General features: G+C 42.0%; 1 protein-coding gene and 2 pseudogenes across 1 annotated transcript; all 3 read right to left on the reverse strand.

Moving 5' to 3' along the window:
• Window positions 1–12,932, reverse strand: part of LOC145409027 (uncharacterized) — a 17,635-nt pseudogene extending 4,703 nt beyond the window's left edge.
• Window positions 12,933–17,255: 4,323 nt separating this feature from the next.
• On the reverse strand, window positions 17,256–74,336 carry LOC145409029 (beta-glucuronidase-like). Its single transcript, XM_080279595.1, has 15 exons — window positions 74,304–74,336; window positions 73,147–73,248; window positions 46,522–46,743; window positions 45,937–46,025; window positions 44,444–44,537; window positions 43,679–43,854; window positions 39,264–39,406; window positions 36,794–37,002; window positions 34,420–34,563; window positions 31,766–31,938; window positions 31,215–31,358; window positions 27,295–27,379; window positions 20,520–20,696; window positions 18,766–18,913; window positions 17,256–17,419 (listed from the first exon to the last, which is right to left on the reverse strand). Exons 1-15 carry the CDS (start codon window positions 74,334–74,336, stop codon window positions 17,256–17,258), a joined length of 2,103 nt encoding a protein of 700 aa, XP_080135721.1.
• On the reverse strand, window positions 37,889–38,007 carry LOC145409145 (5S ribosomal RNA; annotated as a pseudogene).
• Window positions 74,337–144,179: the final 69,843 nt, after the last annotated feature.

Raw genomic sequence — 144,179 nt, forward strand, 5'->3', positions numbered from 1 at the left:
AAGATTAAGCTGAATATTATTAAACATTAATGGGCTCTTCTGTAGAAGATTTTGTCAGGTTGATAGGTGTAAGAGCTGAGTCTTTGATGCATTAAAAACAACAAGATTATTTTTACCCCAGTCAGAGATACGAGCCAAGTCAGATATTAGGTGTTCCATAGCCTCATCCTTTGTTTGTTGAAGCAACGGCTGAGATGGTCGTTGTGGGAACCGAATGGAAAGGTGAAGGGTGGAGTCATCAGCGTACAAGTGCATAGGGTTAGATGTACAGCATAGGTCATTGATGAATAAAAGGAAGAGAGTTGATAATAGAATAGAGCCCTGAGGAACACCACTGTTGATAGATCTAGGAGAAGAACGATGGCCGTCTACAACAGCGGCTATAGAAAGACCAAAAAGGAAGCTGTAGATGAAAGAACAGAAACCGTAACAGGGTAGTTTGGAAATTAAAGATTTATGCCAGACTCGATCGGAAGCCATAGAGACGTCAAGTGCAATGGCAAAGCTTTCACCAAAGTCCCGAAAGGAGGATGATCAGGAGTCTGAAAGGTAGGTGAGATAGGTGAGAAGATCACCAGTGGAGCGTTCCTGACGGAACCCATACTGACGATCAGAAAGAAGGTTATGATGGGAAAGATGCTTTAAAATTTTTCTATTAAGAATAAACACGAAAACTTTTGAGATGCAGGATGTTAAAGCAATTGGATGATAGTTAGAGGGTTGGGAATGGTCACCCTTCTTTGGGACCGGCTGAATGAGAGCAAACTTCCAGCAAGAAGGAAAGATACAAGTTGATAGAGAAAGGGGAAAGAGTTTACCAAGGCAGGGCGTAAACACAGAAGCACAGTTCTTGAAGACAACAGGGGGGACTCCATAAGGCCCGTATGCCTTGTTAGTACTGAGGCCTGTGGTGGCAGAAAATACATCAGCTGAAAAAATTTTAATATCAGCCATGAGGAATTCAGAGGGGGGAAGTGATGGAGGAACAGCACTGGAATCGTCTAAGGTGGAGTTGGAGGAGAAAGTCTGAGCAAAGAGATCTGCATTATCAGTAGAAGAAATAGCTACAGAACCATCAGTGTAGAAAAGAGGAGGGAAGGGCGATGAGATAAAGTTGTCAGAAAAGTTTTTGGCAAAGTGTCAGAAGGAGCATGAAGAATTCAAGTTGGAGAGTTGAGAGCATTTATTACGGATGAAATCATTTTAGCAGAGCGAAGAACAGACTTAGCACGATTCTGGGCAGAAAAGTAAAAAAGATTTGATTCAGGCATGGGTTGGCTCCAGTATCTTTTATAGGCCCTCTCCTTGTTGTGGACTGCTTTACAACAAGCGTGATTAACCTCTAAAATACTAATCTCATCGATCGGGCTTTTTGCGCAATTTTTTAAAAGGATGAGCAACACCGATCGTGCAACATCCACAAAAAACTGGCAGCAGCTGGCCCCACCCCAACTGTGACGCAAATGGCTTCTAACCAATCAGAACCAGGTGTTGGACACACAGGAGGGGGGGCCCAGGCCCGTACCCAGGCAGTGGGGGGTGTAACCCTACCTCCCTCTCGCCACGTCCCTCTACCCCACTACCTTGTTGCTACCCTACCTCCCACCATTCTTACCACCACCACCACCACCACTTCTACACCCTCCTCATGCATCACCCCCCCCTCCCATGTGGATCCCCGCATGACTGGGGGAGGGTATTTCCCCCCTACTGTCCCTCCATGGCCCTGTGCTCCACTGGGGCCCCTCTTGTGCGTCTTGTGGTGGTATCCTGTGTAATCCTGTGTAATCCCCTCCCATCCCTCAATCCCCATACTCCCTCTCCTGGCCTGACCACCTCCCATCACCACCCCTAACCCCCTACCCTCACCCCCACCCCCTAGCACGCAGTATCTATACCTCCCCAGCCTCGAATATTGCGTATTTTTTACGCTTTATGGCGCGTGTTCTTGAATCATTACCTGTAATTTATTCGTGTCTGCATACAGATATGCACACGACAATTATTTTGCTGTCTTTATTCGAAACCCACTCGAAAAACAAATTTTATTTTATGCCGACGAATGCAAACATGTTGGAGCCTTCAAAAACGAAAAGAAACGAAACAAAAACTTGCTTGATTTGACAGCTCTGAGGGGAGGGGAGGAGGGAGGGATAATGGGGGAAGGGAGATTAGGCGAGGGGAGGGAAGGGAAGGGAGGAAAGAGGAGGGGAGGGAAGGGAAGGGGAGGGAGGGGATTGGAGGTATGGGGAGGGGAGAGGAGGGGAGGATAATTTTTACTATTTATCGTATTTTTATTAGGGGGTTCATGAACATTTTCCCTAGCTTGATTTGACAGCTCGGCGGGGAGGGGAGGGGGGAGGGGAGAAAAGATGGAGGGGAGGGAAGGGAAGGGGAGGAAGGAGATTGGAAGTATGGGGAGGGGAGGATAATTTTTACTATTTATCATATTTATTGGGGGAGGGGTTTGTCACCATTTTATTTTTTTCTAAGCTCATTACAATGGTTTATAACATCAATACACACCAAAAAATAATTGACTTTGGTGATTTTTGTACGTATTTTTGTGAAGGAAACAGGTGCAAGCGGCGTATTTTCTTTCTCACCGGGGCCGTGACAGGTAACTATTATCAAATTGGACGGGTCATAGCTCGGTAACTATTGGGTGTAGGAGGGTGGGGTTTGCGTTTTCAGGTAAGTTGAAGCTCTAAATCGGGCATAAAACTTTTAACCTTTGAGAAAGTCGAAAAATAAGCCTGTTTTTGCGTCCTGGGGGGCAGTCGAGGCTGGAGAAATGCGTACCCGAGGGGTTAAACCAAGGCTTTCTTGCATTAGTTAAAGGATATGAGAAAGGAATGTATGCTTCCATAACCTCCGTAATGCGCAAGGCACACACAGATGGCTCCCGGCCATGGAAGCAATAATCATTCCAAGGAAAATCAAAGTATTGCCTGAGGGCCTCCCAATCCATAGCTTCAAAGTGCCACAGACGACGTTTCTTTGGAGGGTCCACAGGCTGTACCGGAACAATAGGACAGGTTAAAGTAATATGGCTGTGATCAGAGGAGCCCAGCAGAGAGGAAAGATTAAGAAATGGGTTGGCCCCTCCCTGGAAAACAACTAAAAATACAAACAAGAAGCCTCAGACCAGGACTGACCAACAGGTGATGACGAAAGACCGAATAAAGGACATGGTATGGATTGCAACATAGAATGTATGGAGTGCGGAGGATGAGGTGAAGGAAAGGGAGATTGTTTGAGGGAACAAAAGTGGAAATACATGGGTTGACTGAGACTAAATAGTGAACTGAGAGAGTAAGAGAGTGGAAGTATGGATGGGGTATGTGCACGGGAGTAGGTAAAAATGAAAGGGCAAAAGAGGGAGTATGTATCGTTGTGTGAATGAGACTGAAGGAGAATATAAGAGATTATGGATCAGTTGGTTCAAATATTGTGTGGGTAGGATTGAAAGTAGAATTACAAAAGTGGGCAACTGTGTGTGAAAGAAGAGTTCTGGGTAAATATGGAAGCATGCATGGAAAGAATTGAAAGGACTGAGAGTGTTTTTGACTGGAGATATGACTGGGAAAGTAGGGAATGTGAAGGTGGATGCAGTAGCTTGTGAGTGAGGTGTGCCTACATGAATGAGAATGGCAGTGTTCTAGTGAACATTTGTGCGGGGAATGGGTAGGTGATAGCCAATACCCTCTTTAGGCACAAAACAATACACTGGTATGTGTGGCGAGTGATAAGAAGGGTGGATGGTGAACTGAATGGGTGGTAGACAATGATTGATTATGTGTGTGTGGATGACAAATTGAGAAGATATGAAATAGATGCAAGAGCATACAGAGGCTGGGAAAGTGGACTTTCTGACCACCACTTGGTGGTGGTGAGGTTCAAGTGCAATGGGGGAATAGAAGAAGAGAAGAACAGCAGGAAGTTGTATATACATGGAGGGTAGAAACGTTCCAAGAGTATGGAAAAAAGGCAGAATATAAAAGAGAAGAGGAGGAGCAATTGGGTACTTATGATCTGGAATAGATGGGAGAGGTGCAAGGTGTGTTCAAGATATTCATAGAAGATATGTGTGAAGCATGTGGGGTGGTCTGTGAAGTGAAGACGAAAGGGGGTGCAAGAAACAGCATGGCGGAATGAGGAGGCGAGACAAGTTGTGGAGCAAAAGTAGAAAGTATTGAGTGGATGGGAATCAGAGATATGGAGGAAGTTGAAAGAAGAAATGTAGAGAGGAAGAAGAGAGAGGGGTGAAAAGATTAGTAAGAGAGAGTAAGAAGACAATGGATGGGGAATTTGGAAGGGATTTGAATGTAAAATGGAGGAAATGTAAGTAAATGTCTGGAAAGAGATAAAGAGAGATAGACAGGGTAGTTATGAAAATAGTAAGGGAGCGAAAGATGAAAATGGTTGAATGTCAGTTGAAAAGGGAGCAAAAGTGAACAGACTGAGAGAACACTATAAGGAACTGTTAAGCATAGAGAATGAAAGTAATGCAAGTATATGTGTCTGGGGAATGGCTTGGAGAAGAAGGGAGATGAAAAGTGAGGTAGAGATCAGTCGGATAGAAGTAGAGGAAGGAAGGAAGAAAGTTAAAATGGGGAAAGTTCAAGGAATTAACGGAGTGTGTGGTGAAATGCTGAAGCATGGGGGAAAGACAGCAGTAAAATGGATATGGAAGATGTGCAGATTGGCCTGAGAGGAAGGTAGAGTCCCGGGATATTGGAAATCAGGTAAAATTATTCCACTGTACAAAAAAAATGGGGTCAAAGAAGTGTGTGGCAATCATAGGGGCATTTGTCTTCTGAATGTCATAGTAAAAGTATATGGTAGGATACTTGCTGACAGAGATAGGAAAATAACAGGGGAATTGGTTGGGGAACAGGGGGGTTTTAGGAAGGGAAGAGGTTGTGTAGATCAGAAAATTATTCATTCTTAGATCTTTAATGGAAAAGTATCTAGAGAAGGAAAAGTTGTATGTGGACTTCATGGATTTGGAGAAGGCATATGCCAGAGTGGATAGACAAGAAATGTGGAAAGTATTAAGAATGTATGGAGTAAATGGGAAGCTGTTGAATGTCGTGAAGAGTAAGTATAGGGGTGCTAAGGCTGCAGTGCGTGTGGATAGTGAACTGAGCAAATTTTTCTATCAGAATGTTGGATTGAAACAGGGATGTGTTTTGTGTCCATGGTTGTTCAATCTGTATATGGATGGGGTTATAAAAGAGATATAAGATAGGGCAATGACTGTTTGAGTAGCCCTAAAGAGAGAGGGCAGCGTTTGGAAACTTCATGTACTCTTGTTTGCAGATGTTACTCTATTGTTAAGCGAGGACAAAGAGGAATTGCAAGGCCTAGTGAATGAGTTTGGGAGAGTGTGTAAGAAAAAATCTAAAGGTGAATGTAGCGAAGAGTAAAGTTATGGTCATCGAGAGAAGTGAAGTCAGTGAATGTACAGTGAGGTTGGATGAGGAGGAAATGGAAAATGTGAGTGTGTTTAAGAACTTGGGTAGTGTAATGATTAAGGATGGAAGTTTCGAGGACGAAGTGCTTGAAAGGGTACAACATGGAAGAAAGGTTACTGGTTTTTTTAAATCAGTGATAAAAAAATAGGGAAATGAGCTTGGGAAGTAAAAAGTCCCTGCATGATATGATTGTAACACCAACTCTAACGTATGGGAGTAAAGCTTGGTCCTTGTTGGAAGGACACAAGTTAAGAGTGGGAGCAGTGAAAGTGAGTTATCTGAGAGGAGAATGTGGAGTTACATGGAGAGATCGACTGACAAAGGAGGAAGTGAAGGAGCGTTGTTGTGTGGATGTGGATGTGATAGAAAGCATAAGGAGAAATACACTGAGGTGGTTTGCCACGTGGAGAGGATGGAGAGCTAAAGACTAATGGGGAGAGTGTATGTGAGTAGGGTGGAGGGGGGTGAGGGAAGGGGAGGCCGAGGATGAGGTGAAGGGATGGAATAGAGAGGTATATGAGAGATCGAGGTGTGAGCTGGGAGGAGGGCAGTGAGTGGGGGACTGGGCGACATGGAGGTGATTTGTTTGTGGCCATCTCTTACGGGAGTAAGGCGTCTGGCAATAGATGCATATAATAATAATGCACCATTTACAACAAGCACTCTTAATACTGTGTATATTTCAAAGACTGTACACCATATTTGATGTACATGTGTGGAATTTTTTTTTGTCATTCTAATCTGAAATGTGGCATTATCGTCGCAGTGTAGAGTTCATTGAGTATTGCTTCGGCAGTTTCAGAATTCTCGTTATTATTATTATCATTATTATTATTAGTATTATTTTATTATTATTATTATTATTATTACCATCATCATCATCATCATCATTATTATTATTAATACTATTATTATTATTATTTTATGTATCAGACTCTGGGCACAGGCTTAAAAGCTCTTTCCCTGAAACCCACTCCGCCTATGTGCCACACCCCTTCACATGTCACCAAATCGGAACTAGTATGTACCGTCTATACTCTCCTTTCTCTGATCCACCTGGTGAACAAGCCTACACCTCTTCTATCTTTAATGACCTAGAGCAGCTTGTACAGCACTCTACCCGTATCCCTGGCCGCCTTGGAGAGAGCTCCAACATACTTGACCTCTTTCTTACAACTAATCCCTCTGCTTATGCTGTTAATCATTTCTCTCCTTTGGGCTCCTCCGGTCACAACCTTATTACCTTAACCTGTCCGATGGCTCCGGTACAGCCTGTGGACCCTCCAAAGAAACGGAGACTGTGGCACTCTGGAGCTGCAGATTGGGAGGCCCTCAGGCAGTACTTTGATTTTCCCTGGAATTATTATTGCTTTCATGGCCGGGAGCCATCTGAGTGTGCCTTGCACATTACAGAGGTTATTCTCTCGGGTATGGAAGCATACATTACTTTCTCATATCCTTTGACTAATGCAAGAAAGCCTTGGTTTAATCACGCTTGTTCTAATGCTGTCCTCAACAAGGAGAGGCCCTATAAAAGGTACCAGTGCCAACCCACCCCTGAATCACATTTTTTATGTTTCTGCCCGGAATCGTGCTAAGTCTATTCTTCGCTCTGCTAAAAATAATTTAATCCGCACTAAATGCTCTCAACTCTCCAACTCGAATTCTTCCCGCTCTTTCTGGCACCTTGCCAAAAACCTTTCTAACAACTTTACCTCATCATCCTTCCCTCCTCTTTTCTACTCTGATGGCTCTATATCTATTTCTTCTTCTGATAAAGCAGATCTCTTTGCTCAGACTTTTTCCTCCAATTCCACCTTAGACGATTCCGGTGCTGTTCCTCCATCACTTCCCCCCTCTGACTTCCTCATGGCTGACATTAAAATTTCTTCAGCTGATGTATTTTCTGCCATCACCGGCCTCAATACTAACAAGGCATATGGGCCTGATGGAGTCCCTCCTGTTGTCCTCAAGAACTGTGCTTCTGTACTTACACCCTGCCAGGTAAACTCTTTCTTCTTTGTCTTTCAACTTGTACCTTTCCTTCTTGGTGGAAGTTTGTTCTCATTAAGCCAGTCCCAAAGAAGGGTGACCATTCCCAACCCTCTAACTATCGTCCAATTGTTTTAACATCCTGTATCTCAAAAGTTTTTGAGTCTATTCTTAACATAAAAATTTTAAAGCATCTTTCCTATCACAATCTTCTTTCTGAGCATCAGTATGGGTTCCGTCAGGGACGCTCCACTGGCGGTCTTCTCACCTCCCTTTCAGACTCCTGATCATCCTCCTTTCGGGACTTTGGCGAAAACTTTACCATGGCACTTGACATCTCAAAGGCTTTCGATCGAGTCTGACGCAAATCTTTAATTTCCAAACTGCCCTCCTATGGTTTCTATCCTTCTATCTGTTCCTTCATATATAGCTTCCTTTCTGGTCGTTCTATAACCGCTGTTGTAGACGGCCATCGTTCTTCTCCTAGATCTATCAACAGCGGTGTTCCTCAGGACTCTGCCCTATCACCAACTCTCCTCCTTTTATTCATCAATGATCTTCTAAGTTGTGCATCTAACCCTATCCACTCGTATGCTGATGATTCCATCCTTCACCTTTCCATTCGGTTCCCTCAACGTCCATCCCAGCAGTTACTTCAACAGTCATGGGATGAGGCTATGGCACTCCTAATGTCTGATCTGGCTCGTATCTCTGACTGGGGTAAAAATATTCTTGTTGTTTTTAATGCATCTAAGACTCAGTTTTTACACTTATCAACCCGACAGAATCTTCCACAGGAGTACCCACTATTATTTAATGTTATCCAGCTCAATCCAGCATCATCATTGAACATGCTTGGGGTTTCATTCACCCAGGATTTATCTTTGAAACATCATATTACATCTCTTGTAAAATCTGCTTCCAAGAGATTAGGTTTGCTAAGCCGACTCCATATCTTCTTTACCCCTGCACAGTTGTTGACTTTATACACGGGATTTATTCGCCCCTGAAGGGAGTACAACTCTCATGTGTGGGGTGGCTCCCCGCATACAGCTCTTCTTAATAGGGTGGAGTCAAAGGCATTTCATCTCATTAACTCTGCTCCTCTTACTGGCTCCCTTCAACCTTTGTCTCTTCACCACGCTGTTGCCTCTTATCTCTTTTCTATTGCTATTTCCATGGTCATTTCTCCTCTGAACTGTCTGCTTGCATCCCTCCACCTCTGCAACGGGTGCGTAGGACCCTTCTAGCAATAAACTCTCATCCCTTTTCTGTCCAACTCTCTAATGCAAGAGTTAACCGTTACTCCCAATCCTTCATTTATGCAACAGATCAATTCTGGAACTGTCTCCATCTGTATGTACTTCCTACTTCCTATGATCTCCAGTCTTTCAAACGCAGTGTGTCCAGGCATCTCGAAATGAACAGATCTTGAATTTGGCTCTCCTTTGTCTTGTTTTTGTGTGTTTTTTTCTTAGACGGAACTGTTTTGCGGGCTCGTGGCCTTTGGTTCCATCTTCCTCGCATAATATATATATATATATATATATATATATATATATATATATATATATATATATATATATATATATATATATATATATATATATATATATATATATATAGCGGGGTTGTTTCACTCATGGCTGGTGTATTGGTATTAACGGAAGTGTTTTCATGCCATGCAGGTGGGTCGTGTGGAAGATAAAACCTGCTCTATCGAAACTCAGTTCATCACAGTGTTCCCTGTCCCAGCCTGGGATCAAATTCGCGTCATTTAAAAAGCAGACGACTACTCCAGCCACTCGACCACCGCCTCCTGCATCATTCTCAGCTCCCCACTACCCATTTCATATCAGTGACTGCAATGTTGATCATTTATTTCTTGAAGAAGCAATATTTTATGCATTACCCACACCAGCAGACAGCCGTCCCCGCAACACACAAGAGAGAGAAGGGAACAATACATGGCCCACCCTGCACTGAACTCGATTGTCTTGTGTGTTGCGGGGAGGCTCAATTTACTGGCATGAAGGGTGCAGATATTTGGCTGTCTCTTGAAAATACTGCCCAACCATGGAATTAAAAGGACATAAACAGCCGTTTTCTCAGTCGCCTAAGCACCCGAATCGGACATCCGCTCCCGAGCCTCGGACGCCAGCACCCGTTAACTGAGATTGGTTTTCTCAGTCAATGAATTTCTCGGGTGCGAGCGCCCGAGCCTCGGAACCTAGCGCCTGAGTGACCAGCACTGAGTTGGCAATACTGACCAGGCCCGCCTGTGGTAGTTAGCATTACATTACTACCAAATACTGACCAATTACATTTAATTTTGCATAAATATAGGTACAGTCACTCATAAAAGAAACGACCCCCCCGGCCAAGACACCTTTCAACCAATATGATATCTGTCCTGGTAACGCTGTAAATGACGTCAGGTGTGGGGGTGTGAAGCTGCGTTCGGGGGAAGTTCATTCAAAGTTCATTCTAAGTGTGTCGAGCCCATTCATTTAACCCTTGAGGCCGGGGGTTTCATTTGCATCATGTGTGGCATTAATGCATAAATGTTCGGGTATGGGATTGTGTCATCACCTGAAAGTTCTTTGTTCTTGTAGCATAAAGTTAATTTTGTGTGAAGGACAACATAACAAGTCAGATATAAAGTATGTTTGACTCGAAATGTGGATTGAAGCAGTGTTTCGTGCAGATTAACTCCGCCCTCCTCTCAAACACCCCTCCTCATCCCCCCATATGGCTGACGTCAAATACACTGTTACCAACACTGAATACCCCGAGTTATATTGCCTCTAAGGCAGGGGGGGTCTTTTCTTTTATGAGTGACTGTACATTATATTTTGGGTAGTTTTTTGCGTGGCCAACATCATTTTAAAAATGCGTTTTGAATGATCGGTCAGCAAGAGGAGCCAAGGTCACTTACTTACGGAACATTTACCCACATTACCAATGGATTAAGGTATCTTAATTAAGGCAGGAAACATGATTTGGTATTGTTTTAAGCATATATCTGAATGTACAATAGGTACATATTTTCCAACCGCCTGCAGTGGTGACTTTTAGCCAAGGCAGACGATGGAACTGGTTTGTTGACGATAGCTAGTATTATTGTGGCTGCACCATACTCTTGTAAAACATTTGAGAGTGTACAAATTTTTAACAACTCTGCACCAAAACATCGAAATAATATGTACTGACGTTACCCAGTACATACCACACGTATTTTCATATATTATTTTTAAAAATAAACATAAATTTTACAGTAGCCTGCCCAGCTCGGACGGTGTACCCCGCCCGATTAACAGTCGGGTGCTTCCACCCGATTGTTCCAATAATGGCCGTGTCACAGGCCTCGGAAACGCCACTGAGAAAACCAAATCGTTCTCGGGAGCTATACCTCATACCAATTAATCTGGCCAGGCATGTATGGCAACAGTGTTCCTGCCGAGGTTCTGATTGGCTGGAGGTGTTTGTTCGATTTCGTTGTTGCTTAAACCGATACACTCTTTATTATCAGATATGATACTGAGTTTGTCGACAATGCAATCGTCAAAAGCAATACAAAATCCGTTATATACTTAACAACAATGAAATTTGCGTAGGAAGATAGAAATATGAGTCAACAAAGTATTATAACAGTCCAAGTCAAGGTCAGCATTCGAACAATTCTTTTAAATCTCCGACACTCGATAAAATTACAGAAAATTAAGGAAACCTGCTTAATCTAAGCGCTGGTGTAACACATTTAAATTTTAAGTTCAGTCCGTACTATCACTTGGCCTAAAATGGACATCTTTCCATCATATGCTGAGCTGTGAGACGCCATTAATATCAAACATGACGGTAGTCAAAAAGACGTGCTTGGAAAAGATGCATAGCCACAGATTTTTTTTTTTTTTCTGAAATTAAGCTATGAGAAAGCTACAAAAAGGTAAAATCTCAAGGCGAGAGTATTATAGGGATTTGGCCCAAATAGTGTGTTAGGGGAGGGGGAGTGCTTAATAAAAGGGTTGTTGAAGGGCACAGTTCAGCACCCAGTTTCATACTGTATCTCCAGAGCTGATTAAAAAGTGTATATGGTAGTATATGTATAGGTGTGGGAAGATGCCACAAAATACTTAGCCACAATGCTCATATTTGTAACCAAGGCCTCTGTATTATCCAGATTACCACATTTAACTCCCCTAGGTACTCATTTCACCCACAGACACACATAGGATGTGTAGAGTAACTAGAGAGGAAACAAAAAATCTTATATATCTCTCTGCTACAGCCAATATAATAATAACTGAAATTAAACTAAACATGACTGCCAAATTTCACCATGCTGCCTCCATTGTAACACTGAAGGGGAAAAAATGTCCACCGACTAACAAATTTTCGATACTCTTGTTGTGTGATACAGTATGACCCACGAACCAAGGATTTTGAACTACCAACAGTACCAAATGAATGCATTTTCACTTTAACAAATCCTTTCAAAGCTCATCGCACCCAGGAAAAATGCATACATATATATATATATTTTTTAGTTGTATGGCCTTGTTAAACAGACTCCATCCAATTGGGTTATAGTTTACTGGGTCTAGGGTAGCCAATTGTTCACACAGGACACACCCTGGTACTGGTAACTGCCGATATCACACACTGTATCTTGCCACACGATCACTTCCATAGGCCAGATGGTATTGATTCGAACTCAGATCCACTGAAAATCCTGGCATTCCCCGACCTTGAACTATCTTGCAAAATGCCCCCACCTAGAAATCTGGTATTGCAACTCCCTAACTGGAAATCTAGCCATGCACTCCCCAACCTGTAACCCTAATATGAGGGGAAACTCAAGTAACCTCGTATCGGAGCGCCCAACCACTGCTCAAGCACACTGACCTCTGACCAATGCTCCTGACAGGAAACCTGAGCTGTCCGGGCCGTACCATGCAGCTTAGCACACAGTCTCGCATAATGTTGGAAAAGTTAACCGTTACTCCCAGTCCTTAATGTATGCAACAGGTCAACTCTGTAACTGTCTTCCTCTGTCTGTATTTCCTACTGCCTATGATCTCCAGACTTTTAAACGCAGTGTGTCCAGGCATCTCGAAATTAATAAATCTTGAATTAGGCTCTGTGATTTTGTCTTTAGTTTTTCTTGGAAGGAACAATCTGGCAGCCTTCTGGCCATTGGTTCCTTCTTTGCATAAAAAAATAATAATAATAATTTGTAGGAATTTACATATCGAAGTTCACCGATCGGTTTCCACTGACAACACAGTCATGTACAGATCATGTACAGACCTCCACACTGATCTCTAGTAGCCTCTCTGTTCAGTCCCTCATCCATGACGTCATACCATCCGACCGCGTCCCGTCTTTTTTGGACTATCTCTTGTAACTACCACTAACTTTCACGCCTTTCGCCCTCCGCACCCAGTTGTCATCCTCCATCCTCTCCACACGTCTAAATCATCTCAGTATACTCCTTCTCATAACGTTAATAATGAATTCAACCTGGCCAAATTTTTGTGCAATACCAGCTTATTTTACACAGTTTAGTGGCAGAAAGAGATAAGGTTATGGTTCTACATCTCCCATAACACTTTTTCATGACCTACATCATATTTCAGTGTTAATCTACTGTTACAGCTCCGCAATTACAAAGGACATGGAAAATATGAGAAGTTAAAATAGAGAGGGTAGGAATGCTAACCATCTTTGTGAGCGATAACATGGGAAAAGGGTAAGACATTATTAGGTGATCAAAGGCAGACCAACATGAATCCCTGATAGCATTACATGATTAATAAAAACATCCTGTCACCTATGGGAGACACAGGTAAATGAAAACAGACTGTGTAAAAAAAAATAATAAAATAATGGAGTGCTGTGTGATGGGCTTGAATTCCTTTGCATCTCCTCCTAAACAGATTACTTCAGCAAATGGCACGTTATCACTTGCTTGTGCTACTTATACAGCAACAACTTATGCTTAATACTTCCATATAAAACAAAATAAACACGTCCAAAGGATGCACACCCAAGTGGATTACATTTACAGAACAATTCTCTAGCATCCTTGGAAATATCAAGGGGAGGGGGTGGCTGTGTGCATACGTAGTGCAGAAGTCCTGTTGCACTCATGCTGTTTTGACATGCCAGGTGGTCTAGAGAGTTAAGATACTCTAACCGGATGTGGCCCAATGGGTTTTCTTCTGAGGAGTGGTTGTGGGATTATTATTCATGTACCTATGTTGTGGGGTGAGCAACTGGTCTTTATCACCTCAATTTTTTAACTTATGGCATCTCTGTCTTGTGTCAAAGCATTTATAAAAAAAAGATACACAGTTCCCTCAGGTGAAAACAACCTGGCTACAGCATTTTTTTCCCCATGTTTATTTTTTTCCTTCCTCTATTTATCTTCAGAAAAAAAAAAAAAAAATAGTGCTAAGTCTTCCTTTGCGGCAGCCTTCATTCCTGCATCATCCCTGACAGTCTTTTTTTCACTGACCATTTGTTGATAATCCCTGGTATGCTTTGTCATTCTTAAAATCTCTTTTCTTCCTCCCACATCATTTTACTTTGTCATTTTTATTCACACCATCCCCCCACATCTTTTTACTGTCATTTTTATTATCTCTTTTCTTCCTCCCATATCATTTCACGTGTAAGCTATTTCCTTCTGCCCTAGTTTTTCCCTTTCATTCAAAGCCCTACATTTGCTCACCAGAAACAGCTCGCTATCTATTGGTAAAGGTAAAGGGGAAAGTAACGGATCGATAAATGGTTAGACAGACGAATAGGTAGACTGACAAAAAAAAAAATACATAGCTTCATAGACAGATAGACAGACAGCTTCTTGTCTCCCATTTAGCAAAAAAATGATTAGAAGCCAAGATGCAGCTGCAATGAGGTGTTAAGCTGCAGTGCTCGTCTTTTTAACTTGGACCTTTGAGCCTATGACAAACTTTTCATAAGCCATCTTGGTATATCGGGTTAACCACACTAAACTCCTCTAGGTACTCATTTTGACTTTTTTATTGTCATCTCTCTCTCTCTCTCTCTCTCTCTCTGGTGCTAACAGGCTGGCAGCTTCCTACCAGCATTGCTAACCACTCTTCATCCCATACAAGAAAGAAGTGTTGAAGGGGTTAAGGGTGAACCAACATGAGACTCTGATAGCATTACGAACACTTAGAGGAAAAGCAAGATAAACAAGGGCCCCAGAGATATAAATAAATGATTATAGGGCAAGTGGAGGAGGGAATAATGACTGATAACGTATAAAGAACTGTGTTGTGATAGACTTTTGTGGATGTTGGAGAGGATGCCTTCTTGGGGTGGCACTCTATAACCTGTCGACTCCACTGCCAGGTTATACAAGCGTCCATAAACTCCCTATGTATTTCCTCGACTAGGTGCACATTTCAGATGAACCCGGGTCTACTACTACTACTACTACTGTAACTACTGAGATAGTGTGCGTGGGTGTCTGACCATATCTTTTTCCTTACCTTTTTATTGTATTATTTCTTTTCATGCTGTTTCCTAGTTTTCCCTTTATTCCCTTTCATCGTTTTCACTTACTCCCCTCACGTTCTTCCTTCCTTTTTATTTTGTTATGATTTTCCTGCCAGCACACATTAACATACTTTCTTGCTCAGTCATCTCCATTTTAATTCATTTTATTATTTTTACTCTTACCTTGTGACATCTTTTTTTGTTATTCTGCCTGCCTGCTATTGTCTTCAAGATAGAGATGTAAAACTTAAGTTAAAATGAACAGCGTATAGCCCTTGATGCGTGCCTGTTTTAAACTTCCTTGCGTGTGAAGCTTCTTTTTCTTCCTCTTCACTGCGTGTCTACTTATCTCCATATTTACATGCCTGACCTTCTTGTAGCCTTAGATGGAGAGACAGAAATATTAGGCTAAGCTAAACTGGACATGCAGAGCTACCTCGATATGTGCCTATTTCTAGTTGCGCGCGTGCGCGTGCGTACGTGTTTGTTTGTTTGTTTGTGTGTGTGTGTGTGTGTGTGTGTGTGTGTGTGTGTGTGTGTGTGTGTGTGTTTCTCCTGTGCATATCATCCTACATCCATAATTATGTGCCTGACTTCCTCGTGGTCTTACTAACCTTCCAACCTACCTACCACCTTTGGATTTTTTCCTTACTACCTGCTTCTCTCCTTTCCATCCTTGCCTACCTGTATGTTTTCCTTCCCTCTTTCTCTGTATGCCTGCCTCTGTATCAAAATGCCTGACCACCACCTTCAATGCCTGACTTCCGACTACCTTGTAACTTGTCTGCTACCCTAGCCATCGTACCAAGTCCTTGTTTGTCCTCTTTACTTTCCTGCTTGCCTACCTACCTGCCTGCCTTTCTTATATATATATATATATATATATATATATATATATATATATATATATATATATATATATATATATATATATACGGTATATATTAGTTTTTGTCTCCTTGTTTCTCTCTGCTTTCCTTTCTTCCATCTTCATTTTTTGTCTTGCCTGCCTTCGTGCTTACTCTCATTTCTCCTTCCGCCCTTTCCTTCACATATTTCTTTTCCTTCCTCTTTCATCTCATTTTTCACTTCACGTCCTCCCTTTCTTCATATTTTTTTTTTTTTTTCGGTAAACTATGCGTGTGTGTGTGTGTGTGTGTGTGTGTGTGTGTGTGTGTGTGTGTGTGTGTGTGTGTGTGTGTGTGTGTGTGTGTGTGTGTGTGTGTGTGAGACCCATTGCTCCGGAGGTGAATGAATGTAGATTCCAAAATTGTGCACATTGCGGATATGTGTGTCATGGGTGAAGGAAAAGTTAATTAAAATTTGGTGTTTGTATACAACGTATATAAAAATATTATTAATGGATTTCCATGAAATTTGTGGATATATCGGTCATGGGCCAGGGCAGAGTTAATTAAATTTTGGTGGAGATGTGTGTTGTATGGTATAGGCGTTGACGGAGGTATGCGCCCTCAGAGTGCTGTCTAGTTACTTTATTGCATACCGTACTCTTCATACAAGATAACTTATATATTATACTAGACGTAATTCATAGTACCCCACCATTGTTCTTAGTTGCCTGATATGCAAACAAAGCATCAATTTTGTAAAAGAAAAACAAAGCCATCCTCTTCGTAATCCACAGTCAGTACAGTACTTAGATTTAATTATTGCTTTCGTGATGCTGAGAGGATCATTCCTTTGGGTTGTATAAAAGTCAGCATTATACTGACCAACCTGGCTGATTCCTTAACTGTACCAATAAATTTTCCAAAGACAGTATATTAAACATATAAGACAGTAGGATCCAAAAACCTTTTTAATATCAGAATTCTTTGACATAGAAATCAGCAACACTACGTCAAAAATAATTTTTCTAAGTTATCCACATTATTCAAGTGATATGAATATAAAATTTTTAAAAATGTTTATTATTGTAACTACAATTATAACCCGGTTCATATTATGTTACTGTATTACAGTCTATCCACCTATCATCTAATCCTCTACCGACTCATCAGGAGCATAGGGTCCCAGGGCTAGGTTGCTTAGTACATATTTCTCAAGCGAGGGTGACCTGTTGCATACCTCTGAGCGGTATCATGTGAGCAGTGCTGTACATGAGTAATGATGAAACTATACAGTATAATTCCGGAATAGTAAATGTGGTATCATACTTTCAATGAAAAATTAACTATAAAATTTACATTATTACAGCACTGCACGCATAATACGGTATAGCACTGAGAGGTATTAGTTCAACATAACATCACTGAGAACAGATCCATAGCAGAAAGCATTCTGATTATCAGCCAGAGTAACATTGGCAAGCTGGTGGTAACGGCAACGCAGAACGTGAGCAGCCATTTTGGGTTGTCGATTGCGGGTGAATACTCCCTTCCTGTTTCTCCCCGCACGTGGAAGGCCTGCAGAATAGTAGATAATCTTTTAGAGAAATTCCATAGACTTTAACTTTTCCATTACAACATGCTCTACCGAAGGTTATTATTATAACTAACTATAAAGTGCCCAAAGAGCATATACCTCCGCCAACGCCAATAAAATTCAAGATTTACCGCTGTAGTTCGTCTTCCTTGCCAGACGAATAATTTTACGGTCTCACATAGTCAGTCAGTTAATTCTACGGTCTTAGTCTGCTTTGTTACAGAAATTCGGAGAACGCATATGCTACCTCCGCCGACGACAAGAAATTCATTATTTATTTCCGCATTCGGATCCGGATCCATCAAAATATCAATTCAACTCTTAATCGACCCACTGCGCACCTATACACCAGAATTAACTGAAATCCGGTAACAACTTTTTGATATACATACAGTAGTTCACAAACACACAGATAGGCCGACAGACACGAGCGAATACAGGCCGTAACTTCGTTGGCGGAGGTGGTGGTGGTAGAAGCAATAGTAGTAGTGGTGGTAGTAGTAGTAGAAATGAAAACAAGAATTGTAGTAGTAGTAGTAGTAATATAATAATAATGGTAATATTTGTAGTAGTAGTAGTAGTAGTAGTAATGGTAGTAGTAGTAGTAGTAGTAGTAGTAGTAGCGATAGTATTCATCAACATCATTATCATCATAGCCAAATCCTGAACTCTTTTTCCCACCTGCAAGTGGGGTGAGGTAGGACCCATAAAACATGGTAAGAGAAGACACGCTGGAGGGAGAAGGATCAACAGGAAATGGGTCAGATACCCATTCACTTGCTATTCAAGACTCCAGAATCCTGCCTTCACCTCACAGGCCTATCCATCTGCACATTATGTTGGGGGATATTTTTCGTTATAGATGTTTTTTTTATGACCTACTATATAAAACCAATATTTCACCTATCCGGTTAAAAAAACGGGGGGGTGGGAGGGTACCAAATTCTCATCATGTGGGCATCTGAACGTAATTCATCCAACCAGCATGATCCCCCTGTCAGTTACCTAGTTATACCTCACTTTCTTACACACTCATTCACTATATCCATGTTGGTAATAGAACTACCTGAAAACATAGAGCCTACCCATTCCTCATCTGCCGCGTTCGATTTTGAAAGTCATTGTTTCTTTCTTTCTTCAAGGGGAGAGAGAGAGAGAGAGAGAGAGAGAGAGAAACTATTTCTTTCAGCACAATACAAGTATTCTCTGATGCCCTAGAAATAAGGTCGTGTTAAAAATATCCTTGTCATTTCTAACTGTAAAACAACTCAGCGTATTGACTTACTTAGAAGGGTATTGCCACCACCTTTCGGGGTATGAAAATTTCCTTGAGGGGTAGAGAAATCAGCAAAATTCCAAATCATCTCTCCCACAAAGTAGCCCTTGGCACGCAAGATGTCAAATGCCTCGAAATTTTGAACCATGAGCGCTGCTTGATACTCCTCAGTCCATGCCCATGTTGGGTCCTGAAATGCAACTCTTATGAATCGAATATTATATTAGAGTCATATTATCGTTATCATCTCCAGTATTATCTCTGATGCCTTGCTTCTTTCTGAGATCCTACATAAATGGAATGGTTAGGGCAAAATAATCCCCAAGCTCTTTTCTCCCACTGACTTTTGTCCTACTGTCTTAGTTACATATCTATTTCTTCTTTTATTCTAACTGATGCATTGTTCCCACTCTTGATTTACGTACCACAAATGATGCTTCCCATCCAGCATTATCCTAAATCTTGTTTTAAGATCCCAGAACTTAACCACATCTTTTTTAATATGTTAACATCATCTCAAACTACTGTCTTTCCCTTCATCCATTTCACTACATCTCATTGTGTTTTATTCCTATGAGGCTTCCTTCCATACGTAAAGATTTATACAGAGTTTTAATACATAAGTCATCCGTCCTGTTGATACAGTCTGTTAACTCTATCATTTTTTCTAAGTTAAGCCATTACTCGATCTCTCATTCCACGGCAAGCACACTTTGACCTTCTTCACGTTCATAGTTATCCGTTTCATGATATCGTCCAACGAATTGCTTGTAGAAAAATGGATGTTTCATCCACTCCACATCTTACCATGATATGCATCCTTACTATTCGGTCATCTGCTCCCAAACACTTCTTCACATGACATACTAGTGCATCTTTTTCTTTCTCTCTTCTCATCCAATCGTTTTCACCTCTGACACAATTTTTTAAATTATGAAATGATTAATCTGACTTTTACCACCACACTATTCCTTATTAATACATCACAAAAATTCGAGCAGGTTGTCACCATCCACAGTCCCAGTGTGGCTTGCTGCCCACCATGTATCGCCGAGTACAATTAGCTTGTCCTGCCATACCATCAGTTCAGATCACCACCCGGCATCCAACCTCACGATCTCTCTTATTTTGTTCTGACACCACAAGTAACAGTTCATCCCAGTCATATCCTGCACTTCTTCACATAGCCCAGTCTGGGAGGCATATGCTTAAATATTTTCAATACCCATATAATAACCAAAATATGCCAATGAACAAAGCAGAATCAGTGGGAAAGATCACAACTGGAAAACACTATACAAAAGAGAATGAGAAGACACCAAACAATATAGTGTCTTGCTGCACAGGTGGCCAGATCATGAAAGGTGTTGTTGAGGGAGATTGGCTCCTGTGATATAGCTGGAAAAGTTTCTTATAGTCGTCAGAAATTTCAGGCAAGTTCCCTTCTCCTTTTTTCTGAATATAGTAAAGTTATAGCACCTTTCCCGTTAATTATGGCTTTGCTGAAATGACTCTTTCACCAGTAACTATGTCACTGTGATAGACAGGTGCTACCGAGAAGACATTTCTTTCCCTGCTGTAACACTCTCAAGTACTGTCACACAGTAGTTAGCTCTGTAAAAATTATTCAGTGGGTCACATTTTAAACCCAACGCACAAGCCAACATCTATTAATTTTACTTTGCTAAAACTATCTTTCATTCTGTGATTAGATTAATGGCAGAACAAAAGTACCGTGTGCATCAAGTTATTTGAAGTATAACTCCCAAAGAACATAATCTTAGTTGCGCACTCACCATATGAAATCCAGCCAGTGAGTCAGCCCCATACTCTGAGATCATGACAGGCTTGTTATGTAGGAGGTGCCACTCTGAGACGTCCTTTACAGTCTGTTGTTTGATGAGCTCAAGGTGGCCGATGTTTATGTACCAGGAGAAAAACCGATTCACCATGATCACATCAAAGTTCACAACCTAGGAGATGCAATATATATATATATATATATATATATATATATATATATATATATATATACACGGTCAGATTATCTTTGAGACATGTAATATAATTTATAGGTATTTTAGAAATTTATTTCATTATCTCAACAGACTCAGGAACATCAACATGCTGTACAGTAAACTACTAAAGCTATAGCTTATTACATTGTCAAATCCATAATGTGGACCTCACCCTGGTATCAGCTGCAGCACTGTCTGCCCAGGTGTTCAAACGCCCGGTGATTGACGATGGTCAGCTGTTTTTTCTTCATTGTTCTGAGTTTGCCATCGGGATCTACCTCAGGGAAGCAGCTCTGTGTTTTGGCCCTGATTACGCCATGCTAGGATACGTTCGCGAACACGTCGTGAGTTCCTCTTTTGGCCTGGTCTATGAATTCTGGGTGATCTTTTTATGTGCTTTTCCTTCATTGTCTACAGCCACTGGGTTGCTCTGTTTTCTCTTCTTTCTCTCTTTGTCTTTCCCTTATTCCTCCACATCCTGTAAACTCTTGTTCCTTTTATTTTAGTTTTGATTCCGTATGTTTACGTTCCTCCTTTTTGTTTTCTGAGTGCAGACTCGGCCTTTTGATTTCGTGTATGTGCACTCGGATGGTCAGCATGGATTCAATTGGATGCATCTCACCTCCTTCCTTTTTTTAAATGCAAGGAAGAGGGAACCAAAGACTAGAAACCTGCAAGATTGTTCCCTCCAAGCAAAAAAAAAAAAAAAAAAAGCCAAATTCAAAATCCATTCATTTCGGGATGCAGCGTCTCCCGTTTGTTGGCTGTCCCTGCGATACTTGCAACTTTTGTCCGTGGAGTATGTCTCCTGTGTGCGATGTTTGTTCCTGAGTACTGCCTTGCCGCTTGTCACTGTCCCGTTTTTATGGCCCAGTCGGTGTGCCGTTTCTGTGGCCTTATGGAGCTTCGTTTTTTTTTTGTATAGACTCTTCATCATGTGTTCCTTCTAAGTGGGACTCCCTTACTTCAGTGAGACATCTCCACTGACCACTGATCAGCCTGGGATCGGCCTGTCGTTAGTGCCACAGCAACAGCCCCTTCCATGTGTCTTGCTATTGCATCCCGCCTCTGCAGTCTGTCTTTGTTGTAGTCCCTGCCCTTGGTGGCATTCCTAGGCCTGTCAGCAGTGAGTTCCAGGCTTCTTCTGGTATTATGCCCTATACAACATACTCTTTTCTGACCCATTTTCCTTCCAAGGCATCCCTTTTTTAAAGTATTCCCCTATTGCGTTTCCCCTTAAGACCTTTCCTCCCGTTTAAACACATTTTAAAACAAAAGCATCCCTTATTAAGACGTCCTTCTTTCATATGTCCATTCTAAGATTTCCCTCATTAAGGCTCATTCTCTTACGCCATTACGCCTCAGACGTTCCACCCATAGACGTTACCCCAAAGTTGTACATCTCGAGCATTTTCCTACCACAATAATCCATGCTTCATTATGTCTCTTAAATACTGGTGGTGTTATTGCCAACATTCAGGCCATCAGTTCACTGTGACATATATTGTGGTGGACATGAATTTCTCAAGAAGTGAATCCAAGCTCCTCTTCCAAGTTCTTAAGGTTTATTATTGCCTTATATATTACTTAATCATTACGAGCGGACCAGACCAGCAGTGCAGCTAGTGCACTGCCTGATGGAAAGGTGCATAGCTTCATTTTGAAACACTGAACATCAGAACTGAATGCCGTGCTCCTTCTGCCATGTCTGGAGCCATTTTAATCTTGAGGTGCAATGGGTGTAAGTGGCTCCTACCAACAGCTGTGGCTGTTATGCCCCTAACTAAGACATGGGCCTCTGTCCATTATCTGCTGCTCAGACATAAGTGATGACCCTTATGTTTTTTTTTTTGTCCACTTAACGTAATAATGTGAAAGACAAAAAATGGACCTCTCTATCTTGACATCGATAAAAACATCCTTACCTTTGCTCAGTCTGTATACATTATCTTCACCCGGAATCAGTTGGCCTAACTGCTTCCTCTGTTTATAGGAAGAGACAAAATTCTGAAAAGTATGCCTAAAACTAGGAGCAAACACTGGCTTGGACTAACCCCTTCACTCCTCGTCTGCGGACTGGCCACATAGTACCTGGACATCAAGGTAACAGTAATCACAAACGTCCCATCCAACACAGTAGCATCATCTACCTACCTCAGAGGCTGAATACAGTTCAAGTACTTCGCATGTTAAAGTTCTAGATCTAAGGTGTTGCGTCTTTCTAAACGACAGGCAGCTTGTACCTTAGTAAACGTATGCCATGATGCTAGTGTCCAAAAGGAAAAGAAAGCAGACTTTTTCATTAACTGTCTTCATTCATCCTTATTCATTTTCTCGGCCAGCGACAGTTACAGTCTTCACCACTCACCTTCACCTTCATAGGCTTCTGTCCCCACCTTACCTCTACTGTCTAACCACTTCCATGTGGAGGCGGCTTAGTCCCAGTCCCGGGATCCCTCTCTTCCCGATCTCTCTCATCACTTTCAGAAGGCCTTGACTGATGTCTCGGACTTGAACTTGTTGGACCGTATACCCGGTCTTTACTCCTTTCTGGATCCCATCTTGACCCCAGGTTCCTATTCTAGGCCCTACCCTTTCCCGGCTCCGCCTCCCCAAACAAGATCTCCTTACTTTCGTTCTAAGCATCCATCGCCTCTCCCTCCTGATTCCTCTTCCTAGTTGTTCGATTCGGATCTGGAGAGAGAAGCAGACTTTCCATTCTTCTCCCAAGAGCCATTTTTTCAACTCTGGTGGGGCTTCTTTATCATCGTCCCTCTTCATCCCCTTCACCTCAATTGTCTCTGCAGAAAATCATGGATCTTTCATTTACCCCATCTCCTCCATCTCTTCTTATCTTTGACTTTTGTACATGGTCCTATTTCTGGTGGCTTTCGCCTCAGAAGCCCGAATGTCAGAACTCCATGCCATGCCTTGTGAGTACACTAACAAAACTTCTCCCCATACTTATCGTCGGTCACAGACTTTTCTATTCCAGATTTCACTTACAGATAACGAACAGGTAGTTTTTAGTCGAAACCTATCAAAATTCTGACCCTCGAATCAGATCCAACTCATCATTACTTCTATCAAGTTCAAAAATTTCATTGTATTTTCAGACGGCTCAACCAATGAATCCTAATGGATTTTGGATTTGACCATAATCACATACACTTTGCCCTACCTCTCAGTCTCAAAGCTATTGTGTTCATTTATAAAGCTGGCCAGCTTTGCGGCTACTCCATGTGCACATGATGTCAGAAAATTCATGTCATCTATTTTCATTTTGGATCACTTTTCAACACATAACCTATTCGATCAGAGAATATGGGCATCACCCAATTCTTTCTTTAGATTTTACGTGCATCCCAGAGTTTTCCTATATTCCCTCAGACTTAAATGCTTGTCGTCTGCCTGTTCATGAGTGTATATGTCATGAGATCATTTTATTCAGCGTTCCTAGTAGATATAACAGTTTTTCTCCTTTATACCGAAATCCTAATCATGACAACAGTACTTATGATTGTCTTTGACTGCTACAGTCAACATCCAGCCATCTGACCCGAAAGCAGCAGTCATTTTTGTAGGTGAGCTAAATGCTCATGATTCAACGACTTGACTCACTTTCGCCTACAGATCAGTGCGGTCCAGCTACCCTGGATTTTGCTGATTTGTCTGGATGTGAACAAGTTGTATGTGGTCTAAATCATGTTTCGGACAACTGCCTAAACTTTGTTCTCAGAGACGTGCCTGGACTTATTGATGCTGATGTGGACTCTCCTTCAGGCCCCTCTGATCACTCTGCTTTATTCATTAACTTCCAAACCGACTTCATTCTTCCTAATCTTTTCATCTCCTGTAAAGTATTGAACATTTCACAGATCAACTGGGCTAGTATCAGTACTGGCTCTGAAGACATTAGCTGGTGCCCCAGTTACAATGCCCTCTGCTCTATTGAAGTTCTTAACAGTGCCCTATTAGATATTACAGGAGATTCCCAAATAAGATACGCCATCTACACAGACTCCACGTCTACTACGTTTTTAGTTCCTTTCACTGTTTCCTAGTTACCCACCACCCCCTATCCCTCTGTCAACATGCATCTCTGACACTCGTGAGAAGTGGGGTGAGGCCAAGAAGAGGAGCAAAGGAGAAAAGATGGGAAGGGAAATAGAAAATGAGAAGACAGGAAAGAAGTACCGACTCTTAACGAGGATACAACAACCTTGTTGGATGCATAGCAATCAGTGCAAACCCCGTAGAGAACACTCTGGTGCCAGGGCAAGTGCTAGAGTACCACTCCCCTCAGTGATCCTCACGGGCACTGTGTTGTTCATGCATCTTTCTCTTCAACAACTTCTGGCTGTATTAAAATGAATCCAAACACCAATTTGTGCACAGAGGTGGATATAGGGGTTTTGACCCCTTCCTAAATATGTTGGCAATAACTTACCTGGAGTGGTAAAAAATACCAGACTGTAAAAAGCAATAAGCTATCAAAGATCATGCCTTACGTGTGAAGCTAAAGACTCAGGGTAAACAAATACATAGCAGATACTAACAAACAAAATTAATCATTATAAGCACTGCAATTGTTCACTTCCTGTACAAATTCCTTGTTTAATATAAAAATAAAAGTTATCACTGGCATGCATAACCTTGCACAAGTGAAAGAAAATAAAGATTTTGATTTCCATTAAGCAAGAACTCAAATTACCAGTACTTAACCCATTCTGCAGTAACTAAAAAAACATAGACTGTATTTAATTCATTCAGTGCCTGCGAGCAAGAGAGAGACATACGGGCATAGTATGATGCTGTATGGTTATGAAACGGGTAATATAAGAGGAAGATGTTCACAAATTAAGCATAATGAAATGGGAATGGCATGCTGGAAGTGTATTGCCACACTGAGGGAAAGGCATCTTGAACTGGAGGGGTTGGATGTACACTATACTGACCCTTTCATTGCATGAAACGTCATTTGAACTCTGTGTGTGTGTATATATATATATATATATATATATATATATATATATATATATATATATATATATATATATATATATATATATATATCATCTAATCCTGTACTAACTGTTACAAAAAAAAATGTCAGTGGGCTGAAGCTGTTGATGTTGTTGTTCTTGCTGTTTTTGCCCCAGGCTCATCTAGACGTGATCTACTCGTATATGAACTGTAGACTGAATTCTCATGAAGTTCACTATCCTCCTTTTCGGGGACAGGGAGGGGGTTGAGGGGCGTCTGTATAGCCGAACAGTGAACTGCCCGGTTTTATCAATGTCACCACGTGAAGACGTCCCTCTCCAGCACCGGATTGAAGGAGCTATGAGGACTCCTAAGTACTGAGTGATAAGTTGTTCACATGGGTTGGTTAAGATGGAATGGACATGGGGAGAGAGTGTGAGAGAGTAACTGGATAAAGCATGGTCAGGCATGGACATGGGACTGGGAGAAACCCTGTTGGACAGACCATGGAAGAAACGGAATGAAATCATACGAGTACAAAGGAAAGCAAACTGTAACATAATTATTGGTCCTTTCGAGGCTGTTTGCTATAGAATAGTTTATAACTAATATAACTATTCTTCGGGTTTAAGACAAGAATAAAGGAGTAGGAAAGGTCTTGAGAAGGGACCTCAGACTAGGGAACTTAACTGGAATGCTGCAGGAGACCGTGCAGTTTGGAAAGCATCTATCAAGTAGTGAAAAATGACTCATACAAATTGTGTGTGTGTGTGTGTGTGTGTGTGTGTGTGTGTGTGTGTGTGTGTGTCTTGTTTTGCTAAAATTCTTACGCAGCCACCATCTATTATTGCATTGAGGGCTGTTTATCAATTATGCATCATTCAAAAAACATTCTGTTCTACAGAATCATGAATTCAGAAGTCCACAACACTCAAGTCAGATTCAACCCCCCCTCAGAGATACTCGTAATTTGAGCCTGGGAGCATCAACCCAGTCTCTGATAAGCTAAAGCCTTATTTTGGCATATCGATTTTTAGCAGGGGTGTCTCAAACCGATTTAAGAACGAATCAAGCCCCCAGTCCAGCTCGAGCCTCGTTTTAGTACTGGGGTTATAGATCCACCCAACTCCTGTATTTGGTACAGAACCACTGATTACTCTCCACTAATATGCCCCTGTTCACCCCCATTAACTATAAACTCTGTCCTCTTCATCTTCACTGTCAAATCTCTCTACTGCGTATCCTGTAAAATGGAGAGAACTGCAGGATGTTGAAAAGTACCTTACAAGATGTAAAACTGTGCAGTAATTTCTTTTAATTATTATCATACCAAAATTATTTCATATTTACCCTGCTCAGTCACTGCGCTTGCTATTTTTCCTTATACAGCATGACCGCATCTTACTCTCACTTTTTTTCTGCAAATGTTTCGACATACTAGAGTGTAGTCAACTTTCATTAAGTACTCCAGAATGGGTTAACAAAATGTTAAATTCTACTGTATAAACTCTGTAACCATAATATGTACAAAAAGCCACAACCAATATTTAAATAAATGAGGACATACAGCGTGCTCTTTCCGACTGAAGTGTTTAATGGTACCCGTAACTGGACGAGAAGAATCAGCAGACTTAGTAGCAGAAACAATTGCTCTGGGGGTCAAAGAGAGAACTATCAAGAATGGTTACAGTTACTGTCTCACAGCAAAAATAATAATTATTATTAGGAGAAACTACCATGATTTTTTTTAAAGTCAATCATTTCATTGCCATATGAGAGACTTGGGAAGACTACAAAAGAATATACAAATACAGTATCTATATTGGAGGGGTTTAGAATAAAACTAGCTGCTGTATTTGAGAGCCCTAGGTATGTAGTGCTTTGGTAACTACCATTCTTCTCCAAGCCATCTCCTTTCCTACTATTTGGTAAAAAAGAAAAATGTAAATGAAATTCATCAAATTTACACTCAAGGCACCTACACCGTGTGCACCTCTTCCCTTAGTGGCTGTGGCATAGCTAGTCAGGGCATTTAGATATACTGACCCTGGCGCTTTGCTATGCTAATACACTGGTTGTCATTTGTTATACCCAAGACAAAGTAGTAGATCAGAGTAGAGAGCGAGGTGACATGAAGGAGGGTGGGAAGGACTCCTTGTCTGGGAGGGCATCACAGGGGCATTACCTTCTTACAATTCACAGCGAATAAAATAAATGGTGAAAATTAAACTCGGTACCCCTCAGTATTGCTTATGGTCAGCTAGAGTAGTTGACAAATTGTATGAGTGTGTGCCACAGTTATGAAACTGGATCATTAGAGAATTATTAATATGAAAATCATTCAGTATTTTGGGGTTCATAAGATATAATAAATTTATAAGATGTGAGTATGTACCGTGACAAATATCGGTAAGGTTAACCAAAGTCAATTAAGAGTAAGTTTGGTTGGCCTCCTGACCTATCCTCATTGAACTCATTGTATAGCTGTCCCTTAGTGATTTTATTTAATTATTTATTTATTTTTTTACTATCAACTTCTGAGCAGTGTAAGCTGATCATGAAGTGGGTCTTTCCTGTATTGCTAACCATTAAGACTGGGCTTAGTATGGAAAGGTCTCTTGGCTGAATACCATTCTACTTCTGTAAAGGACCCTGGTATCTCCTCAAGAAGAAACTGGGAGGGACGAGGATTGGGTCAGTGTGACTCATCAATGAGGCTGGCAACTTTTGGTGCTAATAGCGCAGCTCAAGCCGTATGTCGAATGTAATGTGCTTGAGGTTGACAACCCAGCTACTGACTCTTAAGGAATGGATGGGACTTGTTTAGGTAGTAGTTTTGGTGATGCATTGGCGACTTATTATACTGTAATTCTTTGGATAGAAGTACTCCCCCCTCCCACTTCTGTACTTCTGGGTAGAAGTCCCCCCCCCCCACTTCTGTACGTAAGTATCTTAATGTACAGAAGTGGGAGGGGGAGGGGGACTGTTATCACTGACCAGTGATGCTAATCAGTCACTGAACTTTAATCAAGCCCCTCCTAAGACTGACGACAACATCAAAAGGACATTAATAGTAGACAGCTGTGAGTATGTGAACCATAGGCAGCGAGTGGCTAGTGGTTAGCTGCATCAGAAACTACTGAGGCAGGTCAACCAGTTGTATACTGACTTGTGTCGGGCATATTAAATGGTTTTACCCTGAGGCAAGCACCTAACTGGAGATTTATATAAACCCAGAGAATGTGGTCTACTGATAGGCTACATAAAGGTAAGATGAAGAGACGGATAGCAATTAGAGGCGCTTATGGTGTAGACACACTAGAAACAAGATGAACGCATTCAGAGAGAGCATACCTCCTACAACGCCAATACCAAAGAACTCAGATAATTTCCATCAACTCTTTTTTGGCACATGATCCACATATCCACAAAATTTAACTAAAATCCATCAATAACTTTTTGAAATATCTATTGGGTACACACGCGCGCACACACACACACACACACACACACACACACACACACACACACACACACACACACACAAACACACACACACACACACACCAAGTCCTGAACCGGGAATCTAACTCAGAGCAACACCAAAATTAAATAAACTCTTTCACGGCTCATGACCCATATATCCCCCCTCAAAAAAAAAAAAAAAAAAAAAAAAAAAAACCTACATGAGTATCACAGTGGAGGAGAGGTGCAAGAAATATGGGTGGGGTGAGCATAATGGAGGAGTCTCAACCAGCACAGTAAATGCCCATGTCTATTCTATGTTCAAAACGAACAGTAATATTCAGTCGGGAAAGCATGAACATCCTAACTGCACTATCCGCAGAAGTGAACCATTTCTTCCCCACTGCCATCCTACTGGCAAGGTGGTATAATGATGTTCTGCTATGACACCCATGGCAACATTAGCGGTCTGAAATGGCCAAGCTGTGAAATTAGACAAGGAGCACTCTAAAATGTAACAACTGCCTTGTGACCTTGATGTATGACCGACTGCTCTCAAAAGTGAATTCCATACTTCATTCTTGCCTCAAACTTAACACATGCACCAAGTTTGATCCAAATCAGATACGAACTGACTGAGTTGACCTTGCCTGTGACCTTGGCCTGTAGCCCTTATCTGCAAAGTTTACTTCAACCCCTGAACCCTTCTACAAAATATGGTGCAATTCGTATAAAAGCTGTTTAAGTTGGCCTTGATATGTGACCTTGACGTTTGACATTGTTCGAAAAAAAATAAAAAATAGGCAACCCCCCTTGGCTGTCCCATCTACCCCTCCACTGGATTTTGAGCTCGGATAAATGTTGTTTGAATTATTTTATTCACACACACACACACACACACACACACACACACACACACACACACACACACACACGTCCATCAAAACATATCCCCTCTCGTTTCGCGAGTGCAAAAACTACCTAGCGTTATCTGGTTATATGGTGACCATCCATTGTACTAAATGGATTGCTGGGTTACAGGAAATCATTTGGCGTGTCATTCAGCCTAGTCACCCGAAGGCAGCACTACATAGGGTGAGTTAATTGTGGGCGCTTCCACCCCTGAAATAATGCTACAAATGCAGCTAATTATTACGTACTGCCAGGTCCTCATTTTTGTCAACTGCGAGAACACCAGTAATATGGTGCTGCATCAAACCTCAGGGTGGCATTAACTACATTACTGCATATACATTCTTTTAAACCTGAAACCCAACAGGTACAGGAAATATGAAGTAAGCTGAGGATTATACCTTACTGTATACAAAATCTGGTACACAACTGAAAAAAAAAAAAAAACATAATTTGAAAGCCATTACTCATGCCAGTTGTATTTTATCTGTAGTGTGCTGTATACACAAATAAGTACTCAATAATTTCTGAATGGGGATATTTACAGTTGACTATAAACATCTCTAGACAGTGGCATCAAAGCTAACAATTTTTAAAACTGCATAATCACTTAATTAGTGGAGGTAACTAACAATTGAAGTTGGGGAACAATCAATGATAAGTGAAAGTGCTGGTATAACAGCTACATTTACGTTTGTCATCCTTCTACATATTATAAGAAATAATATCCTTGTTTATCACAGGTGGGCAGATCGAATTACAAATACTATAGATACCTGTCAAAGAGATTTTTCCAAATCACACAACTCATGGTAAATACGTTGATTCTGTCACATGATAAATACAACTTCTTTGCAATCATCCATATAATCACCCACCTTTATTCCGTAACCAAATCACCACCCCAGCAAAGAATTATGCTGTACTTCAGTATTTAATTACAATAATTTACTAGTTGATATAAAAAAAAAAAAATGTCATCCCATAATATACTGCACTGTAATAATACATAAATGGCATTTCTCAGTAATTCCTAACCACTGGAATACATAACAAACCGGCACATGGCCTGACTGTCTTCCACTGCAACAAGGAAAAATATCACCCTACCTGAAGTAATCCTTGGAGGCAAGCTGTTTTGACTCGGGTTCGTTGGCAACACTCCACATGATCACGCTAGGCCGGTTTTTGTCACGCCTTATTAGTTCCTTCATTACTGAGATGTGCTTCTTCATCAGCACCTCCCCAAATCCACTGAAAAAATAAAAATAAAAAATCGAGACACCCTTCCTCATCTTCTAACTTATCTCATCACTCTACTGTTCCGTCCTAAGCTCTTGCAGAATCATACATCATACTTTACATGTATACTGTTATTTAATTACCTCTTCCAATTCATATGATACCGATATACTTCATAAGCCCGCAGACGGGTGACTACCATCGACCCTGGGAGGTACTACCATGAGTGAAATATGACTACAGGCTTGGTAACTAGCCCCACAGCCATCACTAGCACAAATATAGTCAAAATACAAACTAAGACTAATATTGTTGCAGATGTTATTAAGGAAGAGAAGGCAAGAGAAGAGAAGAGAGAGAGAGAGAGAGAGAGAGAGAGAGAGAATAATATCGTATCAGTACCTCAGATGAAGTCTTACCTGAGGCCAACAGCAGGACTCTCATCAATGACCATGATGCCCTCTTTATCAGCCATGTCCATAATCTCTTCAGCATAGGGGTAGTGTGAGGTGCGAAAGCTGTTAGCGCCTAGCCACTTCAACAGGCTGAAGTCCTTCACAATTAATGGGTAGATAACACCTCTCCCTAGAATCTAAGAGGAAGAAAGATACATCTGTCTTACTGGGACCTGGTAAAATTATGGATGGTACCACGGAAAGTTTCAGTAGCATTCAAATTATGTGTCCGTTGAAAATACAAAAAAAAAGTAAGCGTTCTTCAGTGTAAAAAAAAAAAAATCCCTTTTCATTTGGACATAAATGAGTTGAATCTATCCATCAGAATGAAATAAGTCTTTCCCACATACATCTCATCATTCTGGTTGAATGAAGCTTGGGAATTTTTCTCTGACCTAAAAAGGATGAGGCAAAGGGTGGTACTGACTGCAGGAAACCAGAAACATATGAAGAAACTTTGTTTTCACAGATTATTATCTTCAGTGGTGCATGTTGCTCCATCTGCAATTGCCTCCACATAAAAGTACTACGACGTGGGGGTGGGGGATATTAGAGGTCTCATGTGGCACTGGTGTATTTGTTTATGTCTCACGTCTGCTGTTCGAACAGTCCCATAACAGTGGTCAGACCACAGTACACACGAGAAGCAAATACGTAAATGATACCACATAAGTCCCCAACACACCAACCTCTGTAGTACTCATAAGCGAAGGTAGCTGTACCTGTCACTGATCTACAGTTTACAAGGGGTACTGTTTTCCCCTTCTCTAAAGGACATAGAAGAAAAACTGGCCATCTGAAGCATGAGGAGCAAAAACGAAAAGGAACTTTAATTAATGGATATTGGATGGCTGCAACTCTTACCATAGTAGAATTAAAATCTTCATGACAGAATTTTTAAAAATGCAGCTCTTTTCTTTCCAAGATCTACCGGTCCATCATTGGATCCTACCAAACGAAAAGATAGCAGAGATGGAGGCAAGTTTGCCGCGTGAACTTCAGTAATATGAGGACCTAGATGAGTCGTGGACAGTGCACATCATAGCCAATGTAAGAAAGAAATCAGAAACAGAATATACAAAGATCAGACTTGATGTCACAGATGGATCCAAATGCACCAAAGAGGCAAGACACATAACTCCTCATCCTTCCCGCTCCTTTTATTTCAGCCTGATGTGCTGAAGGAAAGAGAGGAGAGGGTAACAGCTGTGGTGGAAAACAAGTGTCCCTATCCACTCATCACTTAGTGCGTAAGCTCACTCAACGCATTCAGTTTAATCAATGTACCAATGGGGTGGGGGGGAATAATGAAGGGAGAGACATTATCAAGGAACGCTCTCTCAATAAGGAATTTGCAGTACTTTGACCCATGAAGAAAAAAAAAAAACTTGCACAAGGCCTTATTTTAGCGGAGTGGTGGTTTCATTCTTTAACGCCTACGTAGCCTCGAAGAAGGAAAACAGAGAACTTGAAGTAAGAAGGGAAACTGAACAGGTAAGAGAGTCATTAAGGTCACTAAGTTCTTCTAGTCAGCAAATGAAGGATGTTATTGTAAAATCCACCATTGCACTGGTCTCTCCGTGCTGAGTGCCTAGTTAACTAAGAGTTTCACCAGAAAGGGAGGTTCGCACCTAAGTAGTACGTTCACTAAACCGGGAAGAGGTTATCTCAACAATACCGTAAAACGAAACACAGAGCCCCAATCTCAAGTAACCAAGATTAAGATAATTCCTAGATAAAAGCATGTTTTTTCTTGCCCTTCTGTGGCTTCCTGGAGCCAATGACCACCAGTATCTCAGCCTTTCTTCATCTGAAATATATTCCCCAGCATCCACTAGGCAAGATTTTTTTTTTCTTTAGATAATGAATGGAGGAAGGAAAAACAAAGGAAAAAAAATAAGTCCATATGCCTAAAGGCATCCTCCATTCATAAAATATTTATAACAACTGCATTTTAATTGAAGTGGATTAAATGTTTGTGGGAAGCAACTCCCAGGAAGTGAATTCCAGAGAGTAGTAGTTCTGGGGATAGATGAATTTTGATAAGCAGAGGTTCTGCATTGCGGGGGAGAGAGTGTGAATTCATGGGCGCTCCCAGCTGCCCGAGTATTTCTGGAGAAAATGTGAAAGGGAGGCACAATTGAAGCCAGCTTGTCAGAGCACTTACGGTAAAAATATCGATAAAATAATGCTAAAGAAGCAACATCTCTACGTACCGATAATGGAGGAAGGTCCTGCATAATGGCAGGATTATTGATTAATCTAATGGCTTTATTTTGAATTTTGTCCAACTGCCTCATGCAACCGCTCCACATCCACTCCACAGTGGTGAACAGTATTCGATCTGAGAACGAACATGACTTTTGTATATTGTGGCCATCCGCTCGTCAGTGAAGAACTCACGAACTCTGTACATAAGTCCCAATTTTTTAGAAGCATTTTTAGCAAGGAAACAAGCGAGCCAGTTAGAAACTCGCTCGCTTGTTTCCATCGGGTGATTCCGGTAGTTAATGACAAATAGAAAATAACTGTTCTCAAAGTAGTGCAAATCATACAAATAAATACTGAGAGCTTCATACACCAAATATTTCATCATGAATCAGGTTTAGGAAACTCACATCAGCATCTTCATGTTTTCCACAGCCTCGCAAATACACTGGCTTATTGTTGATTGTCAGAGTTGTCGAATTCCAGCCAAGAGTACGAATTCCAACCTTCTGTGGGTACACGTCTAAGTTGCCCTCAGCGTCAGACACCATTACCTGTACCAGTATAAAGTCATATGAATGTCAGCAATAGAATGGCACACGAGAACTTATGAAGGCAATGTGTGATAGGATGGACTGTGAAGAGGGCTGGAAGACTGTGAAAATGAAGAATGAGAAGTAGATAAATAAACAGAGAGAGGAGGGAAGGGGAAGGTGGAGGGAAGGGAAGTGGGGGGAGGAAGCGGGGGAGTGGAAAGGAGAAGGGGAGGGAAGGAATTTCCTCTTTCGTTAGCCCGTTCGTTTATGAAGGGTCCAACATGCTTGCATGTGTCAGCCATGGCCACCTAATGGGGGCTCTCCACGTTGCTCGATCTGCAACAGCCTCCCTGTTCAGTCCCTTATCAATGAGGTCAAAGTCTATGACCTCGTCCTAAGTCTTTAAACTTAGTAAACTCATTTGATGACAGCTAAATGCAGTGATATGCCATCATCATACTGTATGGGGCAAGTAGAGAGTGCTTATATCCCCTTAGGACTGAGGGATCTCTCCTGAACAGAGTAAAACCATGTGGCAGCATTCAGAACAATGTAAAATAAAAGCTGTCATTGTACCAAGTAATTAAAAAAGTTCCGTAAAAAGGTAGAAAAAGCAAGAAAACAGTGGATAATATGGCAATATGGGATAGTTTATGCTTACAAACGGAACACAGGTTACAGGAAGAGCAAAGAGTTTTAATAAAAACAGCTTCGAAAGGAACAACAGGTCTGCTACTGTATGTTTTTTCTTGTGATTTCAAAAACTGCAATTTGGGCATTGAAAATATAGATGTATAAGAATTTAGGAAGTGTTAAAGGAAAAAAAAAGAGGGCGTAAGGTGTATATTGTCCATTTCCTCCAGCCTTCTGCTTATCAGTGTAACTGGGTGTGGAGGAATGAGATATGAACACGACAGAGGACACTTTTGATAGTCGGAACCATTCCTGCAGTATTGTAGGGGGAAAGTAATAATTACTTACGTGGGAGGCGAAGGAACGATCCCCAAAGGTCCCACTATTTATGAAATCTGGTCCTGGATAAGGTGTAAAATTTCGTGTGCCTACGTCAGCAATTTTGGCTTTGTCCTCCCTGGAGGCAGTTCACTCGTGGAGGGTGGCCACTGGGGAACAGTCCCTATCTAAAGTTTGGCTGGGCTGAACATCTACCAGTATGCTAAATTTCGTGTCCCTAGCTTAAAAATCATGGCCGTGCATGAAGCCTTTGGACAAGACCCTCAGGGGTCACCGCCAGTGTTGGTGGCATTTGGGGGGGTCTCATTCTGCCTAAAACGTGGCCCTTGTTATGGTATACCATTGTGCAAAATTTCATGGTCTTATGTAAAACAAAAACTATGGCACCGTCCTCACTGGGAGTTGCCCCTCCTCACTAGTCCATCGGGGGTAGTTATCTGGGGTCCCACCCTGCCAAAACGTGGGTGAGGGTAAGTGCCTACCATTATGAAAAGAAATTAGTGGTCCTATGTTAAAAACTATGGCCATGCATCATGACTTTGCCAGGACCACCGGAGGCTGCCCCTACCCTTGTGAGGGACGATCCTCTACGATTCCACTCATCCCAAAACGTGGCCGGGGCGAACATTTATCATATAAAAGACTGGCCTTGCATAACGAATTTGGCTGAGACCAACGAGATCGTCCCCACCCCTCCTGCAGGGGACGACCTTCGAGGTCCCCACCATGCATATAATATGGAGGAAGAGAGCTTCATCATTGGGCAAAAATTCATAATCTTAAATAGAAAACTGGCTGTACCTAACAGCTTTGTGTGGGACACACGAGGGCTACCACACCCTTGTGGAGCAGCCCATGGGCGTTCCATTATGCCTGAAGCCTGCCCTAGGGGGAGGTTTACCAAAATGCAAAATTTACTTTTCCTAACACTCCTCCCATAAGGCTGGATCCCATTCAAGAAAGTACAATAACTCATTGAGTGAGTGAGGGAGGGAGAGAAGAGTGACACAGTTATTGACAAGTACTATATTGACCGTCCCTGTGGGTGAAACAGAAAGTGACAAAGGATGAAAATCAATGTAATGCAAGATTCTTTTTTGGAAATGGTTGAATCCATTATATCATTCACCCTAATGCAATGAAATACTTATCTTCTAAAGGAGGGATGTTGGTTTTAAAAGTCATTAAGTATTCATCACTCGAAGAAATGCAGAAAAACAAAAATTTCATGCAAATAAAAGATACGTATAGTAAGAACAGGTACTAAAGTACTTACCAGTAAAGTGTACAAGTAGCCTGGATCTTGTGACATAAGGTACGGCCACCACAGCTGGGCATTTGTTACCACAATGGTGCCCTGGCAACCGACACCACTGGCAACATGAACTCCCGTCTTATTCAGTAACTTGATAGAACATAAAACACCTTTCGCTTGCCGGCGTCCAGTCAAGGTCGAGACATGTTGAATGGAGTACTTAATAATTCCTGCCAGTGTACATACAGCTTTGGTAAATATCAGTATATACAAGATATGGGTAAATCATGAATACTTGTGGTATGGAATATAAAGTGTTGGAAAAATGAAAAGTGGAATCCTCAACCCATTCATCAAGTTTCATCATCATCATCATCATTATCATCATCCGGACCTCCATTCCCACCCTAGGTCAGGGTAAGACTGTTGTAGTTATTTTCTTAACATGCCGACTAACAAGTTGAATTTCACCTTATTCTGTAACCTTGATCTTTGATTGATCGTTCTAAAGATGAAGTTCCTTCGTTTCTGACTGACCTTTAGCACTTTCACCAAATTTGGTTAAAACACATCAAAAGTATTTGAGGTAACCTTACCCTGTTACCTTAGCTTTTGACCTTTTCCTGTGACCTTGATCTTTGATTGTTCTCAAAACGAATCCCTTTATCCTTCCCTCACTTTGAACCATTCCATCAAGTTTGGTCTATATGGGAGAAATACTAGTTGACCCAGCCATGTGGCCTTGACTTTTGAAGTATTGATACAAAACACACACACACACACACACACACACACACACACACACACACACACACACACACACACACACACACACACACACACAATGGTCACTCCCTTGAGTGGCCCCTCAACATATCCACAACGTTTGATTCAACTCAAAAAATTTCTGGGTACACAGAATCAGCACTGGCGAGATTAAAGTGAAATGAAAACGGAAGGATGATGATAATAATAATAATAATAATTTTTCATCATTCATTCATTGCCAGACGCCATGTATCCCAAACAGGGTGGCCAAGGGCTCAGAGTTAATTGTTTTACAGGGAGGGGCACTAATCCTCCACCAACCCCACTTGACACGTAGGGAGAACGTTATGCCAACAGCATCTGGTGTTCCCAGGCGGTCACCCATCCAAGTACTAACCAGACCCAACGTTGCTTAACTTCGCTGATCGGACGGGAAGCGGTGTACTCAACGTGGTATAAATAATAATAATAATAAAATAAAGAAAATTAACAGCCAAAGAACCGAGGAATATTACACAAAGAACAAAAGAAAATGGAATAACTTAAATACATATTCCATATGCAGGGGTATATAACACTTCTATCAGAACAGTATATCACAAGCTGTCACTCCGACATCCATAATTGAGATGACTGAGTTCACCTCGCCATGCTTAGACAAGACATTACCCAGATCTTCTCAGTTACCAGCTCATTTTCGGGCTGGATGAAACCACAGTTGACATAATTATGCCCCGCACATAGAATAAACTCACATATTATAAAATACATACTGGAGCCCTGCACAGCACATGCCATAGTAAGATGCACACAAAACATAAACGGTGCAGGAAACCTATGGTATAACCCCATTGGACTGGAAGTTACTTACCTGCAGTCGACCGGTCTACTTGGCCAGACAGACTAAGGTTCAGCAACAACAACAACAACAACAACAACAACAATTCCTCACGATACTATCACCCTACACCACCGTCCCACACCTTCATTCCATTCTATCATCCCGCATCATGACCCTACACCACCAGCCAGACCACACCATCCCCTACACCATTATTTCATGCTGTCACTCACAAGTTCATCCCACACCATCGCCCAGACCACACCATCACCCGAATCATCACCCTACACCATTATCCTACACCATCATCCCACACCATCACCCCACACGAATGTGCCTCTGAGCAGTTCGTGGTCCATACTGTGAGGGAAAAAAAAAAAAAAAAAACGTGCAGTAGGTGCAGTGGGAGGAATTGCCATATCTGGGCATGTGTGGACCTGTGTCCCGTGTTATAATGGATCTAACAGCGTTGTGATAACTTTTAGAAACTAATATACAGTAATGTCAACTGTGTTATAGGCGATTCGCACTTTGGGAGAGGGTATTATAATATGCAAGCTGACTGTACAGTACTTTACCAGCATCACTGACTTCCCAAATTATTATTATTGTTATTATTATTATTATTATTATTATTATTACTGTTATTATTATTATCATTATTATTATTATTACTGATGCCTTATTTTTTTCATTCTCACAAAAGAAGCAAGTCAGTAGTTTTCATTTCTCACTGTGATCTTGCTAGCCACATTAGTTTAATCTCACTGAATTGGATCTCCGTATCTGAAAACATACAGAACAAAAACGATATAATATAATAGCTGTCATTCATCAAAAGCAGTCTTATTAGTCTTTCCATTCATCCTTCCAGTAACGTACCGTTTGTTCCATCAATGTCAGTAGATATTAAGATGTCATCAACGTATGTCTGAGGAGTGGTGTAGATGTAAACTGGTCGGTGTAGCCCAGCGTAGTTAGTGAAGTCAAAGTTGTAGGTCTGAATGAAATAGCCTGGAGGGTACCTGAGAATATGATAAAGCTGATATAAGCACCTTGGTGAACACTATGCTCTGTTCACTTTTAATTGCCATCTTCCCATCTTGAATGTTGAGAGTTAACAAGAGATTAATATTAGAACCTGATGCTAATTAAAAAGAGCTATAGTGAGGATGAAGAACCATAGTGTTGTCATAATCAACCACTGAGCTACGGGAAATAACTGGAAACGGACGATAATCTTCTGGTTAAATGGAATGAACTATACAGCAACTGAAAATTTCCCACCACACAGCACATATGACCACTTCACCGACAACGCACACGTTTTAATTTGGAGGATGTATGTGTGAGGAAGAGAGGGCCTAAAGTTGAGAAGACAGAGGAATTTATTTAGGATTAAGATGGCTGAGATGCACATGACATGGACTGCAATTCTTTTCAGTTTTGTTATTAACGTAATGGTCTCAGTTCTACGGGCAAGCTGAAGAACATTTTTGTTTGAACTATTTGACGAGGGAAGTTGAATATGAATATTCAAAGATAGTATTAATGTGAATCTCGTTTTATTTTGGCACTCTTTCAAAGGCGCTCTAACTTCTGTGCTTTCCTGTTTATGTTTCTGGATCCTTCACACCCCATATAATAGTCGGGAAGTCAGAATAGTGATGATTTAAAAAAGAACCACAAAAAAAAAAAAAAAAAAAAAAAAGAGAGAATCTGTCTGATAATGAAAAGAACAAAAAGGATTCCAAAAGGTAAAAATGCAATAAAAGATTAAAATAAAAGAAAAAACTTTGAGTAAAGGAAAAAAAGGCAGTTTCACTTAAGGCGATCAAGCTTGGAAAGAGAGCCCAATGCAAGGTTCCCGAGGCCCAGATATGAGGTTAGTGAGAGCCTGCTCTTTGCCACTCTTTCGTGATGTGGGCAGTGCCACTACTGTTTAGTGTGGCCTTACACAGTGTGACACCAGGAAAAATCCTGAAGTACTGCCTGACAAGCCTGGTGTCTCCTAAACTTGTAAGCTAAGAGTGAAAAATGTTTTTTATGGCTCTACAAGAAACGACTTTTCACTCTACGCTCCGTCCTTTCGAGCATACCCTCTTAAGAGTACTCAAGATAGATACAGAAAAGGAACCTCCCGACATCGTGCATCTGGGGAGAGACAGTTGACGTTCATGTCTGACGACCTAATGCCAGCAAGACGAATACCAGTTAACTCTGCAAGGCTCCTTTCTTCAAGTACAAAGTGGTTCATTCAAAGCAGTATGCTTTGAGCTGCCTGGCAGTAGTTTATAAAGGTCATACTAAATGAATATACAATGATGAGATTGACCATCAATCCATATCTTTTTAGGCTAGTCCAGGCCTATCATCTTGCCCGCTTTCACAAAGTGCAAAAAGGTAGATGCTGGGGAGATTCTTGTTTCAGTGAAATAGTTTTAGATGAGTGGTGCACATGAACATGGAAAGGTTTCGAGTAACAGCGGTGTACCTTTTTGGTAACATAAAATACGAGTATATCACAGGCAAAGAAAATAACTATTCAAACATTACTAACATTCCCAAGGAAATGTAGATGGTCTCCACAGAGCTACAATACACTGACATACTTCTGAGTAGATTGCCATGATGCTTAATGAACTTGCAAGATCATAAGATCAGAAAAATTATGTGTTAGCATGGCTTGACGTTTTGACCCCTTAAAACCACATAAAAGGCTAGGGAGAGAGAGAGAGAGAGAGAGAGAGAACGTGTTTGGAGGCATGTGCCCAAGGAACAACAATACTAAGTCTGAAATGAATTGGTGAAGAAATGATGGAATGGCACCACAATAAAAAATGTAAAAATGTTTGGAAGGAGAAGAAGAACAAGAAGAAGAAGAAGTTTTGAAGCCTTGAAAATAACAGCATTTCCAGTGAAAAGACTAAGTATTTTGAAGATAACTGTAGCTTTAGTTTTGTAGTTTTCTGAATGACATTAATTGTTACGTGGAGGGGGGATGTTTACGTAAGAGATACCTCTCGATCCAGTTGCAGAGTGGATTTAACTTTCCAACCTCCCCATAGGGTCTACGCCTCTGAGTGTGTTCTTAGCACTATTGTTTAAACACAGCTTACTAGATTTATAGTTCTGTGTTCTGAGCAGTTAGTGTCTTCTTAGCTCGTGATTTTTCAGTAAGGGCTGTCATAATAATTTTCACAAAGTCTAACCTCCATTTCCTGTTGTCATAGGGTCTCATGCATAAACTATGTATTTTTAACCGACACCTTTGAGTCATTTTAATAATTCTACAGGGATATCATCCTATCTTAGAGTTTTACTATTTTTAGGTCCTTTGTAGTACCCCCAACCAATCTCTCTCTCTCTCTCTCTCTCTCTCTCTCTCTCTCTCTCCAAAAAGAATTGACACAAATCATCATCGTTAACTTCACCTTCTTTCTCAAATATCAATATTTATCGGCTTAGTATTTTTCATAAAGGTCTTCAGTATATTAATATAATATACTATAGCAGTAGCCGTGTGTGTGTGTGTGTGTGTGTGTGTGTGTGTGTGTGTGTGTGTGTGTGTGTGTGCAAAACTACACATTCAAATCGCACCAAAATTGGCACAAAAATTGCAAAAAATTTGCTGATGTGAGAAAACTTGGTTCCATGACGATCGAAAAACTTTTACTATATTTAACGAGCGATCAAATTTTGACTAAAAAACGCCTCTCCCGGCGTGAGTGCGTGACATTAGGGTTGCGTTCACCGTAGAGTTTTTGATGGCTTTCTCGATTGATGATTTTTTATTAGAGTCAATAGCGATCAAAGTTTGGTTCGGAAAACAATTCATTCAGTACCGGAACTTTTAGATTTTGAGTCTACTCGAGCCATGTGCCACGACCCTATACTTTTTAGAAGATCAGAGCCGCCGAATTGAGCATTTTTACTGTGTGTTTCTTGTGCTGTTGCCTTGGTGGTTGTTAGACTAGAACAGCACATAAACGTTACTCAAATTACTGAAATGACTACAACGCACGCGCGAAGCGTGAGGAAATGAGTGCGAATCACAAGAAAGTGAGCAAGCAGCGCGAGAGCTCTCTGCAGGAGCAAGTGCGAGAGGGCCCAAAGGGCCCACGAGCACTTGTCTTTTCTCTATGTACTTTTTTTTTTTACAGTTCTCCATTTCTAGCTTTTATCCTTTGAAGCTTGACTTTATTCTTGCTTTCCTTGCTAGTTTCTCTTATTTTCTGATGCAACAAATCAGTTCTTCCCTTTCTAATTTCTCTATTTCACTCCACTGGCATTCAGACCATTTTCAGCATGCGCTATCAGGTTCTCTTCTCTTTTAAATAGTCAAGCATCTGTAACATTTTCATCCATTATTTTTGCTCGCAGTTTTCCACATTTTCTTTCCTTCCACTTTGTCCCACTTTCCTCTTGCTTTGGCAGGCTCACGTCTCATTTCAATATTCGGGCGTCTGTAATATTTCCTCCCCTCTACTTTGTTCACAATTTTCCGTTTTCCCTTTTCTTCCATTTTATCAGTCATATCCGGGGTGAGCCATGGATTTTGTGATTCACACTTATCGTAATCTATGTTATCTGCACTTCTCTTCACACAGTAATATCCCTGAGGCTGGTCCATCTCTCGCCAACTGTCCTATAGACATATTAACCCCTTCACTCCAGTGACGCAATTTATATCTTATTATTGCTTTCTTTTGACGATTTTATTCAGCTTAGGATAGATTTTTCGAACTGAAGGGGTTAGCTATGGCCTTCATTGACTCCTTTACTACTATATATTTGACCTAAGTAAAATTGTCTGTTGGTATCAGGAGTAAAATATTAAAACATACGTCACAGAATTAAAAGGATTAACAGACAAAAGAATGGAAATAAATTGACCCTACCTCATTTAATAATTATATCTCGAATTATTATCTCATGTTGTGAAATCCAACCTCGACTTATATAAAAGCGGGAAAACAAAGCTGCACAATACTTTAAATAAGAAATGTAAATGCCCTAACACAGTAGAGGAGAGCAAGTGAGTGTGGAAGAGTGTATGTTGATACGAGCGAGGTGGAGAGGGAGAGAAGGGAGTGGCTAGAGATGAGATGGAGTAGGGAAATATATGAGAGAGGGGTGTGTGAGTTGGAGGGAGTGCAGCCAAATACCAGAGGACAGGGAGACTTGGAGGCAATTTGTCTGTGGCCACCCAATGCGGGATTAAGGCTTCTGGTAATAGACGGATACTCGTAGACAGATAGGCAGATGGATAAGTACCTTTCAGCTAAGTGACTCACATGGTTGGGTAATTGGTGTACACAATGCTGCCCTGAGGGATGGTTTCTGGAGTAAGTGTGTTGTTGATGGCCACAGTTATCCGGTTCTCTTTCCCATACACCAAGTTTGTTGTCATGTCAGCCATTATAGGAAGATGGCCGCCTTCATGTGATGTCAGTAATTTACCATTTAGGTACTGCGAAGATTAAATGATCATAATGTCACAAAATAAATAAACTAATACTGTATTCAAAGATCTAAAATGCATGGTTACCATCCAACCCGAGAAGGTACTACCGTGGGAGTGGTGTAGAACCCAAAGCCTTGTGCAACACTCCCTGGTAGGGGACTAAATCATATTTACGCAATCAAAGCTGAGACATCTACATTTGCGAATCTCTTTTTAATATATCTTCTCTGGGGTAGACTGGATTCATTAGCCTTGGGTGGCAGTTGGCCTAGAAGGAAAATTCTGAATTCAAAGCCGAGGCCTTAGGTAAAAGCTAGTGAAAGTAGAAGCATACAGCCATTACAAAATTCTCCCAGGCTACTTGTTGGGGCAGACCATTGATACATGAGCTACATGGCACCCAGTCTTGCTGTTATCCTTATCAATGGGCGAAAAAAGGATTACACAATCATGCTTGGTCAAGACTCTTAAAAAAGTAACGTGTTAAGTAAATACTATGATCAGTAATCTCTCAGGACATTGATTTTTTTCTACTTCTATTGCTGTACAGTATTCTTACATCTACACTCTCATAACAGTGTCCCCAAATACTTACAATAATTGACCTGTAGTGAGCAGACCCTAATCGTAGCACAACTCGCTTCTTGTCTGTCTGCCATCTTGTGGGCACAAAAAATGTGCGATCATACCTGATAAAATATTTGTACAGCGTCAGTAAACAATGATTTTCATGAGCAAATAAATATTAGCACTGAAATTATGCTAACTGTTCTGGTGAAATACTGTTCAATATTAAAAAAAAAAAAAAAAAAAAAAAGCCGCTTACTTCTTTGAAACTAAAAAAAAAAAAAAAAAAAAAAAAAAGAAAAGACTAAACATACGGCACTGACTTTCCCAAAGAATTCATTCCTTCAATCTCATGGTATATTAATCTCTTCTTGCTTCTTCCAGATGATTTTATTAAGATTTTTAGAGGGACCATTTGTTATGACGGGATTGGGAACAGTTTTCCACGAGTGCTTTGTAGTTCCCTGCTGTGTGATAGTCGCAAAATTCTGTGTATATGATGAACTTTGGATATTTGAGGGTCCGTGCGGATATGGCAGATCATGATAGTTGATCAAGCAGATACCATGATCTCTTATGAACTTGTTCCACTTGAATTAGTACCATTCCAAAAATATCAAGCAGAGTTATTTGTGCTAATGTGCTGTAAACGCCAGTAAAATACCCGTACAAGGTATGTAAGTTTACTTTCTTATTCAGTTTGGTTTATTGTATCACGAAGCTCAATGTGATTTTTAAAGGGCTCAAAAAATCCCCATGTGGCAGGACAATTCTGTCAAAATCCCCAGAAGTACCAACGAAAAACTGCCTCGTATATAAATGAAGATTTAAATCCATGGTGAAACCTCAGCCCGTTTGGAAACTTTCAGCCTCCATAGCTGACAGTTTCTATGCAGTATCACAAACACTTAGTTGACTGTTCTTTTGAAGTGAAGAGTAGAGATTATGTTTCAAACGTATATCGATAGGAGTAGGCTATATGATTATGTTTATTTGCAGTATATTGTTTGGCTCAGCATAATATATATCTGCTTTTCATACTGAAAGCAGGGAGATATGCCCATTTCAGGAACTGGTAATGGAAACAAGCTGATGTGAAAATAATGAACCTTTTAAAAATGAGCATCCTTTTTATCTAAAACATCATGTGGACTGAAGAGTGAACCCTTTAGAGCAAGCACATATATTAAATGACTATAATACCCACACACGTAAAATCAAAGAAACAACCATCTTCCCAGTTTCGTCTGAAGAAAATCTACAATTGGCTAAATGTTATGAAAGTCCTATTTCTACTAATGTATGTTTCATATGGTTCGATTTTTCCGCTATGTAGCCTATCCGTCAGACTTTGGGAAAATACTTATTTCTCTGTCTGTACAAACATCAGCCGAGGATTTCTGACCTTACTGCCAAAAACTTTATTATGCAGAAGAGTCCCCAGGTGTACATTATGAGAGCAATGTCCTTTGAAACTGAACTGCTGAAAAAATGGAAAATGAAAAATAATAATATACTTACCACGCCCACCCTATGTGATCCCTCAGAGTCTTGTCTTGCGTTACATCATTATAACTACTTGGGACAGCCATTGAGATCACTGGTCCTGTCTGTTAAAGCAGAGTCAGTAATAATTATCAACAAACTATTAACTTTCAGCTTCATAAATTTCAACAGTGAGATTTGTGGCTGCTCTTATACCTAAAGGTAATTAAAAGTACAATACATCATAGCATTTTTACAGTACAATGCAATAATCCCTCATCTTTCGCAGGGGGTTACGATACGGTGTCTGGACACTCGTCAGAAAAGATTTCTTCGAAGTAATGACACCCTTAAAAATGGGCTCCCACAGTTAAAATATATGAAATTACCTAAAATTCGCTGTGGTGCCACCAAACAACACCAATAGAAGCTACTGGCTTAAGGTGTATTCTGAGACTATTTAAGCGCTTTTTCTTTCTTTTATTTTTTATCATCCCAAAATACATCTTAAACTAGTGCATTTACTGATGGCTTACTCACCCGCGAAATTCGAGTTGTGCGAATGACAAGGGCTTATCGTGCTATTTCACTCATATTACAAAACACCAACATCAATAATACCATATCTAGTGGCTGAGCAAACCACTCTTCCCGAAAACCTTGATCCGGGTCTTGGAGTGGGGCAAGGCGAAAGTTCCACAATCCGTCTAGTGATCGCATTTCCCGGCTCTCAGACTCCCGTGGATAAAGGCCACCCCAGTTATTGTCACTGGATTCCATCGCCAAACACAAGGAAACTAGGCCAGTGGCAAGCAGGTTCCATATTCTTATTGTCCACCTCATCTGGAAAGTTAGTTGAAAAAATAGATCAGTGTTATTATTGCAGTGTAATGTGCTTGGTAGCAGTGTAAGGTTTCAGTTGATTTTTTTTTTAACTATGAGTATCCAGTTAGACTACACTAGCTACAGTACTGTATGCATAATGGAGATTAAAAATAAAACGACCAAACCACTTTAACAAATGCTCAAACTTACAATTTCACTTACCCTGTCACATACTTTCGCTCTCTTGCTCATTTTCACTCATTCTCTCACTCCTCACAAGGCTACTAAATCCACATAGTTCTTAAAGCACGTGACCAGTTGCTAAATCCTGATAGGTAATATGTGGGCAATAAACTCCAACCACTACTCGGAAGTAATCCTTTCTGGGCCACTGCTGGTTGGAGGTCTTTAACCCACTAGACCATCAGGTATCCATTTGGAAATATGGCTACGAAGCACTGTGGCAAATGGTTTCCTGGGCTGTAAGAAACCACGTGGCTTGTCACTCAGTGCAGAATCACCTAAAGATAACATTACATCAAGTGATGGTTAATGGAGGTGGTGGCGACCGTCATCCACTCACTTCATACAGTGATGTCTACTTCTTCCGTCGCGTTTATCATTCTTTTTCTGTGTCTGCCCTCCACTCGTCCCATTTCTTCCATCTTTCCTATCATTTTTATTACTCTTCTTTCCTTTTCAGGTAGTTTGACATTGAGTGGCAAGCCTAATGGTTTCTTGTAAGCCAGGAAATAATTTACAACTCTGGGTCGTATCCATGTAACCAATCCATACATGTTCCCTACGTGTTAACAGGTGGGTTGGCGGAGGATTGATGCCTCTCTTCGTAAAACAACTAACAGACAAACGGCCACCCCTTACTGGATTATGACGTCTGGCTATTGATAGAAGTAGCCTTTCCATGTGCCCCTTATACTATCCTTAAGAGGCAATGGGGGATTAAATGATAGAGTATATACAGTAACAAAGAAAGTTTTTGTTACGAAGTGATGATGTATGCCAAAATACCATTCCCCCCCCTTTTTTTGTTCATACAATGCATACTGTAACTTACGAGAAGCTGGCAAATCGGGATTATAGGGTGCAATGAAACTGTGCTGAGCATATATATATATATATATATATATATATATATATATATTCAGTGAATTACTGTGCAGTTGATAGCAAAAAGGAACAAAGGAATATACAAAAAGGAACATACAAGCTGGCCTTTCTAGATGGACTGACTGATATACAGAGAGAGAGAGAGAGAGAGAGAGAGAGAGAGAGAGAATTAGCTGCATAAAGTCTCTGACTTTAATATTTAGATGGTACTTCCTCTATCAGTGTGGTGTGTGGCGTTGATGCTGTTTTGATGATGGCAGGAGGGTGTGTGTTAGGTGCGGAAGAAGAGAAGCGAGAATATTGATTATCCCACTATAATTCTTTCACGTTAACCTGACCCAGATTTTCGACTTTTTTCAGCTCATGTCACGTGCCTCACTAGCCACTATAACTCGGTCACGTTAACTTGGCCCAAATTTTCGTTGTTTAGTAACCTATTTCACGTATCTCACGGACCACTGTATAATTCTTTCGCTTTAGCCCGCCCCGTCCCGTCGACGTATGGGTACGTTGCAACGATTTGCATTTGCCAGTCCCAGCGACATACCGGTACGTCGTGCAATTGAAAAGTGCATAATTTCGACAATTTTCAAATTTCGTGCTTGATTTGCGGTACGTATCCTCGCATGACCTTTCCCTACCTGCCACCAGGCAGGGACACTCGGCGACCCCGCGTGACCCGCGCTAACCCGTCACTCGTCCACTCACCTGGTAACAACGGTCCTGCTCAGACATGGCTAAGAGAGGTCTCTCAGATGGCGAAATTCAAGCCGCCCTGGACGCCTTTACAGGCGACAGTGATTCGCCACTGGACGATGAGGTTGTGGATAAAGATTATGTGCAGCCAGAGGAGGAAGAAACCACTGGCAGTGACGGGGAAGTTCCGTCTCCCAGGAAGCGGCAGTATGTGAGGGGCAGCAGACAAAGAAGCCACGTGCAACATCCTATGCCTATCCCCAATGTGATTTGGAACCAGAATTTCAGGACGAGGACGAGGACGAGGACGATGACGGAGCCGTGGGACGTGCTGCCACGTGGTATGGACGTGAGGTCATCACTCATCGTGGCCCAGAGTGCACACCACGTCGGACGAGCAGGTATGGGCCTAGCATTTTGTTTGGGGAGTTAGGAAGTGCCGTGGAGGGAGTGGGGAGTGAAAGGGAAAGTACATGGAGGATTAGGGAAAGTGAGAGTGACATGAGTGAGTCATTGCTCTCCCTACGTAGTGTGAGGCGGCGTAGTGTATCACGTGGGCGAGTGCAGGTGCGTTCATTATCACGTGGGTTTGTGAGGGAGGGGGAAGGTGGGGAGGAACCACTCCCAAGCACGTCTTATGCTCCCCAATATCCCCTAACACGTGGTCGAGCTAGGGTGCGTGAGAAAGCATGTGGTGTTGTCATGGAGGGGGAAGATGGGGAGGAACCACTCCCCAGCACGTCTTCTGCTCCCCAATATTCCCCTACTTCATCCCCACAGCCCCTTAATGTTCCTCAAGGCCGTAAGGGTAAGGGAAAGGGAACGGGTAAAGGCAGAGGGAAGAGAAGTGACAGTGGGGAAGCCCTCCACACTCCTTCTCCCCCACGTCCCCAACCAGGATCTCCTCCTCACCCAGACGAAGGCGGTGATGGGGATAATGGGGACGAGGGATTTGTGCATGGAATTGGGAGGATGGGAGTGATTTTTCTCCCCTCATTCACCCCTTCACTGAGCAGGGGCGCTCTGGCTGCATTGCTCCAGGAATTCACCGTAATTCCACCAGGTTGGATTTTTTCCACCTGTTTTTAGTGAGGCATTTGTGGAGCAGATTGTATACCATACCAACCTGTTTGCAAGCACCCAGCGCCTTGAGAGTGAAACACTGGGAACAAGGAGTAGGCATTCTATCATATATGATTACCCTGTCTCCCTTTCAGAAATGTTCTTATTTTTTGCCTTGGTCCTTTTGATGGGTGTTATACGAAAGAACAGAATTCCTGCTTACTGGACTAGGGACCCTGTCATGTTTACCCCAATATTTGGTCAAGTGATGAGCCGTAATCGGTTTCAACAAATTCTAAGTCGCCTCCATTTCTATGATGCTCATGATCCTGCAAATGTGAACAACACTGATAAAATGAGGCAAATTAGGTTGATCTTTGATCACCTGAGGCAAACCTTTCGTTCCTCATTCTATCTCTATAGAGACCTCGTCATAGACGAGAGTCTCGTGTTGTGGAGAGGCAATATTTCATTTAGGCAGTATATACCCAGCAAAAGGCACCGTTTTGGGTTCAAGATCTTTGTTATGTGCGACTGTAGGACTGGATACGTGCAAGACATAGTCTTGTACACCGGTGCACAGACAGACATAATAGAAGATCGAAGTATTGGACTGTCGGGAGCAGTGGTAAAGACGATGATAGAAGATTACCTTCATCGTGGTCACGTCCTCTACCTTGACAATTGGTACACTAGCCCTCTTCTCGCTCGTTATCTTCACACACATGAAACTGGAGTCTGTGGAACCGTGAAGGTGAACCGGCGTCACATGGCCAAGGTAGGGCGGAAACTTGCAAGGAATGAGGTTGTCTTCTTCAAAGCCAACAACATCCTTGCAACTGTGTGGAATCACAATAGAGAGGTAAGCCTATTGTCAACGGTTCACCGCCCCTTGATGCACCGTACTGATTCAGTTGATTACCGTAGCGAGAACAGGCGTCGTATTTGGAAACCTGAGTGTGTCATGGACTATAATATAAACATGCGCCTCGTGGACCAGTCAGACTCCATGATATCGACGGTAGAGTGTGCCAGGACCACGATGAAGTGGTAAAAGAAACTGTTCTTTCACTTGCTAGACATCACTGCTCTGAATTGCCACCACCTTCACGCCATGACAACAGGAGTTTAGGAAACCTTTGAAGGGTTTGTGAGGGAGCTCACAAGAGAGATGTTTGCACGGTATGCTGTAGAAAGGCCCCAACATCGCACCCGCACTGCCCCTATTGCCCAAACTCCCCTGAGAATATCCGGCCGCCATTTCCCCACTCCTATCCCTTCCCAGCCAAACAGACCTAGGCCCCAACGCAGGTGTCACGTGTGTAGCAATTCCCGGGTGAGACTCACGACACAGAGGAAGGACACCCGCTATGAGTGCTTGGAGTGTGACGTGGGTCTCTGTATTCACCCATGTTTCAGCGAATATCACACGTTGATGCAATTCTGATATGGTGTGAATGCGACAGGACGCTGAAACTATGAAGGAAATGCGACAGGCAGACGCACAGTGAAATTATCAGTCATGTTGATCTCCAAATATTAGTATAAAGTGCATACGGGTATAACATAAGTGCAAAAATTGTATGTAAGTGTATAAATATGCTGTAAGTGGAAACATACATAGCGAGGGTTTTATGATGCGATATTCTGTCTCTCAGTGCAATAAATACGGCCCGTAATTATATAATTATTATTAATGGAAATGCTTACGGGTATAAGTTCAAATTATTGTAAGTGCTGAAATATATTCTAAGTCAAATATTCATAGCGTGTGTATAGAGATGCGATATCCTGACGCTCAGTTGAATGAGTAAGGCACGTAATAGTGAAAATAGAAGTCAACAAGTGGTAAAGTGTGTAATATATGTGAAGACTTAGTATATAAGTGTTTGAGTATTATGTTGGTCGAAACATTCATTGCGAGGGTATTTTCATGCGACATTCTCATGCTCACTTGAATAAATAATGCCAGTAAGTATGTACAGTGCAGTATAGGGGTGTAAACGTGTGTAATGTAAGTGGGAAATTATAATTGGAGTGAATAAATAAAGTAGAAGATAAAACACGAGTGTTTGAGATCGTGGTTGCTACGTGAATATGCGCTAGAATATTGCTAAATGCCCTCGTAATGAATGAAAATAATTGAAAACATTTACAGTGGTGGAGGAAAAGTTCTATGTAAAGGGAAAAATAATAGGAAAGTGATAAAACAATTGGGTATGTTGAAATACGAGTCATAGCGAGTGCGCTTACTAAGCTGATGTGCGCTAGACTTATGCTGCATGTCATCATAATGAATGAAAACATCTGAAAACACTTACAAACAGTTGTAATTGGTAAAATGTCATTGAAACAGAAGTATACAAGTAGAAAAAATTATATGTTGACTGATACAAGAAACTTAGCATATAGCATGTTACGACTCTGACCAAACTCGCTATGCTCGCGCGATGGTACAATGCTTATTTTTCATATATATGTGTCTGAAATCCATTATATTGTTACTGTTATTGTTTATTAGTTCAAATTCAATAAATATAGAGGTGTTGTGTGTTGTTTCTCCCAGTATTCCTTACCATAGAAAACGTGAGCGCCTGGCACGTCCATTACAGAATACGCTACCTGGCTCGGGGGACCTCACCTGTTCTGACCACTTATAGACCATGGTAAGCTCTTTCTTGGTGATTTTCCTGCGTCTCTCAACCTAAGCGGAAGTTTGAGCCAAAAAAAAAAAAAATCCAAAAAGGCTCGGGACTGGGGGATGTTGGAGGGGCGGAAAAGCTCGGGACGTGACGGGTTAATTTGCCCCAACTTTTCGTTCTTTTGCAGCTTGTTTCACGTACTTCAGTGGCAGAAGAAAACAGTGCTGCGGTTCTACAATCTTTTAATAGCACTTATTCGTGACTAGCTTCATATTCTAGTTTAATCTGTTACATTTTAACCTTGAGGATGAAGAGATGGAGCTTTAGTCCAAATTAGAGTAAATGGCGTATGGTACTTACTTTAATTTCAACACAATATCAGTGGTATGTAGAATACTATATCTTTCGTATCATCACATGTAAAATCGCCAGACGTTAAGAAACAAGAAGGGTTCTGAGCGTGTTCATGGCTGGTGTCTTTAACCTCTTCACTATTATGTCATCTCTCTCTCTCTCTCTCTCTCTCTCTCTCTCGCTCTTCATTCCGTGGTTACTTGGTAATAGTAAACAGAATATTCTGCTCTAAATTATCAAATGCATAAGTAAGAGGGATTTGGAAGTCATGGATTAACCTCCTACCGCGTAAGGCATACTGTCTTTCACGTGAAATAAAAAAGCAAAAAAAAAAAAACGCAAATGAAACATGTCTCAGATCACTGCACTCCTACCTTTATGACAGAATTCCAACTGAGATTCTTCCTCTGCTACCGGTTCAGCCGCTACTACAGATTCTGCTGCAGTTACTGATCGTTTATACGTTGCACTGGACAGCTGTTAGCTGCTGATAGAAATCTACATCACGTTTCTGTATTTACTTTTGATCGAAGTAACAAATTCGCATAGTAGGAAATCTAATGAACGGTAAGGATTATAGGCTGCAGGCACCTAAAATCTTCGTTTATTCAATACAACTAAAAAAGTGCGCCACACAGGTATACCAACACCTATCAGTCAGCCCCCTGCTTCCTCTCAGTCCAGCAGCCTTGCCAACCGAACGATCTCAAACCGTCAGCATAGAGCTTTAATATTCCATGTAAGAATAATAAGACAGTTTTTTTCAGCAACAGCCTGAGTCAGTCTACTGGAGGATGAAGGCCTCTTCTATCCTTCTCCACTCCTACCTATTGGCCGTTAAGCCTGTTTCTTCCAGCCTCAGCACAACTCTAATTTTAATCTCTCCTTGTTCTCTGTTTGCCTCTTCTCACCGCGTCTTTAGGTTACCACTGTTTACCTGCCCTACGAAGTGACCTGCACACTGATGTTTCTGCCAAGTATTAGAGTGATTACATCCTCTACTTTTTTCTGTTCCCTTATCCAGGAATCTCTCTCTCTCTCTCTCTCTCTCTCCTTTTTTTTTTTTTTTTTTTTTTTTACAGAATGCGAAATCTAAAAATATTCTTTTCGTTCCTCTCTAACCACTCCTAAACAGGAAGGTCACACTGATTATATAAATCTCTATACACACAGTCGCTTATCCTTCTCACAGTTACTTGGTTTACCCAAAACCCTCCATCCCTTTCCTTTTCTTCAACCAATTTTGTTGTCATCACATGGAAGTGTCTGAACTGCCTGCCCTGGTTGTACGTATGAGAGAGAGAGAGAGAGAGAGAGAGAGAGAGAGAGAGAGAGGGGGGGGGGTCACTGCAGTAGATTTGTTGGCCCATGATAAACAGCTACAGTAAGACTTGGTATAAAACTGACATCTCTCCATCTTGAATGCCGAGTTGCAACAATAGTCTTACTAGAAAACAGTGCGAGTCATGAAGAAGTGGTATGCATCGGGTGTAGAACTAAAGCATTGTATCTTGCTGCTACTTGAGCTTCGCGAAATAAGCAGCAAATGGACGAAAATCTGTGTCCAGTTAAGGTAAAAGGAGTATAGTATTAAACCATACGTAATGTGCCGAAGACTGAATCCAAGAACTGTTAGATGATAGTGTGGCAGCATTCATCTGACGACGCTGCTTAGTATGACTATTCGAAATGGAGATGTTACATAGAACGGTAACCAATCCTTTCACTATTATAGGTCTCTCCACTGTTTAATAAAGCTTCTGGAAATAGCAGGAATAAAATGAAAAATATGTCACTGGGATAAAAGGGCTATTTATTATTTTTTTTTTTTTCAGTGGCACAATAGGTTTCTCTAATCTGACTAGACTACTTTCCTATGACAGGGATAATGAAGAAGAGGGATCACCCAGTCCACAAAACTCTCCATCCGAAACTGGCAGGGAAGAGAGAAGGAACTAAACATGCCTATTAAGTATAACGTTCGTGTTCTTCATATTCAAGCCCACTTTCAGATAAGCTCGGATCAACTTGTAGTTCCTCCCTTGATTTACCAAAAAGATGTGTCGTCAGCGAATCGAAAAGTTCAATTGCTCACCCTATACTTACTCTTCCATTCCAACCTATATTTCTACAAACGTCCTCCAGGCATGCAGTGAAAGTTTTGGATGAAACTGTGTCTCCTTGCCTAACATCCCTCTACACTGGTATTCCTGGCTATTCTTGTGGAGTCTTATGGTTGAAGTGTTGTCCCTATGATTATCTACCATACTGTTTTTACTCTAACTTGGCCCAGATATAGTCGTTTAGTAGGTTTATTTCAAGTAGCTCGGTGACAGAAAAAGACAATACTGCGGCTCTACATCCTTCCCATAGCACTTCTTCGTGACCAGCATCATATTTTAAAGTTAAACTGTTATTACGACGCAGAATTCAAGATGAAAGTATGGCAATTTTAGGTCAAGTTAAAGTAAAAACAGTATAATACTTTAACGTAAGTTTGGGTTGCTCTCATCAGTGTCACGTTTTCAATCTAGTCAAATGCTTCCTTAAAATCAATAAATGTCACTCTCAAAGGTCTCGTATATTCCAGTGCTTTCTCAGTTATTGTTGTTAAATACTTGAATATGGTTTGTTTTCTACGTAATCACAGCGAAATCCTGCTTCCCTCTTGGCTCTTTTGCACCTACGGTAAAACTAATTCAGTCTGTTAGAATTGTTGTGAAAAGCTGCACGTAACATGGAGCAAACTTACAGGACCGTTTCGGGTGACAGAATTCATAATACAGTTGTTACTGTAGTCTTGCCATATAATTCCAACAACAAAAGGGCATCTTGTATAAATGTTTTGCGCGTCACTTCTAAAGGCTTTCTAAAATTAAGTGAGGCTGCTGATTCAGAATTGCAAATTGCTTAGAGATGCATATAATGGAATAATACAGATGGTTATACCAGTAGAACACATGCAATGGTGAGTTCCTTATAGGAACCAACCTTGGCCAAAGTTAACGAGAAACGTAAATACAGTAAATTGGCATTGTTTTCTGCAGCAACAAACGTTCACTTTCAGTAAAAGAATCTCTGAACATCCTGAAAACTATGTTGATATTCTGTAACCTGGCTAGCACCACATAACTTTATTAGTCCTGGGTGAAGCATCATCAGGATAAATGGGTTGAAAGAAGTCTCGTTTAAGAACCATCCAGCTCGATGGCATTTTTTGTTTTGCTTATGGCTAACACCAAACAGCTTTTGTCAGTTTAGGTAGTCCTCCTCCCTGGCTAAAGAAGCTGCAGCCTTGATAAAATCATAATAACTTGGTTATTTACATTTACATTAAACAAAGATAAACATGTGCAGTATTCAGTGTTCGTAATTCGGTCTTTTAACATCATAATGGAGAAAACTGTCCACAGCCAACGTAATGAACAAAAACATAGTAGAACTATTTATATCATATATCCGCCTCTTCCGGCACACACAACTATTAAAACACACACACACACACATACACACACACACACACACACACACACACACACACACACACACACACACACACACACACACACACAAACTTGTCCACTGGCTATGTTCATACGTTAACACAGCTGTAAAGCCAGCTGTTAACTTACGTAAAAGATGATGATAGTACAAAGCTACGCTGTAGGCCCAGATCAAGGGTTATTAACTCTCAAGTGGTCAGGATAACTACAGTATTTTATCCCAGCAAACGCTGGATGATTTTCTTCAGCTGAGAGGGAGTTATAACAGCCTGAGAATTTTTTTTTTTTCCTGCAGTTTATCCTTTGGGGTTGATATAAACTGGGTTACAATAGCAAAAGGACATTATTACTGTGCTGTTTTTACTTTAACGTTGCCTAAGATTACTGTCTCTCAATCTTCAATGCTGAGTTGTCACAGTAAATTAACAGCAGAATATGATGCTAGTCACAAAGCAGTGCAATGTCAAGAAGGCAATGCTGTAGCAATGATTTATGTTACTGAACTTTGTGAAATAAGCTGCAAAAGGACAAAAATCTGGGCCAAGTTAGAGTAAACCAAACATTTTAACCTTATATGTGTATTTGATGAAGTAAACTGACAACGCAGGTGCTTAATGGCCATGGTTACGTATGCATGGTTTGGACGATTAACACTTACTGTAAATTACTCTCTCCCTTTCCCCCCCACCGCCCTAAGTCGCGTGAGAAGATAGGCAGTCAGAACTTTACCCTTACTACTTCAGCCATTCATACTTCTTTCACCCTCTTATATTTTTTTTCGTCCTCCTACCAGGCTATGAAAACCACCTGAAACAAAGTTGGTGTATTCTCCGTATGGCTGTGTTTCGTGTCCCCCGTCCTTCACACTTCTGAACCCTGTTTACATCTCTCGTCACCGAATGTATGTAGTAAGAACAGTCATTATACCTGCATGATGTAGTAGTAGTAGTAGTAGTAGTAGTAGTAGCAGTAGTAGTAGGTGTTGTTGTTGTCCCCGGATTATCTGAACACGAACCCGCTGGCCTGCAGGCTGAAGCTGCCTTTCTTCTCACTCCACCATCCTGCTTTCGGGGAATAGAGAGAGAAGTGATGGACGTTTGTATAACTGGATTTATCGATGCCACCACGTGAAGGCATTCCTCTCCAGCACCACCTGGGATAAATAGGCAAGGTCTAATATATATGATGGGAATGAAACAATAATAAATTATATTAAGATAGAAATCGCAGGCGGAGAGAAGGTCATTTTAACTCTTCAGCACAATGGCGTATTTAAAATTATATTCTTGCTAATTACAGAAGATTTTTGTAGCCTATGGAAGATTTCTCACAATGAATGGATTAATTAAATCTATATTTGATCTCACTAGCAGGTAAATTTTATCCTAAGATAAAGTTGTCTGTATATAGCATGAATATAAACACCATCGTCGTAAGGGGGACACCTATTATGATCTCATTTTCTTTGCATAATTTTTAAGCATATTTTTTGAAAGCAGCACGGTACTATTTTTTTTCTTTTCTCCTCCTCTCTCTTTTTGTCTCTCTCCTGATTCGTAATGGCTACAATATGTGACTGAAGGATAACTTCTGTGCTTTACATCAGACAAAGTGGTGATACGTAATGGCGACCATCATCCCCTCACTTGGTGATGTGATGTCTACTTCTTCCTTCACCTTTATCATTTTTTTTTCGTCTATCTACTCTCTCCCTTTTTCTCCCACCCATCATGTCACTTTTTATTACTCTTCTTTCCACTTCACGTGGCTCTACACTGCCAGGCCTAGTGGTTTTCTGTAACCCAGGAAACCATTTACAGAGCTGAGTGGTACCCATACAACTAAATGACGGGGTGATGTGGAGCCTATTATGGGTCCCCTGTTAACTGGGTGGAGAGATGTAAATGCGGCGTCCATCCAAGAACGAAACTTCCACATTCTTTCCCGCCCTTCGCCACAACGAAGTGCTGTCCACCGCGAGGGAACTTTGGTTCAGTGCACGGAATGGCCCTGCAGGGATGGTTCCTTGCCTGGGATTGGGGTTGTTCAGCCAGACAGGGATTGCTCTTTAACACCATCTATCTGAGCCTTCATCTCTAGTTTCCTTTATGGTCGCTCTACAGCTGTTCCTGTAGACGGCCACCAGTCTTCTAGGGCAATCAATAATGATGTTCCCCAGAGTTCTGCTCTGTCACTAACTCTCTTGCTTCTATTCATCAGTGACTTTCTATGCTACACATCTAACCCTGACCATGCTTGCGCCGATGGCAACAATTCACCTTGCCATTTGCAACTTCCATCAAAGCAATTACTTCAACAAACACGGGATGAGGCTATGGCACACCTAAATTCTGATCTGGCTCATATCTCTGATTGGGGTAAAAGTAACCTTTTTGTTTTTAATGCATCAATATTTTATCACCCGCCATACTCTTCCACATGTGTATCCGTCAATACTTAACAATATTCAGCCCAATCCTGAACCATCTCTGAATATACTTGGTGCTTCATTCTCTCGAGATATACCACGGAAAAATCATATTACCCCGCTTGCAAAATATGTTTCCTAGAGATTAGGCGTGCTAAGACGACTCTGTACGGTACATTCTTTACCTCCGCACAGCTGTTGACTTTATACAGAGGTTTCATTCGCCCCTTTGTACAGTACATCTCTAATGTGTGGGGAAGCTCTCCACATACAACACTTCTCAACAAGGTGCAGTCATAAGTTTTTCGTCTCATCAACTCTTCTCTTACTGACTCCCTTCAGTCTCTGTTTCTTAGCCGCAGTGTTGCATCTTTATCTCTTTTCTATTGCTACTTCAATGGTCACTGCTTTTCTGAACCGGCTGCTTGCTTTCCTCCACCTTTATGGCGGGCGCGTAGCATCAGTGTGGCAGCAAATTTTCATTCCATTTCTATCCAGCTCTCTAATGCAAAAGCTGACCGATATCGATACTCCCAGTCCTTTATGTATGCAGCAAGTCAACTCTGGAACTGTCTTCCTCTGTCTGTATTTCCTTCCGTCTATGACCTCCAGTCTTTTAAAATTAATGTGTCCAGGTATCTCTAAATGAACGGATCTTTAACTTGGGTCTCTCTCTACACTTTTTTTTTTTTCCTTGAAGAAATAATTTTGCCGGCCTACAGCCTGTGCTACCTTCCACCTTAAAAAAAAAAAAAAAAAAAAAAAAAAAAAAAAAAAAAAAAAAAAAAAAAAAGCGGTCCAAGCGTACCCGCCGCCAGGCCCACCAAGCCTCGTAGTTATTACATGGATTTTCGGCCGCTGCTCAGATATTATGTGAACAACGGAACGTACCAGATCTGGTACTATGAGATATTTGAACAGTATTCACAATTTGTACGAAGCTCCCTAAATCTGGCTCCGAGTCAGTGCATACAGTATATAATGAAATTTATTGAAAATTTCAAGAATATTACCAACACATCTTTATTCTTTATAGTCCGTATTTATCTTTGCAGTTTTGTTGTTTACGAAATACACTGCATATACGTAATCCTTAAAAATTAATAATCGGAAGTCGTTGAGCTGCTATATACCAGCCTACTTACTACATATAGACTTCTTTGCGAGTCATTCCTTTTTACTTTATTTTTTACTTTACTGTAGTATGAATCATTGGTAAATAACTGTGATTTAATCCTGTACTTTTCCATAACAGTTCATCATGTAGCTAGATATTCGTTTTTCAATGCAAGGATTGTATTTCGGTCGCAGTGAATCAGAGTGTAAATAAAAATGTTTATTAATGCAATACATATTGTTGAGGATCACGTGTTATTATAGGTAAACATAATAATTGTGTTATTATAATAGTTACTAACATACACCAAATCATATTTATTACCTTGCATATACTTGGCAATATTAATATCTGCAAAAGCATTCTATAGGAACATTACCGCGGATCAATACCGAACGCATAATTCGGCCCACAGACTCTGAAAGGCCATGCCTGCTTTACATTTTATGCTGTGGCTACAGGCAAATGCCTGTTCATTGAGTGGTGAAACATGTCCAGCAATAATAACAGCAAGGGGTAAACAGTAGCCAAAAAGTTAATCTTTCCATGGTCGGGACAACTCTTGCATTCTATTCCATTTAACACAAGAACACTGTATCCAAATGCGAGTGAATATAGGAGTCTGAGACCATTAATATAGTCACCATTACCCGCTTCATGGTCGGGACAAACCTCTTGTATTTTATTCCCGCTAACGCCGGACGATTTTATTCAGCTGAGAATGCGTCTCGGGGGGCCTGAGAATGTTAATAATCCTTGACCTACAACATAATTTCATACTCCTATCGTGCTTCAGATAAGGCGACACCTGGTTGTAGGTTCTTCGTGTGTGGGTGTATCGGATCAGCGTAGGTCTATGTGTGTGTGGTGTGTGTGTGTGTGTGTGTGTGTGTGTGTGTGTGTGTTAGCTGTGTTGCTGTGTGGAGGAAGACAGGGATTTCAATATAGTTACCATATTTTGGTTAATTATGGTGAACAGTAACTGCTTTGTGAATATTCAGTAAATATAAACCCTACCCATGTCTGTCATGGTTTCTATATACACAAATAGCCCATCAAACACAATTTAATTTTATCCATATAATAACACAGTACTGTATAGGCTACTGATGCAACGACTAAATGGTTAACGTGGCCATTTCTGCATTATTTATAACCTATTAAATTTGTTAACTGACTTGCCTCGTCTTCTGTGCCCTGCCTACCGTCAACACACACACACACACACACACACACACACACACACACACACACACACACACACACACACACGCGCGCGCACTTACCTTCCCTCTGCTCTTCACGTGTCGTGGTAGTGACTAGGGATTCACATCTACAGATTTCTATAGTTCTTTCGCTTTAACTTGGCCCTTTTTTTTTTTTTGGTCCTTTGTGCAGTTTATTTCACCTTGCTCATTAGCAGGAAAAACAAAGCTGCGGCTCTACATCCTTTCCATAACCCTTCTTTGTGACTAGCGTCAGATTCTTGTGTTAATCTATTGATATAACTCAGTATTCAAGTTGGAGATATGGCAATTCTAGGCCGTCAGAATTTAAAAAAAAAAAGTTTAGGATTAGTAATTCTGGATGGTCGTTGAGGAAGTGGAACCGAGTGTGGTGTACTTTACCTTCCAGAGAAATTGATATGAAACAATACATTTACATGAATGCATAGTACAGGTGCTATGGAGTTGACGATCATGTGACCAAAGACTGCAAAACAAGGAAAAGGATAGTGTCTGGTCTGAATGCAGCTGTGCGTGACATACTTGAAAAGAATGCACCATTCCCTCTAAAAAAAAAAAAAGTCATTTTATGCCCTGTGGGGAAAGCAGCCTTCAGGGGAAAAAAAAAAAATTATATCAAAATATCTTTGACTTATTAGCAAACTTTTTTTTTTTTTTTTTTTATGCGAGGAAGATGGAACCAAAGGCCATGAACCCGCAGTAACAGTTCCCTCCAAGAGATAAACAAAATACAATAGAGAGCCAAATTCAAGATCCGATCATTTTGAGATGCCTGGACACACTCCGTTTGAAAGACTGGAGATCATAGGCAGCAGGAAATACCGACAGAGGGAGACAGTTCCAGAGTTGACCTGTTGCATAAATGAAAGACTGGGAGAAACGGTTAACTCTTGCATTAGAGAGTTGGACAGAAAAGGGATGAGAGTTTGCTGCCAGACGGGTGCTACGCGCCCGTCGTAGAGGTGGAGGAAGGCAAGCAGACAGTTCAGAGGAGCAGTGACCATTAAAGTAGCGATAGAAAAGATATAAAGATGCAACAGTGCGGCGAAGAGACAGAGGTTGAAGGGAGTCAGTAAGAGGAGGAGAGTTAATGAGACGAAAAGCCTTTGACTCCACCCTATTGAGAAGAGCTGTATGTGGGAAGCCTCCCCACACATGAGAGTTGTACTCCACGCAGGGGCGGATAAAACCCCTGTATAGAGTCAACAATTGTGCAGGGGTAAAGAACGAGCGGAGTCGGCTTAGCACACCCAATCTCTTGTAAGCAGATTTTACAAGAGATGTAATATGATCTTTCCAAGATTAGTCCCGAGTAAATGAAACCCCAAGCATGTTCAAGGTTGATGCAGGGTTAAGCTGAATATTATTAAACATTAGTGGGTATACCTGTGGAAGATTTTGTCGGGTTGATAGATGTAAGAACTGAGTCTTAGATGCATTAAAAACAACCAGATTATTTTTACCCCAGTCGGGGATATGAGCCAAGTCAGACATTAGGGGTGCCATAGCCTCATCCCTTGTTTGTTGAAGTAACTGTTGAGATGGGCGTTGCGGGAACCGAATGGAAAGGTGAAGGGTGGAGTCATCAGCGTATAAGTGGATTAGGTTAGATGTACAGCTTAGAAGATCATTGATGAATAAAAGGAAGAGAGTTGGTGATAGGACAGAGCCCTGAGGAACACCACTGTTGATAGATCTAGGAGAAGAACGATGGCCATCTACAACAGCGGCTACAGAATGACCAGAAAGGAAGCTAGCGATGAAGGCACAGACAGAAGGATAGAAACCGTAGGAGGACAGTTTGGAAATTAAAGATTTATGCCAGACTCGATCGAAAGCCTTTCAAATGTCAAGTGCAATGTCAAAGCTTTCGCCAAAGTCCTGAAAGGAGGATGACCAAGAGTCTGAAAGGTAGGTGAGAAGATCGCCAGTGGAGCGTCCCTGACGGAACCCGTACTGACGATCGGAAAGAAGGTTGTGATAGGAAAGATGCCTTAAAATTTTTCTATTGAGAATTGATTCGAAAGCTTTCGAAATACAGGACGTTAAAGCAATTGGACGACGATAGTTGGAGGGTTGGGAGTGGTCACCCTTCTTTGGGACTGGCCGAATGAGAGCAAACTTCCAGCAAGAAGGAAAGGTACAAGTTGACAGACAAAGGCGAAAGAGTTTGCCTAGGCAGGGTGTAAGCACAGAAGCACAGTTCTTGAGAACAACAGGAGGGACTCCCTCAGGCCCATACGCCTTGTTAGTATTGAGGCCAGTGATGGCAGAAAATACATCAGCTGAAGAAATTTTAATGTCCGCCATGAGGAAGTCAGAGGGGGGAAGTGATGGAGGAACAGCACCTGAATCGTCTAAGGTGGAAATGGAGGAGAAAGTCTATGCGAAGAGATCTGCTTTATCAGTAGAAGAAAAAGCTACAGAACCATCAGATTAGAAAAGAGGAGGGAAGGATGATGAGGTAAAGTTGTTAGAAAGATTTTTGGCAAGGTGCCAGAAGGAGCGGGAAGAATTCGAGTTGGAGAGTTGAGATGAAATTATTTTTAGTAGAGCGAAGAACAGACTTAGCACGATTCCGGGCAGAAACGTAAAGATGATGTGATTCAGGGGGTGGGTTGGCTCCAGTACCTTTTGTAGGCCCTCTCCTTGTTGTGGACAGCATTAGAACAAGCGTGATTAAACCAAGGCTTTCTTGCGTTAGTCAAAATATATGAGAAAGGAATGTATGCTTCCATGCCAGAGAGAATAACCTCCGTAATGCGCAAGGCACACTCAGATGGCTCACGGCCATGGAAGCAATAATCATTCCAGGGAAAATCAAAGAAGTACTGCCTGAGGGCCTCCCAGTCCGCAGCTCCAAAATGCCACAGACGACGTTTCCCTGGAGGGTCCACAGGCCGTACCGGAGTGATAGGACAGGTTAAGGTAATAATGTTGTGATCGGAGGAGCCCAACGGAGAGAAAAGATTAACAGAGTAAGCAGAAGGATTTTGTGAGGAAGAGGTCAAGTATGTTGGAGCTCTCTCCAAGGCGCTCAGGGATACGAGTAGGGTGCTGTACAAGCTGCTCTAGGTCATTAAGGATAGAAACCTGTGGGGCCAGAGCTGCTCAGTCAACCCATTGAAACCTGACCTCCACACCTCCTTAAACACAAAAACTACTCACAAACTGCCGTTCTAAACTATATTTGCCTATATGAAAAATATTGCAGTACCTAGCATCTGTGGAAAAGCTGTCAACAGAATCTTATTGACAATGGATTTTCACTTGTAAAAATTCTGTTCAACCTTCCCCCCCCCCCCACATAAATGATTTTCCTAGACCCTCCCGCGTTCGTCGACCACGTACTGTAATCCAATCAACACTTCACGCTAGATCATTGCCGCTTCCAGATGGGTGGCTGAGGCGGTACTGCCCACCCCTGAAATATGCCTGACCACCCTAGTGCTTACCCCAAAATTTCCGAGAGAATATCCCCCTCCCCCTTGAAAAGTTCTTCTTGGACCACATAAGTAAACTTGAATATCCCCGTTGTTAAAAAATTCCAACTTCGCTGCTGCCTCAGATGAAATATTAGCCTTTCTTACACCTGATCACATAGAACTGACCGGATAAAGAGTTTGCCAGTTGATAATTAATGAGTCCACTTTCAAGAGGATTCCTTCAGTAATGGAGATGGGGAAAAAATGTACGTTGAGGTCCATTAGAATATATATAGCGGAGCTTGGTGGGGTGAAATCGGGTTAATAGGGGGATTGGGGTACTTGCTGCGTTCGATGAGACAGAGTGGGGTAATGGTGGGGTTGAGAGGGGTGCAGGTGAGTAAACTTGATAGATGAGGCAGGATAGCGTAGAGTTTGGCGGGTCTAAGTGTGCTGGATGAAATTAATGGCCCAGACGGGTTGGGTGAAGTACGTTAATTTAAAACGGGAAGAAGGATAGAGTATTGAGGGACTGGTTAGGGAGTGGTGAAATAGTGGAGTTCGGTGGGGTGGAGTGGAGTAATGGATAGGCAACGTACCGCAAGGAAAAGTAGGGAGGGGTTGTGTTAAGTGGTGTGGGGTAATGGTGGGGTTGGAGGTGTATCGTGGGGTAATGGAGGTGAAGGGTGTTGTTGGAGTGGGTTAAATTTGCTGGTGAGATTGGGTGAGGTATGTCGGGGTTGGATGGGGAATGGGGTAAAATTGACCGGTGAGGTAAGGAAGAGTCCAGAGGTATAGGAAGGGGAGCAGTGGGGTAATGGCAAGGTTGAAGTGGGTGGAATGGAGTAAAACTGAGATGTGAGGTAGGGTAGAGCATAGTGAGGTTGGGTGGGGTGCAGCTGGGTAAAAAGACTGGCGAGTTTAGGCAAAGTACAGTATGGTATGGGTGCCTGGAATGGAGTAAAAATGACAGGTAACGTAGGGCAGAGTACGACGGGACTGGGTGGTGAGCAGTGGGTTAATGACTGGGCTGGGTGGGGTGAGTGGATTAATGGTGAAGTTAGTAGAGTAGAGTGGCATGAAATTAACGGATGAAGTAGGGCATATAATGAAGGGGATAAGTGAGGTGCAAAAGGGCTGCTGCTGAGGTGGGGTGGGGCCTAGTGACGTGATCTGACAGGTGAGACAGTAAGGAGAATGATGGGTTGGGTGGAGAATATTGGTATGTTGGGGAGGCTGTGTGGGCTGGAATGGAATGATATTGACAGGTGAGGGGTAAGGAGGAACAGGATAAGAATGGGACTGGGTGGAGTGGAATGGTGTAAAACTGACATTGAGATAGGGTAGAGTATGGCTAGGTTGGATGGTGTGGAGTAGGGATAATGGCTGGGTTGGGAAGGGTGGAGTGACATAAAATTGACAGGTGAGATAGTAAATATGGCAGAACTGGATGGGATGGAATGTTAAAAGTGAGGGAAGGGAGAGTTTGGCTGAGTGAAGAAGAATGGGGGTAGCGGTGGTCTGTGGTAAAACTGACAGATGAGGCTGGGTAGAGTATTACGGGGATGGGTGGGAAGGGATGAGGTTCTAGTGGAATGGGGGGGGGGTGGAACTGGGGGAAACTGACTGGTGAAGAAGGGTATAGGATAGTGGGGATGGGTCTGATGGAACGGCGTGATGTAGGGATCAATGGGGTGGAGTGGGATGAAATTGAAAGGTGAGATAGGGTTGTGTGAGGTACTGTAGAGCTTGCTGATGGTGGAATTGTGTGGGATGGAGTCAGGTAAAACTGAAAGGCGGGGTGCGGTACAGAACTACGGGGATGGGTGTGATGGAATGGAGTAATGGTGGGGTTGGCTATGATATCCTGAGATGAAATTGAGGGATGAAGTAGAGTAGAGTAAGGCTGGGTTGGATGGGGTGAAGTGGAGCAGTGACGGGCTAGGTGTTAAGGAGTTAAGTAATCGCGGTGATATGTGGGATGGAGGAGGGTAATGGCGGGGTTTGGTGAGATGGATTGAGGTAGTGATGGGACTGAGTGGGGTGTAGGGAGATAGTGGTGGGTATGGGTGGGGTGGAGCGAGGTAATGGTAGAGTTTGGTGGGGTGAAGTGGGGTAAAACTGAGATGAGATAGGTGAAGACAGGTTTGGGTGACTTGGAGTGGAGTAATGGTGGGTTTGAGTGAAGTGGAGAGTAGATATGGTGGGGTTGGGTGGTGTGGAGATGGGTAATGACGGGGGTGGGTTGGATGGAGTGAGGGTAAGACTGGAAAGTGATATAGGGCGGAGTAAGGCAGGGTTGGGTTGGGCGTAGTGGAATTATCGTGGGATTGAGTGGTGTGGAGTGGAGAATTGAAGGGATTGGGTCGTGTGGAGTGGGGCAGTGACGGGACTGGGTTGCGTGGAGCGGTGTAATGGTGGAATTCGTTAGTATGGAGTGGGGCAACTTTGATAGATGATCCAAAGTAGAGTATAACTGGGTTGGATGAGGTGGAGTGGAGTAATGATGACAGGTGAGGTAGGGAAGATTATGGCAGGGGGTGGTGGGGCTGTGTGGGGTTTTTGCGGGGTTGGGTGGGGTGGAGTGAAGTTGACAGATAATGCAAAGTAAAGTATGGCAGGTTTGGGCAGGGTGGAGAAAGGTCATGGTGGGGTTGGCTGGGATGGGGTGGGGTAAAACTGATAGCTGAGGCAGGGTAGAGTAATCCAAGGTTGAGTGGGTCGGAGCGGGGTAATGGTGGGGTAGGGAGCGGTGGAGTGGGTTCGTTTGCCAGGTGAGGGAGAGTAGTGAGGGGTTCATTGGGGTGGATTTGGGTAATGATGATGATAGGTGAGGTGGCGTAAGGTAATGGCGTGGGTGGGAGGGATGGGGTGTGGCAGGACTGAATGACGTCGAATGAGATAAAATTCACAGGTCGGGTAGGTATGTGTATGGTAGGATTGAGTGAGTGAGGTAAAACTAACAGATGCGGTAGGTTAGATTATGGTGGTGTTTGGTTGTAAGAAATGGGAAAACGGTGAGAGTGGGTGGGGTGGACTGGAGTTAATATTGCCAAGCGAGGAAGAATACTAGTGGAGTAGGTCGAGGTTCACTTGGGTGGAGATGGTTGATGGTGTTGTTGTGTAGGGAAATAGTGGGGTTGGGTCAGGTGGGGTGGCCTAAAATTGAGAGGTGAGGTAAGGTTGTTGTCGTTTAGCCTCGGTGTGTCTGGCCAGGCAAACTCGTCAACAGGTAAGTAACTGCTTGTGTGGGGCCGTCCTATGTCCTACAGTATGCTGACCATGTAGAGAACCATCACACCCTTGAGGTTGACAAGGCCCCGCCAGTGATGAAAGAGGGTACTTCCCCAAGGCGATGTGCAGTACAATATGAGGAGGTTTGGCTCCCAAATGGACGTTGCAGCTGAATAACCCTACGCAGGGAACACAGTCATCATGTGTAGGCTCCTCAACAGCATCATGTGCATTGGACAGCATATTCAGCTCAGAACTGAGACAACACGAGTTCGCTTCTCCGGTGAAGCAGAGTATGGCACTGTTGGGTGGCGTGGAGTGTGGCCATGGGGGGTTGGGTTAGGTTCAATGTGATAAGTGTGAGGCTGGGTGTGAAGGTAAATAATACTGGGGATGGAGAGGTGGGGTGGGTACCATTAAAACTGACAGATGAGTCGGGGCTGAGTATGACAAGGATGAGCGAGGTGGAGTGAGGTAATGGCAGGAACTGGTGAGATGGAGTGGCCTAAACTGACAAGTGAGGCGGAGTAGATTATTACGGATCGAGTCAGGTGGGGAGAAGTGGCGTAATGATGAGGTTCGGTGGGGTGGAATGGGGTAAAGCTGATGGGCGAGGTGAGGCAGCATATGGCCGTGTTGTGTCGGTTGGTGTGGGGTATTGGCAGGTTTGGTGGGGGGAGTAGGGTAATGATGGGGTTGGGTGGGTGAAGAGGAGTTAAACTGAGTGGTGAGGTAAGGAAGAGTATGGTACGTTTGGATGGGGTGTAGTAGGGTAGAACTGGCAGAAGAGGTAGGGTAGAGTAAGGCAGGGTTAGGTGGGGTGCAGTAAAGTAAAACTGAGTGGGTGAGGCAGGAAAGAATACGCCGGGGTTTGGTAGATTAGGATTGGGTACTGGTGAGGTTGGCTGAAGTGGAGTGTGGTAGAGTTGTAAGAAGAGGTGTGGTACAGTATAGTGGGTCTGGGTGGTGTGTGGTAGCGTGAGTGAGGTTGGGTGGGGGGATTGTTACATAAAGCTGACAGGTAAGGTAGTGTAGAGCATGGAAGGGCAAGGTAGGATAGGATGGTGGCAAAACTGACATACAAGGTATGGTTGAGCGTGGTGGGGGTGGCTGAGGTGGAGTTGGGTAATGATTGTGCGGGTTGTGGTGGGGTGAGGTATGATCTGGATGGATGGGCTGGTGTGAGGTAAAATTGACAGATGAGGTAGGACATTGATGGGTGCGACAGAGTGGGGTCATGGTGGGGTTTGGTGGGATGGAATGAGATAATGGTTAGGTGCGGTGGAGTGGGATAATGGCGGGGATTAAGTGAGGTAGAACTTTTAAATTAGGTAAGATTGAGTATGGCCGGATTTAGTGAGGTGGATTGATATAATGGTGGGACTGGGTGGAGCTGAGTGGATCGATAGTAGTGGAATTTTGCCGGATGGAGTGCGGTAATGGCTGGGTTTGGTGGGGTGGAGTAGGGTATTGACAGAGCTGAGTAGGGCGGTGAGTTTAAGTAAAGTGTATCGGGATTGTGTAGAGTAATGGCGGGATTGAGTTTAAGTAAAGTGTATCGGGATTGTGTAGAGTAATGGCGGGATTTGGTGAGATGGATTATGGTAGTGGTGGGGTTGGGTAGGGTGGAATGAAGTTTAATTGACAGGTGAGGTAGGGTACAGTATGAGGAGTTCGGGTGGGGTCAAATGAGGCAATGGCGGGGACGGGTGGGATGGAGAGGGTTAAACTGACAGGTGAGGTAGGGCAGAATATGGGGTGACTGGATGGAGTGAAGTGGGATAATGGCAGTCGGTAAAGCACAAAAATACCACTTCAAAACGTTTCAGATTGATAAAGTGGGAGGGGGGGGGGATCTTAATTTCCCAGGCACTGCAAACACCAGTGGTTATCGAGCAGCCATTGAAACTGTGACACAGGGAGTTACTTTTAATAAGCACAAATATCAAGATTATGGAATAATAGGTTAGTTCTCTTCCGTATTAGGGATGGCCATTATACCGACATTGAGTTTTGTAGAATAAGATTGGACGACAAAAAATTATTACTCAACGAAACTTCCTCGCTGCCAAGCTGTTGGTGTATGACATCACAAGTAAAGATCCAATGAAAAAACACTCATTAGTAATGTCAGCATAAATATTTGAAATTTCTAAGTTATGTACGCTATCATGCAGTAAAATCTTAACATGAATTTCGTCTTAGATACGGACCACAATGCATGAAGGTCTACATATTGCGGCAACGAGATGTGTATGAACAAATAAAATCGAGGGAAAAAAAAAAAAACAATCATGTGGATTTGTCCTATCATATAGTTTATGCCTGTATGTGTGTTTTCTTGTGCAAATCAATATTTCTATTTTTTTGTTTTTTTAATGAATATTTTTAATTTCCATGATCTTGGGTTGAGATGGCTTAGCTTAGCTTAGCTTGTCGGATGAGCCAAAAAAGACCATCAAGGTAAGTTATATCTCATACCAATTAATCTGGCCAGGCATGTATGGCAACACTGTTCCCGCCGAGATTCTGATTGGCTGGAGGTGTTTGTTCGATTTCGTTGTTGCTTAAACCGATACCCTCTTTATTATCAGTTGTGATACTGAGTTTGACAATACAATCATCAAAAGCAATACGAAATCCGATATATACTTAACAATGAAGTTCTTGTAGGAAGATAGAGATATGAGTCAACAAAGTGTTATAACAGTCCAAGTCAAGGTCGGCATTCGACCAATTCCTTTAAATCTCCGACACTACGTAATATAACAGAAAATTAAGGAAACTTGCTTAATCTAAGCGTTGATATAACACACATTTAAATTTTAAGATCAGTCCGTACCCTTAAATCGTGCCACAACTCTGAATAATTAAAAATTCTAATAAAAAGACGAGTAGTGCGGGGATGGAGGTTTGAAAAAATTGCGAAATTCAAAGTAGGCTAAAGGAAAACTATTTCATTATATCTCCTCTATTATCACAGTACAGACTGATCATAAAACTTAAATGTGTTATACAAGCACTTCGATTAAGCAGGTTTCTTGATTTTCTGTTATATTAGGTAGTGAATGAGATTTAAAGGAATTGTTCAAATGCTGACCTTGACTTGGACTGTTATAATACTTTGTTGACTCATATCTCTATCTTCCTATGAAAACTTCATTGTTGTTAAGTATATATCGGATTTCGTATTGCTTTTGACGATTGTATTGTCGACAAACTCAGTATCACATCTGATAAAGAGAATATCGGTTTAAGCAACAACGAAATCGAACAAACACCTCCAGCCAATCAGAATCTCGGCGGAAACAGTGTTGCCATACATGCCTGGCCAGATTAATTGGTATGAGGTATAGCAGACGACCTCGGGTGTGCAGTCCGAGGCGACTGAGAAAACGGCGGAAAAACCTGGTGAGGTGGCTCCCTAACACCTCCTCCTTAACGATTTATTTTCCAAACTTCTCGTTAATATCTCCTGGTTTGCTTCTTATGTCTTTTCAATATCGCCATAAACTGCATGAATAACACCACTTACGACTATGGTAACGGAGCATAATCAGAAATAAATTGGTAACGAAGAGGTGTCAGTAAGCTTCCCAACCGTGCTAGAATACCCCCCTATGACTCGTACTCTCAGAGGTTAAGGAGGCTCCCTAACACCTCTTCCTCACCCATTTATTTTTGGAATCGGCTGCCTAATATCGTTTTGTACGCTATTTATGCAGAGTATGGTGATATTCGAATAGTTTATGTAACACAGAAGAGGACGGCAATGTGTAATAAGCAAAATAAATCGCATAGGAAGAGGTGTTAGGGAGATTCCTTAACCGACGAGAATACCTGCTTATTAAGCATGGATGGGGTTATGTATATTGCATAGAAAATATACAGGAATCTATAGCTATCACCAGACACCTTAATCCCACCAGCGGTGGCCACAAACAAATCATCTCCACGTCACCTTGTCCTCTATCATCTGGTTGCCCTCTCTCCAACTCACACGCTTTTCTCATATAGCTCTCTATCCCATCCCTCCATTTCATCCTCCGTCTCCCTCTCCCTCTCCTCCCTCCATACAAGAATACTAGACAGGGTGGTCCACATATAACGCTCCTCCTCCACTCCACTGGGCAATTTCTCTTGTGTTTTGGGGACGGCTTGGTCTGCGTTATCAATGTCTAAATTGTATTAGTTATCCATCTCCTTTTCTGTCTACCTTACCCGCGCCCACACCGGCAAACTGAGCCGTCCCAGTAACGCATAAAATGCCGCCAAGTGAGTTGCTATGGTTCACTCACTTTAGCTTGGTCCAGAGTTTTGTCCTTTTGCAGATAAGTACTGGTAGCTCAGTGGGAGAATGAGACAATGCTACGGCTCTCCATCCTTTCCATAAGGCTTCTTCGTGACTAGTACCACATTCTATTGTTAACCCATTGCTACAGCTCAGCAATAAAGATTGAAAGATGGCCATTTTAAGCCAGGCAAAACTGAAGAGAGTACAGCAGGGCGCTGTTTACCTGACGACTCTACATATCAGCGTAATGAATGCGGAGATAAGAGTTACCAGGGAGCCTCCATGGCCCACGAGAGCACGGGGCTGAGATACAAAAAGGCGCCAGTCTTACATGGAGGAAGTTAGTGTGTGTGTGTGTGTGTGTGTGTGTGTGTGTGTGTGTGTGTGTGTGTGTGTGTGTGTGTGTGTGTGTGTGTGTGTGTGTGTGTGTGTGTGTGTGTGTGTGTGTGTGTGTGTGAGTGCGCCGCATGACGGTTTCTCCACAGGGATATTTAACTCCTTCAGTTCCATGACTACTACCACTAGCAGTAGTAGTGGTAGTAGTAGTAGTAGTAGTAGTAGCAGTAGTAGTAGTAGTAGTAGCAGTAGTAGTAGTAGTAGTTGTTGTTGTTGTTGTTGTTGTTGCAGCAGTAATAGTAGTAGTAGTTGTTGTTTTAGAAGTAGTAATGATGGTGGTGTCGGTGGTGGTGGTAGCCCCAGGTTCATCTGAAACGTGAAATCGGTCAACTGCAATCTTACGTTGATCATCTGCATTCACCATCCCCCGTACGGGGAATAGGGAAGTACCAGTTGAGGGACGTTTGTATAACCAGGCAGTTGAGCGACCTAGATATATTGGTGCCACCACATGAAGGCGTCCCCCTCCAGCACCCTCATCAGATTAAAATGCAGTTCATGCTTAGACGTTCTGAAAGGCTAAGTCAGTGTTTTTCAAACTATTTCACTTCATTCCACACTTGTGGGATCGTAACATCCGCGTGGTCCCCCTTCAGTTTTCTCTTAGGCCCTTTACAAATAATGATGAAAGAAACTGTTTTAGTGCTCTCCACTTATTTTAAAGCCTAGCACTATCAGTCAGAATGCATATTTTGTTGCATATCAATGGGATGGATGACACTGTTTGCTTTCAGTCAGTCGACTGATTCGAGGTTGAGTCACTGATTTGGCACATCTCACATCTGGGTCTACATCCAACCAGCTTCGGGTTTTACTTTTTATGTGTAGAAGAATGAAGAAACCAGATTCTCATAAATATGTATGGCAAGAGAACTCTATGTGCGGTTTCACTAACTTTTGGAAATGGCTGATACATCAAGCACCAAACCACAGTCAGAAATTTTTCTTCATAAAGGTCTCTGGCAGCAGAATCATTCTTGAGGTCAAGGAATTCGTCCTGAACATAATCAAGAATGGCAGCAATATCAAGAATGTCAGAGATAGGATTCCTCACCAATTCCTTCCTTCCTTCTTGAATTCTGGGAAGTATCTTTTGAGCTCACTTTCCAAGGATTTCACGTGCTGAATCATTTCACTTTTGAGTGATGGGTCAAGTAGGTGATCCTCTTCAGTCTCGTCAAGAACAGTTGAAAGATTCTTAAACATGACAATATTTTCTGCCCTCACTTTTCTTTGCCAGTTCCGTTTTTTTTTTTTTTTATGCGAGGAAGAAGGAACCAAAGGCCATGAGCCCGCAGTAACAGTTCCCTCCAAGAGAAAAACAAAATACAATAGAGAGCCAAATTCAAGATCCGATCATTTTGAGATGCCTGGACACACTGCGTTTGAAAGACTGGAGATCATAGGCAGCAGGAAATACAGACAGAGGGAGACAGTTCCAGAGCTGACCTGTTGCATAAATGAAAGACTGGGAGTAACGGTTAACTTTTGCATTAGAGAGTTGGACAGAAAAGGGATGAGAGTTTGCTGACAGACGGGTGCTACGCGCCCGTCGTAGATGTGGAGGAATGCAAGCAGACAGTTCAGAGGAGCAGTGACCATTAAAGTAGCGATAGAAAAGAGATAAAGATGCAACAGTGCGGTGAAGAGACAGAGGTTGAAGGGAGTCAGTAAGAGGAGGAGAGTTAATGAGACGACAAGCCTTTGACTTCACCCTATTGAGAAGAGCTGTATGTGGGAAGCCTCCCCACACATGAGAGTTGTACTCCACACAGGGGCGGATAAAACCCCTGTATAGAGTCAACAATTGTGTAGGGGTAAAGAACGAGCAGAGTCGGCTTAGCACACCCAATCTCTTGGAAGCAGATTTTACAAGAGATGTAATATGATCTTTCCAAGATAAGTCCCGAGTAAATGAAAGAAATGCAAGAAATGCACACATACAGTCCATGAGGAGAAATAAATGTCTTTCTTTGCATTGTGGCTTGAGATTCAGCCTGTTTGGGGGCTCAAAAATGTCGGCTAGGCATGAAAGATTCAATTCCTTCACACCGATGGTGTAGTGCAGATGAGGAACCCAAACATGGTGGTTCTGTATAACTTGGGTGGGGAAAACAGCTGCGACGTCCACTCAGGATCCAAGACTCATATTTCCCAGCCCCTCGTCACAGGGAAAAACTCTGGTCCGACCCTCGCGAGGAGCTGTCTACTACAAGAGGGTGCCTGTATGAACTGTAGTATACCTGTAGGACGGCCTCGCATACGCAGTTGTTCACCTGCGGTAGACGAGTCTGTTAGACCAGACAGACCATAGTTAAGCAGTAACACTAGAAGGTCTCATAGACTTTCTATATCATATTTTTTTTTGTCCCAGCCCATACTCATCGATAATGGGCTAAAACAAAACAAAACATTATCTATGTATGTGTCTACCTGTGTATGCCTACATCTATATCTATATCTATCTGTCTAACAATATCTATATATTTATCTATCTATGGCTGAATCTGTATCTATCTATCTATCTGCCCATTTTTCTGTCTATCTATATACTGTACATATATGTATATAGATAGATTGATAGATAGATAGAGATATAGATATAGATATAGACATAGATAAATACATAGATAATGTTAGACAGATAGATATAAATATAGGCATATACAGATAGATGCTTACATAGATATATATATACAGTATAATTACCCCCTATATATATATATATATATATATATATATATATATATATATATATATATATATATATATATATATATATATATATATATATATATATATATATATATATATATTTGTGTTAGGCGAGCGCGCTCACCATCCACTCACTAGATGTAGTGCTGCTGTCGGGTGTCTGTCCTTTCCTCTCCTCCAACCTTCTTTCCTTCCATCCTCTTCTGTCTTCTTTTACTTCATTCTTTCCTTGTCCTTCTGCCTATGGGTAACTTTACACTTCCTCTTCTGTCTTTCTTTCCTTTATTCTTTCCTCTTCCTTTTGCCTGTGGGTGACTCTACACTGAGTGACAAGCCAAATGGTTTCCTGTACACCAGGAAACCATTTACTACACTGGGTGGTAACCATATAACCAAATTATGGCGCCTGGTGGTTTAGTGAGCAATTATTGCGCTCCAATCGGATTGAGCCGGTGAAGGTTTATATCCAAGGGATGGTTGGGTTTGATTGCTCATGTAATGCCACTCAGGAATGAGTGAGGCTGGTCACTCTCATCTTAAATGTCGACACCAAATGCTTAGCCCCGGACTCTTACGCTCTTCATGGGGCAATGTAGGATTGAATGATGGATGGAATATATATATATATATATATATATATATATATATATATATATATATATATATATATATATATATATATATATATATATGTATTGTTATGGAACAGAGAGAGATAATGAACACTTCAAGTGAGAATACTAAAATCACTACTGTCCCGCAACGTTCCAGGTTCGAAACAAAAGAGTTAGTTAAAATTACAAGTTAATGTTTAATGCTCAAACTGACAACTAAACATTCAGGACTCATAAGGATAATGTAATGGCAAAAAACAGGTTAAATATATGGTTAACTGCAATAGCCTCTATCAACTCGAAATTAGCAAGAGTAAATTTATCTAAGTCAGCCCTGATAAAATGAGAAAACCGGATAATACTCAGTTAATGCAAGATATATTATTACAGATACAAAATATTATTAACAATGGCTGACATCAAAAACTCCACATGAATCACAAAAACCTTACCAGGCCTACGAATTAATACCTTATGCTATACAGTACAAGAAAAAAATGTAATAACACTTATACTCAAATTATACAGCAGCTAGATGGTTGGAGACTTCCTGAGCACTCACAAAAATAATAACAACTGTACAGGGGAGGACAGAGATGTGAACAAAATGAGGAGTAGATCTAAGTGGCCCTTAATGCAGAGACTGAGCTCATTATATAGGGGACGGCAGAGCTTGATACAACTTGTAAGAAGGACGCGCAAATGAAGCCATAGGGGACAAAGAGTTGACACTCCTGCTCTGAACAACAGAAAGAACGACTTACTCTACTATAAGGGAGGAGAAGGGGGGAGTGAGGTAGAACACGGAAGCTTGGTCACTATGGAAGCCACGAGGCGAATCGTGATCAAACATGCAGCATACTGTACGTTAGAATTATACAAAGGATGATGAAATCATAGGCTAACACCTCCCCACAAAAAAAAAAAAAAAAAAAAAAATTTACAAAGGAAGTTTCTTATTACTCTAAAACAATCTGTCTAAAGTCTAGATAAGCAATCTGTAATAACATTTTCTTTCCCCTTGACATGTATGTCTAATGAATACTCCTGAAGAAGTAGACTCCATCTTGTCAATCTCTGATTTTTATCTTTAAACTTACTAAGGAATTTCAGTGGGTTATGATCGGTATAAATGACTATGGGGTCAAAACCAGAACACAAATAAAATTAAAAATGCTGTAAACCCAAAATCAAGGCCAAAAGCTCTTTCTCAATAGTTGAGTAGTTCTTTTGAGGTGGAGTGAACTTCTTACTGTAATAAGATAAAGGGTGTTCAATACCCTGATCATCCTCCTGCAGCAAAACAGCCCCAGCTCCTGCATCACTTGCGTCAACAGCCATCCTAATAGGCTTAGCAAAATTTGGAGTAGCGAGCACTGGCTGACTTAATAGGACAGCCCTAAGTTTGCTGAAAGAGGATTCACAGTTATCGGTCCAGACAAATTTAACTCCCTTTTTCAGTAGGTCTGTAAGTGGTGATACAAGAATTGAAAAGTTAAGAACAAATCTCCTGTAATAACCTACCATTCCCAAAAGTCTTTGTAGCTCTTTCCTACTTTTAGGTCTGGGAAGATCGCTTATAACCTGAACCTTAGCTCCTGGTGGTGCAACGTGTCCATCACCAATTATACGTACCCAAGGTACTGAACTTTAGCTTGACCAAACTCACACTTTGATAAATTAGCTACAAGATTAGCATGAACCAAACGCTCAAGAAATTTACTGACATGGTATAGGTGATCTTTCCAGTTGTCACTGAAGATTAATACATCATCAATATAAACAACACACCCTGCCAAACCCTCTGTTACAACATTCATGAGCTTCTGAAAAGTGGCTGGTGCATTCTTCATACCATATGGCATTACAGAACATGCAAAAGTCTTTCCTAGTGTTACAAAACATGAGATCTCCCTAGCACGTTCAGTCATAGGTACTTGCCAGTATCCCTTTAACAAATCAAACTTACTTATGTACCTAGCCTTTCCGATCTTGTCTATGCAATCTTCCACGCGAGGGAGAGGGTAAGTGTCTGTTTTGGTTATCTGATTAACACGTCTTTAGTCGATGCAAAGCCGCTGTGACCCACCTGGCTTAGGGACTAGAGTGACAGGAGAACTCCACTTGCTCTGACAGGGCTCAATCATCTTGTGGTCCAACAGGTAGCCAAGCTCCTTCTCGATGAGAGGAACTTTCACTGGGTTCACACGGTAAGGAGGCAGTTTAATTGGCTTTGTGTCTCCAACATCGACATCATGCATCAACACAGTAGTTCTTCCTGGAGTGGCACGGAACACTTGCGGGTACTCCTGCAGTAATGCCGAAAACTCCTGCCTTTCCTCGGGAGCTAGATGAGAAAGCTTAGTCTGGAGATCATTCATGATATCAGGATTCTTCCCCAAACTATCACTCAGGCTCATGCTGCATGGGAGAACTTCACTTGCAGACTCGGGTGGAACAGCTACAGTGCAGACTGGGTTATTTTCGTCCCGCCTGTGATATAACTTTAGCATGTTGATGTGACAAAGTTGCTTGTTCTTTCTACGATCTGGTGTGGCGATGACATAGTTGACATCACTGAGTTTCTTCTCCACGAAATAAGGACCACTAAACTTGGCTTGAAGAGGTTGCCCATGCACCGGTAGCAGAATCAAAACCTGATCTCCTGGCTGAAAGTGGCGTAACCTGGACTTCTTATCATACCAAGTCTTCATCTTCTCCTGAGCAGCCTAAATTCTCTCTTGCCAACTGTAAAGCAGTGGACAGCCGTTCTTTGAACTTCATCACATACTCCAGCAGGTTGACGTCATCTTCCTCCGACAGCCAGCATTCCTTGAGTAGCTTAAGGAGTCCTCTTACTTCATGGCCAAACAGTAGCTCAAAGGGTGAGAAGCCCAGTGATTCATTTGAAGATTCTCTTGCGGCAAATACAACGAATGGAAGACCTTTATCCCAGTCTTTCTGATGTTCCAAACAGTATTTCTTGAGCATCGATTTGAGTGTTTGATGATATCTCTCCAACGCTCCTTGGGTCTGGGGATGGTAGCTGAAGACGTGATCTGGGTGATGCCCAACTCTTTCAGAGACTGCTTGAAAACATTTGACATGAAATTACTTCCCCGGTCTGACTGTACCTCCTTGGGCAGACCAAACTTTGTGAAGAACTCTAGCATTTCCTTAATCACGTTCTTTGCTGAGATATTTCTAAGTGGAATGGCTTCAGGATAACGAGTAGCCATATCAATCAGGGTCAACACATAAGAAAATCCTGAAGAAGTCTTAGGAAGAGGGCCCACAATATCCACCAACACACGGGTGAATGGCGCCTGAAAAGGAGGAATGGGAAATAGAGGTGCAACCTTTTCGGTCTGATTACACTTCCCCACAACTTGACAGGTGTGACAAGACTTACAATACCAGGAAATATCTCTGAAGATACCTGGCCAGTAGAAGTGTTTCAAAATGCGTGCCACAGTCTTCCTCACTCCAAGGTGTCCTGCCAAACTGGAATCATGAGGCACTCTAATGATATCCTGCCTACAAACACGAGGGATGACAACTTGATGTACAACCTCCCATTCACAGTTGGCTGATGCTGTTGGGGGGTCCACTTTCTCATAAGTACTCCTGACTTTATATAATAACAAATAGAAGCACCAGCTGACTCTTCCTCACTGCAAGCAGAGTTAGCTAGACCTTTCAACTCAGGGTCAGCAACCTCCAACTCAACCATCTCTTGACGAGACAAATTATCAACACTACGGGGTACTGCCCCGTAGTGTTGATAATTTGGTGAGTGGTCCAAATTAGCAAGAAAAGTGTCAGCTAGGATAACATCATCATTATCCTCTAAGTCACCAGTAACTTTAGACTTAGCCCTAGTGACAGCACATGCAGAGAACACATCAGGGACATCACAAACCTGGGTCGCAGCCACTGGCTCACTAGACAACTGAGGAGCTGGACACACTTGACTTCCACCAATATCATTTCCAAGTAAGAAAGTTACACCTGACATTGGGAGTGTCTCAACTAACCCAACCATAACGGAACCATTAACAAAACCAGACTCTAAATTCACTCTGCACAGAGGGACAGAGAAGTAATTATTCCCTACACCTTGAAAGATTACAGTTTCATCAGAGGAATTAACATTAGAGCCTAGAACACTGGTCAGCATAAGGGATTGGCAAGCACCTGTATCACGATATATTTTAACTGATTTCCTGTCATTACTGTCCAGAAGACTGACAAAACCATCAGACAGGAAATTAGCACATGAACTCTTGAGAGTGTCACCCACGTTACTGCTCAAAAGAGGAGCTTCATCATGAGAATTTAATTTACCCCTCAAAGCAGGTTCAGTTAACTCGGTTAAAGAATTCTGGGAACTCTCAAGGGTGGACACTAGACTAATTGACTGAATATTTAAAGACTCCTTTTTGTTCACATCACGCCGTCTCCTGAAACATTTCTCCGTAGTATGACCAAGCTTACTACAATAAGTACATTTACTTTTCTGAAATCTAGAGGTGGAGCTGGTATTTACTTCCTGAAAAACAACATCTTTATTCTCTTTCCTGTTACCTGTACTCTGAGTAGAGGCAACGTACTTACTCTCAGCTTTCCTTTTTTCTTTAGAATATCTCTTGTGAGTGAGAACATATTCATCAGCTAAAACTGCAGCATCAGACAAATTATCTATTCTTTTCTCATCAAGATATAGGCTTACATCTTTATTAATACACCTTTTGAAGTCCTCCAGCAAAATCATCCGCTTAAATTTATCAAAATCAGAATTTACATTCTTAGAATTTAACCACTGCTCTAACAGATCTTCTTTGATTTTTGCATACTCAACATGGGATTGCTTATCTTGCTTATAAGTTGTCCTAAATTTTACTCTATAGGCTTCAGGAACAAGCTCATAGGCCTTAAGAATCAAGCTCTTAACTACATCATAATTATCAGATTGATCCTGAGGCAAAGATGCATAAGTTACTTGAGCTTTACTGGTGAGAACAGTTTGAAGGAGTACTGGCCAATACTTTTTGGGCCAATTAAAACCTGTACCTACCCTCTCAAACAACTGAAAATACTTTGTTAAATCAGATTCATTAAAAGGAGGGACAAGTTTAACATTTTTAGCCACATCAAAATCATCAGAGCTAGATGATCCAGTTCCACCTTGTTTCATGCGATACTCATGGTCTGCCTGAATCCTAGCAAGTTCTATTTGTGCCTGAGCCTGTGCCTGTGTCTCCTGAATACGAGCCTGAGACCCAGCCTCCTTAGCACGAGCCTGAAACTCAGGCTCCTTAGCATGAGCCTGAAACTCAGCCTCATTAGCACGAGCCTCCTGCAGGGCTAGCTGTAACTTATCTATTTCAATCTGCTTTTTTTCATCTGGAGGAGTTACATTAAACAAGCTTTTATTAATCATATCAACAATTTAATATTTAGACTGATGAGAGCGAACAGCAATCCCCAATTGTTGAGCAACAAGCTTAAGTTCATTCTTTGTTCTGTTTTCTACATCACACACTGCACATTTGACAAAAAATCTATGGCTTCATCAAGAGTAATAATAGTAGACATCATGAATAAATCAGTCACAAAATATCAAGCAATATCCTTATGATAATATCCTGAATATCCTGATAAGAGGTCGCCAAATTTATGTTATGGAACAGAGAGAGATAATGAACACTTCAAGTGAGAATACTAAAATCACTACTGTCCCGCAACATTCCAGGTTCAAAACAAAAGAGTTAGGTAAAATTACAAGTTAAAGTTTAATGCTCAAACTAACAACTAAACATTCAGGACTCATAAGGATAATGTAATGGCAAAAAACAGGTTAAATATATGGTTAACTGCAATAGCCTTTATTAACACGAAATTAGCAAGAGTAAATTTATCTAAGTCAGCCCTGATAAAATGAGAAAACTGGATAGTGCTCAGTTAATGCAAGATATATTATTACAGATACAAAATATTATTAACAATGGCTGACATCAAAAACTCCACATGAATCACAAAAACCTTACCAGGCCTACGAATTAACACCTTATGCTATACAGTACAAGAAAAAAATGTAATAACACTTATACTCAAATTACACAGCAGCTAGATGGTTGGAGACTTCCTGAGCACTCACAAAAATAATAACAACTGTACAGGGGAGGACAGAGATGTGAACAAAATGAGGAGTTGATCTAAGTGGCCCTTAATGCAGAGACTGAGCTCATTATATAGGGGACGGCAGAGCTTGATACAACTTGTAAGAAGGACACACAAATGAAGCCATAGGGGACAAAGAGTTGACACTCATGCTCTGAACAACAGAAAGAACGACTTACTCTAGTATAAGGGAGGAGAAGGGGGGAGTGAGGTAGAACACGGAACTTGGTTACTATGGAAGCCACGAGGCGAATCGTGATCAAACATGCAGCATACTGTACAGTCACGTGTAATAATTTCTGCTCAGGGGTTACCCCTTCCTTCCCCCCTCTACCCTGGACATAGGGAAGGGGGGAATCGCGAACAAGTCGACCCCGCCTTCTGCCCCCAACTCCCCCACCCTCCACCACAGCTGCCAGTTACTGATTAGACGCAAATTTTCTCATGTCCTGTAAACATGACTAAACTGTCGTCGCACACTCTTTCAACGGCCAAGATTTGGACTATATTTTTAGAATAAATTACTACCGTATTGAATTGCATTCTCAAATTGAAAATATTCACCATCATTGTAATCCAGTGTCGTCCCCTGCACAATTCTGGGTTCCAGTGCTTACCTTTTCACTTCCCCCAGCTGTCTCTCTCTCTCTCTCTCTCTCTCTCTCTCTGAATTTACTTTTCCCACTCACTCTTTCTTTTTAAATTTATATAACTTTCTCATTGCTTCTCTCCCCCTCTCCCCTTTCTCTCTCGTTCTTTGTCTTAAGTCTTCCCCGCCTCTCACCCCTCCCCTCCCCCCACCTTAGGCCTGGGGTGGGAAGTTCGAAAGCTCGTAACGGCCGCTAAGATCATCGTAGTGGGTACGAGAATCATAGCGCACTCGTAAACCGCTAAGGTGTATGTTCAAACAAATTTAACGATCCTCCATCCTCCATATTTGCTCGTAGAGCTATGATTTCTGACAAGCACCCTTAAGCTGATCGTAGTGTCGCATAGTGCATGTTTCTTTAATAAACAAACCGAATCATTTGATGCTAAGTTTGTTTATTTACCCTTTTCTGAGAACGAAGATGGAATTACAAGTGGTTTTACAGGCAGAATTGGCATTACGAAGAGCGATGAGATTTGAGAGGAACTACAGAGACATAATGGATCCATTTGCTTACAGTGACGAACATTTGTTGAGATATTATAGGTTTCCCAGACAAGAACTCCTTCACTGGTGTGCAAGAGTTGAACCACTAGTTGGACCAGCGACAACAAGATCCTGTGCTGTGCCATGTCATTTGCAGGTGTTAATGACATTCAGATTTTATGCAAGTGGCTCATTTCAGAGTGTGTTGGCAGACACATTAGGCTTAACACAGGGACGTGTGAGCAGAATAATTAAGAGTGGCACACGTGTTGTACAGAAAATCTCTTAAGGAAGTTAAGATGCCAAGAGGTAAGCAAGGAGGGGGAATTTTTCGTTTCTACTGCTTACATCTGTAAATGGAGAAATGGGATTCCCCCGAGCTAGGCCCTGTTTTGGATCATATAGCCCAGCTAGGTTACAGGAGCGCCCTACCACTCCCGGCACGGCAGTCCCGGGCGAGGCTCGAACTCGCAATCTCCCAATTACGAGCTCGATGCTTTGCCACTGAGCTATCGTGCCCCCTTACATCTGTAAAAATGCAGACCGATGCACTGTTCATTAAAACATTGTTTAAGTCTGTGGGAGTTGTAATGATACAGCCTGAAGCCAATGATATACTGTATAGTTTATTCAGGTAAAAGGGTCTCAGTTTGGATCTCGATATTTTCAAAATTATCACTATGTTTTGTTAATATGATGTAGATCTTTCACCCACACTATAGTTATACCCAAGGTGATGTGATTGTTCTTCAGCACTGTCTGTCTGTCGAGCCAACCCTGTATTAACGCCACCATCTCATGTGTAAAATTTGCTCGACGAATTCGTTTGGTAGGGGACTCGTCACTTGTCTAGTCTTGTATGTCTTGGGATGAATATCGTAGTTGTTTGAGTGATGTAATGGCGCGCTTGGATAAGTGTATTTAACATTTTGAAACTCCATTTTGATTGGCCCACAATCTTTCAAGGTTTATGAAATCTCTCTTCTGATTGGCTCAGCGACTATTAGCTGGGTTGCATTATGAACGATAGGAACGGAACGGAACGGATTTTACGATCGGATCATCGTGAGCTACGAGCGTTGTCGCGAGCGTTAGAAGATACACCTTAGCGGTTGTCGTAGCTCACGATCAAAGATGACCGCTATGAGCGCGTTACGATGATCATAGCGGGGTCTCGCAACGATCTTTTGAACATCCTAGCCCTGATCAGCAGTCAGTTATACCGTGACCGCTCCTTCGTATATCGTGTGCAGGCAACATAATTTTATCACACACACTTAGGTCAGATGTATGGAAAGCTATTTTATATATATATATATATATATATATATATATATATATATATATATATATATATATATATATATATATATATATATATATATATATATATATTGTATTTCTCATTATGTGTCAAGTTCAAATAGAGAACACCAGACCAATATTCGTAATTTTTATTAGAGTGACCGTTCCCCTTCACATAGCTGGGTAGCTGGGCTTATAATCTGCACACACACACACACACACACTCACACACACACACGATTTAAATTTTGCACTGACAGCGTGGCGACTACAAATATAGTCATTCTAACAACTGGATCTGCTGGCTCCAAACCTTCCCTGCCCCAGTCAAACTCCTCATTCAATAATTTTGCACTGACAGCGTGGCGACTACAAATAAAGTCGTGTGTGTGTGTGTGTGTGTGTGTGTGTGTGTGTGTGTGTGTGTCTGTGTGTGTGTGTGTGTGCGTGCAGTTTATAAGCCCAGCTACACAGCTATGTGAAGTGGAACGGTCACTCTAATAAAAATTACGAATATTGGTCTGGTGTTCTGTTTTTGAACTTGGTATATAATGAGAAATACAGTTATATATATATATATATATATATATAAATATATATATATATATATATATATATATATATATATATATATATATATATATATATAAAAATTAACTTACCATACATCTGTGTGCGATAAATGTTGCCTGCACACGATATACGAAGGAGCGGTGACGGTATAACTGACTACTGATCAGGCCTTTGGTGGGGGGAGGGGATGGGTTAGAGGCGGGGAAGACTTAAGACAAAGAACGAGAAAAGGGGGAGAGGGGGAGAGAAGCAAAGAGAAAGTTATATAAATTTAAAATGAAAGAGTGAGTGGGAAAAGTAAATTCAGAGAGAGAGAGAGAGAGAGAGAGACAGCTGGGGAAGTGAAAAGGTAAGCACTGGAACCCAGAATTGTGCAGGGGACGACACTGGATTACAATGATGGTGAATATTTTCAATTTGAGAATGCAATTCAATACGGTAATAATTTATTCTAAAAATATAGTCCAAATCTTGGCCGTTGAAAGCGTGTGTGACGACAGTTTAGTCATGTTTACAGGACATGAGAAAATTTGCGTCTAATCAGTAACTGGCAGCTGTGGTGGAGGGTGGGGGAGTTGGGGGCAGAAGGCGGGGTAGACTTGTTCGCGATTCCCCCCTTCACTCTGTCCAGGGTAGAGGGGGGAAGGAAGGGGTAACCCTTGAGCAGAAATTAGTACGCGTGACTGTACATTAGAATTATACAAAGGATGATGAAATCATAGGCTATGTAACAATATATATATATATATATATATATATATATATATATATATATAGTATATATAGTATATATAGTATATATATATATATATATATATATATATATATATATATATATATATATATATATATATATATATATTTTGTGGTAGGTGGGGGCGCTCACCATCCACTCACTAGATGTAGTGCTGCTGTCGGGTGTCTGTCCTTTCCTCTCCTCCAACCTTCTTTCCTTCCATCCTCTTCTGTCTTCCTTTACTTCATTCTTTCCTTGTCCTTCTGCCTATGGGTAACTTTACACTTCCTCTTCTGTCTTTCTTTCCTTCATTCTTTCCTCTTCCTTCTGCCTGTGGGTGACTCTACACTGAGTGACAAGCCAAATGGTTTCCTGTACACCAGGAAAACATTTACTACGCTGGGTGGTAACCATATAACCAAATTATGGCGCCTGGTGGTTTAGTGAGCAATTATTGCGCTCCAATCAGATTGAGCCGGTGAAGGTTTATATCCAAGGGATGGTTGGGTTTGATTGCTCATGTAATGCTACTCAGGAATGAGTGAGGCTGGTCACTCTCATCTTAAATGTCGACACCAAATGCTTAGCCCCGGACTCCTACGCTCCTCATGGGGCAATGTAGGATTGGATGATGGATGGATGGAATATATATATATATATATATATATATATATATATATATATATATATATATATATATATATATATATATATATATATATATATATATGTATCCTTTTACACCAACACTAACATATTACAGGTTGATCCATATATAATGCTCCTCTTCGACCTGCTGGATGAATTCTCGTGTGTTGCACTAACGTCTTTCTCAGAGTTATGTGTCTACCCTCATTTATGCATTCACTATCCAGACTGCCTCATCCACGCCCACACCAGCTCACTATTCCATCCCCAAAACACAAAAGTCATCGCTGGTTGAGGTTAAGTAGAGAGCTATATACCATCTACCTTGCATATCTCCCTCCCATTCTACAGTTGGTGATGCCGATTCTGGGTCCCTCCTTTGGCGTCCTATTTTCGCCTCAGATGCTGGAATGGCGCGTCTCCAGCACCACCGTAGCCGTCCTCTTCAGTGGGTATATGGTAGTCAAGGAGTTCACGTCAAGTGTATCGGGCACCCTTACGCGTGAGTTTGGTTTCCGGAAGGTGGCCATGACAGGAATGCTCCTCACTTCTGCTAGCCTCACAGTCGCCTCTGCAGCCACCTCGCCAGCAACGCTCTTTGTCTGCTACTCTGTTGGATGTGGTTAGTATTATTTGGTGTGATTTCGTTACATTTTCTTGTGTAGTAGTAGTAGTTGTTGTTGTAGTAGTACTTGTAGTAGTAGTAGTAGCAGCAGCAGCAGCAGTAGTAGCAATAGTAGTTACAACCCTGGGCTCATCTCACTGAGAACCCAGTGAACTGCGGGCTGGATGCACTTCTCGTGTAGTCCACCGTCCTCCATGCATGGGACAGGGTGGGAACTGAGGGACATTTGGATAATTAGGCAGCAGAGCGACTTGACATTTCTTTATACTTGGCCCAACATTGCATACCACCTTACAAACCACACCCATCCTCTGTTACTCTGTTACTCAGCACTGTCTGTTGTGATTTTTTTTTGCATTTTCCTGTGTAACAACCACAGTTTCCACCATTCTTTTACACAGGACTGAACTGTGAAACAACCACTGTTATTAGCATTCAGTTATATGTGACTGAAACTGAAATATCCACTATTTTCAGCACTTCTTTACATGTGACTGAACTGTAAAACTCATTTATACTTGGCTGAACTGTAAAATAAACGCAATTTCCAGCATTTTCTACGTTCTTGATTGAATATTCGATGTCGTTCACTTTTTCAGCCTCTTATGCATAGTTATTTAATGCATTTTTCCGGTATGTGCCGTACTGTCCCTCTCGTTGGTGGAGTTTCCAGGGTTAAGCGTGGATTTAGCCATTTAATCAAGATCCTCTCGTGTTAGCAGGAAAGGAATTGAAAATCTGTCACAATATTGGAAGTGTTAATAATCTCCTGAAGAACACTGACACATATCCTTTACAGGCTTGGGCGCTGGGTTGGCTACAGTTGGCTTTCTCATCTTGGCTCGCTACTTCAAGAAGAGACGTGGACTGGCCAACACCATCCAAACTACCGGTGTTGGACTGGGGCGATTTCTGAGTCCGCCGCTTATCCAGTACCTGCAGGAGGAATACGGAAGCAAGGGAGCCACTATGATACTGGGAGCCTTCATGCTTCAGGGATTCCTAGGAAGCACACTTTACCAGCCTGTGGAGTGGCACATGCGTCAACTGGAGAACCGCAAGCACACGCAACATCCCCAACATGTCGCCAAGCTTCCTAAAATTACAGAGTACCCAAACACCGTATCTAATGGCAAACCGAAGACAATTCACAGTGATGGGAGCACAATGAACGTATGGCGACGGGTGTACCACAAAATTTCCAGTGTTATGCGTGCTATTATCAAAGACATGTCCATTTTAAGATACCCCTCTGCCCTCACTCTGGCCCTAGCTTCCGCTTTTGCCCTCAGTAGTCATGCCAACTTCATCGTCATGGTGTCCTTCGCCATGCAATCGACAGGCCATTCTCTCCAAGTTGTCGCTTGGTGTCTCTTCATAGCAGGCCTCACAAATCTGATAGCTAGGATTTGCGCCTCCTCCCTCTCCGACTTCTCCTGGTTCAACATGAGGATTGTTTTTCTTTCTGGCACATTCACCATGGCGATATCCATCACTGGTAAGAATGCACAATGTATACAGCTTGGTCTATAAATGGCGATCCACTAGAAACTCACATGGCAGTATTTTCTGTGTTGCGGGGAAGGCTCATATTGCTGGTGTGGGTGTGGGTGTGGGTGTGGGTGCAGCGGTGGCAGCAGGAAATAATTAAATGATGCAGGGTAGATGCAGATACAGTAGCCGCTGCCTGCTCTGTCCCCGCAACTCACAAGAAACCGCCCACTGGAGTGCAAGACGAGCCACGTTCTATACAGAATTAAGCTCCGGTGTTCTTGAATGTGGAACTTACTCTTATAAAATATCCAGGCAGGTTTTGAGTTGTGTGTCCAAATCATCAATTTTGTAATTTTCAAGTAACTGTAATGTTCTCTCTCTCTCTCTCTCTCTCTCTCTCTCTCTCTCTCTCTCATTGCATTAAACATAAATTCCTCCTCTTTCTCTTCTATTTCTGTTCTTCTTCCTCTTCTCCTCCTCCTCCCCCTCCTCCTCTTCTTCTTCTTCTTTTCTCCGTCTCTTCTTGTTCCTCTTCTCCTCCTCCTTCTTCTTTATATAATATTATACATGTAACTTCACCCTTCCATGCACAATTACTGACTCCGTGCATAGCGTTTCCCCTGCAGGATTCAGAGGTGTGGGCGGGCATTATACTGGGCTTGTTTGGATGTGGCCATGGCGTCTTCCAGGGACTAAACAACCTCTATCTGGCCAAAGTCTCCGGTCTTGGTAACCTCACTCCCATGTTTGGCGCCAGAAACCTCGCTGTGGCCATAGCTCTCGTCACCACTGGACCCCTTCTCGGCGAGTAGTAGCCTATAAGTTCGCTGTATCATGAAGATAGTTCTAATAACACATATCTAACTGGATATGACGAAGGTAGTATGCTATAATCTGCATCTACTAGGAATATAATGAAGGTAGTATGCTATAACATGTATCAAATAGAATATAACAAAAGTTGTATGCTTAATATTTATGTAATGGGATATTATGAACGTAATTTACTCGAAATAATATGTTTTCCATGCTCACTTCATGTGCTTAGTTGCATGAAAGTTAATAAACCTTAGTTATGTGGATGGACTAAGACTTCTTAGTAACTAATTAAAATTTTCCTCCGGTGTTATCACACTTGGTCATCAAATGAGCTGAGAAGGATTAGGGCTATTTGTCAGTTGACAGTTGAAAGCAAAGCGCCTGTAGTTACGACAATGAATTGATCGTAACTATGCGAATTCATCCTCTTGTGCAAGTTGCGCGTATGGCATGAGGGAGGGCTAAGATGTGGGTCCTGTCTGGCCTCTATTTCACACTTTTTCTACAATAAAAGATCCTACTTACGTCTGTGGATCGATCGTAAATATATATACGTGAAAACCTCTCTCTGCACAGGATGGGTGCGTGATGTGAGTGCGAGCTACTCCGTTTATATGTGGATCCTGTCAAGCCTCATGTCCCTCAGCCTAGTTCTCTGGTTCCTCCTCCCCTTCACCTTCACCCACTGCCGAGCCGTCCCTCCCTCCGACACCGTTCCAGCATAGTTCCGCCTGCGCATCTTGGTATGTGTGGAAGTTGCCATACCCTCTTCACCTTAGCTTGTCCCAAACGGTCATCCTTTTGCAGATTATTTCACGTAACTCCTTATCAACCTAATTTGGCCCCAGGTTTTCGTTTTCTTGTAGCTTATTTCACGTAGCTCCATTTAACCTTAATTTGGCCTTAATACTCGTCCTTTACAACCTTTTTCACATACCTCCTTTTCACATTAACTTGGCCCTGATACTCGACCTTTGCAGCTTATTTCACGTAGCTCCTTTTCATCCTAACTTGGCCCAGATACTCGTCCTTTTGCAGCTTATTTCAGGTAGCTCCTTTTCATTTAACTTGACCCAGGTTTTCATCCTTTTGCAAATTATTTCACGTAGCTCTTTCACCATAACTTTGTCCAGGTTTTCGTTCTTGTGCAACTTTTTTCACGTAGCTCCCTTTCACCATAACTTGGTCCAAATCCTCGTCCTTTTGCAACTTAAATCATGTAGCTCAGTGACTAAGAAATACAACAATACGACTCAACATCCTTTCCATAACATTTCTTCAGGACGAGCATCATATTCCCGTGTTAATCTCTTGTTGCAGCTCAGAATGATGGCACTCAGAAAGATGGGAGTTTTAATCCAAGTTAGAATGAAAGGGGTATAGAAAAAAGTGTGAGTGTGATAGTGTTTCCCTCTGAATCTGGTGACGTGTTGTTTTGTTTATTCTTTTCTGCTCCAATGTTGGAAAGGGATGCCTTCATGTGGTGGCACTAATATTACCATGTGGCTCCACAGCACTGTTATACAAACATCCCTCTGCTTCTTCCCTCGCCCCCAAAAGGAAGATGGTAGCCTGCAGGAAAAGGCAACTTCAACTTGCAGTCCATTGGGTTCACATTCAGATGAACCTGGGGAAAGAACAACAACAACAACACCATCTGCTACTACTTCTGCTACTACCACTACTACTACTACTACCACTACTACTTCTGCTACTACTACTACTACTGCTGCAACTGTTGTTGCTGCTACCACTACAACAAAAACAACAACAACAACAACTACTACTACTACTACTACTACTACTATTACTGCTGCTGCTGCTGCTGCTGCTATTGCTGCTGCTGCTATTGCTGTTGCTGCTACCACCACCACCACCACTACTACGGCTATTACTACTACTACTACTACTACTACTGCTGCAACTGTCGTTGCTGCTACCACTACAACAACAACAACAACAACAACTACTACTACTACTACTACTACTACAGCTGCTGCTGCTGCTGCTACCACCACCACCACCACTACTACTGCAATTACTACTACTACTACTACTACTACTACTGCTACTACTACTACTACTACTACTGCTGCTGCTGCTGCTGCTGCTACTGCTGTTACTTTGCCATCACTATTACTACTATTTCTATACTACTACTACTACTACTACTAGCACTATTCGTCAACTCTAGGCTGTATTATCCAACTAGGGAGACTCTCATTCGTAATGATATTTGGGGAGTGACCCCCAGTGATTCTTGGGGCGATCAGCCCTCCTCCCAAAATAAAAACGACCCAAAACAAGGGAAAGTGAGCACATGGATTTCAACAAAATCCCTCAGGTCAGTTCGTGTGGTTTCTGGTAATATTTTTCACTATGTAAAAAATGTTTCCATTCTTTATTGGGAGGTCAGTCTCTCTCCAAAACTTATAAAGGATACAAAATGGGGGAAGAATGAAAGTTATCGCTTTGTTACCTTAGTACACCTTGCACAATGGACTCTCATCCATAACGCAATAATTGGGGAGAGTGAACTCCCCCAAATGATATTTTTTGGGGGGGTCAGCCCCCCCTCTTAAAAGCAATCAGAAATAGGGGAGAGATATCAAAGAGACCTCCCGGGTAAGTTTGTGTCGTTCCGAAGGTCTTCCACTATATACAGTTTTCCAACCATGATATTTAGGGGTTCAACCCCCTTCACCAAATTGATAAATCTCAGGAATAGTGATAGGATGGCAGATATGGCTTTGATAATTATACTAGTATATGTCATAGGCCTGTAATGGACGTACATCCGTAATGCTATATCTAGGGACCGTGACCCCCAATGATTCTTGTGGGGGTCAGCCCCCCCTCCCAAAAATAAAAACAATCAGAAATAGGGGAAAGTGAGCACATGGATTTCAAGGAAATCGGCATGCATATGGAGTTTTCTTGTTTATTCCAAATGCACTGGAAGAAACTATTTTATTTTGTTCATTTGTCATTTGTAATTAATTAATTTATTTGTTTATTTATTAACTCTTTCCATCACTCACATAATTATTCATAATTCATAATGTGTGCAATTTGTCCACCTACAGCACGAAGTTCACGCTGGGATAATCTTTCGTGTTGGCTTGAAGGACATTTGATTCAGTGACGGAAGGGACACACGGCGCCGCCCATTCACCCTCATCACATTACCTTGGTGCAAGGTCACTGGAGTACTTTGGCTTATGTGCTGCCTTCTTTGGGTCTTCTACGAACTAGCGTAGAAGATTAACACCGCCACTTCTAAGTGAACGAAGATGGAGACCCCCGGATCATCCATATTTTGAGAAATTATGCTATTATTACTCTAACGTGGCCAAAAATAGCCGCCTTTCCATCTTGAGTGTTGAGTTATAACAACTGATTAGGACTAGATATGCTGATAGTCACGGAAAGTGCTATGGAAAGGATGTAAAACAGCAGCATTGTCTTTTTCTGCCACTGAGCTACGTGTTATGATAAAAAAAAATGATGGAGGTTTGGGTTAAGTTACAGTTAAAAGACTATAAGCGACTTCGATGCCAAATGACTGCACATTCAAGAGAAATCTTGTTAGTCCTAACTCCCTTCGACAGTGATTCCTTTATTAAAACACAAAATGTACTTTGTAATCACAACCACTACCCGTCTTCCCTGCATCTAAGCAACAACAACAAAAGTTACTTATTGATATATATTTGTCTATTATTTACGTTTAAATAAAGATGTTTTGTTGTTTGAAGTTTCTTCGTCTCCTTAAATAGTGTAAGAGACAGCCCTAGCATGTATTCAATATGGACGGTGGGTGTTAGCGCCAAAGTGGTGATATGTGGAGATGTAGGAGGACTACTGGGCCCCGAGGAGAACTACTGCGGCCTGGGGATAGGCCATGAAGCATTTGACAAGAGTCGGACACGTAAAAAATAAAGTTAAGTGAAAACGAAGTGGAACTGCGAGGCTCGATGAATGAGTCTAGGAGAGTACGTAAGAAACGGAACCTAAAGGGGAATCTAGGGAAGGGTAAAGTTATGGTCATCGACAGAAATGGGGTCACTGGATATGCAGTGAGGTTGGATGATGAGGAAATGAAAAATGTGAATACATTTAAATACTTGGGTAGTGGGATGGGTATGGATCGAATTTTGGACGATGAAGACTTGAAAGGGTCGAGCTGGGAGGAAAGGTTGCTGGTTCATTGAAGGAAGCGATAAGAAATAGGTAAATGGGCATGGAAGTAAAAATGTTGCTGCATGACTGTATTGCGATCCCTACTCTAACATATGGAAGAGAAACGTTGACCTTATTGGAAGTTCAGAAGTCAAGAGTGTGGGCAGTGGAAATGAGTTATCTGAGAGGAGCTTGTAGAGTTACAAAGAGAGACAGACTGACAAATAAGAAAGTGAAAGAGAGTTGTAGTGTAGATGATGGTGTGATATAAAGTGTTAGAAATAAACTGGGGTGGTTTGGTCATATTGAGAGGATGGAGAGTGAGAAACTAACTAGGAGAGTATATGTGAGTGCGGCAGAGGGAGAGAGAGGAAGGGGGAGACTGAGGATGAGATGGAAGGATAGAGTAGAGAGGTATTTGAAAGAGGGGGTTGTAGGTTCGGAGGAGGGCAATGAAATGGTAAGGAACAGGATGACATGGAGGCGATTTGTTTGTGGCCACCCCTTATGGGATTAAGACGTTTGGCAATAGGTAGATCAATACTCAAGAATAATTTTTAAAACTTTAGAAGTCTATCTATCTATCTATTGCCAGACGACTTAATAGCATAACAGGTGGCCACAAACAAAGCGCCTCCATGTCGCCCTGTCCCCCGCCATTTCACTGCCCTGCTCCCAGCTCACACCCTCCTCTCTCATATACCTCTTCACTCCATCCCTTCATCTCATCCTTGGTCTCTCCCTCCCTCTCCCCCCATCCACCTCATTCACATACACTCACCTCGTCAGTCTTTACTCTCCATCCTCTCCACAATGCCAAAACCACCCCAATGTATTTCTCCCGGTGCTTTCTATCACATCCACATCCACACCACAACGCTTCTTCAGTTTTCTCATTTGTCAGTCTGTTTCTCCTTGTGACTTCACATGCTCCTCTCAAATTACTCATTTCCACTGCTCTCGCTTTTGACTTGTGTCCTTCCAACAAGATCCAAGCTTCACTTCCATACGTTTGAGTTGGGATCAATATATTAGCATGAAGTAACTTTTTCACTTCCATGCTTACTTCCCTGTTTCTTATCATTGCTTTCAAAGAATCAGCAACTTTTCTTCCTTGTTGTACCCATTCAAGCACTTCACCCTCTAAACTTCCATCCTTACTCATCAACTACCCAAGTACTTAAACGCACTCACATTTTCCATTTCCTCATCATCCAACCTCAGTATACATTCACTGACTTCACTTCTGAAGACCTTAACTTTACTCTTCCCTACATTCACCTTTAGATTCCGTTTCTTACACACTCCCCCAAAATCATTCACGAAGTCTTGAAGCTCCCCTTCGTCGTCACTTAACAACAAAGTATCACCCGCAAACAACAGTACAGGGAGTTTTCACACACTGCCCCATCTCATTAGGACTGCCCCAGCATCCACTGCCCCACCTTGTATCTCATTTATAACCCCATCCATATATAGATTGAACAACCATGGAGACAAGACACATCCCATTTTCAATCCAACCTTGAAATAGAAAAATTCACTAGTTCGCTATCCACACCCACGCAGCCTTAGCAACCTCATACATACTCTTCACGGCATTCAACAACTTTCCATTTACTCCATATATTCTTAATACTCTCCACAGTTCTTGCCTATCCACCCTGTTATATGCTTTCTCCAACTCCATGAAGGCTGCATACAACTTGTTCCCTTTTTCTAGAAACTTTTCCACTAAAGGCCTAAGAATGATTATCTGTTCTACACAATCTCTTCCCTTCCTGAAACCTCCCTGTTCTTCTCCAACTAATTTCCCTGATATTTCCCAAACTCTGGTTTTGTTTTGATTTCTTTTTTTGAGCTGATGTTGTAGACTATGTGGACTATTGTAAGTTTTTTACTTGTCTTTGCTTGAACTGAGCTTTATTTTCGGGCGATACAGCAGTTCAGTGTAATTGTAGTGTATTAACAGTAGTGTGGGAACGATTTTTGTGACGATTTAAGCAGTTTGAGGCAATCATCTGTGACTGGTTGAAGCCGTTGTGTTGGTAGATGTACACAACTGCAGTCTGGTACAGTATACTTGGTGTATTTAGCGTTAAGCATTCCCATGTGCACAGTGTTGTGAGTGAGTACTATTCCCTTTTTTTTTTTTTTTCCCACCAGTGAAAACAGTTTATATTCCAGGTTTACAGTTATCATTACAGGTAACTTTTCAGGTGATAATAACCTTATTTGTGTATTGTAAGACTCTGCTGTGACTTCACTGTTGTTGTATTTCAGTATAATTTTAGTTCTTCTTTCCAGATAACGGTTAACTTTCCATTCCTTGTAACAGGTATATTACTACCTAGTAAGGTAGCCATTCCTATACAGTTCTAAACAGCAACAAGTCCCCCATCAGTAAAACCTATAACCATTGCATAAACTGTCACTGTTCTAGCAGGTTTTGTATGTAACTATTCTTGTTCCAATATCTCCTCCAGGTATTAATCAGTATTATTGGATTCTTTTTTCTCTGATAAATCCTTGCAGTAACCTGGATTTCAGAATGCCGCGAACATTATTCTCATAACCTGCTCTGGTAGTTTCACCGGATCTTTTTATATGGACCGCACCTTTATTTGCAGGATGTGCAAACTTAGACTGGAAGACAAGCTGATCGAGGCTACAAACAAAATTAACAGCCTGACCCAAAAAGTTGATGTGCTGGAGGAAATAATTGCGAGTAATGTTGGACATGCTGCAGAGGATATTGTCACTGCTAGGCCAACTGCAGTCTAGGTTGACCATCCTCCTCCCGCTGTAGTTACTTCTTCCCCCACCGTACAGAATGAGTTCCAGCCAGTGTGGAATGGTACAAGGCTTGCAAGGAAAAGAAGCACCATTCCAATAACAACATACAAGTTTCAGATTCTCTCAGAAGTAGAGGAAGAGCCCCATGAGGCTCGGGTTGTGGGGGACTCCATCATCAGTGGTCAGTTGGTTGAATTTTGCGACAGGGCACTCTCTAAACGAAAGCATTTTTGTATCCCAGGTGCAGGAGTGGACGACGTAATGGAGGCTGTGGATGATGTTTCTGAGAATGTGGAAAATGGCATCCGAGTTATCATTCACATTGGTACAAATGATGTGGTATGGACCCGATCAGAGGAGCTGATAGAGAAGTACAGGAGGAGGATTCAACGCTACAAGGAGAAAACTAACATCTTAATTTCAGGAATACTCCCAAGGATTGGTAAAGGGAATGCCTTCTTCAGTGAAGCATTTAGTATAAATAACAGGGTCAAGACACTTTGCCTGCAGGAAGGAGGTGAGTTCATCGACACATGGAACCAGTTTTACGAGCAGCGAACACTATTTGCGAATGATGGCATACACTTGAATGCCATTGGTTCTGCCTGTCTCGGCCATTTGCTTAGTGATGCAGTAAATTTTTTCTGGAGAAAAAACAAGCATCATGGGATGTCATGCGATCCAATGAATCAATAAGTAATGGAAGCTTTACACATCAGAAAGGAAAACACAATAAAGCCCTTCTTGTAAATTCGTGTAGTTTAATATACCAGGCTATCACATTTTCGGTAGTGAAAGGAAGAATCGTGCAGGGGCGGTGTGTTGTTATATATTAAATCAGGATTTCATCCAGTCGAAATTGCCAAGCCATGTATTGAAAACATTGACACTGTTTATATTCAGCTTAGAAATGAATCTTGTCATAAACTCACACTTGGGTTAATCTATCGTCCACCCAGTCAGCCACTCAACATCGATAATGAAACCTACAATCAAACGGTTGAAATATCTTGTGTGCATAGCACTGCAATATTTGGTGATTTTAATGTACCATTTCCAAAATGGGGAGAAACGCTATCCCCACACACAGGATTAGACCTATATACAAACTTGTGGGAAAGTTCTTTGTATTAATTTGTAAATTATCCGACACGTGGAGCTAACATCCTAGATCTTGTCTTAGTCACATCAGAAAACGTAGTGAGTAATATTATTGTAGGAGAAGAATATAGTACAATTGATCATCGCACAGTTACATTCAACATTAAAATCAGTGAACACAATGTCAGGGCCAGTTGCGAGAAAGTGCCTGACTTTAAGAGGGCAAATTTTAAGAAATTAAAGTCAATTGTTAGTGCAGGTAACTGGCATCCTATTGCCGAAACTTTAGATACCAATGATGCGTGGAATTATTTACAGAAACTCTCAACAGTGCTGTCTGTTATGTATTCCAATGCGCAACAGAAGGCCTGCCCAAAATTCTAAACCCAAATGGTGGAACTCTGATATTAAACATTGTCTGGAAGCAAAAAATCTTGCATATAAAAATTATAATACAGCAAAGAGTCAATGCGATAAAAATAAATACGGTCCCCTTCAACATAAAGCCAAAAAATTAATTAAATGCAGTAAGAAAAACCTTGAGGCACATATTGTAAGTATCAGTAAATCAAATCCCAAAGAATTTTTCAGTAACATAAGAAGCTAAAAGGCAATAACTCCGACAATCGGTCCCTTAATCACAGATAACGGAGAGCACACTGATGATGAAACTATTATGGAAAAAATTCTTAATACTTTCTTTGTGTCAGTATTTACAACAGAAAATATACATACGATGCCTGCAATTTCCCCCATTCCTGCTGAAGAGGAGAACATAATCACTGACATTACAGTTACTGATCGTGACGTACTACTTGCAATTAGCAAATTAAAAGAGAATAAAACACAGGGACCAGACAAAATATCTATCTGTGGTGGTAAGGGGTTGGCAATAGCTAACACCTACTTTCAGCATAAGATGATACACAGGTATACATGGAGAGTCATGAGGAGGATGGATGGTGGACTTGTTGAACGAAAGGCAGTGATAGACTACGTGTGTGTGGATGAGCGAATGAGAAGACAAGTGCTGGATGCAAGAGCGTAGAGAAGGTGGGGGAATGGAATCTCGGACCATCACTTAGTGATGGCCAAGGCAAGGCTGCAAAGAAAATGGTTGAAGAGACGAAGGGGAAGACAGGATGAAACACCTCCTCTGAGAAGAATGGAGAAGTTGCAAGATGGTGAGAAAATGACAGAGTATAAGAGCATAGTGGAAGGAAGATTGGGAAGATATGAGTTAGAGCAGATGGAAGGGGTGGAAGACGTATGCAAGAAATTCATGGAAGAGATAGGAGCAGCGTGTGAGGTGGTTTGTGGAGTGAGGAGGAGATGCAGGGGTGTGCAAGGGACAGCATGGTGGAATGATGAGATGAAACGAGCTGTGGAACAAAAGAAGAAGGCATATAGTGAATGGCTAGCGAGTAGAGGTAGGGGAGAAGATGAGAGAACAGAAAGGTATATGTGAGCAGGAGATGGGAGGTGAAGAGACTGGTGAAGGAGAGTAAGAAGAAAGTGGATGAAGAGTTTGGGAGGAATCTGAGTGTGAAATGGAGGGAGAATAAGAAATTGTTTTGGAAGGAGGTAAAGAAAATAAGGCAGTGTGAAAAGGGAAATAGTAGGGGAGTGAAAGATAGGAATAATAGATTGTTGGTGGAGAAGAGAGAGAAATTTAGGAGATGGAAGGAGCACTTTCAGGATTTGTTGAATGTAGAGAGTGAGAGCAATGCGAGTATAAGTAGTTGGGGAATGGCTGGGAGAAGAGATGAGAGGAGGGAGAAAGAGATCAGTAGGGCGGAAGTAGTGGAAGCAGTGAAGATCAAGATAGGAAAGGCCCCAGGAATTGATGGAGTGAGTGGTGAAATGCTGAGGTATGGGGGTGTGATTGTTGTGGAGTGGATATGGAAGTTGTGTAGATTGGCTTGGGAAGAGGGAAGGGTTCCGGAGGACTGGAAATCAGGTATAAATGTTCGTTTAAACAAAGGAAAAGGGGGGAGAGAAGTATGTGGTAACCATAGGGGTATTTGCCTTCTTAGTGTGACTGGAAAGATATATGGTAGAATACTCATTGATAGGGTTAGGCATATGACAGAGGAGCTAGTTGGAGAAGAATAAGGGGGATTTAGGAAGGGAAAAGCGTGTGTAGATCAGATATTTGTTCTAAGATGTTTAGTGAAGAAGTATCTAGAGAAGGGAAAGAAAGTGTATGCTGCCTTCATGGACTTGGAGAAAGCTTATGACAGAATAGATAAGCAAGGTATGTGGAAGGTATTAAGAATATATGGAGTGGAAGGGAAATTGTTGAGTCCTGTGAAGAGTATGTACGAAGGAGCCAGGGCTAAGATGTGAGTCGATTGTGAGCTGAGTGAGTTCTTTGATCTCAATGTGGGACTGAAACAGGGTTGTGTAATGTCTCCATGGCTGTTTATCATATACATCGATGGGGTTGTAAAGAAGGTGCAAGGTAGGGCAGTTGATGTGGGGGTGGATCTAATAAATGAGGGAGATTTGGAAGATTCTGGTGTTGCTCTTTGCTGATGGTACAGTATTGTTGAGTGAAGATGAATGGGAGTTGCAAGGTCTGGTGAATGAATTTGGGGCAGTGTGTAGGAAGAGGAATCTGAAAAGTAATGTAAACAAGAGTAAAGTTATGGTGTTTGAGAGGAATGAGGTTACAGAATGTACAGTGAGGCTGGATGGTGAGGATATGGAGAATGTGAGTGCATTCAAATACTTGGGTAGTGTGATGAGTAAGGATGGAACTTTGGGGGATGAAGTGCTTGAAAGGGCACAGCAGGGAAGGCAGGTTGTTAGTTCACTGAAAGCAGTGATGAGAAATAGGGAGGTGAGTATGAAAGTTAAGAAGTCACTGCATGATAGAATTGTGATCCCTACCCTGACGTATGGAAGCGAGGCATGGACCTTGCAAGAGGGGAACAAATCAAGAGTGAGAGCAGTGGATATGAGTTACTTGAGAGGAGCATGTGGAGTGACATGGAGGGACAGGTTGTAGAATGAAGAAGTGAAGGAATGTTGTGGGGTGGATGTGGATGTGGTTGAGAAGATTAGGAGAAATACACTGAGGTGGTTTGGACATGTGGAGAGAATGGAGAATGAAAGACTGACTAAGAGGATGTATGTGGGTGAGGTGGAGGGAGGGAAAGGGAATGGAAGACCGAGGATGAGGTGGAGGGATGGAGTTGAAAGGTATATGAGGGTTGGGGGGAGGGTAGTCAAGTGGTGGATGACAGAGCGACTTGGAAGCGTTTTGTCTACGGGCACCCTTGGCGGGATTACGGCGTCGGGCTAAAGAGAGATAGATAGATAGATAGTACTGAATGAACTACAGAATGAAATATCAAAGCCTTTATCTGAACTTTTTAACTTTTCACTTAGGAGCACTAAGGTGCCACATTAATGGAAACTTGCTAACGTAACCCCAATATTCAAAAAAGGTTGGTAGAAGACTGGCTCACCGGACGAAAGTAAAGAGTTGTCATAAACGGAAAAGAGTCAGACTGGATAAACATTACAAGTGGAGTGCCGCAGCGTTCAGTGTTAGGTCCAATACTTTTCCAATTATATATATCAATGATATTGAATGATTATGTAAAATTGCAAAAATTGCTGACGATACTAAAATAGGTAACAGAGCAGATACAGCACTGCAAAGGCAGGCAATTCAGAGAGATCTTGATTGACTGTTTAACTAGGCCCAAGTTTGGCAAGTGGATTTCAATTATAGTAAATGCAAGTTGCTAAACACTGGCAGTAAAAATGTAAGAGCTAGTTATAGCATGAATAATGTCCAACTTGACAGGGTAAACCATGAAAAAGACTTAGGAGTTATAATAAGAAACTATTTGAAACCAAGCAAACAAAGCAAAGAAGCTATGAAAAAAGCCAATAAATTGACTGGATTCATAGGTACAGCATTTGAATATAAATCCGATAATATTGTCATCACTTTGTATAATTCCTTAGTACGCCCACACTTGGAGTATTGTGTTCAGTTTTGGTGACCGTACAGTATTAAAAAAAGGATATGGAAAAACAGGAATGAGGGCAGCGAAGGATGACAAAGCCTACTGAAAATTGAGAAATGAACCGTACGAGGAACGTTCAAAAGCCCTGAATCTATTTACCCTAACTGAACGGAGGTTGCGAGATCTAATTCAAGCATTCCAAATATTCAAAGGACATGATAACATGGTTGTTGATAAATACTTCACAGTTGATCACTCGAATTATACTAGAGGCAATGGGCATAAAATAATTGGCAAACGATTCCAGTCGCATGAAGCTAAGCATTTCTACTTCAACAGAGCTGTAAATATATGGAATATATTGCCCTCGAATGTAGTAAATTCTAATACAGTACTGACCTTTAAAGGTCGCCTGGATAAGTATTTCTCGTCTAATCCCCAGTTTAATATGTTTACTCCTGAGTAAAACACTTGTGTATGTATAATTTTTTATATTATTTTATTTTATTTTATTTTTTTAGAGCCTGGATCAATTTATTGAAGGCAAATATAATATACGGACAGACTAGGATATGCACGGATAGCATGAGTTAATGGTCACTACTCATACTTTCGACCTGTTATGGGCTGTGTATCACTGAGGGTCCCTGTTACTTAGGTGACCACCTTTGAGATTTTTTTAATGTACCATGCAAGAGTTTTAGTTGGAGGTCTGAGTCTGGTGAATGTTGATGGTGGAGAGTGGAACCTGAAGCAGCTGCTGTTTGCAGATGGTACTGCACTGGTGGCTGATTCAGAGGAGAGATTGAGACAGTTGGTAGAGGAGTTTGGAAGGGTGTGTGAAAGAGGAAATTGAAAGTAAATGAGAATAAGTGTTAAGTGATGAAGTGTACAAAGTAGGTAGATGGTAGGGGGATGAATATAGTTTTGAATGGCGAGTTGCTTGAGGAGGTAGAGTGTTTTAAATATCTAGGGTCACATGTTGCTGTGGATGGAAAAATAGATGCAGAAGTGAAGTTTAGAATAAATGAAGTAGGAAAGGTGATGGGAGGAATGAAAAAAGTGTTTAGATGTCGTTCACTTAGAATGGATGTAAAGAGAAGGCTGTATGAGAGTGTTGTGGTACCGACTGCGTTATATGGGGCTGAAATATGGAATATGGGTGTAGCAGAGAGGAAAAGTTTGAATGTAATGGAGAGGTGTCTGAGGAGTATGTGTGGAGTGACGCGTATGGATCGAGTGCGAAATGAAGTGCGAAGGAGAACTGGAGTTGTTTGGGAGATGGCTGGTAGAGTTGAGCAGAGGGTGTTGCGATGGTTTGGGCATATGGAGAGAATGGATAATGAGCGATTGGTGAAAAAGATAACTAGATCTGATGTGAGAGGTGTAAGACTGAGAGAAAGACCACGAATAGGATGGATGGACAATGTGAAGAGAGCGCTGGATGCGAGAGGGATGTCTGTTGAGCAAGGAAGAGTGGCTGTGCATGACAGAAATAAATGGAGAGAAATTGTGAATAAGTGATGACGTAGCCCTGAGGGGATATTCTCCCCCATTTGGTCTGATCAGCTAGTCAGATCAGGTGCGGGTAAGGGGATGGGTCTGTTATGATGTGGCAGGGGTAAACCAGCTCTGCTGTCGGGCCCTGCTGCGCAGTTGAACCTTGTGCGGTGTGGTGCAGTGAGAATCTGCCCGTTCTCCCCTTTGGGGCTAAGATGCGAATGAATGTGTTTGAATGGATGAGTAAATGGGGAGTGTGTCGTCCTGTCTCGACTACCTCCCTTTCCTTGGGGGAAGCAGCCTAGGTATATAGATAGATAGACCAGCGGTCACTGCTTCAGAAGGTGACTTGTGTGCTTGTCCCGCAAGGGAAAGCTCCCAGTTTCAGTAGAATGAACGGAGCTGGGGCTTGATTGACTGCTGCCTGCCTTAAGAGCGACAGGCAAGGCTGCCACAACAACCCTGAACATCCACACTGTGCACTGTGCAATTTCCATGCTGTGTCTGCAGAAGCCCCATTAATTCAACGTACGTACCTGTACATGGTGTCATGCGTTATTTATTTATTCGATTTTTCATTTTACTTTACTACTTTCTCTTTCAGGTTATTCATACTGGTAACTTATAAATAAAGTATTATAGAGTGTAACTTTTCCTATTCAGTCTTTCCTATGAAAATTCCATGTCAGTTTTTCCATGTTGCACCATAGTTTTTCTCATTTTTTCTTACCAGCTTTAATTGGAGAGTTTGGAGGTGGGGAGAGCCTTCTTGCTTTACTATCCTTATGCTTCAGCATGAAGAGTTAGGTCTCGTATTCATAGTCTACTCTGTAACAAACAGCCTCGAAAGGACCATAAGGTCTGTTGCTGTTTGCTTTCCTTTGCACTCCTTTGTAATAGGTATCCTACCATATCTTTTTCCCCTTATACTAAGGAGACAAAAGCCCCAATGCTTACCACACATTTCTTTTTCCCATTTTCCTTTGTACAAGGGAATAATTATACCTGATTTCCAATCCTCCTGGACTTTACGTTCCTCCCAGGGCAATCTGCACATCTTCCACATCAATTCTACTACTATCTGTCCCCCATGCTTCAGCGTTTCACCACACACACCATCAATTCCACAACTTCCAACCTACTGATTTCTTCCTCTCTTCTCACATCCCTCCTTCTCCCAGCCATTCCCCAGTCACTTATACTTGCATTACTTTCATTCTTTATGTTCAAAAATTCCTTAAAGTGTTCTTCCATCTGCTCACTTTTTCTCCTTTCTACACTAATAATCTACCATTTTTTCTTTCAATCCCCGGCTAACTTAATTAACACGCTGCCTAACTCTCTTTACCTCTTTCCAAAACATTTTCTTACTCCACTTTACACTGAAATTCCTTCCAAATTCTTCACCCACTCTCTTCTTACTCTCTCTTACTAATCTTTTCATCTCTCTCTTGCTCTTTACATATAACTCTTTCTTCCGTCCCTCAACTTCCTACACACCCCTGTTTCTCATCTATTCACTATATGCTTTCTTCTTTTGTGTCACAGCCTGTTTCACCTCTTCATTCCAAAATGATGTTCCTTGCACTCCGTTTCGTCTTCCCTTCACCCCACATGTACTGTCACCTCTACGATCCAGACTTTTACATGGTCAAAAGGAGCAGAAATCAAGTCACTATTGATGACCAATGTGTGCTGGAACGGTCGGGAACTCAGATTGATGGAGACTCTCTCCCATTAGCAGCCTCTTCAGTTGCGTTTATTACATTTCAAGTAGCCAAGTTAAGAATGGCAGCATGCCAAATTGACGGGGCCAGTCTCCACTAGGCCAACCCAAGCCCAACCTTTGCAGTTTCCCAGAATGCTTCTAAATTGCACATTAATAAACTACTAGGTATGCTCTATACGACCAGTTCTCAAGGGTTATACAAACAATAAAGTTCGAGTGGGAGGGAATGTGCATTAACAAGACCAAAAAGTAGAAATCTTCCCCAGCTGCTTGCTTTATAGATTAAACATGAATCAGTTGGCACATTGTTCGAAAAATATATCTCTATATGGTCCTAATATCAAATGCACAAAACTTAGCTCCTCTGTCCCAGTCCAATGTGTTTCTTCATAATCGTCCCTCTGAGCACAAATTTCACTGGTCCAGTCCTCTGCCACTCCCGACCTTAACTTCCACAACTGGGACCTTGATTCACTGGGACTTCGACCTCCACGCCTGGACTTGGATTCTCACTGGTATTTAGACCTCCACACTTGGACCTTCACTCACTGGGGTACTTCGACCTCCACACTGGGACCCTCTAGAAGTTAATATAAATAATGAATAACTATTCTCCCTTCACATGATCAGGAAGGTCTCATAATAAAGAAACATGAGTTACAACACTCGGCATCAAGTAATAACAGAATAACACATGGCACTACAGACACATAGGTCTGCTCAAAATAATACTTATTGTAGGGATAACATGGAAGAAAAAGTACTGTAACAAATACAGTAAGCATGAATAACTGTAACTCTAACCATGAAAATCATCACTGTATCAATATCATTGTGCCTCACAAAGTAACTATGTGAACATTTACTCACAACATAGCCCTAATAAATACTGAATTACCAAGTCATTTCAACACAATAATAAATAATTCACAGTCTCTGGGCACCTGATACTTGGCCTACAAAAGTCACACATTTATCTGAGGCTCAGACAGAACTAGCTAGCATTCTCTTGCTTCAGTCACACTAAATAATAATACAAAGTACAGTACACAAAAATATGGGAAATACCTCACTCTTCAGCTCAAAAATGTAAGGGAGGTGAGCGGGAACAGGACTCGCTTTTCCAAAGGCTAATGGCGTCACCGTTACACTTCCTGAGGAAGGACAACACGATTCTACCCGAGTCTGTTTCTTAATATCGTCACTATTATCACTCGTGAGATATCACTATTCTCGCTTCAACATACCAGACATATCATTAATATCAAATTACAGAATTCCTTTGAGGGGGGGGGGAGTGAGGATGACGACCGTACCGACCAACTGCCATCTATCACGGCCGGTGAGCGAGTGAGACGCCATATCCAAATCTGCGTGGGTGATGCAAAGGGGAGGGGGGGGGGTGATGACGGCGTACGTAATTTAAGATTTTAATTATTACAGACTCGAGATAGACTCAATGTGATGTCTTTCCCCTTACAAACGATTACTCAAAAAAAAAAAAAAAACATTCTCTAGTTACAATGATTACTCAACATCACCTCTCACTTTATACCCTTACATCGAAAAATAATGAAAATTATCGTGCTTTACATCACTTTGCGCACGCGTACATTATGCTGGATTATGTGAATAAAGGCACATGTTCCCATCTAACTCGAGTGTTATATTATAAAGAGAATTAATACTAGCGAATTACAGTAGGAAAAAAAAAAGTGACTTAGCAACTAGGTAATTAATCTTTGTTCTGGACACGTCCGCATGGTAACAGCCATGCCTCGGCCACTCTCTCTCACTTAACCGAACTTTTGGTCATATAAAATGAACTAGATACAACTTATTATCACCTCCGGGCACTACACACACACCACTTCACATGCTGCACAGATTTCTTCTTTGAACATCTTGCACACACCTTCCATGTACCCATCTGCTCCAAATCATATCTAACCAATTGTTCCTCCATTGCTTTCCTATATTCTGCCTTTTTCTATCCTCATGTAACTTTTCCACTCTTCTTGTATGAACTACTTCCTCCTGACCTTCCCTTCTTCCATTCCTCCACTTTATTTGATTCTTAACTCTCATCACCTCCAAGTGGTGACCAGAAGGTCCACACCGCCAGCCTCTATATGCTCTTGCATCCATTATACACCTCATTCTATTATCCACACATACATAGTCATTGCCTTCCGTTCATTCACATCACCACCCATTTTTCTCATCACTCGCCATGTATACCTGTGGACCACTTTGTGTCTGAAGAGGGTATTGGCTATCACCAACCTCCTCCCGGCACAAACGTTCACTAGAGCACTGCCATTCTCATCCACTTCTGTAGGCACACCCACTCACCAACTGTTCCATCCACCTTCACATTCCCTACTTTTCCGTTCATATCCGCAATAATAATCACTCTCATTCCATTCAAACTTTTCCATGCATGCTTCCGCATTTGTCCAGAACTCTTCTCTCACTCTGCTTGCACGATCTTGCATTGGCGCATAGACACACACAATTCCCCACATTCGTAGTCCAACTTTCAATCTTACCCACACAATCGTTGAGCCAACTGATTCATACTCTCTTATAATCTCCTTCCATCTCTTGCACACAACAATACACACTCCTTCTTTTGCCCTATCATTCTCACCCACTCCAGTGCATATACTCCATCCATACTTCCATTCTCTCACACTCTTACCACCCCATTTACTCTCATTTAATCCACACACATACATTTTTGCACCCTCAGGCACCTGGGCAATCTCTCTCACTTTCACCTCATCATTTGCACCCCTTACATTCCATGTCACAATCCGTACCATGTCCTTCGTTCGGTCCCTAGTCGTCACCTGTTGGTCAGTTCTGTTCCGAGGCTTCTTGTTCGTATTTTTACTTAGATGTTTTCCGGGGAAGGGCAGTAACCCTCCACAAACCCACTTGTTGCCACGTAGAGAACACGTGTTTGTTAGTTATTAGGTTACCACCCAACGATGTAAATGATTTCCTGGTTTAAGGGAAATTATTTGGCTTGCCACTCAATGTACAGCTACCCTAAAAACAGAATATTGCTACACTTTAGAAATACAGGATGTTAGAGTAATTAGGCGATAATTAAAGGGCTGGGAATGATTTTGAATTTGGCTCTCTATTATTATTATTTTTTTTTACTTTTTCTGGGAGGAAACAGTGTGCTGGCTTCAAGCCTTTGGTTCCCTCTTCCTTCCATTAAAAAAAAAAAAAACTTTTGGAAATGCTGAATTTGTGAAAACGTCCAGCAAGAATGAATGGTACAAGTCGACAGAGAGAGGCAAGAATGTTTACCGTGGCAGAGTGTAAGCACAGGAGTAGAGTTCTTGAAGACAACAGAGGGGGGTCCTATCAACCTCATAAATTTAGGCCTTGTTAGTACTGAGGCCAGTTAGGACAGAAAGTATATTAAGTGAAGAAACTTTAATATCAGTCATAAGCAAGTCAGCAGGAGGAAGCGATGGAGGAACAGCACCAGCATCGTCTAAGGTGGAACTGGAGGAGAAAGTGTGGGCAGAGAGTTCTGCTTTTTCAGTAGAGAAAACAGCTACAGAGCCATCTGGACAGAAAAGTGGATGGAAGGAGGATGAAGTAAAGTTGTTAGAGAAGTTTTTGGCAAAGTACGAGAAGGAATAGAAAAATTTGGTTCGGAGAGTTCAGAGCATTTAGTATGAATAATTTTATTCTTTGCTGAGAAGAGAACAGACTTAGCAGGGTTCCAGGCAGTCATAATAGAGATGAGAGTCAGAGGGGGACTGGTTCCGGTACCTCTTGTAGGCCTTCTTGTGGTAGACAGCATTAGAACAAGCATGATTTCACCAAGTTTCTTTGTCTTTCTGCATTAACCACATGATAAAAGAAAGAAATGTATGGTTCCATGCCTAAGGGAATAACCTCTATAATACACGAGGCACACTCAGTTGGCTCTCAGTAATGGAAACAATAATTATTCCAGGAAGAATCAAAGAAATACTGCCTGAGGGCCTCGCAATCAGCAGTTCCAAAGTGTCATAGTCACCACTTATTGGGAGAGTCCACAGTCCTTATTGAAGCAATCGGACAGGTTAAGGAAATAAGATTGTGACCAGAGGAGCCAAGCAGAGACAAAGATTAACAGAGTAAGCAGAAGGAATAGTTGTCAAAAAAAATGGCTTAGTATATTGGAATTCTCTCCATGATGGTCAGGGATAAGGGTAGGGTGTAGTACCAGCAACTCTAGGTAATTGGATAGAAAATATGTAGACCTGTTGACCACGTGGATCAGTGATTAGAGAGCAGGGCCAAAGGCGGTGGCGAACATTGAAATCGCCTAGAATGGAGATGATAGAGAAGGAAGAAACTGACAGGATGTGTTCCATGTCAGACTGAAGAGAGTCAGAGAATTTTTCATAGTCAGTAGAGAATTTTTCATAGTCAGTATTAGAGGATAAGAACACTTCACAAATATATCTAGATTGGATAGCCGAAACCAGAAAGTAAAAGAATTCAGAAGATTCAAGTTCAGGAACGCAAGAACAAGATATATTGTTGCATACATACACTTGTAAGTGGGTATAGAGAGTGTGGGAGGATACAAATAAGTGTTCACTTCAGAGAGCTGAGTCTCAGGGAAGGAGAAAAGGTTAGGTCTAGAGGACGGGAGGTGGTGTTCAACAGAGAGAAACTTAGAGGAAAGGCCACGAATGTTGCAGTGTTGTATTCAAGACCAGGCACCTCGAGACCAAGACCAAGACCAAGACCAGACCCTCCGAGACAAAAACCAAGACCAAGACCAGACCCTCCGAGACAAAAACCAAGACCAAGACCAGATCCCCCGACACCAAGACCAAGACCAAGACCACTATTTGTTTAACCCCTTAACCGCGGGGCATCACTTTCGTGATGCTTGGAAGCAAGGGATCATACCGCGGGGCATCGCTTTTGTGATTCTGTGTTATTTTGAATTCACCCGGGCTTCCAAGTGGGGGCTTGTATCATCTATCAGTACTGCCAATGTCCAACACTAGTCAGCACTCCTAATCTCATCTGTACTCCCATCCATTGTTGACAATTTAGCCATTTCTCCCCGTTCTTGACTCCCCTCCCTACCCCCACTTCATTACCCTATCCTCTCGCCTGCCCGGCGGTGCTACGCTAAGTAAATCTTCCCTGGAATTTTTCACTGATTTCATCCATTGAAATAAGCCCTATGCCCTATTCTTATACCAAATAATATATACAAGAAAGAAATAAGGTGAGTGAGAGTGCCATACACCTGGAATTGGCTAATTATCACCTGACAACAACTCACGTGCACTCGGTCGCTAATTTTCGCTGTTTATTTCCCCTTGAAATATGCCGTATAATCTATTTTCGTAATAAATATACATATAAGGAGGGAAGGGAGAAGCCTAAGTGATATTTACATTCACCTGGAACTACCTAATTTATAATGTATTGTCTAGAGTTCCTGCCAATCATTTCACTGCTAGAAAATAGCTGTGTCAAGAGGCTAACGTTGGTAGTCATGAATTTCCCTAGGTAGGCCACCATCCCGGCCCACCCTTATCGTTCACTCTCATCTTCCGAAGTGGAGGCACGTCTGTTCGCTCTTGCTGACTTCAGGGACTTTTCACCCCCATGCAAAGGGCCCTGTGACCTTTACCCCCTACTAAACCACGTGTGGAAAGAGGTAAAGGGCTGACAATTGATAAAAGAGTGACTACGATCTTTCTATTGAGTAAAACAGTGCAAGTGGAATTGTAAATAATGTGTAAATAATGTGTAAACAGCAAGTGAAAGTAATGAATGTAAATATACGTGAACAGTGGAAAATAGTTTTATAAGTTACTTCAAGTGACAGTGCATAACACAGTGTAAATAAAATAGAAATGTAGATAACGTAAATAAAATAGAGAACGTAAATAGAAATGTAAATGAGTAGTATTATAAGAATACGAGTATATACCCTAGGAGTAATGAAAGTGAAAGTTTCACTCTAGCATGTCTGAATACTATGAGTTATGAGGGTGAAGATGAAAGTGACATTCACTCTCAATGCTAGTATACAGGACGAGAAAGTGAATGCTACGTATTTTACTGAAAGAAATTGAATCCCTACAGTGACAATAAACTAATACTACTGAAGGAAACTTATGGATAAAGACTGTAGATATATATAAGTGTTATATAGTAATAGAAATATAAAGTGTGAGGGGTTTTATGAATAATAAATGAAAGAGTACCAAGAGCGAACTAGCGCAATTGTGACGGTCAGACGCGCTCGTAATTTTCATTGCTTTCACAGTGGGTTTTTTTTTTGGAGTATGGATCCCAAACTACTTGAAAATCATAGAGTAGTGTTTATAGTGTTAATATCTGGCTGTGGTAATCATATTACGGGTTGTCGGGGAGTGTAAAGTGGAGACTTCATTACCCAACTTCAGAGGTCTCCACAAGTCCTACGGTAACGGACGAAGGCTCAACAAACATTCCAGGAGAAAGCTGAAGGTATGTGCCATAAGCATATATAATTTTAATATTCTAGGACTAATAACTGATTTTTGGCAAATATTTTTTGAGAGTCTGTCGGAGCCCGAATAACCCCGCGGCAAACGCGAAACATTGGTAAACATGCCCGTGGTGTAGGGGTTAAGAGAACAGTTTTCACTAACTTTCCCTCTTGAAAGGGGCCCTCATTCCAGTCTGCTCACTGCCCTTCTTGCTACTACAGATGATTAATCGGCCCCCAAGTGGCCCCCCCCACAGCTTTAGTGGGGCTAGAAACGCCACTGGGCCACATGGCCATGGCCCCCCGCTCATAGGCGAATAAGTTGTATGAAATACGATGGTGTCTGTGAAACACTAGAAAATATTCTGATTTCTTCTCAAAAGGTCACAGAAGTCACTGCAGGCCTCCGTGATAGCCATTTGGAAGCTCTGAAGGGTCATAACTCAAAAGGTGGAAGCCACTGATGTCTGACTTGGCTCCCATCATCCAAAATCCTAGCTACGCCCCAGTAAGGGAGGAAATATATATACAAAACTTATTATATTTAAACAAAAAAATATTTCTGCTTTCATTGCTTCGTTGTCATGAAGAAAAAAACATACGAAAATAGACATTTTTGTGGCTACGTTTACCGAGTGAACTAGCTAAACCTGTGGTGTACGTGTATGAAGGTTGCGGGGATTGCATACTCCATACACGTATGTGATGTACACGGAGATGAACAGAGCTGCAAACATGTGTGCGTGCAAAATGGAGATTATCACTGCAAGAATGGCCACGTCATGCATGCTCTCTCGACTTGCAAGCACTCTATTGGCGCTCGCAGGGCTCAGCTCATGAATCATCACCGTAGTGCTAGCCAGGCAGTACCTATAGACAGTACAATTCTGTATGGCGTGCCGTGAATCGAATCAGCCATGATTTTTCTCCGTGTACGATCAAAAATTCCGACCTTCCCCACGCTGCGATGCACTTTGTAATGCTGGTCTCAACCTGGTTTCGAGCCAAAACTCACGAGACCAGAAGTTTCGAGACTAATATCAAGACCAAGACCACATCAAGCGAGACCAAGATCAAGACCAAGACCACACAAACTCAAGACAGGTCTCGAGACCTACAACACTGGTTGCAGATATAAATGGGAAGGATGAGACTGGAATGTATTGGTGTTGCGGTGAAGATTGGCAGATTGAGATTGGGCATGTTGAGAGGATGGAGAATGACAATAGGGTGCAGGTGAGAAGTATGAACGTCAGAGGTAGGGTTGCGAGAGACAGATAGAAAAAGACCTGGAACGAGGTCATAGACTGTGACCTCAGGGTTAAAGAACTGAACAGAGAGACTGCCACAGATCAAGCAGCATGGAGAACCTCCATTAGGTGACCAAGCCGACAGATGCAAATATGATTGAGTCTTTATAAATGATACGACGCACACTGGTTTCTTGGCAACAGGTAGGACGGTCTTGTCTAACTTTTGTATATGACACTTCTGTCGCAGATTATTAACTCCTTGCCCACCTTGAGGTCTCTAACACCCCTTTGGGGTCATTTGTGACGGAAATGTCCTAGAAGAAAAGTGTTAGCAAACGATGATGTAGCAATAGAAAACACTTAAAAATACTTGATTTCCAACTGTGGCTTCTGCCAAATATTATCCAAATTTCAACTTTAAAATCACCCACATGTGAGAAGTCATTGCCCTTCTCGACATTCCCATTCCAGTAAGACCCAAACCTGATCATGGACGAATGGATGTAAAAATATCACATGAAAAATAAAAATGAATTGCTCATGAAATGTGTATATATTTTTGGTACGAAACACCAAACTTCCAGACCAAATTGAAAAACAGTGACCCTAGAAGAGGGATCAGTCCAGCACAAAGATCTTTGCAGAATGCCTCGAAGACTGAAAAATGAACACACAACACCCAATCTCCCAGTTTCAACCGGAGCTTAATATCTGTTATTTTATTTTTTTAAAATGTGACATCTTACATTTCATCACGCCACCATAAAGGATCACAGTAGAATAACACATGCATCTCTTTACCAAGAAAACTTTACGGCACGGAGCCCAGGCAGTCCCACGCATCCCTGAGCATATGAAGCGGCACATCAGATATTATAATTCTTCATTCTACCGAAAAATACCACCCGAAGGCCTTCCTAAAGTCAGACCTTATACTAAAAAAATTATATATATATATATATATATATATATATATATATATATTGTTAGGTGTCTAAGAACGTATATGCATTTTTCTGTATATTGTGGACGTATGTATAGTGCGTGCTTGTCGCTGGGCGTGTGTGTAATTCACCGGGTCGGTCAGGATCACTTGATGGCCGTGATCGTCAGCTTTTACCCTCCCTGAAGGGAGCTGAGAGCTCATATAGTCCGATCAAAGGGCAAGGCTGTGACCTTCACACACGCACACACTCGTCCCCTTGCTCAAGGGGGACAGTAACCACCCACTTCGTCAGTGAAACTTTCGCAACCTGAGCGAGGCGCGAACTCCCGTCCACCAGATGGCAAGCAAGAACGTTACCACTGAGCCAGCGAGCGGTGTGTGTATGTGTGTGTGTGTGTGTGTGTGTGTGTGTGTGTGTGTGTGTGTGTGTGTGTGTGTGTGTGCCAGCATCTACGTACATCCACTCGCTATCATGTTGTTGCTTGTTCGATTCAAACACATTTATAAAGTTTTAGTTAATTCTGTTCACTCTCTCGATGCGGGTGTGACTAAAATTGTTTTTAATATCAGTGACTTACGGTGGAGCTTAAAATGGCGACATAAAGATTTGTATTCACCAGCGATATTTATAACGTTTGGATTATTAGGGAGAGATGAAATTGCTTAACTCTTTTTTTGCATATTTCTCGTCTGGCCCCCAGCTGCATATTGATGCGTGCACAGCCGGAGAGTATATAAGTGGGGAGAGTTTTGAATGGAGACAGAGTTTTTGTGGGATTAGTGCTGGGAGAGGGAATGCTTGGACTGGAGATCAAAGAGGGAGGAGAAGCAGTATTTTGTGTGCTGTATATATTTCTGAACATCTTTCACTTCGTATCAGCATCCAATCAGAAGTATTATTGTTACTGTATTATTATTTTTATTTGAGGCAATTATAGAACACAGTTTAGTTATCTCTTTTTGTATGATTTTGTTTCTTTTGTCTGGCAAATTTGTTCCCAGACTTTAGTGAATTATTCAGGGTATTATCAGGTTGCTTGTTTTTGTCATTCTTTTGTGTTTCATTCTCTCATTGTAAGTATTGTAAATATCATTAACTTGTATTATATTACTTATTTTTCACTGTATTTATTTTGCCCTTGCTTACGTCAGCTAATCCTATTTACTTTCGGACCTGTGTTGCGAGATTAGAGTTCGTGTTTTTTTTTTTTTTTTTTTTTTATGTGTCCGACTCTGGGTATAGGCTTCACAGCCTGCTCTCAAGGTGTTTTTCATCGCTTAAGTACTGTATTTGTTCTGTTCCCTTTTCACTTTGTTTTTCTTAGCTTTTACGCAGTAAGATTTAGTCATCTTGTGTTTCCTATTCCCATTTCGTAACAATATATATATATATATATATATATATATATATATATATATATATATATATATATATATATATATATAGAATATGGAGCCTCTGTGGTACAGAGGTAAATTGTGCGTTTTCGTACACTGAAGCATAAGGGTTCGCGCCCAGCCAGGGTAATAAACTTTGGGAGCGTCCAAATACTGCTTGGAGGACATAAGGGGTGCTGTGGTTGAACCAGTGTCGCATACTATAAAGTATGTTTGCGTCCAGTCGGCTTGCTCAGGACGATTACAGTTGGTTCACAGACTACACACACATCGAAAGCCACTCGAACACTACAAATACACTTACAAACACTTCTTACCCTACATACAATCTCTACCAGACAGCCTAAGCCACTTGGTAGAGATACATTGGCTGTATCGTCCCGACTTCGGTTGGGATAGGCCGGTCCTGCAGTGAACATTCAAACGGCTGATGAGATGAGATATATACTTACCGTACATCTCTCTCTCTCTCTATACATCAGTTTAGCACAAAGATCTTCACAGAACGCCCCAAAGACTGAAAAAAGAACACACAACACCCAGTCTCCCATAGCCTATATATATATATATATATATATATATATATATATATATATATATATATATATATATATATAATATATATATATATATATATATATATATATATATATATATATATATATATATATATATATATATATATATATATATATATATATATATATATATATATATATATATATATATATATTGTGTGTGTGTGTGTGTGTTTGTGTGTGTGTGTGTTTGTGTGTGTGTGTGTGTGTGTGTGTGTGTGTGTGTGTGTCGTTTGGGTGGGGGGTCTGGAAAGTTTTTTAATGCCTTAGCCATGAATCGAATCAGGGACTCCCAGATAGGATCCAGGCAATTGTCGCTATGTCTTGGTGTGATACAGGCTAAGCCTCCTGATTTCTGTGAAGAACCAGCTAAGTCCATTATGAGAAAATATTTTTGAACCCGAACCCGAATGGTGACATATATTTTAGAGTCATCTGGACTTTTGCTTATCCCCGAGGAACTCGGCAGGTGACAACAGATTTAGTCTTTCACAGGCAGTACAAGCGCCTCCTATATTCGTATATTGGAGAAACACTCATTGCACGTGCGTACATATGTGGAAAATTTTTAACGGTCTAGCAGGAAATCGAGTCCGGCATTTGTAGATGGCAACCAAGCATTATGTCGTTATTCCATACCGTGATGAAAGCTAAACCTCTTGAATTCTATAAAGATCCAGATACTTTAATCATGGGAGGTTATTTTGCAACCTATACCCAGATAACTGAAGTATGTGCCATCATCTTGGTTGGAGTTGAACCATATCATAATGGATTTACCTGGTTCTTTATAGAATTCTGGCTGCTTAGCTTTTATCACGCCATAGTAGAGCTACTAACTATCTGGGTCCTGTCTAGTAGTCCCGGGTTTGATGCCCGGCTGGAACGAAAAAAGTCTTTCCGCACATGTACGTTGATGTTTTGCGCGAGTGTGTGTGTGTGTGTGTGTGTGTGTGTGTGTGTGTGTGAGAGAGAGAGAGAGAGAGAGAGAGAGAGAGAGAGAGAGAGAGAGAGAGAGCGAGAGAGGGGGAGAGAGAGAGAGAGAGAGAGAGAGATTAAACAACACAATAAGAGACGATAATAAACGTCTACAACTCTTTAGCACATATGCACAAACGTTGTCAAGTAATGAGGGAATATTTTGAAAAGTTTGTTGAAGTTCTAGAAAAAAAAAATACTTTTCAACAGATATTTCCAAGAATAAGAACTAAAGTAAAACGCATGCATAATAATATTGTGCAGCAGTGTCTGTGTAAAAATGTAGATTAGCTAAATTAACGATATGCATCATCTAACACTTCTCACACTATTCCTAAAGGAAATAGTTCAACTAAAACCAGCTCATCCAAAATAATGAACTATAGCTAGTCCAAAAATATGTTTCAATTATGTTAGCGGGTATCCTAAACCGGTTTTGAGCCTCATTTTCGGTGCATCGTCCACCTTGATAACTTTTTCTGGCATCGTACAACCGCCACAAATCTATTCTTTTTCGTTATTATCTCCTTCAGCATAATCACGTGTTTGTCAGACAGGTTAAGCTAATATCAGATTATTATCTGCCATTTAACTGAAACGCCTTGCACTGAGGGTGTTTTTGAAGGTTATTTCTATGTCATCTGGTTCAAAAGGCCTCCCCTCTAAATATATTCATTTGTCTGTGGATAACCACGCCATTAGCACGATGTACTAATGCCTCCAAGTTTTTTTCTTTCTTTTTTATGCCAGGAGGAAAGAACCAATGACTAGAGGCTAGCAATATTTTTCCCTCCAAGGAAAAAAAAAAAAAACTACCAGAGCTAAACTCAAGCTCCGTTCTTTTTCGAGAAACCTGGTGGCACTGCGATTAAAAAAGTTCATTGGCAGTACGAAATACAGGCAGAGAAGAAAGTTCTAGAGATGATTTGCTGCATACATAGGCTAGAAGTAACGGCTAACTTTTGCCTTGGGGAGCTGCACATGCACACATAAAACAAAAACAAAGATGGGATTTTGCTGTTAGATGCATGCTACATGTACGTCGGAGTGGTGAAGAAGACAGTTCAGACAGGCAGTGTCCATTGTACTAGTGACAGAAGAGATGCAACAGTACGGCGAAGAGAGAGAGAGAGGGTGAAGAATGCCAGTAAGAGTAGGAGAGCTAATGAGATAAAAAGGCTATGATTTCACCTTCTTGGTTGAGAAGAGCTGTACGTGGGGAGCCTCCCCACAAATGAAAGTTGTACTCGACACAGGGCAGAATAAAACCCCTGTATGGTCAACAACTACGCCGGAGTAAAGTAGGTACAGAATCTGATTAGCACACCTAATCGTTTGGAAGCAAATTTTACAAGAGAGGTACTATGATCCTTCCTAGATAAATCCCACGAGAATGAAAACCCAACCATGCTCAGTGATGATTCATGGTTAACTTGGATAACGTTGACAATTAAAGGATACTCCTGGGGAAGATTCTCACGGGTCACAAGATGGAAGAAATGAGTTTTTGACTCATTAAAAACAACATGATTACTCTTACCCCAGTCAGAGGTAGGCACTATGTCAGGCATTAGATATGCCATATCATTTTCCCATGTTTGATGAAGTAACTGCTGAGATGGACTCTGCGAGAGGTGAATGGAAAAGTGAAGGGTGGAGTCATCGGCATATGAATAGATACTGTTAGATGTACAGCTTAGAATGTCAATGATGAAGGGAAGGAAGAGAGATGGTAATAGGACAAAACCCTGAGGAACATCATTATTTTTAGGTAGAGAAGAACGGTAGCCGTCTACAACAGCAGCTACAGAACGGCCAAAAGGGAAGCTATAGATGAAGGCACAGATAGAAACCACAAAAAAGGCAGCTTGGAAATTAAAACCTTATGTTAGACTCGACTGAGAGCCTTTGAGATGTCAAGTGCAATGCCAAAGCTTTCGCCAAAGTTCCGAGAGGAGGATGACTAGGAGTCTCAAAGGAAGGTGAGGAGATCGCCAGGTGAATTTTTGACGGAACCCATAATGGCTATTGAAAAGAATGTTCTGATAGGGAAGGGGATTTATTATATTTTTAAAAAGAGTAGATTCTGAAAACTTTAGAAGTACAAGACGTTTAGGCAATTAGGCGATAGTTAAATAGCTGGGGATGATTTCCCGTCTTAGTTTTATACTGAATGACGGCAAACGTCTAGCAAGAAGGAATGATACAAGCCGACAGGCGAATGCGAAAGAGTTTACCTTTACAGGGTGTAAGCACAGCGAAATAATTCTCTGGGACAACAGGCGGGCTCCCATTAATCTTGTACGCCTTGTTGGTACTGAGGCCAGTGATGGCCGAAAGTACATCATCTGAATATTATTCAAAGTCAGTCACGAAGAAGTCAGAGGGGTAAGAGCTGGAGGAATAGCACCAGCATCCTCTGAGGCGGAAGTGGAGGTGAAAGAGTGAGCACTGAGTTGCTTTTTTTCAGTATAAGAAACAACTACAGAACCATCAAAATAGAAAAGAGGCGGAAAGAAGGATGAAGTATAATCAGAAAGGTGTCCAGCAAGGTGCCAGAAGAAGGGAGAGTCTCAGTTAGAGGGTTCAGAGCATTTAGTATGAATAAAATTATTCTTACCAGAACAAAGAACAGACTTAGCTTGATTCCAGTACATTTTATAGATATTTCCCTTGTTGTGGATAGCATTAGAACAAGTGTAATTGAACCAAGGATATTGTAAATTAATCACAAAATAAGTGAAAGAAATTTATGCTTCCATGCCCAATAGCATAACCCACGTTAGGTTCGTTGCACACTCAGATGGCTCTTGGTCTTGGAAGCAATAGTCATTCCAGGCAAAAGTGAAGCTATACTGCCTGAGCGCCTCACAATCAGCAATGCCAAAGTGCCACAGATTCCACTCTTTGGGAGGCACACTGGAGCGATAGGATAGGTTAAGGTGATATGGTTGTGATCAGAGGAGGTCACTAAAGAGAAAATATTAGCAGTGTATGCAGAAGGATTAGTTGTAAGAAAGAGGTCAAGTATTTTCTGTCTCTCTGCAAGGTGGTCAAGGATTTGGGTAAGGTGTTGTATAAACTGCTATGGGTCACTAAGGACAGAAAGATGTAAGCTTGTTCACCTTGCAGATCAGTGAATGGAGAGAAGAGCCAAAGGTGGTTCGTTCGTTCGTTCAAAGATTTCCTGCACATATAGTGCAGCCCGGGCCATACATTAGCCCGGTCAGTGGGGTACGGGCTGGTTAAAATATAGTAAGTGAGAAGGACAGGACCTGGGGATTGCCCAGCACACACGTCCTGTCTCCTGGCTGGCTTTGTGGTGTGGCAAACATTGACGTCACGTACAATGGAGATCAAAGAGAAAGCAGAAACTGATAGGATGTTTTTCATCTTAGAATTGGACTAGTTGACGGTCGTGTACAAAATACATAAAGTAATCAAATGGTCACTCATAATCATCGGAATATCATTTTTTTCTCTCTCCAAATTAATAAAAATGAAAAAAAAAATAATCAAAGTTAGAGATTACTGTAACTCACGTGAAACATGCAATCTCGCTGTGACGTCAGAAACCATATTAGGGCCACAGCTGACTGCCACTCACAACAATGTCTGGGAATCATACTTCAGTACAAGTAAGATTTCTGTGACATTCAGCTGTTATGATCATGCTAAGTATATAAGACAGTGTGTCAGCCTCTTAGAGATGAAATATGCTATGTTTGTGCTTTAATGAAGAGTTTTGTTGGTTTTAAAGAGACTAGTAGTGACAGCGAACCTTGTAACTACAAGGTAGCTGTAGGACAAATCTGTAGCACAAAGATTAGATTTGATAAAGTCGTAATGATGTGATTTATTAACTGAATCCGACTGGCAGTCATGGACAACGCATCTCCTGCTACTGCCTGTAACCTGTTGAGGGGGGCAAATACCAAACCTCAGTCTTCGGCGACCCAGAAGATCAGGGGAACCATGGTTTAGCTCAACGTCAGGGCGGGGTATGGTTTTACCAAGCGTCAGGATACTAGCACTGATGTTTTCGTTCACCACCAGGCTGTCATTGTACCAAACCCTCAGCATCTCCAGCGCTCCTTCGGGAAGGGTCAGTGGAATTTTGTGTTTTGGGGACTCCCAAGGGTCCTGAGGATCGGGATGTTACTTGACCGGGAGGCATGGCAGTGCAGGGTTCTACCTAAACACAGCAGCATCGTTCAGCCAGGGGATGCCAGGCCAGGGATCATGGAGGTCCTGGGGAGATAAGCACTGTCATGGAGATGTGCATTGCAACAATGAAGGCTTTTTACAGGGGCAACAGGAGGCTTTGCACATTCTTCTACCCCAGATCTTTGAGGATAATGGGTTGCCTCACCTTGTCATCCCCAAGTACTTTGCCTGAGATGTACACTCTGTTCCTCGTTGACGGGAGCGCCGGGTCCAGCAGCCGTGACCTGTTGCCCTCTGCACGACACCGTGAAAGAGGCTGAGGCTGGATGCCCCGCCCAATCCAAGGACTGCAAACCAGATCACCGACCTGACACCGGAATTGGACATAGCAAAGACTATGGCTGAAGTTCACCATCCACAGTCAGTGATCGAGGAGGGACAGGACTCTTCTGACTCAGTCTCCAGGGCTGAGGATGCGTCGACTGGCTTCTCGGCTGAGAAGGAGGTCACTGAGTCCTCCCCTCCTCCAGCAGTGGAGTGCAACCCATCACACTCTCCTATCATGGACCACAAGGCTCTGCTAGCTGTATCCTCCTACTGACACTTCCTGACTCTCATCGCCCACACTCGGTCATATCAGCTCGGAGCCATGATCTACTCCAACCTCTACGATCTGCTCCAGGCTGCTAACCTGGGCGAGGGAATTCCATTCGTTTTGATTGTCAGGGGGGAGGAGGTGCGTCTAGCCAATCTCCGAGCATTCTATCATATGTTCCCTCCATCCTTGGCCCCCTAGACTGGCTATTTCATGTGGTGCATGAGTTTTCTTCTTTGTCCATTGTGTTGTTTATTATTATTTGGCCTAATACCCCTAACTGTGGGTGATGGTAATAAAGCAAAAAAAAATAAATAAAAATAAGAATCAGAAGTACTGGTAGGTCCTGACTCTACGGGTATATACTCCGAAATTGGGCAGTAGTACATAGGGATGCCACAAACACCGACATATTTTCCTCCTAGATAGGCCTGGCTGGGGACAGCTAGACCTCTGTGAAGTACTTGGTTATCTGATTTCTTGATCTTATGTACTGGTGATGTTTGAACATCTTTTTAGTAACAACCAGTCTGATCTGGAGAATAAGATTTTCACATCGTTACCAATGGCTTAAGCCAAAGTTAGAGTTGGTTTTGCTTGACAGATGACTGTTAGGTTAAGGTGTATATGTTAGGCTATTATAGTCTTTATCACCGTATTGGTTCATACAGAGCTAATTATCTAAAATCCGGTAAAAAAATTTGTTTAATCTGACTATTAGTAAAAATTCAGGAGTCAGAGCAAAAATTTGCTAAAGTTAGCAGTAGTGTTTCACCTCTAGCTTGACAGCTCACCTTGACAGACTTCTGTTTTGTGTAAATATTGATTTACAATGCAGATACATTTATTTGTGCTTTAAATCAATATTTATGCAAAATGGAAGTCTGTAATTGCGTGTTGACAGTCCGTTAAATGTCTGCTAACTCTAGTATGTTTTAGCTCTGAAACTTAATTTTTTTTTGTTCATAATCATATTAAGCAAATATTTTTGACCGGATTTTAGGTAATTAGGTGTGCATGAACCATTATCGTGATAAGAATTGTATTTTCAATTTAAAAATGACGATTTGGTATTCCCATGCACCGCATCCCAACAGTAGGTGTTGCCCATTGTGATGGAAGACTCGTGATGTGCTGCTCGCCACCAAAGCTTCCTGGTTTTCATTTCTTTGGAACAGTGATGAATCTTTTTTCAGGTCTGATTCTACTTGTGTTCTTGCACAGCAGAACAAAGCATCAATGGTGGTTTTTTGATGACTTGGCCATGATGAAGCAAAGATTGGCTAATCAGCAGAACCACAATCACACAACTTAGCTGGGATTCTGGGAAGCACAGTCTTTTTTCTTCGGGTTTGGCGGTTTATGACATCACGGCCACTCGAGGCTTGCACTATCACCAACCTCATTTTGTGCACCTTTGAAGGCAGTATTTCCAATTTTTTTTACTTTGGTTTGTCAATTTAACTATATCATAAGATAATGCAGCACATTTAACCCTTGGCCGCCAGGGGTTCTCGGCCGCCGCCCACTCCTCCCTACGGGGGATTTCCGAGATTTTGGAAAAAATACCCTTACTTTAAACCCTAATATCTACCAAACTATAATAACTAGAGAATCAAATAAAAGATAAGACTCACCAACTCATCCTCTTTCCAATGAAGGTAACCTGAAGTCTCTAGATGGTCCTGTCGATGAGTAAGGATGAGTTGAAGACGAGTGGTTTTTCACGTTTTAGTGGGTGGCTCTGACTGTGTGCCACTGGCCTTGGCCTCGGTGACAAGCATTGGCAGCACTGACTGGAGTGGTGCTTGTAACCATGCTCGTGCATTCTTGGATGGAATGCGGAATATTCCACTCGTTTTTCTACATCTCTTTACTCACCGTCGTAAGGATGAGTCATCACCCTGTTCATGTGGCTCCCCCAAAGGTTTACCGCCCATTCCATTGTGCCACTGTGCCCCGTAGCTGTGTGGGAAAGGAAATATCTCTTCGTTTTTCTGTACTCACTTCTTCCGTAAAAAATATTTTCCCTTTACTAAGACACTTAGAATTGTACTTTACATCATGGTTACGGTAATTGCACTTTGACAAGTAAATGCTGTCGCTCTTTCACACATTATTGTAGAGTATTAGGTAATTATTTATACTATGATTCAGACTGCTTTGTACTAATCAAGGTTATAGTGAAAATCATATAAATGTTTTACACAACTTACATTATTTGTACTTCACATCACAAATGCACTGATGCTCATATTTGGGACAATTCCCCTGAGTACTGAGTGAAATCATTTTATTATAGTCAAGCAGGTAATTTTCTTTCTGGCCTGCTCACAAGTGGTTTTCTTTCAGGTAACAGGGAGGATAACTCAAGGTATTTCCCATAATTTTCTTACCAATATCCAATAAACAGTATCAATTTCTGTATTGCATTTGTAGAAATATTTATAAAACACATATCATATCACTTACTATAAATCACTTATATGCAATTGTAGAACTTATTATAAAAGACTTATATCATAGCACTTACTATAAATCACTAATCACACATTTCACTTATTTATGAAAATACACAAATTTGTGCATTGCTGTACACTATTTACACTTTCCCACACACATCCTCAATATTCACGCTCGGAGTCATACTCCGAGAAACATTTTGGGCATAGGGGGACCTTGCACTCTGCACAGTGGTATGAGGTCTCTTTCCATGATGGGGGACGGTGTTTGGTTGTGCAACAGTCGTGGAACCGCCTGTATGCCAGACGACCTGCTGTGGTTCTGCCAATCTCCACCAGCTTGTGTCGTTGGAAATAGCACAGCTGAGCAAGTCCGCTGTAGCCACTGTCCCCTGTCTAGCTCCTGTTACCTGAGCAGTTGAATATTCCTCAAGGCATGACAACTCTCTCTCAAACTCTCGTAGAGAGAGAGGTTTCCTGATGTGTTCCTTGAACAATGTGAAACTGTTCAGGACGGCGATACAAAGAAGGTGTAAGAATGCCGTCTTGTACCACCTGCAGGACTTACATAGGTAATCAACCTCACCAATTTGCATGTCCGATTTATCAGTCAGCTGCATGTTGATACTGTAATTGTCTGCATCTGACTTTATCATGGGTTCCCTGGTCCTATAGTCTGTTTTCCCAGTTTCCTCCAACACACCCTTATAAGCTGTAGACAACATTAAAATGCTGAATAGTCTTATGGAGGACAGCCTAACACCCCCAGAAGGAGCCTACAGAGGGGTGAATAGAGCGCGACTTGACTCTGGGCGACAGGGACATAAGTCCGCCTGGGCCGCACACCCCTATGACCCGGAACTCGCCCGCCGCCACCATAGCAGGAAAAAGAGACTACCTTCCGGGCGAGCCACCACCGACAAGATCGAGGTGGAGCTATTAATCTAGCTCCAGTCAGCACCCCCTGAGACAGCCGGTAGCCGCTCAACCCTCCTACAGGATACGGCCTATAGCCCCTCTGGTGGTAATAAGGAGATGACCTGTAGCCTCTCCCACTTTCATCCGGAGACAGCCAGAAGCCGCTCTGAAGGTGCCCTTAACCCGCCCCATCCCGACGTTTTCTGGGCAGTGGTACGCCCCAGTCCCGACTTTTTTGGACCTTTTTTGGGGGGGGCTCAAACATCCGCTTTTGGTGAGAAACATCGAAAATTCATAGAGAAATCGCTCACCTGAGGTTTAAAGTACTTGATCCGGGTAGGAGTATGTCCTTACTTTACAGGGTTTTCTATCAGGCTGGCTGCAAAGAAAACGAGTTCAATGGGAGGATAACTATTCTACACCACTCATAAACGGTATTTATTTATTTATTTGGTACGAATTTATATGTAGTACAAGAGTATATTGGTTTTCAAACGGTAATATAGGCATTATAAGCATTGTTTCACTCACTAAATCATCACCATTCCTGACGTTTTTTTGCCACATTACCTGATCATCATTTCTGACTGTAATGTTTGTCCTCCACATTGTCATCGATTGGGGAATCACTCTGGCCCTGAATTTCGTACTGTGGCATGACATGGCTTTACTGGCCAGGTCACCGATAACAGGTGAATTGCTGAGAAAAGGTCATGCAGGGGGGGGGAGGAGGTCATGCTGGGAAAGGCATTGTCCCTGCCTGGCATCTTGTAGAGGAAGGTGTCCCGTGTATACGTGCCAAAAATCACTTGTGAAAATTAAAAATTGTGCAAATTAGGGACCTTACAATGTCCTTGCAATGTTGCCGCATTAATTTACATCTCTGGGATATGAGTGCACATCATGTGAGGACGTGAATTCACGTCTCTGGAACTCGGCGGGTTAAAGAGACAGCCTGTAGCCGCTCGACCCTCCTACAGGAGACAGTTGTTAGCCGCTCTGGAGGTAATAAGGAGACAGCCGGTAGCCCCTCCAAAGGTGCCCTAACAGAGACGGTCTGTAGCTGCTCGACCCTCTGGCAGGAGACGGTCAGTAGCCGCTCCGGATGTAATCAGGAGACAGCCGGTAGCTGCTCCGAAGGTGCCATTGAGTCGACCTGTGGCTGCTTCCTTCCCCAGGCCACAACCAGTAGCTGGGCCTTTGCGACAGCCGGTAGCCACTCCTCCGTCAGGTGCTGACTCCCCTACATGACACTATAACCCAGAGGGAGGCCCCAGCCTGGAGGACTACTGGAGAGGCCCCGTGACCACCACCGGGCTCTACTCACTACAGCTGGTCCCTGAGAGGCCTCACCTGACCCTGACAGAGGCTGACGCCGCAGCTCACTCCTGACAGCGTCCCCGACCACTGGAGACCGCAGCCCACAGAACCTCCAGACTGCCCCCAGGACCCCCGGGCGGGACATCCCTACACCCCGACGCCAGAGACCCTCATCCTCCGTCAGGCGCCTGAGTGAAAGATTCAGGCAGCTGTTCGGCCCCAGCCCAGAGAGCCAGACTCCGAGAGTGCGGGACCCTTCGCCACCAGCAGCCCCGGACGAGAGAGGACGCCCCTACACGTGATCCTGTGGTCCCTGAATATGGAGGCCCCCAGCGGAACTCAGCCCCGTCAGTGGTTAGGCTGAGTCATTTCCACCGCCCTTGTACCTGACCGCCACCACACCCAGTCCCAACAGTGAGTGACAGTGAAAGTGATACAGTGAAGCAAGGGCAGAACAGTGAATTATTAGAATACGGGAAGTCCAAATTAAAAGTGTCTGTGTTAGTGTAAAAAAAAAGGTGGAATAAATAAAGTAACTGCGAGACAGTGAATATGGCCGGACAGTGAAATTAGTGTTTGCCTGAGTGGACGTGCTACCATCTTAATGACATAGTGTCATGCTAAGATCATAGAGGCTCCAGTGCAATATAACGATAATTAATAACACAACGGACAAACTAGTTAGACTGCCAACAGTAAAAACAGTGCCATGGCCCTAGTGAACAGAACTCCACCTGATAGATAAAACCTGGACTTCCCCCAAGTGATAGTATTTGGTTTCACTGCCCTAGGAATCCTGATTGTAGTGCTTCTCACTTTACCTGGTCTTATCTCAACTAGTATCTTGCATGATACTAATACCCAAAGTCTAGGCCTAAGGTTTATAATTGTTGAGAATAATTACTCTTGTGACATCTACATGTTCCACTTGTAGAATTTAGCAATACACGTGTAAGGTTGTTGCCTTGAGTTTTTGTGTCCTGCCTCTTTCTTTTTTGTCTAAGCTCCAGGCTAATAAAGGGAACCCAGCTACACACTAGGCGCTAGAGGGATGGGAAGCCGACCAAAAAACACCGAGCATTACAAACATGTTAACCTGTCTCTTGTCATGCCAGAGAAGGGCTAACATGTTCCCACATTTCTTAGTTAGCAGGGCTCCTTTTTCAGTATTTGCCGGAATTACTGGGAAATTCTTAATGTTGGGCCTAACAGTTCCAAAGGACCCAGTACCATGGTCAAACAAATACTTGGTCAATTCCGGAACAGTGTAATAATTGTCAGTATACAGGATGTGGTGCCTGTTGAAATACCTTTCCATAAGCACATTCACTACCGATGCAGAGAGCCCACGAGGACCATCACTAGGTCTATCAAGATCTGTTGCCGAATAAGCTATCTATCACATCCAACACATATCCAGTTTTACAGTCACAAAGCACAAAGAATTTGAGGCCAAATCTGTGATGATTTGATGGGACACACTGAGTAAATGCCAGCCTGCCCCTGAATAACACCAGCGACTTGTCAATAACCACTTTCTGGAATGGATGGAAAACCCTGGAAAATGACTCCTTGAGCATTGTAAGGATTGGTCTTATTTTCCATAACCAGTCGTTTGGTGCAGGCCCGTAATATTGGTTGAAGTGTAGGAACCTCAGGAGGGCCAAGTACCAATCACAGGGCATGTACTTGCCAAAGATAGGCATGCCCACAAGTTCATCCACCGACCAACAGTTGTGGAGCACAAGTTTTCCAACGTGCGCCATCAACATTGGTCAGGGCAAGCCATACAAATCTTTCCCCCACCTGAACATGTATTCAATCATGCATGTGCGTGCTCACACTGGCAGCCACGTCCAGCCACCACACGCACATGGCCTGGTGGAAATTTATTTCATTGACAAGGTACTGCATTATTGTAGTCATGAAAATTGCCTTGAAGAGACTGCTAATAGTCCAGGGCCTGGGGGGAAGCTCATCCTCCTGCACACCTGCACCCTCCTCTTCAAATGCCGGAACAGACAGTTCAAAGCCAGCACCATCCTTCCACACAAATGTGTCAACTCTATCTTCACAGGGTAGAGCTGGCCATCTGGCAGTTCCTGGACGTTTCTTTTGCACTCGTGCACGCCCACGTCCATGCCCACGGGCAGGGAGTGGTGGGGAAGGACAGGGAGAGGTGTGAAAGGTGGGGTAGTAAGCGGGTGATGACTCACCTGACGCGGAACTTTCCTGGGGAGATGCTCGGCACTGCCTATCTCCACGTGGGGCCCGTGTTGGAAATACCACTCCCAAAAGGCCTGATTGTGGAGATTCAGCCCTTGATGTGGTAGGCTGAGGTGTTGGGTAGTGCTGGGGGATAATACGTTGGCGAGCAGACGGCCAGAGAGTGGGGGAAACAGCTCTGTGGCATTCATTCTGCAGATGACAACAAGGTCAGCAGCCACTCTCCCGATGTCCTGGGTCATCTATCGGCTCCTGATCACTGAAATCGTCGTTCTCGTGGGCTGTCCATTCCTCCTGGAGAAGTCGCAGAGCCTTCTCTGGCATTGGAGAGTGAATAGGGGTTGGGGGGATAGAGAGCTTGCTCTCCACGTGGTAGCTCTTCCTCTCCTCTGAGGGCGCACTCTCGCTGAGTGTATGAGAGGATATAGTGTCATCCAGGGCATGTCCAATGGCACTATTACTTAGCCCATTCCTTGGCTTAGTGCCAAGGCTGATCTTTCATGGGAATCAATGAGGCGATCGGCTGTTCATGTGGTGCGGACGACGACGAGGGAGAAGACAAGGCTCCTCACACTACAACTGCCGTGTACAGACTGAACCACACAACCACGGGGTACCTGGGGGTCCTACCTACCCTCTAGGTATCATAGAAAATGGTCCTGTACTCAAACGGTGGTGGGAAGGTGAGTGTGGTATATCACGTCAACCGGTGGCGCTCTGCGCCCTTAATCCTGACGTCCCTACACGTCAGCCGGCAGTAAATGGTTAACACCCAAGTAAATAGTTTACTTTTAAAAATCGACCATCAACCAGCCCATTTTCATAATAGGCTGAATTAGGGGACAAGTACGTGGTGCAGATATATTTAGTCGGCGAATAACAGGATAGCTGAAGCCAGAAAGTAGAGAATTCAAAAGATTCAAGTTCAGGAACACGAGAGCAGGATATGTTGCTGTGAACATACACACAACTGCCACACTTTAGCTTTGAGGTAAATGTAGGCAAAGTAGGAGGACAGAGAGAATGGTCGCTATCAGGCAGAGGAAGAGGTGAGGTTTAGAGGAAGAAAGGTTGTGTTCAAATGAAAGAAAATTTGAGAAAATACCAGAATGTTGCAGAAATGACTAGAGTGTAAGTCAGGCAATGGCTCCATGCATTTCATTTGGTAGTCACAGGGAGAGGGGAGGATATGGGACTTATGCCACTCCCCCCTCCCCCCGGACTCAGCGGCAGAATGTTGAGACGTCATTTTTCCGTTTTTTTTTTTTTGTAATAGGTAGTTTGGTGTGTAATGTGCATTTCGTTTGGTGCTGACAATTATAGGAAAATGTATATGAAATTATGTTGGTCTGTTCACAGTGTTACTGAAACATTGAAATAGGTTAGCAAAGCTAGTTCCAAGGGCTGATGACCCTACACAGACTGGCAAGACAAACCGGATATTGTAACCTAGGAAATATTTTACTTTTTTTTTTTTTTTTGATAATGAATGGAGGAAGGAAAAACAAAGAAAAAAAAATAAGTCCAAGTGCCTAAAGGCATCCTCCATTCATAAAATATTTATAACAATTGGATTTAGAATCGAGAGGATTAAATGTTTGTGGGAAGCAACTCCCAGGAAATGAATTCCAGAGAGTAGTAGTTCTGGGCATAGATGAATTTTGATAAGCAGAGGTTCTGTATTGTGGGGGAGAGAGTGTGAGTTCATGGGCGCTCCCAGTTGCCCGAGTATTTCGGAAGAAAATGTGAAGGGGAGGCACAATTGAAGCCAGTTCGTTAGAGCACTTACGGTAAAATAACGATAAAATAGTGCTAAAGAAGCAACATCTCTACGTACTGATAACGGAGGAAGGTCCTGCATTATGGCAGGATTATTGATTAATCTAATGGCTTTATTTTGAATTTTGTCCAACTGCCTCCGTGAAACCGCTCCACATCCACTCCAGAGTGGTGAACAGTATTCGATCTGAGAACGCACATGACATTTGTATATTGTGGCCATCTGCTCGTCAGTGAAGAATCACAAACTCTGTACATAAGTCCCAATTTTTTAGAAGCATTTTTAGCAAGGGATTTAACATAAGCTATACAGCTTAGGTTGGGGTTTAGAGTAACACCTAGGATATCAATTGTAGTGGATATGGGAATACTGACATCATTTAAAATTATGTGAGAGTCTGAGGGATTCTTTCTATTGGAGAAATTAATGTATTTAGTTTTCTGAGCATTAAACGAGACCAGATTGTTTTGTACCCATTGATTAATTTTAGAAAGGTCCTGGTTCAGAGAAATTGCTATGTTTATTTGGGAATTTATAATATCAAATTGTGTAAAGGAGGTGCTAAATGTGAAAGAACTATGAAGGGTCGAGTCATCAGCATAAGAGTGTATTGGGTTATGAGTGACAGATAGGTCATTTATATGAATGAAAAAGATGGTTGGAGCCAAAACTGATCCCTGAGGTACGCCAGCATTTACGGAATGAAACTGAGAATAAATTCCATCTACCATGACCCGTATTTTTCTACTATGAAGGTAAGAAGAAATTAGAGGAACCAGTGATGCAAGGCCATAGTGTGACATCTTAGACAATAAGGCTGAGTAGTAACCATATAAGCTTTCCCTGGGGTAGAGGAGAAAGAATACTGGCCCCTTGTATTCCCTGCAGTCCTACTGTTAAAAAGGAAATAGTCAATTGGAATTAACAATCTCACAAGCACTCTTCTTCCTCACAGACACTACCACAAGGAGCCTTAGATCTGGTTCCTGGACTTGGAAGCAGGTTTGTGTGAACTGCTGGAATGTAAATAAGGTATTTGATGAATGCAGGAGAATGGAAGCAGTAAATGTAGCCTATACGATAAAACATTGGACGTTGTAATGGCGTTGTGTGATGCAAAACAAAAAGGGTGTGAAATGGGGTGGGAGGGTGTGAAGTGTGTACTGTCCGGTAAAAGCACGCTTGTATGATATAAAAAAGGAGTTGCTCTGTTAATAAAAGGTGAATGCAGAGGAAATTAAATTATTGTAAACTAGTCAGCTTGAGGTACGTCTAGTTTCATTTTGTCAGGTGAAGTTGGTGGTCATTGTTAATACACAGTGACATGTTTTGCGGTAATAGGACAGATGCCCAGGGGTTAGTGTTGTGATGGTTGACAGGAAAGGGAAAGTTGTTCCCTATCCTGTGTATGATCACAAACGACCATTGTAGAGCATGTGTCAGGGATGAAGGCAGTGCATTTATAATTCATATTTCAAACACAGTGATATACACAAATGCACATGGTACAGATTGAACAGAATGTTGAGAAGAGCATAACTGACTATGTGCTGGTCGACAGAGACGATTGGGAGTGTTGTTGGTACGAAGGCAATGAGATGACACAGCAGAGGTTCATCTGAGCATACGATTATGGGATACAAGATAAAGTTGAGGGGAGCGTGAGAGAGAGAGAGAGAGAGAGAGAGAGGAAAGCAGAATGAAACAGTGAAAATGACGATGTTGAGAAGCAGAGCAGTGGCAGATGAATGCCGGGTAAAAGTAGATGAGTAAGAGTCAATGTACTGGCAGGTAATGAATCTGGAAAATTTGTGGAAAGTGTATACGGGAGTGATTAGGAATACTAAGGCAATGTGGTGCTGCGGGATTAGTAACTCGTAAGAAAGTTAAAGCCTGGTGGGATATAGAAGTTGGAATGACAGTGGGGAAAAAGAGAAGTTCAAATAACTCTTATTAGAATGATGTGAGGTTTTGTGGTGATTGGAAACTACAGTATTTTGGAAAGAGATGAGAAAATGTAGAAATGAGGGTGGGAAAAAAATGTTAAAATGTGAGGGATGAAAGTGGAAAAAATACAAACAATAAAAGTGAAGAAGAGATGGAAAGAATATTTTGATAGAATGATTGGGAATGGTCAGAGCAGAGCGGTAGTAAAAAGGATTTGGTTTGGTTATGTCCAGAGAGGGAATGTGGTGCCGAAATATATGACGGTGGCAGAGGGGAAGAATGATGTAAAGCAACTGAAAAATGGGGAGGCATCAGGTGTTGAGGAGATAAACACACGGTTTAGAGTAGTGGATAGACTGGAAACATGTTAGAGAACTTAAACGAAAGGAACTGTAACAGCAGAGTGGAAGAAATCTGTGACTGTGCCGTTACACACGAAGGAAAGTGATCTAAATAACTGCGAAAGACATCGTGACCTGAGTCTGTTGAGTGCAGTAGGAAGAGATTCGGAAGAATTAACATAGAGAAAGTACGATATACCAGTGGGCTTGGTGGGTGACAAATAAGCTTTATCGGCGGTAGGGAATGTCTCTGTCTATCTATCTATAGCCCGACGCCTTAATCCCGCAAAGGGTGGCCGTAGACAAAACGCCTCCAAGTCGCTCTGTCAGAGCGTAAGGAATGTGTGAACCAAATGGCAACGACCCAGAGAGTAGAGAAAGCCTGTGAGATTATTATGGCACTAAACTCTCGATCCAGAAAAAAAAAAAAAAAGGCATACAACTTGATAAATAAAGAAGGTTTATGGAAGGCTTTGAGTATACATGGCGTATAGAGTTTTTATGATGGTAGTGAAACTTCTGTAACAGTAGGCAGTTGGATCAGTAAGTGGCTTAACGTCATTGTTGGAGTATGACAAAGAAGTCCCTATGCCTGTTCATTATTAATGTGGATGAAATTTTGAGAGCTATTAACTTAACTGATGGATAGAAGGATGAGAATAGTAATGAATGATGAAGAGTGGAGTATATGAAATCTGATATAAGCATATGATCTGTTTTGCAGGCTAACAGTTAACCGAAACTTTGCACTTTGGTGCGCAGTCTTGTTATGTTCATAAGCATCGTACCGTGAAGGTAAATGTATATAAGAATTAAATGGTGGTTATTGTGAGAGAATGTGTATTGTTCGTCCGAATAGAGAGGTGAACTGATGAGAAAGAGAGAGAGAGAGAGAGAGAGAGAGAGAGAGAGAGAGAGAGAGACTAGGAGAAGTGATTAAGAAAAATTAGGTTCGTGCGCCAAGGAAGTAGAAAGCAGTCTTGGACAGGGAAGAGAATGGTTCTATGAAGGGTTTGATGTGACACGAAGGTTAGAGTATAGCAGCTTCGAGAGCACTAAATGAAGGAGTATTAATGCCTGCACTAACATAGGGATGAGAGATTCTGATGTGGCATGAAAAAGGAGTTAGGGCCGTGCAGTGCAGACGGGATTCTTGAAAAACGAGTAAATGAGTGTCAAAAAGAGATATGGAACCTGACGAGGCTAGAGACATTAGATGGATTCGTGCTGATTGGATGGATTTTGAAAGCGGGAGTGTGTGACAAAGACTTGGCATCCCATTTTCAACTTGAAAATCGTTGGACTGATTGTCCAATATGCAGTTATGAAGCTGCGTGTAGACAGGCGTACCCATCAGGTGAAGCCAGGATTTTGGGGTCTCTAATGCTGAATGACTGGGTGTTTCACTTGGCATGCTGTTGATTAGTTCTTCCACTGTCGAAGTTTTTCCTATTTCCTGGTTCTCTGTACCGTACCACGCCGCACCAGTAGATGGTGGCCGCGGTGGCGGCGACGGAGGCGATGGTGGTGGTTGTGAATCATATTCAAGGAATCAACCACTTCAAACCTATGATGAAATGCTTTGTTTCATTTCTGCGACATCCAGGTGATATATGTTAGAACAGAATTATGGAAGGGGCGTGTGGGGAGGGGAGTGGTTCTAGCCTACTTTAATTTCTTCACTATAACTGGGCTTAACCATGCAATTAGAATGATCTGTAGTTAGCATGAATAAAATACAAAAATAAGCCATCGATATATTTGAGTAAACAGCTTCAGTGCAATCGCATATAGCATTGTTATAATTCATTTTTGATATCTCAGACAGTGTCTTATAGCTTATGGAAAGTTTCTGAAATGGCGAGTTACATAGCCTATAGCCTTTAGTCCCTTCACTACAAACGGTTTTCACTAAGTAGAATAAAATCGTTTGAAGTATGCAGATTACTGTAAGTCAATAGACTGCGTCGTCTGACTGATGGAGTTAACTCTTATGAGCAGGATAATTCTAGTATGTTATTCCAGGTATCGTTATACAATTTATTCAACTAGTCGTGTAATTACGAAGGAGCGAACGAAGCAAGCGAGCGATGTTTACTCTCAGTTAAGTTTGAGCAGCCAGGCCAGACCCGACTGTCACGCTAAGCAGAAGCTAGTAACTTCATTCATTTGCGAAGTAGAATTGAAATTCTTTCTCCATGTGATACATTCATTCAAGAGATTTTTTTTTTCTATCAACCAAAAACTGACCCATATAGATGTAGGGACCCCATGAAATTTTGAGCTTTCCAAGGGAGTGTTCGTCCCTAATCGGCGAACGCCTAAATTACGAAATCAAATTCAACAATATTTTCCGTTGTAACATCATGTTTTTTTTTAACATCAACTCTACCAATATAATATTATATCGGAAATTCCACAAATAGTTTTATATCCGACGGAAATTATGATAACATGGTGCTCACTAGGCCTCTACTGTCTTTTTTCAGCAGATTTTTGACGATTCTATTCCGACTTGAGTACAGTAAATCATGAGTCTGAGAGTGTGAATGAGGATGGCAGTTTTGTAGAATGTTGTGGGTATTCGCTAGATGGCAGTGCAGTAACACAAGCCAGATGGAACGACGGCACCCCGCAGTATTAGCCAGGCAGAGAAGTTTATCGCACTGAGGCCAGAATCGGGCACATTCTGATAGTTTGGGATAAAGCTGCGAAAAGTATATCCCGTTTCTCTGCGCCACGTTCTAGGCAGGCAGTTCCTTAATATCGTACAAATAACAGCAGAAAGCCGAATGCCCCAAATGTGAACCGTTAAAAAGAGATCTTTATTCAGTTATCTTCGACCTACATAGCCCGACAGATTGAATCAGGACAGACTCTAAGAATTCAAAATAAGAAAAATTTGAGTTACCTCACTTCCTGATGATTCATTGTTGATATAGCTTAGGGCCTTATAATTTAAAACAGATAGAGCAAATGTGTAAGCAAGCCTCAGGTGTCTGGTGGTCATTCATAGAGCACCTGTAAGTGCTGCATGTGATCATCTTGGTTACCACATTACAGAATGTAGTCAAGATATAGATAGAAATGCTCTATTATTACCATATACTTTAGAAATTATCGCTAGACATGGAGGCTTGAACAGATTTTGTTAGTCTCACTGACCTGAAAATCGAATTGTGATACTTCATTTGCGGTGCGAGCTGTATGTGATGAGCACTGTACCACCGGCATCCCCATGATGAGGAAGTATAAGAAGGCGGAAGGGAGGTGTGGGGGAACGACTGAGAGAAGGCGATCATGGGGAGAAGGCTGGGGGTGAGAAGTGGGGAAGCTGGCGGGTTACAATGATGGAACACATTAATGCATTACTTGTGAATGATAGTATAACTTAGTCGTCACGTTTGCTCAGATTCATAATTGTATTTTGCCTACTCACTATCTGCATAATTTCAGCCTCCCTTTTACAAAAACGTTCTTCACAGATCTCTCTCTCTCTCTCTCTCTCTCTCTCTCTCTCTCTCTCTCTCTCTCTCTCTCTCTCTCTCTGCTCTTTTCATTACCTCCATAAAGTTTCCCTCGCTTTGCTGCACAATTTTTATTACCTAATATTTAACCTTTATCTCCATTGGAACCTCATTTACTGCTCTCATTTGCCCTCCACACATGCCATCCTCATCCCTCTCCTGTTTTTTTTTTTTTCCATTTAGTCTTCTGCTCTTCCCAGTTGCGGATCGAAGGGGGTGGGGCAGGAAGAGTTAAAGTTCATTTAATTTTTTCTCATTTATTTATTTATTTTTTCTCGCGAAGCGTGAGCTGGTGTACTGTTTTTAGCGGTGTGTGTGTGTGTGTGTGTGTGTGTAATTCACCGGGTCGGTCAGGATCACTTGATGGTCGTGATCGTCAGCATTTTACCCTCCCGGAAGGGAGCTGAGAGCTCATATAGTCCGATCTAAGGGCAAGGCTGTGACCTTCACACACCCACACACCCGTCCCCTTGCTCAAGGGGGACAGTAACCACCCACTTCGTCAGTGAAACTTTTCGCAACCTGAGCGAGGCGCGAACTCCCGTCTGCCAGATGGCAAGCGAGAAAATGTGTGTGTGTGTGTGTGTGTGTGTGTGTGTGTGTGTGTGTGTGTGTGTGTGTGTGTGTGTGTGTGTGTGTGTGTGTAGAGAACAATTCAGTTTCTCCCGATGTTAGCCAAACTTGGTGTAAGGGTTGAAGGTCAGCCAAGGGGTTTGTCTCTTGGTTTATAAAGGAACAGATCAAAAGTCAGTGTCACAGAGCTTTGTTAGAATTTGTACTAAGACTGTTAAGTTAAACATTTTAAATCCAATATACTGTACAGTAGACTACATTAGGGGGAATGGTTGAGAGCAAAGCAAGAAAAATGGGCTTCGGTTTGAGAACAGTCAGCCAAAGATCGTCACTGGGTCAAAGCTCTTCTCGTATGTTTGTGTGTGAAAAAGAGCCCAATCTGATTTGAGTAAAAATTTGGTGGAATGGTTGAGGATCTCACAGGAATAAACTGTAGGTCAAAAATCAAGGTCACGTGATCAGGCCAAGTTAAAGAGATTATATCCGAGTTAATGAAACTTTGTGGAAGATATCTGTGTAAGACAAGAAAAGAGGATAGGTTAAATTTTGAGAAGCTGTTCAAAGGTCAAGTCACATGTAAAGAGCAGAGCTCAAAGCCACAGGGCAAGGTCGTCAAACTCTTTTATTTTTATTTGGACGAGGCCAGGAAAGGAAGTAATTCGGTTTTGAGAGCAATCACTCAAAGGTAAATGTTATAGGACAAAGTCAAATGTTCGTTCCTACGATCAAGTGGTGGGCGCAGGTGTTGCGCAGTATGAGTGCTTCAGAGTGTAAATTCATGAATGACGTCAGTGGCTTATTAAAATGTTAGATCTCCAAATTTGACAGTAACTGGAATAACCCCTATTTCCTTCCTTCTCCGCCGTATTATCATCGACATGACCGACTTAATAGCACTTCTTTAGAGGTAAGTGCTATATAGTCTTTCGTCTGTTACTAACATTGTCAGGCTCTTGGTTGAGTAAGGCCAAACTGAATAAACAAGTTTTTCCAACAGTGAGTACTTTAAATTAGTTCAAACTTATAAAGCTCATCTGACTTACATGTTCTTGGCTGAATAATCACGTCAGAGGTTAACTGGCACAAAATACTAAAGCAAACGAGACCATGAAGGATATAATATTCTTTTTTTAGGCTATAAATCTGTTTTATATATTGTCGGTGTGAACATGATAGGATGCGACAGAAGAAACACATTGAGGTGGCATGGCCATGTAGAGAGGATGGAAAGCGAGAGACTGACGAGGAGAGTGTATGTGAGTCAGGTGGAGGGGAGGAAAGGGACGGGGAGGCCAAGCATGAGATGGAGGAATGGAGTGGAGAGGTATATGAGAGAGGGGTGTGTGAGCTGGAAGCGGGGCAGTGAAATGGCGGGGGACAGCGCAATACGGAGACGATTTGTTTGTGGTCACCCCTTACGGGATTAAGAAGTCTGGCAATAGATAGATAGATAGATAGATTGACAGAGATAGATAGATAGATAGATAGTTGAATCTATTTAATCACTTCAAGAATCACCATTTTATTATATTCCTTCTCTGTTACCAAACAGTGTTATAGAACATAAAAGAGTCTGTTTTATCTACTATCTGCAGCCTGACGCCCTAACGCTGTAAGGGGTAGCCATTTGTCTTTGAGTTAGTTGTTTTACAAAGAGGGGCAATAGTCTTCCACCAACCCACTTGTCGACGAATAAAGAACACGTATGGGTTATTTATAAGGTTACCACCCAGAGTTGTAAATGGTTTCCTGGCTAATAGGAAGCCATTAGGTTTGTCACTCAATGTAAAGGCACCTTAAATGAAAAGAAGAGTAAAAAAAAGAAAAGTGACAGGAAAGATGGAAGAAATATGAAGAGAGGACAGCAGACACAGAAAAAGAATGATAAAAGCGAAGGAAGTTGTAGGCAACATTACATCAAGTGAGTGGATGATGGTCGCCCCCACCTGCCACACAGCAGTCCCTAGTGGGAAAAAGGTTCTTGATGGCTCTTTGTAACTATTTCTCCTGGAAATGTATATACTTGTACTGAAGAGGTTAACATCAATTAATCGTGTATCAATAACATAAAAGATGATATAAGGCAGTAAGTAGTATGTTGTACACTGAATCGCTTAGGATGAGGCATCAGGAAACTTACTGGACTAGCGAGAATACCTTTCCGGTCATAGCTTCACAAGCAAGGTTACAATGAACTTCCTTTCACAACTAGTTTCTCTTTTTTTCCACGAAAAATAAAGGACAAGAGAAGACTCAGCTCTGCCATCTCCTTGTCTTTCTAACCAGAACAACTATCAAGATCAGGGGGGCGTTGACTATGAACCTGTTCATGAAGCTCAACCCAGTGTCTCTCTCATCCTCACCGCCGTTGATATTGCTCAATATTTCCCATCACCTTATTTATCTCTCTCCTCTTCTATTCTCTCTACTTTCCATTCCAGCCCAACTGATACAATTACCTCTGGTCTTCGTCTGCTTTTTCCATGCTCTTAGTATATTTGTTTAGTGTGACCTGATGTCCATCTCATCAAAATTTTTAGGAAGTAGACTGTAGCACCAGCAGATCAGGGTTGTACTAGCAAGGTGAATGGAAAGCTGATGATAGGTAGAGCTGGAGCCCCTATTTCATTGGCACTCAGGACTAGCTTCTGACCACCCCCCTTTGCTGAACTTTTTATGTGTTTCAATAACACAGAGAGTAGGCCAACATGCTCTCCTATACAAGTTTCTCCTACTGTCAACACCAGACTACATGCATATTACACACCACACTTCCTTTTCTAATTAAAAAAATAATAATAATAACACCCAGCCGCGGAGTCCCAAGGAGGCAGAAGGTGGACCATGAAAGCCCCCACTATCCGCCCCATTCCTGATGACAGCCAGGAGAGATGCATGGAACCACAGTCTGACTCACTTCTGCATTTCTGCAACATTCGCGGCCTTTCCTCTAATTTTCTCTTAGTTGAACAACACTTCTCTTCCTCTTAACCTAATCTTCTCTTGCTTGTTGAGACTCAGCTCTCTGAGGCAACTGACAGCAAACCCTTCTCTGTGTCCTCCTACTTTCTCTATACTCTCTTCAAAGCCAAAGGTGGCTGTTATGTATATGTACACAATAACATATCTTGCTCTCGTGCTCCTGAACTTGGATCTTCTGCTTTCTCTAATCTTTTGCTAAATATGTCTGTGCTGCTTGCTTATCCCCTAAGTCTACTGACTATGAAAAATTCTTTGCCTACCTTACTTCTAGGATGGAACACATCCTATCAATTTCTCCTTTCTCTGAAATCTCCATCCTAGGTGATTTCAATGCTCACCACCACCTTTGGCTCTCCTCTCCTTTCACTTATCCACCTGGTGAACAAATCTACATCTTTTTTTTATTTTTATTGACCTAGAACTGATTGCACAGCACCCTTCTCATATCCTTGACCGACTTAAAGGGAGTTCCAACATACTTAACCTTTTCCTTACAACTATTCCCTCTGCTTATACTGTTAATCTTTTCTCTCCTTTGGGCTCCTCCAGTCACGACATCATCACTTTAACGTGTCCTGTCGTTCCAGTAATGCCTGTGAACCCTCCCAAGAAGCGGTGGCTTTGGCACTTTGGAACTACATATTGGGAGGTCCTTAGGCAGTACTTCTTTGATTTTCCCTAGAATGATTATAGCTCCCATGGCCGAGAGCCATCTCAGTGTGCCTCGTGCATTACGGAGGTTATTCTCTCAGGCATGGAAGCATACATTTTTTTTTCTCTGTGACTAATGCAAAAAAATCGTTGTTTAATTACGCTTGTTCCAATGATGTCCACATCCAGGAGAGTGCCTCAAGAAGGAACATGAGCTAACCTATCTGTGAATCTCATCTCTTTTATGTTTTTCCTTGGATTCGAGCTAAGTCTATGTTCTCTCTGCTAAGAATAATTTCATATGTACTAAATGCTCTGAACTCTACAAATCAAATTCTTACATCTCCTTCCGGTACCATGCCAAAAACCTTTCTAACAACTTTACTTCATCATCCCTCCCTCCACTTTTCCACTCTGATGACTTTGTAGCTGTTTTTTCTACTGATAAAACAAAACTCTTCACTCAGACTTTCTCCTCCAATTCCACCTTAGACGATTCCAGTGCTGTTTCTCCATCACTTCCCCCTCTGGCTTCGTCATGACTGATATTATAATTTCTTTATATAATGTGTTTTCTGCCATCACTGGATTTAATACTATCAAGGCATATGGGGTCCCTCCAGTTGTCCTCAAGAACTGAACTTTTATGCTTACACCCTGCGTAGGTAAACTCTTTCGGCTCTGTTTGTCAACTTGCAACTTTCCTTCTTGCAGGAAGTTCGCTCTCACTTAAACTGCCTCAAGGAAATGTGACCATTCCCTGCTCTTTAACTATCATCCAATTGCTATTATATCCTGAATCTCTAAAGTATTTAAATATATTTTAAACAGAACATTTTTAAAGTACCTTTTTAAATGCAACCTTTCCGATCGTCAGTATGGGTTCCGAAAGGGACTCTTCACTGGCGATCTTTTCACCTATCTTTCAGACTCCCTGGTCATATCCTTTCAGGACTTTGGCTCACTTCTTCTTCATTTCTGCAACATTCGTGGCCTTTCCTCTAACTTTCGTTCTGTTGAGCACCACCTCTCTTCCTCTAAACCTCACCTTCTTTTTCTAACTGAGACTCAGCTGTCTGAGGCAACTGACAGCAAACCCTTTTCTGTATCCTCCTACTTTCTCTATACTCATTGCAAAGCCAAAGGTGGCTGTTGTGTATATATACGCAACAACTTATCTTGCTCTTGTGTTCCTGAACTTGATTCTTCTGAATTCTCTACTCTCTGGTTTCGGCTCTCATGTAATTCTCTGACTAAATATATCTGCGCTGTTTACTTATCTCCTAATTCTACTGACTATCAAAAATTCTTCGACTATCATACTATGATGGAACACATTCTATTCATTTCTCCTTTCTCTGAAATCTCCATTTTAGGAGATTTCAATGTTTACCACCACCTTTGGCTCTCCTCTCCTTTCATTGATTCACCTGGTGAACAAGCTTACGTCTTTTCTATCCTTAATGACCTAGAGCAGCTTGTACAGCACCATACTCGTATCCCTGACCGCCTTGGAGAGAGCTCCAACATACTTGACCACTTCCTTACAACTAATCCTTCTACTTACACTGTTAATCTTTTCTCTCCATTGGGCACCTCTAATCACAACCTTATCACCTTAACCTGTCCTATCACTCAGGTACGGCCTGTGGACCCTCAAAGGAAACGTCATCTGTGGCACTTTGGAGCGGCGGAATGGGAGGCCCTCAGGCAGTACTTCTTTGATTTTCCTTGGAATGATTATTGCTTCCATGGCCGGGAGCCATCTGAGTGTGCCTTGTGCATTACGAAGGTTATTCTCTCGGGGATGGAAGCATACATTCCTTTCTCATATCCTCTGACTAATGCAAGAAAGCCTTGGTTTAATCACGCTTGTTCTAATGCTGTCCGCAACAAGGAGAGGGCCTACAAAAGGTACCAGAGCCAACCCACCTCTGAATCACATCTTTTATACGTTTCTGCCCAGAATCGTGCTATGTTTGTTCTTCGCTCTGCTAAAAATAATTTCATCCTTACTAAATGCTCTCAACTCTCCAACTCGAATTCTTCTCGCTCCTTCTGGCACCTTGCCAAAAATCTTTCTAACAACTTTACCTCATCATCTTTCCCTCCTCTTTTCAACTTTGATGGCTCTGTAGCTATTTCTTCTACTGATAAAACAGATCTCTTCGCACAGACTTTCATCTCTAATTCCACCTTAGACGATTCCGGTGCTGTTCCTCCATCACTTCCCCCCTCTGACTTACTCATGGGTGACATTAAAATTTCTTCAGCTGATGTATGTTCTGCCATCACAGGCCTCAATACTAACAAGGCGTATGGGCCTGAGGGAGTCCCTCCTGTTGTTCTCAAGAACTGTGCTTCTGTGCTTACACCCTGCCTAGGCAAACTCTTTCATCTTTGTCTATCAACTTGTACCCTTCCTTCTTGTTGGAAGTTTGCTCTCATTCAGCCAGTCCCAAAGAAGGGTGACCATTCCCAACCCTCTAACTATCGTCCAGTTGCTTTAACATCCTGTATCTGAAAAGTTTTCGAGTCAATTCTTAATACAAAAATTTTAAAGCATCTTTCCTATCACAACCTTCTTTCTGATCGTCAGTATGGGTTCCGTCAGGGACGCTCCACTGTCGATCTTCTCACCTACCCTTCAGACTCTTGGTCATCCTCCTTTCGGGACATTGGCGAAAGCTTTGCCATTGCACTCGACATCTCAAAGGCTTCCGATCGAGTCTGGCATAAATCTTTAATCTCCAAACTGCCATCTTATGGTTTCTATCCTTTTATCTGTGCCTTCATCTATAGCTTCCTTTCTGGTCGTTCTATAGCCGCTGTTGTAGACTGCCATCGTTCTTCTTTTGATCTATCAACAGTGGTGTTCCTCAGGGCTCTGTCCTATCACCAACTCTCTTCCTTTTATTCATCAATGATCTTCTAAGCTGTACATCTAACCCTATCCACTCGTATGCTGATGACTCCACCCTTCACCTTTCCATTCAGTTCCTGCAACGCCCATCTCAACAGTTACTTCAAGAAACAAGGGATGAGGCTATGGCACACTTAATGTCTGACTTGGCTCGTATCTCTGACTGGGATAAAAATAATCTTGTTGTTTTTAATGCATCAAAGACTCAGTTCTTACACCTATCAACCCGACAAAATCTTCCACAGTTGTACCCACTAACGTTTAATAGTACTCAGCTTAATCCTGCAACATCCTTGAACATGCTTGAGGTTTCATTCACTCGGGACTTACCTTGGAAAGATCATATTACATCTCTTGTAAAATCTGCTTCCATGAGATTAGGTGTGCCAAGCCGACTCTGATCCTTTTTTACCCCTGCACAATTGTTGACTCTATACACGGGTTTTATCCACCCCTGTGTGGAGTACAACTTGCATGTGTGGGGAGGTTCTCCACATACAGCTCTTCTCAATAGGGTGGAGTCAAAGGCTTTTTGTCTCATTAACTCTCCTCCTCTTACTGGCTCCCTTCAACTTCTATCTCTTCACCGCACTGTTGCATCTTTATCTCTTTTCTATCGCTACTTCAATGGCCGCTGCTCCTCTGAACTGTCTGCATGCATTCTTCTACTTCTACGATGGGCTCGTAGCACCCATCAAGCAGCAAACTCTCATCCCTTTTCTGCCCATCTCTCTAATGCAAGAGTTAACCGTTACTTCCAGTCCTTTGTTTATGCAACAGGTCAACTCTGGATCTGTCTCCCTCTGTCTGTATTTCCTGCTTCCTATGATCTTCAGTCTTTCAAACGCAGTGTGTCCAGGCATCTCAAAATGATCGGATCTTGAATTTGGCTCTGTCTTGTATTTTGTTCTTCTCTTGGAAGGAACAGTTTTTGCTGGCTTGTGGCCTTTGGTTCCTTCTCCTGGGCATAAAAAAAAGAAAATGCTTTCCCTTTCCACCTGATATCACAAAGAATTTCAGTCAAGTCTGGCATATATCGTTAATTTCTAAACAGCCCTCTTACGGTTTCTATCCTTCTATCAGTGCCTTCATCTCTAGTTTCCTTTCTGGTCGTTCTATGGCTGTTGTTATAGACGGCCACCGTTTTTCTCCTAGAACTCTCATTAGCGATGTTCCTTAGGGGTCTGTCCTGTCACAAACTCTCTTCCTTCTATTCATCGATATCCTTCTAAGCTGTAATGTGCATCTAATCCTTTTCACTCCCACGTTGATGACTCCACCTTCACCTTTCCATCCACTTCCTGCAGCTTTCATCTCAACAGTTATTTCAGCTAAAAATGGATAAGGGTATAGCACACTAAATGTATGACTTGACTCTTATTTCTGACTAGGGTAAACGTAATGTTGTCTTTTTTAATGCACCAGAAACTCAGTTGTTACACTTTTTGACCTACCAAAATTTACCACAGGAATGTCTTCTGATTTTTAACAATACCTAGCCCAATCCTGTATCATCACTGAACATACTTCAGGTCCCCTTCTCTTGGAATTAATCTTGAAGAGATCATATTGACTCTTGCAAAATCTGATTCCAGGAAATCAGGTGTGTTAAGCCGACTCCGTGCCTTCTTTACTCCTGCACAGTTGTTGACTTTTCACACGGGTTTAATTACCCTTGTGTTGAGTTCAACTCTCATGT

This window comes from Coenobita brevimanus, chromosome 79 (genome assembly GCF_032717465.1).
Source record: "Coenobita brevimanus isolate Jiangsu-jjx chromosome 79, ASM3271746v2, whole genome shotgun sequence".
In the NCBI taxonomy this organism is placed as follows: domain Eukaryota; kingdom Metazoa; phylum Arthropoda; class Malacostraca; order Decapoda; family Coenobitidae; genus Coenobita; species Coenobita brevimanus.

Bases quoted from the DNA above. Each gene is read 5' to 3' on its own strand.
- LOC145409029 (XM_080279595.1), bottom strand. From the start codon at position 74,336: ATGTTTGGGTTCCTCATCTGCACTACACCATCG. The intron at 37,003-39,263 runs GTACGTTACTGG...GTACACTGGCAG, and splicing joins TGACATTGATGGAACAAACG to GAATTATTAAGTACTCCATT. The intron at 27,380-31,214 runs GTAGGGTGATAT...TTTGACCCCCAG, and splicing joins GCCTCCAAGGATTACTTCAG to AGCAATTGTTTCTGCTACTA.